The sequence below is a fragment of the Passer montanus genome, unplaced genomic scaffold (assembly GCF_014805655.1).
Source record: "Passer montanus isolate IOZ18808 unplaced genomic scaffold, ASM1480565v1 scaffold25, whole genome shotgun sequence".
NCBI classification, from domain to species: domain Eukaryota; kingdom Metazoa; phylum Chordata; class Aves; order Passeriformes; family Passeridae; genus Passer; species Passer montanus.
This window is the reverse complement of record NW_024367149.1, coordinates 11,261,908-11,401,825: the sequence shown is the minus strand read 5'-3', so window position 1 is coordinate 11,401,825 and position 139,918 is coordinate 11,261,908. Positions and strand designations below refer to the sequence as shown.

The window sequence follows — 139,918 nt, the reverse complement described above, 5'->3', positions numbered from 1 at the left end:
AGAATGTATATATGAAAATTCCAACATCACTTGATCCGTTTATTTTTAGGAATGTGTCTCCTGCTCGCTGAAAGAAAAAAGTCCCACTTCAAATAGCAGCCCAGAAAGATGGAAAGCGCTGGGTGCAGTGGGTAACCTGCACTTCCTGCGGCTGGAATGCTCAGGAATGAGGCACTCCTGCTCTTTTCCCCACTGAACCCCCCAGGTTCAGGCGGGGAATGCAGAACTGAGCTCCTCTGCAGAGCCATCAAAACACAGGATCACTTTAAGCCCCCCGCCAGATGGAGAACACTCCTTTCCCCTCCTCTGCAGGAAAAGGGAAGAGGATCCGAGCCCACAGAATTCCAACTGGGAAAGAAGCCCTCTCCAGATATTTTCTACTTTAAAAAATCATGGAAATGATGGTTTGATTCTATTTGCAGTGTGAAAACCCGCGCTGCTTTAGTCACCGAGTCACAGATAAACACAGGGGGAACATTTTTGCGCTGCCTTCAATTTTTTCCATCTCAAATGACAAATTTCCATGAATTCCATCCCTCTGATTAAAGGGCAGTTGTTACACACCTACAGATACCCTTTAAAAACCCACCAGTGCAACCACAATTCCTAAAAAAATTAGTGGAAGGGTGGATCTGAAATCCAAACCAAAGCAGCTGCAGGGTTCCCAGCATCAATCCAGCCTTGCTCCCAAGGACACAATATCAATAACAAAAACCAAAATAGCTTTGGTTTCCTGCAAAGTTAAAGAAAATCTGGTTTATCCAACTAAAATTGTAGGAATTGCTGTACTGGGAAGCTAATGGCCAGCACCAAACTGGTGTTGGATCCATGAGACAGCACAGGATGGACCAAAAAAAGGAATAATTCAACAACTCTGATGAGTAAACTGGGAAAAGGAATAGTCAGGAATAGCCAAGAATATTCCAACTTGATCATATGGTGAATTATGGGAAGGGAAAAGGGAATTTTGGGGGATTGGCTGCCATTCCACAACAGAATTTCTCCTGCTTGCTGCTGTTTTATGAACAAACAACCCCAAAAATGCTGCCTCAATTTCTCCAGCAAAATCCACACCAGGAACAGCTCAGGTCATGGAAAAAATCCAGTATTTCATCCAGGAAAACTCACCGAAGCTTCTTAAAAGTCAGGAAGAGTCTGCTCAGAGCTAAATCATTATTTTTTCATCATAAAGCTTCTCTGGTTTTCTACGAGTCTAAATAAATCCCTTATCCTGAACTCAGGAAATTCTTCCTGAATTTTCCTACGCGGTCCTGACTCAAGGAATTAATTACAATTATTTTACATTACAGGAGTCTTGCACTAAATATTTTTAAATATTCTTGCACTAAATATTTTGAGAGCGGGTGATTAAAAAACAAGTAAAGATGACAAGAACCATTTTTCCACTTATTTTCAGTGGCTGTGACCGGATTATTTTTCCTGTGTTTAAAACTAACTGGATTTCTGGGAATACAGCTCCAGAAGGAAATGAAGAATGAGGTGAAATAAATGTTTATTTTTATAGCTCTTCTGCCTGACTTCATTTGAACACTGCCTTGTTCTTGCTTTTCTGGGAAAAAGGCATGGAAATCTTTCTTTTTTTAATGGAATTGGTTCATCAATGATGACCCACAGGCTGGGAAAAACCCCACAATGTTCCCATGGCTCCTGCAGGAATAAGGAAAACGGGAAAACCATGGCCCCAGTCCTCCCCCAGAACTGCACACACACAAATAACACCTCAAACAATGCAAGCACAGGCAGAGATTTCATGGATTCCTCAGGAAAGTGCAGGGAAAGGGGCTTGGAATAGCAATTATGGGATGAATTCCAGAAAGGAAATGCAGAATTGAGAATTGAGTTCAGAGGAAAGAAAGAAGGCAAAGAAAAAGCCACACAAAACCAGCTGAGGAATATTCCCTTCTCCCAGCCTGGGAGCAACCAGAGGGAAAGGCATCCCAACAATTATTCTGGATGAACAGTAACAGTTACAGCAGGGGGAGACACTTCTGGAATTCCAACTGGGAAAGAAGCCCTCTCCAGATATTTTATCATTTAAAAAATCATGGAAATGGTGATTTGATTCTCTTTGTGTGAAAACCCTGCTGCTTTAGTCACCAAGTCACAGACAAACACAGGCGGAACATTTTTTGCCATGAGGAGCCTCTTTTGGAATTGTCTCAGACCAGAGCCTGCCATGGAATCCTTGGGATCAGCGGGATGCAGGAACCCCAGAGCTGCTGCTCCTGCCCTGGAACCCCCTCCTGGAGAGGCCTCTCTCCAAGGATCCTCTGGGACAGGCTCCCTGCTTTCCTCTGAGGATCCCAAAAGATCCACACAGAGCTTTTCTCAGAGGGAAGAGCAGCACCTCTGGAAGGAGCCGTGCTGGGAATCCAAGCTCTCCAAAGGATATCCCACATCCTGCTCTGCTCTCCCTGCCCTGTCCCTCATCACTGAGATCCTGGAGAAGGGGATGACAACCTGAGAAAAGCTCCCTGCTTTCCTCTGAGGATCCCAAAAGATCCACACAGAGCTTTTCTCAGAGGGAAGAGCAGCACCTCTGGAAGGAGCCGTGCTGGGAATCCAAGCTCTCCAAAGGATATCCCACATCCTGCTCTGCTCTCCCTGCCCTGTCCCTCATCATCCCTGCTCCTCTCTCCAAGGATCAGCTGGGACAAACTTCCTGCTCTTCCCGGGATCCCAAAAGATCCACACAGAGTTTTCCAGGGGTAAGAGCAGCACCTCTGGAAGGAGCCGTGCTGGGAATCCAAGCTCTCCAAAGGATATCCCACATCCTGCTCTGCTCCTGCCCAAGCTCACTTGTCCTGCAGCCCACAGGACAATGGCAATGCTGTGATATTCCTTGGCTAACCAACAGGGAAAGCTGAGGGGAAAATCCCAACAGGGAATCCCAGCATCACAGCAGGTTTTAATGGAAAACTGGTGTGAACTCCAGCTCATCTCCAATCCAAGGGGTTTTGCCCACTTGGCTCCAGCCCCACAACCCCCAGCAGCCATTCCCAGCTGGAACACGGAGAATGCTGTGCTGTTCCAGGGACACTTTTCCAATGTTAAATGGGATGTTTTTCCTTCCAGGCAGGAGGGGTTTAGCCCCGGCACCACAGCCCTGGGAGGTTCCTGATCAGTATTCCTGAGCACACTGGCATGCCGGGGATCTGCTGCTCCTGGAGCAGAATCCCACCAGACAGAGCAGCCTGGCCCTGAAGGTTTCCACACGTCTCACACTGATTTTCTCCTCAAGAGCTCTTGTGCTGCTGGATCATTTTCTGCTCTCGATTGAGCTGCTGCTTTCACAAACGGTGACAATCGAGGACAGCTCCTTTTGGATTCCTCCTTTTGGATTCCTCTCTCCCCCAAGTTCCTGCTCCCACTATTTATAAGCACCCTCGCAAGCGTCCCTGCTGCAAGGAGCTCCTCTGCAGATTTATCCCCCACATTTCCCAGGAGCTCTGGCAATCCCAGATTTTCTGTGCTGTTTATTCCAGTGGGATCCTGTCTGTGCCCTCCTCAAGCAATTGCTGAATTACAAAAGAGTGAATGGGACAAAAATCAATGGCAATAATTTATTTTTCCATCTGAGCACAGTCCTAATCCTTCCCCAAAGCTCAGGAGGGATTTATCCCTCGGTGCCCATCCTGCAGGCAGCAAATATTCAACCCAGATCCACGGGAGTGACTCAGAAGCTGAGCTTTGTTTAGCAACAACAAGGTTAGAGAAGGTTCTCCTCCATCAGGGGAAATTTCTCCCATTTTTTCTTTACATTTCAGATTTCAGACACCAAAGCCGATTCCTGCACATCAGTGAGAAAACTCCAAGTCTCAGACTCCTTCTGAGCTCCAGGCAGTGCCTTTATTTGCCTTAGCTCCCAGAAGAAACACAATTCCCTGGATGTGCCAGAGGCACCTGAGCTCACAGAGGAGCCCAGGCAGAAACAAAACTAAAAACCTGGTGCTTATTTACCCAAACAAAGGGTCAATGTCTTGTTTCCAGGTTCAGAACCACTGACATAAAAGCACAGCATCCAAAAGAATCCTGAGGAGCAAATCCTCTGGCAGCCCCACTCAGCTTCCCTGTGCCAAAAACACTCGGGGATTGCTGTCCCTACAGCAGGCAGAGATTCCCTCTGTGTTTAGGAGAGCTCAGGGAAATTCTCTGGCTTATAAACCCCCCTGGCATCAGTTTATTCTCTGTTCCCTCTCCGCTGTGCTTCCCTGGCTCTCTGGAGTCTCCAAGGCTGGATTGTTTCCTTGGATTTATTTTAGCTGACCTCTCTTTCCCCTCTTCTCTCTTCCCACACCTTCGCTTGCAGCACAGCAAGCTCTGCCCTGAACAGTGAAAAAAAATTTCCTTTTATTGCCAGCACTCCGTGTCCTACTTCCTTCAGGCCAGGAGGGCTTGGATGAGGAAGGGAGCAGCACCTGGAGCAGAGTTTTGTGTGCTCACCGTGTCCCCTGGTCCTGAGCTGCTCCCCAACACCTCCTGCACCGGAGGCAAAGCCTGCGCCAGGATCAGCAGCTGCTCCCACCAAATCTGCTGCCAAAATCAGGTCAGACGTGGGGTATTATCCCCCAGCAAATTAATTACAGAGCAAACGAGGCTGAGTTAACTCTTTAACAGCTCAGTGGAACGCTCTCAACAGCTGTCTGCAAAGGAATATTCCAAATATTCCCCAGAAATGCCATCTCATCCATCGGAACAGAGCCCAGCTCTCCACAGAACACAGAGCCACAGGGGAGGTTTTCCACCCTGAGACATGGGGGCAGAAAAATCTGCCAGTTATAGAGGCTTTTTCCACACATCAATTCCCTTCCAGGACACTCCAAAAAATGAGGGGACACCGGTGCCCTCAACTGCTCTGACATGGAGGATCGTGGGGCTTCTGCTGCTTTTCTGTCACCAGAAATTAACCTCATTTATCCATGAAATACTGGCATTTCCTCACTTCTCCTGCAGTCCACCGGACAACGGGAATGCTGAGACATTCCTTGGGTAACCAGCAGGGAAAGCTGAGGGGAAAATCCCAACAGGGAATCCCAGAAGCACAGCAGGTTTTAATGGAAAACTGGGTCTGACCTCCAGTCCAAAGGGGTTTTGCCCACTTGGCTCCAGCCCCCACAGTTTAAAAACCTTAATTCAGCATTTTCCCAGTGTTCAGGCCTGAACACTTTTTATAATTTTGCTCTATAAAATATCTCACTCTATGCAATATCTTTGCTCCACGCTGTCCCAATTCCCAGCCTGTATTTTCAGCACCACCGAGATTGTCCTTAACTTCTCCCAGGCCCTGGATCTGCCTTGGTTCCACTGCATTCCCATCGGTAAAAATATCCACAACGCTCTTGGCTTCCAGAGAGGAGAGAAATTCAGGAAAGAAAATGGATGGAGGAAAGAAAAAAATCCCACGATCCACGCACAAAACCCCACATGGACAGACAGAAAAGGGAGAAACAAAGACCAAAAAAAGGGAATTTTCTGGATTTTCCTCCCCTGAGTTCTTTATAAACAAAGTGTATCCTTAAGTGGCCAAACATGAGGAAAAGCCGAACTCAGGGTGCACAAAATGACATTTTTTAAGCACCTGAATAAGCACGGATTTAACCCAGCCTCATCCTCTAATCTATTTTCTCATCACTGCCAGCAGTGCCAGATGCTGCAGCAGACAGTGCAGGAATTCCACTGGAGGCAGACAGGGAATAATCTGCTCTCCCAGGAAGTTCCCTCTTATCTCTCAGCCTGGATAAAATACAAAGGATAAACCATTTTATCTTTTCTTTATTACTCTCATAAATTGTCTTTTTCCATCTGCAAAGTTTCTCAGACTTCTGGAGACCTCTGTGATTGGCAGGAATTACTTTGCCATGTTTTGTGCTCCAAGAACACTGGCAAATGGACCCTTGGTCCAATTAGACATCTAATGAAAAATCAAGTTAAAAATTAAATTCAAAGGCTTGGATTTTTCAATTTTTCTGCATAACCAACAGAAAAGTTCTTCATTTACTTTCTCTGTACCATTCATCAAACTCTTTCTAAGATTTAAACCTGAATAATGGATAGATCCTTGAATTATTTGGGCTATGAAGGGCTCACAGATGAATGGAACAGCCAGAGATGTAACAGGAAGCACAGCCAGGCTTTCCCTGCATGTTTTAGCACAACAGGATGGTACCAATTTGCTCATTTTTTGTAAAAACAAGCTTGAAGCTGAGAGCTGTTTTCACAATTAAAGAATTCAGCTGAAATTCACCTACCCCAGCTCAAGCATCCCCCTGCATCGCCTGAAAGCAAAACACTGCAGCAGCAAGGAGCCCAAAGTGAAACCGTCACATTATTTTCATTCTCCAAACTGAGGGAAAAGGGGAAAAAAAAAACCCCATAGCATGAGTTATAACAGGTTAACATCCTTTTCCTTCAAAGCAGTATTTCATACAAATATTCACTCATCTGTTTGCAACAGGCATCAAGTTTAAGGGAGTTTTTTTCACCTCATTATTTGTCCTACACCTTCCCAGTGTTTTCTTTTTGGTTTTTTTTTCCCCATCTGCCAAGGCTGTATTTATCCCACTGCCATAATTATCCCATTTTATTTGCTGAGGGAACCGTATAAAGACTGAAAATTGGAATGACTGGCACTTAATTTAAAGGAATAAAGGTGTTTCCAAGCACTGTTTTGCCACTATTGTTCCCAAATGTTTAAAACTCCCCCCATTTCTCCAGGGACAGCTCCACGTGGATCATTCCAAGGAAAGGATTTTTGGATGAAACAAACCATTCCAATTAAAAGCTGCCATTTTAGGCAGGATTTCCCAGCTCTATCCGTGGCTATCCATTTCAAATATGGAAATTCCAGGGATTTGGTTGGAATGACTCTCTAAAGGAGCCCTGTGTTCCCAGAGACGATTACTCAGCTAATCTGGGTTAAGCTTCCTGATGGATAAATCAGGATTTGAATGCTGAATAAGGAGAGGTTTCCATGTGACGTGGGAAGAGCTGGGAAGTAAATAAAGAAATGGTGGAGAAAAACCCGAGTATGTTTTTGGAGAAAAAAGCCAAAAAGGCTCAATATCATCCTTTACTTCAGCTTCACATTAAGGCATTGCACTAAAAAAATATTTCCTGGAATATAAAATGTCCAAAAACAAGAATAAAGTCGGATACAGCTGTACCTGGAGCACCTGAGCAAGGAAACATTAAAACAGATGAGATGACAAGAGAAACAGAGAATTCCAATGAATGATCTGCCAGGAAAAGCACTTGTTGTGCTAACAAGCTTTTATTCCAGATGATTTATAGATCACAGATTTGTTCAGAACCTTTTTAACCATCAGCTCCCTCTGTGGAGCTAATAATGAGGGACACTACAAACGAGCATCTCTCCCACAGTGGCCTGAAAAAGTTCCCTGTTTCACTGGATTTATGACCTGCAAATGCAATTATTCAGCTTATTCGCTGCTGCTTCTCATGGACACCTGGATTCCAGAGGCAAAAAACAAAAGGCATTGCATGGATTCTGCTGGAAAGAGTCTCACACAAGAGAGATCTACCGGGAATTCTCTCTTCGGTGGAGGATCTCTTGGGATGTTTCCTGTGGCAACAGATGCTGAGCATCACACAAAACAACTCGGTGCCCTCGTGGCTCCATCGCAGCCCCAGAGATCACAGCAAGCACCTCGTTTCCCAGCAGAGCTGATTTATAACTCTCCGACCTCCACCCGAGGAGGGCAAAGGAACAACTGCCAGACCCTCTCTGAACTCGCAACGCCCACCAGGCTCCGAGCTGGGAAAAGGAGGCTCAGGAAAAACAAACTGACTCAAAGCACATGGCAGGGAAATGCTGCAGAGGAAATGTCTCCGGCACGGGAGCACCGGGAGGGCTCATCCCGCCCGGAGTGCCGCGGACCCGGGCTGCACACGGCCGAGGAGCTTCGGGATGGGGCTGGGCTGGCTCAGCCCGGCAGGGCAGCCCCATCCCAGGGGCAAATCCCGGGAATGCGGTCCTAGGGAACACGAGGGCCGGCATAAAACGAGCGACTCCGACAGAAATTCGAGGCGGAAAGAATACAGGGAGAAATAGAAGGGAAATGAACATACGCATGGGATACCTACAAGGCGCAGCGGGCGCAGAAATAAAGTAATTTAAAAAAACGATTCAAGTGTACATCTGCTCTGTGGCAAACCGCAACCCTTGTTTGTTGGGTTTTTTCCTCTCTTAAGGCCATGTGATTCCCCACGACAAAACTTAACCGGGGCCACGCAAACACCCCACAGGCGCCTCGGTCCTGGGGCTCCATGGGGCTCGGAGCGGGACCCACCGGGGCGCCCTCACGGCAGGGCCGGGCCGGGCCGGGCCGGGTCCCCTCACAGCCCGGTGCCGCCTCAGCCCCGGCCCCGGGCGGCGGCCGCGGCCCCTCGGCCGGGCAGCGCTTACCTCCGGCGGCGGCGGCGGCTCCGGGGGCTCCCCGCAGGTTCCTCTCCGGTTCTCCTCCGGTTCTCCTCCGGTTCTCCTCACGCTCCCCTCAGGTTTCCGCCCTCAGCGCTCCATGGCCCCGGCGCTGGCGGCGGAGCGGCGGCCGCGCTTCCCCAGCGCTGCGGAGCGAGCGGGGCCGGCCCCGCGGGGAGCGCCGGCGGCTCGGCTCGGCTCGGCTCCTTCCCTTCGCTCCCCGCTCCTCTCCTTCCCTTCCTTTCCCTCTCCTTCCCTCCCTTTCCCTCTCCTTCCTTTGCTTTCCCTCTCCTTCCCTTCCTCTCCCTTTCCGCCCCTTCCTTTCCCTCTCCCGCTCCTCTCCGCTCTGCTCCTTCCTTCCCGTTCCCTCAGCGCTCGGCTCCGCTCTCCCCTCCCGGCTCCGTCCGTCCCGCCCCGCTCCGTCCGTCCCTCCCCCGCCGCAGCCCCGGCCCCGCGTCCTCCCCGGCCGGGTCTGGGCCAAGGCGAGCCCCGGCAGCGGCTCTGCAGCAAATCCAGCCGAATTCCAGCCTGGATGGGGCTGGGAGCAGCCGGGCTGGTGCGTGGCATCGCTCGCCCGTGGCGGGGTGGGATGAGGGGAGCGCTGAGGTCCCTCCCAACCCAAACCAGCCTGGGATTCCGAGGAATCAAACACAAATTAATCAGTATTATTGCATCCACAGGGGCAGAGCGGGAGAGAGGAAGCAGCTGCTGGTGCTGGTGGTGGTGGTTGGAGAGGGAATGTCGCCTGGAGCGGAGGACAGCCGGGGGAAGCAGCAGGTACAAACCCCGGGCTGGGATTTTGGGCAGGAATTCTCCCCTGCCAGGGAGGTGAGGCCCTGGCAAGCAAGGGCTGCTGGCCTCGAGGACTTAATGTCACATGTCACACCTGTGGGAGCTGCTGCCTGGTCACACCACCCAAACACAGGCAGATGAAGGGTAATTCTCACTGGTTGTTCACTTCTGTTTCATCCTAAACATGAGATCTTGCGGTGTTTGATGCCCTCATCAAAGGCCAAGTTTCTGGAGTAATAACAAAATCCCATGAAGACTTGGCTCACGTGGTAAAAGAGGAATTTTCTGGTCTTCAGGGCCGAGGAGCAGCATTTAAAAGGCTTACAGAACCCACCCCAATTCCCCAAAACCTCAGAGTCCAGCGGGGAAAAATAAAATCTATTCATTATAGATTTTAACCTTTTAAATGAAGAGCTAAAGTGGTTATTTGTGGATAACACACAGCCCCTTGATTTTTTCCAGGGATTCATGACTGCAGCCTCTGAAAAGTGAACAGAAGGCGGCTGTGTTGGGATTCCTGCTCAAGTCCCATCCCATGGCCCAAAATCCCACAGGGCAGACCACAGCAGATCTTGATAAACCACTCTTTATGCAATAAAAGAACAATATTGAATGAAAGTTTTGTGCCACGTAATCCTACAGAGGAGAAAAGATTGTCTGTCCAGCTCAGTAAAATTAAGAGTTAATAATTAATGGAGAGATTTCTGTAACGTACAGGAGTTTCTTTTAAAATACAAAAGTAATTATCAATCAAATTTCAACATGCCAATACCTTTTATGAAATTTGGGCTGCAGTGAGGAGAGCCAAGGTGAATTTTTGTCCCTCTCCGCTGCCTTGGACACAGATCAGGGAATCTGGTCCAGAGTTTGGTGTGCAAAGGTGTTAAACTCTGTGAAACTCCACAGAGAAGTCACTTCTGCAACCCTCCCCTGGATTCTAGGTGTAAACCCTGTGGTTTAGGCTCAGGCAAATCTTTGGAATCTTTAGGAGTTGTCCCTTATGTGTAAGCACTGGACAACACAAATTAGTGCAAGATACAGAATTCCCAAATGGCTGAAAGAAACTCTGCTCCTCCAGACTACAAGGGCAGGGAAACTCCAATCCTGCTCTTGGTCATTCCCAGCCTCCAGGCAGCACATCCACGCTTTTCAGCTCCCTGGCAACAGGAGAGAGCAGCAATCCCGATCCAGGCAGCGATTCAGAGCCACGGATGCAATTCCAGAGGCTGGGAACAGCCCTGCTGGGAAGGACGGGGCTGTTCCTGTCTGCAGCAGCTCCCGGGTTCCTCCCCTCTTCCCTGCCGGCCTCCTGGAAGGCTGGGGGCCGGCAGGGATGCTGAGAGCAGAGATGACATGAAGGCAGTGCTCAGAGCTCCCGCTGCCATCGCACCGTGGGCTCGTGTTGCTCCATCTGCCTCTGCTGAGCCTGCCAGGCCAGCTCCAAGAGGTCATTCCTGAGACATTCCAGCGGCCCAGAGCGCTCCTGATCCACACCAAAGTGGATCCCGAGAGCTGCAGCACGCCCTGCCCTGCTGCAGTGACCAAGTCCACTCACAGGTGCCAATTTTTCACTACTGAGAAGCTCTGACTGTCTCAAAAGAGTTCATATCCATAAATCCAGCTGAGATCCTGGCAGCCTTGGGAAAAGGTCACTTCCCAGTGAGCAGCCCTGTGCCCTCACTGCCCCTGCCCTTCCCACACACAGCAGCTCTGAAATCAGGTCTGAGATCATCTGTGAGGTCCTTTTCAACCCAAACCCTTCTGTCATTCTGTGAAATCCTGGAGATTTTTGGTTATCCAGCTTCTCTTGCTGGCCAAACCTCCCCATTCCCGGCAGAGTCCTCGGGGAAGCCGCCCAAAGGCACCTCCAGGAGCATCTCCGTGACAGCAGACAGGACACGAAGGAATTCTCGGGCAGTCAGAACTGGACAGCTCCCTCAGCAGGAGCAGCCGGCAGGGAGGCACCTCCTCTCTCCTCCCCATTTGTAGGTGGGATCCCGCTGCCTTCCACACGGCGATTCCCAGGAGAGTGCACAACCAGGCTGAGGCTGCTCCCTGAAGGGGGGACAGCTCTTTCTCCGTGTTCCTCCCCGGGCAAGATCCCAAAACCAGGCAGAGGATGAACATTTGTGGGTGAACACCTGTGTTCCAGAGTTCTGCAGGGCCAGGACACAGGGAATGGCTTCCAGAGGGCAGGAATGGGATATTGGGACATTGGGAATCAGGAATTGTTCCCTGGCAGGGTGGGCAGGGGCTGGAATAGAATTCCCAGAGCAGCTGTGGCTGCCCCTGGATCCCTGGCAGTGCCCAAGGCCAGGCTGGAGCAGCCTGGGACAGTGGGAGGTGTCCCTGCCATGGCAGAGCTTGGAATTAAATGGGTTTAAGGTCCCTCCCAGTCCAAACCATTCCATGTTTTTTTTTGTTTTTGGTTTTTTGTGGGGTGTTTTTTTTGTTTTTGTTTTGTTTTTTGTTTTGTTTTTTGGTGGGTTTTTTTGTTTGTTTTTTCATGTTTTGTTTTTTTGTTTTGTTTTTTGGTGGGGTTTTTTTTTTGTTTGTTTTTTCAGGGTTTTTTTTTGTTTGTTTTGGTTTGGTTTTTTTGATGCAAACACCACAGAGATGATGCACATGGATCACTTTGGGCAGTAGCTCAGGAGGATTTTTGGGATTCATTGTTGACACAGAGCTCTCACCAGCCCAGATGATGCTTTTCCTCATTTTCCTGTGACTTGTGGCCATTTCTGTCCCATCGTGGTGCAAGATTCCCAGATTCCCAATCCTTCAGCCAAAAAGCTGTCTGGTGAGAGGAAGAGTATTCCTGATATTCCTGACCCCTTCCCTTGAGCTGGACAATGGAGGGATGGTCCGGCTTTGTTCTGGAAACTGAAACTGTCTCAGGATCAAACCTGAGCATGTGGACCCTGTGGGGATTTGTTTTCTCTACTAGAAAAACACGAAAGCAATGTTTGTGGGAGAGAGGCTGGGGGAAAAGTCCAACTTCCTAAAATAGGAAAACTGTTGCACTCATTTCATTTTTTTCTCCTGAGGAGACTGAGAGAGGAAAAAAAATAAGCTGGCAGATGTCTGTGGTTGTGTTGAATGCACTCAGATCCTTGGGTGATAAATGTGGCAGGAGAGCTGGAACAGAGCAGGATAAATGGATTCGGTGAGGTCCTGTCAAAGGAAACATTTCCCATTAAAACAGGAAGGGAGCCGCAGGAAATGAGGTTGGAATGAGAATGGTTGATATAAACAGAAGTGGGTCCTGGTTCCTGTGCCCTCCAGCACCCCCAAGGCAGCCTCAGATCCTCCACTGAGACCATTCTGGGGCATTTTCCATGATTTTCTGGTTTATTCTGGACTTGGTGCCCTGCTCCCTCCAAAGTCCCTCTTTTCAGAGAGGCTCAGGAGATCCTTGGCACTGCCCACACCAAGCAAAGGCAGCCAAGGACTCCCCACAGGATTTTTTCCCCTCTGTGCCCTCAGCTCATCAAAGCCAAATGTCTTTGTCATCTTCCCTCCTCTTCCATAAAGATCTTGGTGCCAAGAAAAGGGATTCAGGTGAAAACTGAGGGAGGCTGTGGATTTTCGGGAGATGAGCAGGACAGGATGGAAACATGGAAAGGAAAAAAACACCCCGGATACTGCAAGAGATCCATGAATTAATTAATTAGTTGGGCAGAATTAATGAATGTTTGTGCTCTCTTCTCTATCCTCCCAGCTGAAGAAGCTCATGGACATCAAAATAAATGGGAATGAAACAGGATATAACAGATGCTGGGATCAGGCAATGGAACTTCCCCTCCCCATTTCACACCAGGAGGAGAAGAATTGTTGGTTTTGTTATCAAGAGGGAGAGAGAAGCTGAGCAAGGAGGGAAGAGGTGCAGGGCAGGCATTCCACCCCTCCTGCAGCTTTATTAGGGATTTATTTGGGAAAAGTGCGTGGAGCAGCAGCTGTGCAGTGAAGGATGTTCTTCCTACCCCTCCAAAAATCCCTTTGTGACGTATTTATGAGGTTTTTCACTCTCAGGAGTGGCTGAGGAGGCTGCTGTGGATTCCCAAATCCTGCATGGAAATGGATAAACCAGCAGTCCAGGCAGCTCCCCTCCAGCAGGGTGCTTCCCTGAAAAAGACCCTTTCCTAGGAAAAGGGCAGGAGCTTATGGAGCCACTGAAGCTTTTTATTACTTGAAAATGCTGGGCAGTTTTTAAAGACAAACACTTCCCTGGAGCAATGCCAGGGCTGGAATGGAACCACTGGAATTTCTCATCCATAAAGCAGCAGGCAGGTGCAGGAGATGGGAAGTGGGAAGGATTTGTCATAGTCCCAAAACAAGGAGGGTAATTCCATGGATGATTTCTCCTGAAACAAACCTGGAAACCCAAATATTTTGGTTAAAGACAACAGCAAGGAACACTGCAGCACTCCCTGGGATGTGAGGCTGAGATCTCAGATTCCAATTTTTTTCTGCAGCCTGGGCTTTAGGAGGGAGGATGGCTTTGAGTCCTTAGCCATGGGCATCATCTCTGACAGAGCTGGGAAGTGCTGGGTGCTCTGAAAAAAAACCTGGAACAGAGCAGAAAATATACCAGCAGGAAGGTGGATTAGGATTATGTTGTGGCTGCTTTGGAGAAGCTGGATGTTCCCACTGCCTCAGCTTTCCTGGCAGCCCCAAAGGTGCCACCAAGGGATCAGGTGTTGGTGTAGCAGGAAGGACAGGAAAAGGTGGATTTTCCAGGCAAGGAACTGAGAAAGGAAGAAGATTCTGTCACTTTTCTCCAGTGCTGCAGCTCCCCTGGATCAGCACAAGCTCCTCACTCCTCTTCCTCCCCCTCAGCACCAGCCTGGCAGACACGGAGCTGACTCATCCCACCGAGTGCTTTGGGAGCATCCCAAGCCCTGAGAGGGTCCAGGAGGAGCTGTGGGTTAGGGCTGAGAGGTGCTGGGGAATGTTCTGCTCCCTGCTGCCAGCCCTGAACCCACAGCTTGTCCCCAGCCCAGTTTATCCAGCTGGAGGAGGATTTGTGTCTGGGTGTTGATGTATTCTGGGAAAAAATAGCCACTGACAAGATTATTCATCCTGCAAAACAGCCAAGGTTGGAAGGTCCTTGGATTTGATGAAGGAAGGAGCTAAAATTTTGTCTAAATAAACACAACTTTATATGAACAGATACAAGAAGTCCTGACATTAAAGCTTGAATTCCTCATGGAATGGGATCCTGGAATGGTTTGGGTTGGGAGGGAGCTCGGGGATTTCCCAGTCCCTCCTCCATGGGCAGGGACACTTCCACTATCCCAGGGTGCTCCAACCTGGCCTGGGACACTGCCAGGGACAGGAAATCTGTGCCAGGGCCTGCCCACCCTCCCAGGGACAGTCTGGGAAGTGCCCAGGGAACTGGGTAAACTCTCTGTAAAGAGCTCAGCTAATTCACATCAGCTCCTGAAAACCACACCAAAGCATGGCCATAAAGATTTTAGCTCCTAATCCTAGGACTGGGGTTTTTTTGGAGTGGGAAAAAGAATCTCAAATTGGCAGGAAAGGTTTCCAAAGCATGGCCATAAAGATTTTAGCTCCTAATGCTAGGACTGGGGTTTTTTGGAGTAGGAAAAAGGATCTCAAATTAGCAGGAAAAGTTCCACTGTCTTTTTGCCTACAAAAAACCAAAACCACCAAAACCAAAACCACAAAAAAACCCAAACAATCAAAAACAAACAAACAGAGCAGATTTTTAAACTAACAAGAAACCTTTCTGTGTTTTAGCCTGGCAGCCCTGGCTTGTGTTTCTGGGTGCTGTCACCACTGAAGGGGTCTGGGCAGGTGACACAAAGCAGGACTTGCAGGGAAATAATCTTCAGATCTCCTGGATTCCCATCTGTGCAGCTTTAACCTCCCTGTTTCAGTCAGAGAGGCCACAGAGCTCCGAGGGGTTCAGAGCAATCTCCCCCAGCTCCAGACAGGGAATTGGATTGGAGTCCTCACAGGGCTCCTGCTTCAACATCTATTTCCACATTCAGCTGGTGGGAAAAAGAGAAAAAGGCTCCCAGAGTTATAAAATCATAGAATCCTGGAATCATTAATGTTGGAAAAGTCCTCTGAGACCATCAAGTCCAATTGTTTCCCAGCACTGCCAAGGCCAGCACTGCCCCACGTCCCCAAGTGCCACAACCACAGGGATTTTAAACTCCTCCAGGGATGGGGACTCCACCCCTGCCCTGGGCAGCTGTGCCAGGGCTGGAGAACCTTTCCATGAAGAAATTTTCCATGATCTCCAAGCTGAACCTTCCCTGGGGTAACTAATGGGGAGCAGGGCTGAGTCCATCACTGTACCTGATGGTCCCTGTGCTGAGCAGGGATGTGGTCCTCTCCCAGCTGGAGTTTTCTGATGATCCTGCAAGACTTCTCCTGACCATCTAGCTGGAGTTCTCCTGATAATCCAGCTGAAGTTTCCCAGATCCATCCACTGCTCCAGATCCTTCCCAGCTCCAAGACAAGCAGCAACCTAAAACAATATTTTCAAAATGCTGTAGACTGAAAACAGAAAGGAACCCAACATCCTTCACTTCAGCTGGAGCTGTTGGAAGAAATCTCTCTGGAACCATCCCTGCTCCAGCCAGAAGTTGTCTCCAGGGAGTGTGGGATGGTTCAGGGGGCAGAAATGGGGAGCAGGGCTGAGTCCATCACTGTACCTGATGGTCCCTGTGCTGAGCAGGGATGTGGTCCTCTCCCAGCTGGAGTTTTCTGATGATCCTGCAAGACTTCTCCTGACCATCTAGCTGGAGTTCTCCTGATAATCCAGCTGAAGTTTTACCTGATGATCCAGCTGGAGTTTCCCTGATGATCCAGCTGGAGTTTTACCTGATGATCCAGCTGGAGTTTCCCTGATGATCCAGCTGGAGTTTTACCTGATGATCCAGCTGGAGTTTCCCTGATGATCCAGCTGGAGTTTTACCTGATGATCCAGCTGGAGTTTCCCTGATGATCCAGCTGGAGTTTCCCTGATGATCCAGCTGGAGTTTCCCTGATGATCCAGCTGGAGTTTTCCTGACCATCCAGCTGGAGCAGAGGGATTCCAAGCTGTTCCTGCAAACAGCAGCTGGTCTCTGACGAGCTCCTGACATTAGGCAGGCACAAGATGAAATAATTCTTTCCCTGCCAGATCTTTAATCGTCGTTGGAAGCTCCAGATGGGGCTCTGAGTGCTCCTTTGCAGCCTGAGCTGGGTGTCCTGCCCACCTGTGTGCCCTGGATGGATTTAGGGGATCTAACAGAGCTTTTCCCTGGCTTTCCCATCCCATCCAAACATGGAATTATAAAATCCCATTCACAGAACTCACAGAATTCTAGAATCCCACGATGGTTTGGATTTGGATGCAGACTAAAGCCCATCTCATTCCACCCAAGGCTCGGGACACCTTCCAGCAGCCCAGGTTGCTCCTTCTCCTTTGCCAAGTGCTGGATCCCTATGGAAATTGCTTTCTTTGCTGGGAAAGCAGCAGCGGGCAGGTTTGTGTTTGTCACCTGTCCCTAAGTCTCCTCTTGGAGCTGAAGGTACAAATCCCTGCTTTTGAACGAATTTTCAGGGATAGGAAATGAGCTTCATTTGCATCCCAAAAGGGCCCGCCCAGGACGATGGGAAAAGGGGGGCTGTGTGTAAAAAAGGTGATTAAAAAGGCCAGACGAGACCCTTTAATTAGCTCTGAACTGCAGAGAACTTTGAACTACCGTGACCTTTATCCCTCACAGAGCCCAGAGCTGCCCACGGCTTTCCACCAGCATCCAACCCCCCGGGCTGTCCCTTCCTCCATCCCTCGGTTTTCCCTCCATCTCCTCCCAGCAGGACTCTGCCTTTTTCCAGGAGCCATCGGGGCTGCTCTGCAGCTTCCCGGGGAGTTCTCAGAGCCGGCCCTGCCCTGCTGCTGACAGCCCTGGCACAAGCAGCTCCTGATGAGCAGGCATTAATTAGCGAGAGGCCCCACAGGCAATTCCCGGTTTTTGTTTGGGATCATTAGCGAGCACAACGGCACCTGCCAAACCTCCCGCTTTTCCAGCCACAAGGATGCTGGAGCTCCAGTTTGGCTCTTCCTGAAAGGAATTTGGGGGTTTTTGGGTCCTTTTGGTGTGGCTGGGGCTGTGTGCCAGTGCTGCAGTGTCCTTGCCAAGAGCAGGATCTGGGCACTGGGGCAGGTGCTGAAATCCCGGTGTTTTACTGGGAAAAACCTGGATGCACACCCCAAATGGATTTAATTCAAACCTCATGACAAGTTGCTTTCCCAGCAGAGGGAAGATTGGAGGAATGGGATCCTTCCTCTTGCAGAAATTCCCACCAGGAACCTGCATTTTAATTCTCTTTTCTTCAACAGGGACCACAAAATCTGGAATGTCCATGACAAAATCACGGCCTGGGTAAGGATTTGAAGGATGTATTGATCCCTTCTGTGTTTTTAAATCTGGGAATCATGGAATGGCCTGGGTTGGAAGGGACCTTAAAGACCATGGAGCTCCAAATCTCTGGCACTGGAAGTTTTTGCTGCTTCAAACATCAATCCCAGATTAAAAAAGAAAAGAAAAAAAAAAGGGAATTTAACTGTAGCTGCAAGTGACATGGAAAAGGGAAAATGACACATTTGATTAATTTTCTTACATAAAAGAGCTGCAGTCCTGAATGCTCTTCAAAATGAATCTGCAGGATCTTAATTTGTGCTTCAGAAGCTGCACATGGTTCCTGTAATTGCTTGGTTCAAACTGAAAAAGCCTTTCCTGGTGAGCGTGAGGCCACGGCCAAAAAATCCCATTTCTCTGCAAAATGCCCACATTCCCTGGAAATTGGCTCAGGATTGTTTGTGGCACAGGAACATTTCTGGAGAAGCAGCAACATTTTCCCTGCGAAGGAAACAGGAACTGTGCTGGGTCACTCCTGTGGCTGCTCTTGGGATGCTCCCAAATGCAATTCCAGATTTTTTTCCTCCCTCCCCATGCCCAGGGGCAGGTGAATCCCTTTGGGTCTGCCAGGCACTGAGCCAGGAGTGGAGGAGACCCCTCGGAGCAGAGCTGGAGGTGAAGATCATCACCTGAAACCCATTTTTGCCCCAGCACAGATCCTGGCATGACCCTGTTCCCTACTTTCTCCCTGCTCCTGGTTCCTTTCCCAGCTCTCCTGGCAAGGAACCGGAGCCTGGGAGAGGCAGCAGATTCCCTGCTCCAGACATTTCCAAGGACAGCTCCTGGAACAAAGCCCCTTCCAGCCCTCCCCTGGGTGACACCTGTGTCCCTTGCAGGGACAGTTCTGGAACGAGTGGCAGCTTCTTGTAGCTCCAACAAAACCTTCCTTCCCTTCCAAAATCCGCAGGCAGTGCACGTCAGCATCCCCAGCTCAGCCAGGAATGAGCCAAGGAGATTCTGCTCCTGTGGCTGCAAACACAGCGATCCCTCAGAATGGGAAAGGCTCGGCTGTGGGAAACAACCTGGGCTGAAGCTGAGGGGAAAAACAATGATGGGGAATAACCCAGCTCCCAGTTGTCCCCAGCTCCCAGCTGTCCCCAGCTCCCAGTTGTCCCCAGCTCCCAGGTGTCCCCAGCTCCCAGGTGTCCCCAGCTCCCAGTTGTCCCCAGCTCCCAGTTGTCCCTCCCGAGGCAGCTGCTGCCCGAGGGAGCGGCCCCGAGCCAGAGGCAGCAGATGGAGCATTCAGGATATGCAGATTTTGGCTTTCTGTGGGAGCACAGAGAGGTGAGGAGCAGGATCGAATGTCCCTCCCGTCAGGATGGAAATGCCACTTTCAGGAATTATTTATGGAGCCGTGGCCTGCCCCGTGCTGCGGGGCAGGACCTGGATTTGCAGCATCCTCAGGAGCACTGGGATTGCAGATGTGGCCAGGAACAGCCTGGGAAGGGATCCAATCCCTTGGTTCTACACTCATCACACCCAGACCTTCTCTTTTTGCTGAAGCAGCTCAGATTTGCTGTATTGCCTGCAGGATTTTTGCAGAGGAGATCCATTGGTTTTCCTGAGGAGCACCACTGCTGTGGCCATTAGGAAAATCATGGGATGGCAGTGGGAGGATGGGCTGGGCTCCCCAAGGAGGTGAAACTTGGGAATCTGCCAGGGTCCATTGAGGAGAGACCTCCTGCACATCTCCTGAACTTTCCATGTTCCCGGGAAAGCCTTCCCCGGTCCCCCAGCTGATCATTCCCATGGTTAAGCTCCCTCTGTTCATACAGAATTACTGGGAAAGGACTGGGCAGGTCAAAATCAGCATCAGCTTTTTATTTCTGGAGAAAGATGACCTTCAAGCACAACCAAATAATTTTTCTGGACACTTCCATGAAGGGATCATTCCATTCTCCAGAGAACTGGGCTCTCCTGTCCTTCCCAAGAGCAGGAAGTGAATCCTAAATCCAGCATCCATCACAGCTTTAGCCTGGAATGCCACAGGAGCCTGCAGTTCATCTCCAACCACAGTGACAAGTCTTGGTTCCTAACACAAAACAAGTTTGAATTCCTCACCCCACACAAGAACATCGGATCTGTGCCACATCCAGCACCAAAGAGCCCCACAGGAGCCAGGCCAGCAGCTTAAAAAACCCAGCAGTGGGGTTTTGTGTTAAACTGGGCTTAAATTCACCCTTGCTTTGGTTTTTAACATCAGTTTTGCCCTTTGGTTTTGTTTCTCTGACAGAAATATATTCTTTGGAATACACGATAAATTCATCCTCCTTCACTCCTCAAAATAGTTCTCTGAAAAGGCAGGTGTAGAAAAATATTTATGAACTATGAAGTAAAACAAAAAAAAATAGCTTTGGCTTGCAAATAGGTGCGGGCTTGTTTTCCTGCTTCTTCCAGAAAATGCAGGCCTGATTTAGTCCCACCTGAGGCTTCCTGGCAGGTTGTAAAGGCAAAGTGACTTCTCCAAGGCCATACAGAGAGGTTGGCTCCCCCAAAATCAAAAATGCAGGGTCCTTGGATCCAGTTCCTGTCTTTTCTCCCATGGAATCTTAGGAAAGAGCTTGGGAAGAGATGTCAGTGTAAAACTCACCATTTGGAATCTTGTGTTCAACAAGAAAATGTGGATACTTTAAATACATCATTTAATCCAGTTAATGGAGAGACAGGAATGTGGGTCCTCCTCCTCTTCCTGCAGTACCCTGAGCCTTTCACTCCTTGATCCATTCCTTGCACCCACGTCCAGGCTGACTCAATGTCACAAACCACCCCCAGGGAAATGGCCCACTGCAGCTTTTCTCCCTCAGAAATATTCCAGGCCACGGATCAGCTCTGTCACCCCTGGGGGCTCCAGGTGAAGCCCAAAACCAGAACAAGCTGGGTAAATCAAGAGCGGGGAAATGGGGGAATGCATCAATACCTGGAAAAGCTTCCGGAATATTGAATTTTGGGGTGATTCTGTCACTTTTTCTCCGTGGCCTCGTGCCCTTTGGCTGTAGCCATCCGGAACTGTGGAACATAGGGAACGGTGCCTCTAGGCTTGAGGCTGCTTTGGATAAACTCCTTGACGCTGGCTGGGATGTGCTGGAGAACGTCCCCCTCCGTGAGCAGAGCCGTGCTGTCTGCCAGGAGAGTGTCCCTGTGTCCTTTGTGCAAGGCTGTTATCCCCAGGTAACAGGGGCTCCGCTCGGCGCTGCCGGGCAAAGCCGCGTCCGAAGGCCCCGAGAACCCCTCCGAGGACACCAGGGACAGAGCCCTGCTGGGCTGGGAGCCCGGGAGCAGCCCTGCCCCGCTCCCAGCCTCCCAGGCACCACTGGAGAAGGCCCCCAGCACTGTGGGATGCTCCCCTGGGAAGCAGCCACCCAAAGAGCTCCTCGGGCTGGTTTTCCGCCGGCACGGCCCGCTGGAGGGGCAGCTGCTGATGACAGTGGAGTACCTGAGGTCACCCTGAGCCGTGCCTTCCCCTTCCTGGCAGCTCCTGCACAAGCTGCTGCTCTGGAAGCGGCTGCTGGAGCACGCCGAGTCACATTCCGAGTCCTGGGGGGTTGGAAACGTGGAGTTGATCCCTAAAAAATCCTCTGGCTCTTCTTTTCCCGAGGTTTTGGTGATGCTGATGTCTTCCAGCACCATCTCTGCCTCCAGGAGAAGGGGCTCACATGACATTGGCTCGGGGTGCTTGGCAAAGAGATGCTCCAGAGTGTCAGGCTGGAAGAAAAGAGGGATTTTAATGCTCATTTATTATGGAACAGCTTTATTTCACTCTCCAGGTTTTATGGATCACAGCACCCAACATCAAAGGTCGTTCCCAGAAGCCTGGAATTTTGTCACAGCAAGTTCACACATTGTTTTTTAAGAATTTATAGCTGAAAATCCTCCATGACAAAATTTCCTCAGCAGATTTACCATTGACACATCAGCTGAAGGAACTTTCCCTGCTGGGATTGGATTATCCAGGTTAAATTCAGCCTTTCCATTGGATTTTTGGAGCATTCCCACCTGAGTAGCAGCTGCATGTTTGAACTGAGTGAAACTCCTCTGTTTGAGAGAAATGCAGGATTCCTAATAAATGCAGATGTAAATTATCCACCAGCATGAACTGACAGCAGCACAAGAGCATCAAAAGAAAATTCTCTTGTATTTCCTAATGAATTCAGGACAAAACAGATAAACCCAGGTTTTCTGTGGATTAACAAACCATGTTTTACAGCAGGGAAGCTGCCAAAATAATGAGGAAAATGTCAAAATACTCAGAGTTGTGGGAAATCAGAGCAAAGAGTAAAACTCTTGGGCTCTACTCAGTCCAGACTCACTGTTGGTGACACCTGGGCTCTGAATTTGGGATTTTCCCACACAAATCCAGCACCTTCCCACATCAAAATGAACAGGGAGCTTTTAAACAATGAAAATAACATTTTTTTTCCTCATGCATGTGGTTTATCCCTGATGGAGACGTTTGTGTCCCTTTCCCTCTCCATGGACACCACAGCAAACACAGATCAAACTCCTCCCAGCCAAGGCCAGGGCTGTTTTGGCAAAGGCCACCATCTGTTACCTATTAAAAACTGGTATTTCTCAGTTTAGTATTTAACAGTTTATCATTAAAAGCAGATATTTTTCACATCCAATGCATAATCCAGAGGCCTGGGAACCTCTGGATGGAGCCAGAGGGGTGAACGGGGCTGGATTTCCACTGGAGACAGAGCTGGAACAACAGCCCTGGGTGGAGGCAGCAGCAGCCCAGGGAAATACAAACCTGCTGGAAATTAACTCCTTGTGCCCACGAGCAGTTCTTGGGGTTGGGAACATCCTCCCAGAGCAGCTTCTTCATCCTGAAATGTCAGGGAAAAGCTGGAGTTGGTGCAGATCCCACAGGGAAGGACTCTCTGCCATTGCATTTATCCACAGCACTGTGGCCATGAAACAATCATTGGAGAGATGAGAAATGGCCCAAATTGAACCCAAACCATACAGAAGGGACATTCCAGGTGGCAGTTTGGGAAAATATAAAGGGTGCAGTCTGTGCTGAATGACCAAAAGCCACAGGGCTTAAAGGGGTCCAGGGGAGCTGGAGAGGGACTGGGGACAAGGGATGGAGGGACAGGGGATGGCTATAAGCTGGAAAAGGGGGATTTAGATGGAGATTGGGAAGGAATTCCTGGCTGGGAGGGTGGGCAGGGGCTGGGCTGGCATTCCCAGAGCAGCTGTGGCTGCCCCTGGACCCCTGGCAGTGCCCAAGGCCAGGCTGGAGCACCTGGGACAGTGGGAGGTGTCCCTGGGGTGGCCCTGGCTGGGCTTTAAGGTCCCTCCCAACCCAAGCCAGTCTGGGGTTCTGTGACACCAGCTCAGCAGAGTGGCCCCAGTGCAGCTGCAGCAGCTGGGGTTTGGATGGCAGGAACGAGGTACCTTTGGTGTGAAACCAGCAACGCTCCCAGCAGCAGAACTGAGGAGGAGAAAACAATGGGCAGCACCACGTGCAGGCTGCCACTGTGCCCAGGCTCAAATCCCCCTGGAAATAAAGGAGTTCAGCTATTAATGCAGCAAAGTGATTTGTCTGGCAGCAAAGAGTTGGCAACAGGGAAATAACAAACAGTAGAAACAACAGCTTAGATGGGGAAATAACCTTGAGCAACAGTTTTATTGCACATGGACAAACCTTTCCCTTGGGAATAAACAGACAAAAAGGAATTATTTAAATAGGAGTTTAATCCTCACTCAGCTCAGCCCACAGAGAGTTTTCAAATTAAAGCTGTTCACTGTTTGTAGATACATTACAGTGACTTTATTGCCACTTTTTTTTTCAGGTAAGACAGAGATTTTACACTTCAAGATCACTTTTACTTCATAAAAAACCAGGGGAAAAGCTCCTGTCAGTCACCTTTGGCAAACTGATCCGTGGCTCTGGCTTTGCCAACTCCTCCAGCAAACACAGGGTACAGGCTGAACTGGTACTTCTCAATCAGGATGAAGTGATCTGCAAAGGGGAAATCAGCCTTTGGAACCCACTGTCATCCAGTTCTTAAACAATCCCCTCCACAGAGCCTCCGGGCACAGACCAGAGCTCAGATCAGCCCGGAGAGGGCAATAATGGATCCATCTCTTACAGATCCCTACTTCAAAATCCCAGGACTCAAGCTATTATTCCAGCATTATTCTGTCATGGAATGAACACCTTATGGAGCTCCTGTGATAATTTCCAGGAGTAAAGTCAAAATGCAAAGGAAATGCAGATATTCATTTGAATAATTAGCTGGTGTGTTCAATATTCCAGAACTAATTTTATTGTCTTGCCACAAAATGAACTCACTCCAGAGCTTAAAGTGATTATTAATGCAACAGACAATCCTCTAATGAGCATCAAAATTTGGTTTATTGGTCAATAAATGTGATTAGAAACAGGCAAGGGGAAAAAGGGCTCAGAGCTCAGAAATCCCACATTTTTCTGTTCCACACCAATTAACAGCACAAATTATATTTTCAAGCACACACTCACCATAAATGAAACATTTCCTGAGATTTGGAGGAACTCGCAGCCATTTCACCTGCTCCTCTTTGTTCAGGTTCCTCCACTCAATCACAAAGGATTTTATCCCAGGGATTTGGGGGGAGAGACTCCAAACCACAACCACACAGGTGCTGTTCACCAGGTAAGCACTCAGGGATTGCACAGCATCCACTGGGGAAACAGGGAAAACACCTGGCACACACATCCCATAAACTGCTAAAGTGTCACCACTTTAATTGCCTTTTGAATAATAAAGCCAGATAATAATCAGCAGAGAGGTTTTTCCTTCAAGCCACCAAAAATTTGGATTACACTAAACCAGTCCCAAGCACAAACAGATCAAGTTTCTTACAGACATCAAATATCCCAGTTCTCACCTGCAATTCCTCAATTATCCTTAACCGAAAAATTAAAAATTCCTGAATTCTCAGGAATAAATTAAGCAGAGTGCAGCCAAATCCAGGAATTTGCTCAGGAAGTCGAGCAGGAATTGCTGCTTGGGAAGTCTGAGGGCTCTGTACCCTGGCAGCCCAAAACACGACCACATCTCATTTTGGGGACAACAAAACATTCCCCAGCAGGAACACTGGCTGTTCCCAAAGCAAAGGAGATGAAAGATCAGTTCTCCAGCAGGATTTTGTTCTTCTTTGTTTAATTACTTTATATTTTATTAATGAAGACAGCCCAGTGACAACTTCTTTCCCATCCCAAAAATCACAGGATTTTCATGAAGGAAATCTGAGTTTCCCAACAGCTCTGTTGGTGCTGAATGTATCCCCATAAAGCAGTCCTTATTCCAATAGAGGGAATTTTATCCCAAAGAAAGCTTTCCCCATGAACATCACCAGGATTCCTGGCATTTCCCACACCCCCCACTGCTGCTCTTACCTGTGCTCATTTGCTGGGAGAGAGTTAAATCAGAATTAATCGCAGAGATTCCAACGGAGTTCATGGCTAAGATGGTGACAGTGTGGGTTGGCTCCATCCACGGGAAAGTCCAGCTGGTGCCATGAGCCACAGACTCCTCCCAGGAGGTGTTCCCTGGGGTCTGGTGCTTTATGATGTACCTGCTCACGCTGCACAACGCGTCACTCTGCACCAGGGGCTGCAGCAATGAATTCATGGCCATTAATGCCTGAATTCCATCTGATTCCCAGAGCAAAGGTTGTTTGGGCAGCTCCAATTTTAAGAAACAGGACCCAATAAAGATATTCTGGCTGCTGTCTTTTTAGCCAAGGACTGGAGTCCTTTTAAAGGTTTCATTTCCCTCTCTCAGGGCTGACTCTCACTCCCTCTCGTCCTAGCAAAGGGAAGTGAAGGAACAGGAGAACCAAACTTTCAGATTCCCACAACAATTCCCTAATTTACACATTTTTCAGGGTTCAAACCCCAGAGCAGCACATAAGCAAACAGGAATGGGCACTGAGGAATTTTTTTCTGTCCTGCATTAACATTTTAAGGCAAAGAAGGCAAAACCATCTCCCATTTACCCCAGAATTCCCACCAGGATTCCCCTCTTGCCTCTAGGATGAGCCAAGCAATTGTCAGGAGCACAGAAAAATGCAAATCCCAATTCCCACAAGCCTCGTGTGCCTGTCAGACTCCCCCTCTGGCAATCCCACCTGGTTTTAGGACCACAGAGAAAGCCCCAAAAGCAGCTGCTCCCACCTTCCACAGGAGTGTAACATTCCTCCGCTTCCTTGCTGGATCCTCAGAAACGATCCTCCAAAATTCCGGGCCTCGCAAGGGAGCTGCAAAACAACAATTTGGGAGGGACAGTCAGAGCTGAGCGTGGCAAGCCCAGCGCTGAGGCTGCCCCGGGAAGCACAGACCTCTGATGTCCCGAAGGAGGGTTTGGGCTGCTCTGCTCCAGTCGCTCCAGTAGCCGGATCCTTCCAGCTCCCTGCAGCGCACCTGCACCACGTACTCCACACAGGGCTGCTCCACCGGGATCACAGCCCAGCTGCCTGCAGCCTCTGGGACTTCGTAGAGCTGGGACAGAAGGGAAAAAGTCACAGCGAGGACAAAGGGATGTTTAGGCAGCTCTTGGAGTCAAAATTCCTGAAAATGAATCCCATGGGGAAGCGGGATCGTGAGGAATATTCCTCTGTGGACACTGCAAATGTTTTTGCATTTTGTGATTTCCCCCACGGATAAACTCCATAAAAACCAGCTCCACACTACAGCAGTGCAATGACCCCTGCTCCAGGCCAGATGAACAGACATACCTGCCACGGACTGTGCTCCCTGCTCCCTGGATTCCAGCGGATCTGGAACGTCAGATCCCTGCTGGCAAAGACAGGCGGGCTCCAGCTCACGTTCAGCAGCCCCGCGCTCCTGGTGAGCTCTGCTCCCACGCTGGAAGGGGGCAGAGGCTTCACTGGAAAGCGGAAAAATCAAAAAATGATTGCAACGTCTGCACTGGCACTTCCCAATAAATCAAAGCATGGATGGCTTCTCCTTGTCCTGAGGGTGGTGGGTAACACAAGGCCTCTGCTATTCCAGGGAAAGCAGGGCTGGAAACACAGAATCCACGGGAATGTTTCCAGGTATTTCATTTTCATTTAAAGCACAACAGATTCTTTCGTGCTGGCACTTGCCGCCTGCCCTGGGATAAAGAACAGAAGACGGAGCCTGGCAATAAATTCTGAGGTTTAGGTTGGATATTTGGGAAAGCTTCTCCACGGAAGGGTGGTCAGGCACGGGAACAGCTGCCAGGGCAGTGCTGGGTCCCCATTCCTGCAGGGATTAAAAACCCTGCGGATGTGGCACTTGGGGACACGGTCAGTGGTGGCCTTGGCACCTGGGAATGGTTGGATTCTGTGCTCTCCAGGGGCTTTTCCAACCTTAGCACTTCCATGATTCCATTATTTCAGTGGGGTCACCCCTGCAGAAAGCAGCAGCTCCTGTAAAGGCTGGGGACAGACACTGTCCACAGATTGATGGAAATGTTTTTATTTTTATTTTATTAATTGGAAATTCCCCCCAGATCCAGCTGCTCCAGAACAGGAATCCCCCCAAACCCTTGTTTGTTAATCAAGCCAAATTGAAATAAACTTACTTGGGATAATCGGATGTGAATGAGGAGAAAACAACAACAAAAAATAAATAATTTTTTTCATTTTGGATAGTGCTGGAATGAGTTTGCTTTGCTTTACTACAATACAGAGCACCCTGCATCCAGGATAAATCATTCCATCCATTGTCACCACATAACAAATGTATTTTATAATTCTATAACTCGAATTTCTTCCATAACTATATAACTCTAATTAATTTCATAATTATATAAATGGAATTTATTTCATGTGTCACCTCTGGGATCCAGCTGCGTTGTTTGCTCTCACCCATGTTCACATTTGTTTCCAAAAATACCCAGTGAATTCTCTGTCACAGAGCAGATCAGAAAAGGTGATTTGCACATTTTGGAGTTTTTAAAACACCCAAACACTGCTTCTGCCTGTTGTTTTTACCCAGATTTCAGTGCTCTGTGTGTCACAAAATGTTGCAGCAGCATGGAAGAGCACGGACAGATTTTAAATGGGTTTATAACTGTGTAAATAATACACTGTAAAAATAATTTTTAAAAACTGTGCAAATAATATTGGAGTATAAACGAATTAATTGAAGACAAATCAATCTGAAAAATTAAATAATCAACACCTTAAAAATGAGCTTCATTTTGCAATATAACATTTGCATTTTCTGTACAGTGAATAACAGGCAGAAATAGATGCTTCATTTAAAATCCTGTATGGAAATAACATTTAAACCAATTTTTCTTTAAGGTAATATCAAAACTCTCATATTTTTATTGAAAACCTGTGGAAAAATTCTTTCCCTGCACCATTTAAAAATCCAGGGGCACAAGGGAAGAGAGATTCATGGATCTTGACCTACCCACATCTGCTGGGATGACACAGACTGGGGAGGATTGCAGGGTTCCCAGGAAGTGTTTAAACTCTATCCACAGGGTATATCCAGACAGCAGGAAAATGGGCTGGAATGTGCACTCGTAGGAATGGTTCCTCTGCAAAAGGCATTCTTTCACCTCTGAGTTTGGAGGTGGGCTTGCAAAGTCAGAGCAGTAAATCTGGCTCCTTAAAAGAGGGAAAAAAAAAAACCCAAACCACATTCAGTTGATGCATTGCAAGTGTAAATCTGGAGGGAATTAAAAGGAATGGAGGCATTGCAATGGCCTGGGATTCTGAGGATTATTTGGATCTTGAACGTGGATCTGCACTGAAGGGATAAAAAACATTTCAGTGTTGCTCCTCAAAGCTTTGGCTCTGGAAAAAGCAGGACACACAACAAAAGCAGCAGGTACAACAAGAGAAGGCAGCTCCAAATCCTCATCAATTGTGGGATTTTAGGGATTGGCAATGAACACAGCAAGGCAAATCTGCCAAGAATTGACTCCAGTCAGGAATGACTTCCAAAATCCCAACTGGCAACCAGGGGGAAGCTGCCACAGAGACCCACTGAGGTCTCCAGGACATGGAAATCCCACCAAAACATCAACTCTGGATTAAAAAGCCCATGTCCAGTTATCACACCTGGCAAGAGAAGAGAGGAGCCCTGGATTCTGGACAAAATGTAACTGGATAAATCCGTGGAGTGGGAATTTTTCAGCTTTCTCCTCAGACCTGTGAGGAGAGGGGCTGGAGGGGGTGTGAGTTACTCAGAGGAACCACCAGGGCTACACTGGGCTGGAGTTCCCTCTTTGTGTCCCCAGGATTAAAGCAGTGCCTGGTGCTTTGGGGGCTGGGGTTGGAGCATTCCCTGCTCCCACAAGGATGATCCCTCTGGAGCTGTTCCTCACTGCCTGCAGAGGAGGATGTAGGAACAACCCAAGCAAAACAAACGCCCACAGCCAGAGCATCAGCACAGCAGTGCTGCTCTCCAGCTCCTAAAGGGAACAGCAGCAGGAATTTTACTGCATTTCCCTCTCTCAGGTCTTACTCTGAACAAATAACCACAAAAACCAGAACAAAAAGAAGGATCAGCAGCATCTGGGAAGGATTTGCAGGCAGTGGTAATGTCACCGTTTGATCTTGCAGGAACACGAACAAATCTCCACATTATCACCTCCTACTAGAAAATGACATTTTTAGCTAAACCTGAACAGTGAGGAAGTGGGAATAAAAGCCACGATGAGCAGCATGGGGTTTATTCCCAGCTCCCTGCCAGCAGGGCCCTCATTAGATTCATATTTGTGAAGGCAGAGTAAACAAAAGCTAGCTCAGCACTCAGCCAGCCATTAATCCTGCCCCAAAAGGCTCCACTTGAACTTTCCAGCATTCCAGTTATTCCTTCAGTCCACAAAACCCTGGGAAATATTCACCTGGGCACCAGGATCACTCAGAACTCCACCAGAGAAGACAGGCTGCCTTTCCAAAGGATTAGGCAGGGCTGATGGAAGCTGTTGGCCAAAATTTCTGCGTCTCCAGCCCAGCAGAGCAGTAAAATTATGGATTTTTTGCCTCAGGAAGAGCTGTCTGTCTGAGTGGAAACCCTCAACATATCAGGGATGGAATGGGATGAGCTTTGAGGTCCCTCCCAGCCCAAACCAGTCTGGGATTCTGGGAATTGCTGCAGTCCCAGCTGCTGCCTTCACAAAGCAACATTCCCTTCACCTGCTAAGGTCTGGTTCTCCAAGCAAGGCTTTTTTCCCACCTTGGAATGAGTTTGTTTCATCCTCTATTTTAACCTGTGTGTATGTAGGAAAAAAAAATACAGAAATATAGAAAAATTAAAGACTGAGTGGAGACCTCAGGAGGCCTCAAGTCCCATCTCAGACTCAGAGCAGAGTTAAATTCAGACCAGATGGAGCTGTCAGGAGCTGAGAGGCTCCAAGAGCAGGGATTCTACAGCTCCCCCAGGCCAGACATTCCCACTGGGAATGGGCTTTTCCCTTATTTCCTTACAACTTGTAGGTAGGAGCAAGTAGAATAATTTTTTATCTAATCCAAGAAATCTTCTTGAAGAGAACTGGCTGCCAAACAGGTTGAAAAATGCTGAAAAACCTCATAAATAAGATCTGTTCCACACTCAGCTATCTCTGGTTCCCTTCCTGCACACAGACTAAAGAATCTGTTAGTTCTATAATTACATTTCTCCAGAATTCTTTGATACTAAAATATTTTGAGCAGTGCTTTCCAAACACGAAAAGAGAATTAAAATCCACCCATACCTGTGATATCTTAACTGCAGACTCCCCAGGAGCAAGGTGGTTGGGTTTGCAGACCACCTGCAAGTCATTTTAGTCAGGTATCCATCAGTCTCACAGGAGATATTAAAATCCATGTCTAATTAAAAGACATGAAAAGCTTAATTAATAAGACACAATGGTTGCTACAAAAAAAAAAAAAAAAAAAACCAACAAAACAGTGAGGGATTTTTGATGTAATTTGAGATGGGAGTTTTGAACTGGTTTTGATGATGTGGTTTATTTTTTTATCTTCCACATAAGTAAGAAAAGTGAGTTCAGCTCACATCCTTACAGCATAGTTTGAAAAGTCACGAATCTCTTAGTTACAAGACTTTTTGAGGAGTTATTGACTAACAAAACACTACTAACAAAAATATTTATGTTTTTGACTCAATCTTTAGATACTTTGTCTCATGCTACAGTGTAAGCTTTCTTAACTAATCATGTTATAACACACAAACTGCTCTCTAAATTTCTTGTTTACCTTTATAACTACTTTTATTTTTTCCATATCCTACACTCCAAAATTGTAAACCTTACTTAGCATGTCTTTAAACTATAAATCCACATCCTGGCTTCTAACACTTCAGTTTAGAAACTTTTTCCAAAGCCTCAAATCAAATCTTGTGTTTAATTCTGAGCTCTAACTTATAAACCCAAAGTTCTGAGAATTCCCTACATTTCAAATTCCAACACAAAATGAAACAAAAACAAAAAACCCAAAACACCCAACAAAAAAACCCCCAAAAAATCCAAAACCCAAAAAGGAAACAAACAAAAAACCACAAAAACCCCACAAACAAACAAACACCCCAAAAACAATAACAAAAAGAACAAAAAAAAATTTTAAAGGAAAAAAAACCCAAAAAGCCAAGGGCAATAAGTGTATTTAAATGGGAATATTCCCTCCTTGCTATGACAATGCCCAGGGGAGAATGGGAAGTGCCCTGGAGCCTCACCTACTACACAGAATTCTGCATATCAAAAAAAAGGAAAAAAAACCAAAAAGCCAGGGGTAAGAAGTGTATTTAAATGGGAATATTCCCTCCTTGCTATGACAATGCCCAGGGGAGAATGGGAAGTGCCCTGGAGCCTCAACTACTACACAGAATTCGGCATATCAAAAACAAAAAAAAAGGGAAACCCAAAAAGCCAAGGGCAATAAGTGTATTTAAATGGGAATATTCCCTCCTTGCTATGACAATGCCCAGGGGAGAATGGGAAATGCCCTGGAGCCTCACCTATTACCTAGAATTCGGTGCATCAAAAAAAAGGAAAAAACACAAAAAGCCAAGGGGGGCAGTAAGTGTATTTAAAAAAAAAAAAAAAGGAAAACACCAAAAAGCCAAGGCCAATTAGGGTATTTTAAATGGGAATATTCCATCCTTGCTATGACAATGCCCAGGGGAGAATGGGAAATGCCCTGGAAGTTCACCTATTACCTAGAATTCGGTGTATCGGTGTATCAGCAAACAAACAAAAAAAATTAAAAAAAAACCAAAAAGGCAAGGGCAATGAGTGCATTTGACATGGGAATATTCCATCCTTGCTATGACAATACCCTAAGGAGAATGGAAAGTGCCCTGGAGCCTCACCTACTACGTAGAATTTGGTGTATCAAAAACAAAAAAAAAGGAAAAAACCAAAAAGCCAGGGGTAAGAAGGGTATGTACATGGGAACATTCCCTCCTGCTATGCAGCACGGGAAGCCCTGCAGCCTCACCCACGACGTAGAGCTCGGCGTAGGCGCGGCGGCACTGGCCGCTGCGGTGGCAGCAGTAGAGCGCGCTGTAGGGGAAGCCGGCGCGGGGCTGGCTTGCCCGCACGCCGGGCAGGGTCACCCGGCTGACACGGCTGCTCTCCGCGGAGTACTGGCTGGGCGGCACCGGCTCGGCCAGGTTCAGCCACCACTGCAGCTCCCGGGCCGCCACCGCCCGCGACGCGTTCCCGAACAGGCACAGGAAGGACGGGCTGGAGCCGGCGCGGCTCAGGCGCCGCGCGGGGAAGTACAGCACCTGGGCTGGGGGAAAACGGGAAAAGTCCATGGGAAGGAGAAACTGGGCCAAAACGTGTAAAAGAATTTGTCAATAAAATAATAATTTACAAAAATAATTTAATGATAATAATAGTAATCATCCTCATCATCATCATCATCATCACCATCATCATCATCATCACCACCATCATCATCATCATCATCATCATCATCGGTGTCATTATAATTTTTATAATTTTTATAATAATTATCATTACATATCATTATAATTATAAATACCATTACAATATTATAATAATAGTATGTACAATATAATATTACACACAATATAATATAACAATAACATCATACCATATATTATATATTATTATATTATCTGCTATATTACCTACTATAATATATATAATATAATATTATATATATTATAGTAGGTAATATATATAATATATATATTATATTATGTATTATTATATCTTATTATTGAATTATACAATATTAAATATTATGTTTAATATTACATAATAATATGTGATATTATTATTAGATTATAACATTATATAATAATACAATATTATATTTTATATGTCATAATATTAAAACATAATTATTATTATAATAAGCTAATTAATAATTATTACTAATAAATAATAGGAATTAGAATTTAAATTGGATTTTGCACATTTGATTTTGCTCTGGGCCTTCAGTTCAGCTACAAAACCAAAACCAGAAGTGAGAGAAAGCATCAGGAGAAAAACCCCGAATTGAGGGGAGGTTCAGGGCTGCCAGCTGGAACTGGCAATGGAAAAGCTCTGAGGAAAAGAGCTTTTTGTGGGTCTGGGCAGGTGCTGCTGAGGGAGTGCCAGCCCCAGAGGTGGTGGGATTCTGGTGAGAGCAGGAATTCTGGTGGCTCTCCAGAATTCCTACTGCCAGCCTGGCACAGGGAGGGAGCTGAGCCTGGGGCAGGAAAAGCTTCCACAGGATTTCTCATCCCAACCCGAAACCCACAAAACCAGCTGGAAAACCAGCTTTACCCCAAGCCCTGCAGGTCCTACCTCCCAAAGTGAGGTTGTAGGGCGTGCTCCAGTCACTCCAGAAGCCTGGACCACGCAGATTCCTGCTCCTCACTTGCACCGAGGATGGGGAGTCCAGCAGGGCAGTGTCCACGGCCACGGAGCTTTCCAGGGCAACCTGAAGCATCTGCTGGATTGTCCAAATCCATTGTGGTTGTAAAATGAAACAGGAAAACACAGAAGGAAAATAAATAAATTGTACGGAGTCAGAATTCCCTGAATTCCCTTTCCTGCCTTCTCTTTCAGCTCAGTTTTTAAGAAGGATGGGAGTGCTGAGCAAATGCATTTGTTCCTTAAGAGACAGGAGATAACATCCTCATATTCTACACAAGGATTTTCCACGTTTTTAGGTAGCAAACTGGGTTAAAAATCTTTCTTCCTTAAATTTAGTGTCAATTTGAGACTGCTGGAAGTTATATAACTCTGTGGAAAATGAATTCTTTCATTATGGGTTGCTAATTAACAGCTGCTTGTTATTCCAGAGCCACCTGCGTGGTAGGAAGAGAAAAAAACCCCTTATTTATAATAAAAATTATAAATATTAAACACAAATGAGTTACAGAACATATAGAATGCTGAAAGAAAACGGATTTAGACTTCACAGAATCCAGGATCACCCAAGGAGAAAAAGGGGAGTTTGTTTGTGAGAGCCAGCAGGAGATGGGGCTTCTCTCAGTGGGGACAGATGTAAAATACAGCTTCTCCAGGAAACAGCAGTGAGCTGAGCCCAGCTTCTCCAGGAAACAGCAGTGAGCCGAGCCCAGCTTCTCCAGGAGACAGCAGTGAGCTGAGCCCAGCTTCTCCAGGAAACAGCAGTGAGCTGAGCCCAGCTTCTCCAGGAAACAGCAGCGTGATAAGCTCAGCTTTTCTGGGAAAAAGCATCATGCTGAGCCCAGCTTGACCAGGAAAGAGCAGCAAGCTAAGCCCAGCTTCTCCAGGAAACAGCAGAGAGCTAAGCCCAGCTTCTCCAACAAACAGCAGTGAGCTAAACCAAGCTTCTCCAACAAACAGCAGCAAGCTAAGCCCAGCTTCTCCAGGAAACAGCAAGAGGTAAGCCCATCTTCTCCAACAAACAGCAGAGAGCTAAACCAAGCTTCTCCAGGAAAAAGCAGTGAGCTAAGCCAAGCTTCTCCAGGAAAAAGCAGTGGGCTAAGCCCAGCTCCACCAGATCAGCCACACTCCCAATGCAGGGCCAAGGAGCGTGGTGGGAGTGCTGGGATTTGGGAATGCCCAGCCTGGAGGCACGGAGCTGCCTCACCTGGCCGTCCCCGTGTCCCGCAGGAGCAGAGATCCTCACTTGGTGCTGCAGAGGGAAGGGCAGCGGGGCAGGGCTGGACCAGCACAGCTTCACCTGGCCCCTCTCAGCCAGCTCCAGGTGCAGCTTCACGGGGGCCTCAGGCTTCACTGCACACAAAATCACCCACAAGTTAGGCCCAGCTTCACCCAGGGCTGCTGGGTTTTACTGGCTTTTCACAATCCAGCCCTTAAACTCAGTTCTCTTAAACTCAGTTGTCAAGAGCTGCTCTACTGCACGGCAGTGTTGTGTAATATCCCTGGAAAAGTCAGCCTGGTGCTTTGCAGTCCTAAAGAAATTGATGTGTTTGACTTCCCATTTCCCTTAAACCTGCAGGAATTTCTTCCCTCAGGCCACAGCTTTTCCCAGTAGCCAAGGCCTGGCTTACCTGCTTTGCTGGGAAGAGGGAATGAGGAGGAGAGAGATGGGAATGCTGAGAAAATCATTTGCTCCTTACAGCGTACACAGGATTTCCTAAATATTCCCATCCTTCCACAGGGATTGTGGCTGTGAAAGGAGGTGTCCAGGAGAGTGAAAATGCAGAGTTTGGATATTCCCATGGGGATGAAGGGAGCTCTGGATGGGAAATCCCCAGGATTCCATTCCTTGGACAATACCAAGGAACCAAGGCCCTGCTTTTCCCTCGTACTGAGACCCTGTCCTTGTTCACAGCCAAGTTTTGCCCATGGAAGAGTAAAACCCTGCTCCAAACCACTGCAGGGTGAGCACCACGTGCAGAGGGGAAAACATTCCCAAAAATCCTGGGCAGTGGGCAAATGTTCCCTTCAAATTCCAAATGCTCAGGGGTCCAGCTCTCCAAGGGTCCCATTTAGGTGCATTACTGGAATGTCACTCAGTTATATCAAATATCTTTAATTATTTGTAGTACAAATCCACCACACCAAGTCATAATTTATTTCATTATTTATATCAAAATTCTCTCATAATTTTCAGTATGGATCTACCACACCAAGTCAGATTTTATTTAATTTCTACTTGTAGACCATCTCAAAGCAATTAACTTCAGGAAGGCCAACAGGGAGTGATTGGGGAGGAGGCAAATAAAAGTCACTGGCTTTGCCATCACATTTCCCTGAATCAGATCCCACAGATAATCATGGTTGTGATGCCACCTGCTCCACTATCAGCAAATAAAATCCACGTGGCACAAGCACTCAGAGTTTTACATTCAAAATAGTTTTAATTAAGCTAAATTTTGGCAGAACATACATTAATATTGTGCATTTTTAAAACATGCTTCACTAAGCAGAGCTAACTCATTGTGTCATTTTTAAATACTGGCAGACTCCAGCCTGAATTTTTAATTTTTTCCTGCAGCATCATTTCAAAGCAGCAGGATAAAAATTGCCACCTCTCATCTTCCAAACCAGCCCACCCAGAGATTTTAACTGGTTCTGTCTGCAGAGCACATCAGTTCGGAGGAAGTTCATAAAATTCCTAAGATTTTAAGTTAATAAGGTGTTCATAAAACTTTAATTTTTTTTCCCCTGCAGCTGTCAGCTCCTGCCTTTATGAAATCTGCCCAAATCTGTAATAACTGGGCACGCTGGATAGCAACACATATCAAATTCATCATGTCAGGAGAGTTTGAGCTTGATCAAACACACTGGAATGTTTTCCAGCTTGGGGTTGCATGGGTGAGGAAGAAAACATCAGGATCAGAGAGCTGCTTGGGAAAATGGGTGGGATTTCTTGCTAAGCAACTTTGGGAACAGCTTTTTAAATTTAATTGAAGCCCTCAGCAACAAGCTCCACCACTGAGCCCGCCTTGTGCACAGAGAGGCTCTGATTGGAAAGGAAAAAATGAGAAATAACCAATTTTTGAGTGCTTGGGCTGTGCTCAGTGTGGTTTGCACTGGAGCCCAGACAGGGATTAGGGAGCTTTTCCTGCCCTGTCTGTGCCCCCTTTCCCAGCACAGCCATCCTGCTGCTGTTGTGAAGCATGGACAGATGAGTTTTCAACTAATTAAAGCTGAAAAGAGAGTACGTTTATTACAGTGCTGAAAAGAGGGTGTATTTATCACAGTGCTGGACACCTGGGGAGTAACCTCCCAAAGACATGTGCAAGGAGTCCCAAACTCCTACTCTCTATTTATCCAAAAAGGTTTTACATAGTCAGGTGGTTTCCAGGACGCCTATTACATAATCATTAACTCTCTCACTTTGTGTTATAATTAGCTGGATGTCCATTAGGCTGTGCACTCATGCTCTTTAATTGGGTTGGTGGGCTCTGAGATGGTCAGAAGAGCCCACCATGGGCAGTGGGCTCTGAAATGGGTCAGAACCCAAAGAAATGGCTCTGACCCATTTCAGAACAGTAAGTTCTGGCTTACTTCCTTTGAAGAGGAAGTAAGACCTCTTCCTCATGGCAAACTCCTCACCCATGTCAAGCTGGCAGGGCTCCTTGGCCTGCTGGTCACAGGCCAAACCTCCTCTCACTCTCAGAAGCCACTTGTATTTATGGCTCTGCACTCTCAATACTCATACATCACCTGTCACTGCCAACCTTGGTTCAGTTATCCCCACCTGTATCAATTCATTTCCTTGTTAAGCTCTACTCACAATATAAAACCTTTGCTTACCACACTTCTACGTTAACCCCTTGATCCACTGAAGCCCTTAATTAAAATACACAATTTTCCCTCTCTCAGCTGCATTCCCACTCGACCCCTGGCTCAGCTCTCCGTGCTCAGGGGGTTCAGCCATGCTCACCAATGTCCGTGGGCTGCAGGGCCATCAGCGGCGTCCCCAGGGCTGTGCCAGCTGCCACCACCTCCAGCCACAGCAGGTAGGTGTGGTTGAGGCTCGGCGTGGCCAGCAGGCACTGGCAGGTGGCCTGCTCCCTGCAGTCACACGGGGCCACCCTCACTGTGCCCCGCAGAGAGCTCGTGGATGCAGCCCCCAGGGACAGCTCTGACCTGCAGCGGGGACAAACAGACAGGAAACAAAACAGTTTTCTGCGTCTCAATAGGTGTGGCCATCTGGATATGGTTTATTGATCAAAAATTAATGAAAAAAATAATAATTGTAACCAATCGCTTTAACTTTGCTGCTTCTCCCTTTTGAAATGCTTTTCAAGTCACGAACACAATTCCATTAGAGAATTCTCAGATCTTTTTAGGCACACAGTGTTGTTTTACCTTCCCTGCCCTCCCAAAAGAGATGAATTTCTAATTCCCATTCGTGAGGCACTGAAACAATACCAAAACAAGTCAATGTTCCCTCCTGCTCCTCCTACAACTGAGCATTACAGGGAATATTATAATCATGGAATGGTTGGGGTTGGGAGGGACCTTAAATGCCATCCCACCCCCTGCCATGGACAGGGACCTTTTCCACTGTCCCAGGCTGCTCCAAGCCCCATCCTTGGACATTTCCAGGGATCCAGGGGCAGCCGCAGCTCCTCTGGGAAATCCATTCCAGGCCCTCCCCACCCTCCCAGGGAACAATTCCTTCCCAATATCCTATCTGAATCTTCAGAACCAGCAGTTCCCAAAGCCCTCTTCATCCTCATCTCCACTCTTCAGGCTCTTCCAGAAACCCACATTTATGGAATTCTGCAGGTATCCAGTGTCTAAAGCCTCCCCAAGATTGGGAATTTAATAGTGCACATAATTTGTGGCCAAATTTCTCCCAGCAGCAAAGCCAAGACAAACCCTGACAGCTCAATCACCTCGGATTCTTTCCTGCTTTTCACGTTTCATCCTTACCCAAAAAAATAATTTAAAAAAAAGCTCCTATTTGGAATTGTTCTGAAGTGATTTTGGAATTATTTCTGTCCAGTAAGGGTTTTGTTTCACTAATTCAGAGAAAGAAATGGAAATTCATGGAATAAGAGCCTTTCAGTACATTTTTCCAATGGTTTTCTAGCTGGCATGAGTCACTGGAACACTTGGATTGAGGCAGGGCAGAGATCTCTGCATTGGAGGAGAGGGGAGGACGAGATCTGCCGCTTTATTTTTTGGGTTTAGTCCATTTGTTATCTGCTCCATTTATCTGAGAGCAGAGCACAGGGAACTGGCCATGATTCACCAATTCCATTTCCATATCCTGCCCTGCTTAGAGAGGAAAAGGGCAAAAAACTGAGGAGAATTATGGAGCATGAGAAGAGCTCAGGCTGGGACTGCAGGGAACCACTCCTGGATCACCCCAGCCCCACTCCCCTCAGCCCCCACTGATCTTTCTGCATCTTGGGATGCTCTGAGGCTGGAAAACCATGGAATTTGGGAGCCCTGCCCTCCCAGCTCCTGTGCTCTGCAGGAACAGCCCCAAGCAGGTCCGTGTCAAGGTATGGTTTACATTTATTAATGCCCCAGACAGTCAATCCTGACATTCCTACAATAACTCTCACCAGGACTCGCAGACTTCAGTACACAGGAATTATGCTGACGGAATCTGGCAGACATAGAGCTCTGAAATTCCTTGGAATAATTTGGTTTTTCTAGATGTGGCTCCACTGTTTTCTCCTGAATTTCCTCTCAAAAACTTTGCAGAATTTGCTTTGAAGCTTCTCTGCCTTCTCCTGTTGCTCACAGATTTTATCGGTCTCCAAAAGCCACAACTAATCCATGAAAACACTTTTTTTTCTTCAAACCATGTCTTTGATCTGATCTATCTGCAAAGTGGTTACCACCACACCAGCTCCTCATCATTCCTAATAATTATTTCAATTTTTAACCATCCAAATGAACTTGTTTGCACCAAAAAAAACCAAAAAACAACAGTGTAAAGGAATAAAAATGCTCAAGACCTCCTCTCCTCACTTATTAACCATCACAAGCTGGGGAGAGGTCAGTGGCTCTTCCACCCAAATCCTGTCACAGAGAGTTCTTTTAGCCAACACCTTGGAAAACTTCAGAAAAAACATGTAGCAAGTCCTAAATGTTTTATATTTATATTCAAACCCCTTCAGAAGGTGATGCTTCTCCTGCTAAATTCATCTGCGGCCTCATGGGGAACTGGGAGACTTTCAATTAGATGCTGCAAAATGTCCTGGCTGAATTTCAGTCCTGTTCTTGCAATTGAAAAGAAAATTAAAACTTTTTTTAGGGCAAATCACCTGAATTTTCAGGACAGGTCCATTCCAAGCAGGTTGTTGTGAAATAGGGTCACCATTGTAACTCTGCTGTCACATTATCCCCACATCCTTTCCAAGCACTGCCTTCACTGGGAAAGGATGGAGCAAAGCTGTCTGGAGCTTCCAGGATTTTTTCCATAAATATTTAAATTTTTTCCATAAACATTTCTGATCAATCTAGAAAAATCCTTATTTAAAGAAGCTGCCCCATTAAAGTGCACGAGCAAAGCTGTCTGGAGCTTCCAGGATTTTTTCCATAAATATTTAATTTTTTTCCATAAACATTTCTGATCAATGGTAGCTCTAGAAAAATCCTTATTTGAAGAAGCTGCCCCATCAAACTGCAGCAGATCTGAGGGCTGCTGAGCTCATCAATCTCTAATGAGAGGTTGATTTTCTCTGGCTGGAGAGGCTCAAGGTACAACTGATTGCATGAGTTATCCTTAGAAAACATGGGAATTTAGGCCCAGAACTGGAGGAGAGCCTCCCAGGTACTTCAAATAAGTCAAAATATGAATGCAGCCTCATGAGCTCAAAGGGCAAATGATAATCAGTGCTCAAAATTAAACCAAGGAGATCCCTGAGGCTAAAGATTCCAGCTCATGGAATTAACCCTGGGCTTTACAGCATTCCTGGGATCAGACAGCTGGAAAGATGTTTGATATACAATTAACCCATTAGTCTAATGAAGCTTTGGAATAACCTTTTCTTTTCTTTTCTTTTGGAGTAATCTTTTTAAAGCCCCATCCTCTCCCTCACTTGAGCCTCTCACAGGGCACTGCCATGGGCAGAACAGAACATTCCCATTCCTGATATTTCCAAGCAGGAAAACTGTGGATGTGGTAAATAAGAGGGGACTTTTTTAATGCTGGGGAAAAGAAAAAAAGAAAAAAAAAAAAAGCTGTGAGAGACCCAAGCTTTCTGTTGTAGATTCTCCTGTATCATTATTTTTGTGCATTGCCCTGCATGTGAGAATCCTGGCTGGAGCTCCAGACTCCCAGGGAGAAACACATGCCAGGAATGCATATTTTTAAAACTGGGAATGTTTTCAAGGTATTTTGGCTCAGGAATAAAATGCTAAGGTATCAGAGAGCCAACAGGGAAAGCTGTCACCTTCCCAAAGGTTGAAATGCTTGTGCTTGCTGCTCCTCCAGAACACAGGGACCCTAAAAGGAAAATATGAATCTGGAATGTGGGGAGGGAAATGAGTTCTGCAAGGTTTTGCTTTGCTTCTCATCTTTGCAGCAAAGAGGAATCAAACAGAGACCCTGTTGAGTCCACAGGGCCTGCTCTCCTAAATTGCATGGAACTCACTGAATTCCCTTCCCAGCACAAGGAATCTCTTCAGCCCAGCTGGGGCTCCAGTCTGGTGGCATCCCAAAAAATTTCAGTATAGAGATTTCTGCACTGGGATCACTGGCAAAGCTCTTCCCGTGCAGCTGAGCCTGGATGGAGCAGAGCAAAGGCAGAGCTGCTTCCCCCACAAACACCCATGGAATGGTATTTCAGGAGTCAGAGTCATGAGGAGCACTGGAAATGGGAGCCCACCTCACCAAGATGGGATTTAAATATTGTGTCAGCTGAACAACCATATTTATTCCTAAATAATACATTTGGTTTCTGCTCTGGCTACAGGGATGGTTTGTGCCAAGTGAGATCTGGCTGCTCAGGAAGTCCTCCTCTATAAATTCAGCTAATTCAACTCTTTCAGTTTATCCTGTTTCATCTGGAAATGAAGTCTCTGTGTGCCTCTTCAAACCTATCAATAATCCAAAAAAACCAGGGTGGTTTCATGGTATCAAACAGATCTTTTTGTAACCAATGTGTACCAGACCTGCCCATGCCACAGGCAGGAGGATTCCACCTCTCAGAATTCCAGGGAATATTCACCACAGTGACAATGAGATGAGAGCAGCATTTGCCACTGGATCACATGTAAAGTACCACAGCTACTTCAAGAGAGACAATATCATGGTCAAAAAAATACAAAGCAGAACCAAGACTTTAAAATTAAGAAATTCTAACAACAAAGATACTTTAAGAAGTCAGTGATGATTTCATTAAAATATTTTAAGAAAGATGGGAAGCACAGAGAAGGAGGACTCTCCATTCCAACCATTTTTCATTTAAATAACCAAAAACTTTCCATCTTACCCAGGATTACTTTTAGACAGGACAAAGCAAAATCTGCAGAGCTAAAGCTCCCACCATGCTGGAAGCTGGAATATTGATGTTTCAGGAGATGCAGATTTAACAGTAAATCCTGTACTTACCCAGAGTATAAAAGATTCACCTTCAGGTCAGCTCTCAGGTCCAGCTTCAGAAGCTGCAGGTTACAAACCAACAGGTCCAGCCTGCCTCTAATCCAACATTCCATGTTCCAGCTCCAGTCTGGACAAAAGAAAGGCATCACACATTTCTGAACTGCATTAAAACAAAATAAAATACCTGGACAGAAGTTGCTCACAAAGAGAGGACAAGGAACAGATACTCCTGAAAGTGAGGCTGCACCACAGATGGGAAAATAATTACGAATAACCTGAGTTGGGCACCTTAAACACCCCCAAGGCTCACAATCCACATGGATCTGCACTGTCATGATTAAAGAAGGAATATTTTTTACTTGGATTTAGGGACAAGGCTGCAGGGTGAAGAAAAATGAAGCTGATGGTGGTTGCTGTGTCCTGGGAAATGGCACAGCCTCAGCTGGGGATTTGTACAATGAAATTCTACCACTGAGGTCAAGGAGATGCCTGGCAGCAGGATGCCATCTCTGTGTTCCTCAGAGACAGGAGGAGGAAAAAAACCTTGGGAAAAAAATCCTAATCCATGTACAGACATTTACTGCACATTTATTATTTAAAGCCTCATAATTCATGTAGAAATGATGCCATTTGCTCTCCATCTCCCCTGCCTGTTGATGGAGTTTAAAGCCCACATCCACCAAAAATATTTCAAATATTCCTCTATTCCTGTCTAAACTCCTTTGAAGATCTGGGTTTATGTCCTCTTATGCAATGCTCCATATTTTATTTACAATTCCCCTGGAAAGACAGGCAACTTTTTTCTTCCCTTTTGAAACTGTGCTGTACAATTCCTCCCTCTTCCATTACATTCTGAGGAAGGATTTTACCCCCTGAGAAAGGGTTTTACCACACTGAGGAAGGGTTTTACCACATTGAGGAAGGGTTTTACCACATGAGGAAGGATTTTACCACATGAGGAAGGATTTTGCCACCCTAAGGAAGGATTTTGCCACACAGTGTTGCCTGCCCAGGATAAAAGTGAATCCTCATTAATCCAACCCACCCCTCTCGTCCCAAACAACAAAAAAACCTAAATATTTTTGGAATCATTAACTCCTTGTGCCCTTGAGTGCTAAACCCACCTATTTTTTGAGGAGCAGAGAGATTTATTTCTGAAGGAATAAACTTCCTTGCCTGCATGCTTGCTGTGTACAAAGAACAGTCAATGTTGCTGGCACTCCAAAGGCAGCACAGAAAATTTTCTTCATTCATTAAAGGCTTGAATTTGGGTGCTCCAAGTTCTCTCCTCAAACCAGACCAGCTCCCAGCTGAGAAAGGGCTCAAAAAGGTCTCATTCAGCAGCACACAGGGCAGTGTGAAATTCCTGGGAGGAACTGGATGGACCATGCAATGGGCAGCTGCCATCTGAAGGAAGTCTGCAAATATAAAGGGAAAAGTATTAGAAATAAAAGGAAAAGTTCATATTTTTGAACAATTAAAAGACAGTGGTTGATGTGATACAGAAATAGGTAAAAATCAGGTTGTTTCCAGGGGTTGTTCCCTGAGGTAAAGACAAAATTAATAAAAATATCCCTTCTAGGTAAAGGTGAAATTACTAAAAACATGCTCTCTGAATGATGCCACAGGTGGCAGATTCCAGATTTCACCCCAACCTCCCTGCACCTAAACTTCTGCTTTCTCAATCTCTTGAAAAAGTCAAGGCCAAGACTGCGGCAAAGCATCTCTTTGGGATAAATTGGCTTTTATTGACCAAAACTGCAGTGAATCCTGAACTGAGGTGAATCCTAAACTGGGTGTGAGTCTCATCTCCCCGTGCAGTGCTGGAACAGATCCCCTCCAGCTCTTTTAAAACAGCTCCATTTCAATAAAAATATAATCCTGTTGTAAATATAAAACACAGCCCCACTGTAACTCTGAAATGAAAAAGGACAATATTACTGTGGGTGCAACTGCACAACCCCAGGGCATTCTCTGGGAAGTGAGAGGCAGGAAAATGATAATATTTTTTTTCCATAAGACTTAAAATAAAACCACTCTGAGCCATTTGTTGATGTCATAGCTCAAATTGTGCTCACAAGGATGAGCAGGGAACAACTTCCTGTAAAACACTCTGAATTTAAAGATTAAAGCTCTGCTTGCAGCAGGGCACAGGGGCATGGGTGCACTTTGCATCCTGCTCAGGAAGGGCAGAAATTGTAAGCAGTTCATTAAACAGAAATTAATTGATGCTCTATGCCTTGCCACAGCCAAAATAAGAAATACCAGAATATCTCTGGCACTGTTTGATTAATAGAAATTAATAATTCTCTAGCACAGAGCATGAGTTAAATAATACCAAAATACGAAATGAGAGCTCTAAAAAAAGCTGTTAAAACCAGAAGAGGCAGAGTGTTATTCTGCAGAGGGTTTTGCTTTCTCTCCACACAGATTTTGTGCTGCCAGACTCCTGCAGGGCTCTCTGGTCCCTCCTCTCCCACTAAACAGAGTTTGTGCCTCTGTAAATCCCAGCTTCATTAGGCCTCCAGCAGGACGAGTGGAGCAAACAAACTCTCAGGCCATAATCCATGATTTAAAAAGGACAAAAAAGTGACACAGAGCAGGACAGAGAGGCAGCACTGTCCCCAGCTCATCTCTTTTTCTAAGGAACTTCCCCCTTGTGTATCACAGATCATCTCAAGGGACTAATTAAACATTATAAAGTCAAAAATGTGCTCAGGCCCTTTCTTCAGAAACAGAAAAAAAATGAGGTTAAAATGACCCAGAGGAAGGCCTGACTTGTAGTTCTGCCCCAGAGCAGCAGGGCCATCAGATGGTGACAAACTGCTCTGAAATCCCAGGAAACCTCCCTGGAGCATCCAGGTTTTCCAATTAAAGCTACTCAATATGTTCAGATCACAAAAGGCACTTAAAAGAATTTCAGCAATGCAATATTTGATACTGAGTGGATAATAATACATACAGAGCAAGACAAAAATGTGTTTATGGATATAAAAGGTACCTAAATTTAATTATTTATTCATCTTTTTGATTCATATTTTGTAAAGATGACACAAATTTCCCAAATAACTCCACTGGATTACAGGGTCTCCTTTCTCCCTAAGCACCACCACCAAAACCCTTTAAATAGTCCTTATTTTAATAAGAAAAATTTTAAAAAGGAAGGCAAACACCAGCTGTCCTTGCAGAGCAGATGCCAATATTGTCAGAGGCATTTCCCAGTTTATCAGTGCAGCATTGGAGTGAGCTGAGCACCCTTTGGCAGCCCTGTGGTGCCCATGGGAGCAGGAATTGCAGCATCCCCCAGGAGCACAGGAGCTCTCCTTGCACTTCTGGGCAACACAACTAACTCCCCACAAGTTTTGTATCATCAGATCCGTCCAGGGCATTTATTTGGATGTGTCCTGATGTTTCCTGATCTGAAAAATTATCCCAAAGTGGGTTTTGGGATACTTTTTAGTGGCTTACCCATCAGCACAAACATGGTTGGGATGATTTGCCAACACATCTTGTTTTGTAGAGTTGACCTGAAAAACACACAGAAAATTAATGGAGGGCTTATAATTATCAGTCTGTTATTTCATTTTGGGGTATTTCAGTTCATTTGGTGCTCACACTTTTGTAAGCAAAATCATGGAAAACCACAATGGTTTGGAAAGGAACTTAAAAATCATAATCTAATTCCAACACTCTGGGATGGGGAGAGACACTTCTCTCTACACCAGGAAAGGAAGAACAGGCCAGAAAGGGAGAAAAAATCAGAATTTTCCAAGTGCAGCAGACACAGAAGTGCTCACCCATTCCAACAATGAAGATCTCACTAAACCTTACAGCAACATTTCATTATTGTTCCTTCATTTCAGGTACTTTGTTCTTTTGTATTTTCATCCAGTAGTTACACAAATTCTGCTAAAATCAAAATATATTTTTATAGTTAAGGCTCCAGAGAGGAGAGTTTGGCTGCTGTTGTAGTCAAGAGCTGAGTGCTGAGTAAAATCCACAGCTCAAGTCAGGCAGCGAATGGCAGGGTGAGAAATCTGAGTTAGGGAATCCCTCCAAAGGTTTTCATTCCTGGAATATTTCTGAGGGCAGTTTCCTTGAGAACATCCCTGGAGCCAAACGAGGCAGTGCCAAGGTTATGTAATGCACTTTGGGGCTGCGTGTCCTGGGAAATGTATTTATTTCCATATTCCATACCTAGCTGAAGCACAGCCAGCTGCCCAGGGAAGTCACACTCCCAGGTCCTTGTGTCCTGCCTGTGGAGCTGAATTTCCCCAGCACTGTGCTCTGCAGGGTCAGCCAATCCCATCCACTTTTCTCCCCATCCACTGGGCTGTCTCAGCTCCATTTTCTGCAATCAAAGAGGGAATCTCAGGCTTTCCCAGCCCCAATTTCAGGGGACAATTTGGCTCTCAGCACAGCCGGTGGTGGCCCACCTCACCTGCTCCTTTTCCATTAGTTTATTTCTGCTAGAGAGCCATGAGGGCCAGAGGAATTATGGAGCTATCAGGTCATTTCACAAAGATACAGACAGGTATTATTTCCAAATAACTGAAATTAGTTAGATTTCCCCTCATTTCAGAAGCAAAAAGTACCTTTTAAAGGAGTTCATTTGACATAAATGTACATTATTCACACTATTAAATGGTTTAATGGGAAACAGCCCATGTTCCTCTTTCATGGGTGCAACAAAAATCCCTGTCCATCCTACAACCACTTCCCAGCAGGAAACTGGCAGAAGTCACTTCCAAGAAAACTGGACATCCATTTCCAAAATGTATAAAGTTTTCCATAGGGTGTTAAGTTTCCCCCATGAAATACCCATTTACACTGAGAAAAAAACAACCACGGAGTCCCAGAACCCCATACAGAAGGGAAATTATAATTTCTATGTAGTTTAGTGAAGATAAAGTTTTTTTAATTTCCTGATGGAAGGGGAAAAATTAAGGGATAATTTCTTCCTGGAAAGGGTGGTCAGGATTGGAAGGGAGGGATTGCATCCTGCCCAGGGAGGTTTGGAGTCCCCATCCCTGGAGGTGTCCTGGGAACTCCTGGAAGTGGCACTCAGGGCTGGGACAGGGCTGGACTTGATGGTCTTGGAGGGCTTTTCCAACCTTAATGATTTTGGGATTCTGACATAAAAATGGCCAAACAGAGATTCTGATGTCAGCACTAATTTCACATTTGGAGCAGAAGGCAAAACCACTTTTCAGCCCAGCTTGGGATGTCCTGTCACATCAGCCTAGGCTGGTTTTACACAGGTGTTTTTCCAACATTCCTGACCAAACCCAGTGCTGGACATGACCAAAAAGCCCTGAAAGCTGCATGGCCACAGAATCAGGCACCTCTCTGTTCAAAGTTCAGCCTTCCTTGTGTAAACTTTGGGTAAAAAGAGAGAAATCCCAGGGCAGGATAAATGCACTGCTGGAGCAGACAGGATTCCCCAAAATCTTTTCCAGTGAGAACAGTGAACTTGCCAGAATTCCTTAGTCCACTGTGAGAAAGAATACAAGTTTTACAGGAGCATTTACAGGGAATAGGAATATTAAATAAACAGAATTATTACAACTTGCAATCTCTCTACTGGAGAGAATAAATGAACACAGCCAGGACAAATTGGTTTATTTGTGGCTGGGGAAGTGTCCGTACAAAAGGAAGGAATTTGGGTCCTTTTGAACAAATATATCTTAAATTATTCTGGAACCACTGACTTTGCTGCTGCTGTGTACAAGAAATTTTCTGATTTCTTATGTAAATACTATACTCCTCTCCATAACAACCACAGAACAGCTCAGCACCAAGAGTTGGGATTAAAACAAAAACACAACAGATATGACAGGCAAGGAGGAGAGCAATGAAATAGGATCATTTTTATTTACAGGACAGGTGAGAAATCCTAGGATTCCCTGGCTTCTCAGCATGGGAAACAGGTTCAGCACAACCTGAAATAAACAGGACTCACAAACACCTGCACTGGACATGGAAACCCATATAAACCATCCCTGATTTTTGCAAGCACTGCACTACAGCTGGTTTTAAATATTAAAAATCTCTAGAAAGCATAAAAATGTTTTATCAATAATGTCTATGCACAACATCTTCTGACCTGCTCTTTAAGGGTACCAAGGGCTTTCCAGTCCTGTCGGTCTGAGCATGGAATTCCATTTGCCATTGAGTACATTAAAAACTATTCTTAATAAAGAGTTCTGAGTAAGTGGTACACGCAAAACAGAAATGAGTACGACCCACACTGAATAATTTTGTTAATATTAAAGCTTTAATAAAGGCAACCCAAGCTGGGCAGAAGCACAGCTACAAATCCAACTCTAAACCTGCTGGTGGAGCCTCTCCCCCAAGGCTCGACAGCAAAACGTCCCGAACTCTTCAGAGTTTCTCCAGACCGTGGAATTTCTCTCGTTTGTAGTGAAACCGCTCCTCATTCCTGCTGTGGATCTGTCCTTCCTCACGAGCAGAGCTCCTGGAATTCCTAGAGGTCACATCCCCTTACAGGCACGCTTGGAAGTTAGGAGCTCTCCGTGTGTTCATTACAAAATACATTTACAAATGCTGTACCTCTCTTTAACTTTCCGAAGTTCTCTTCTATCACAGCTCCCACAGCATCGCGGACTCCCAGCCAGATTCACCCAGATTTATTTTTGTTTTGTTTCTGACACTGAATCTCAGGGACCATAAGAGGGGAAAGTGCTGAAACCGCCCGGATCTGCGAGCGGGATGTGGAACCGGCTGCGGGCTGTGTTCAGGGGGATGGTTCAGGAAATCAGAGGTGGGGGTGGAAAGCGGATAAAAAGTAAATTCACCAACCTGCTTCTCCTTGCTCTCGGGGTTCCGACTGGCGGCTGAAGCCACGCTGCCACGGCGTGGCTCCGATGGCGAGTCCCGGACGGGCGCTTCCTTCAGCCCGGCTCCCCTCAGCCCGGCTCCCCTCAGCCCGGCTTCCCTCAGCCCGGCTTCCCCCAGCCCGGCTCCCCTCAGCCCGGCTCCCCTCAGCCCGGCTTCCCCCAGCCCGGCTCCCCTCAGCCCGGCTCCCCTCAGCTCCGATCCCTCGGCCCGGCTCCCCTCAGCCTCCCCCGGTTCCCTTCAGCCCCGATCCCTCCGTCCCCAGCCCGGTTCTTCTCAGCTTCCCCCGGCTCCCCTCAGCTTCCCCCGGTTCCCCTCAGCCCCGACCCTTCCGCCGCTCCGCCCCGACCCAGCGCCCCGCCCGCCCCGGCCCCTCACACGGGATAGCCGGGAAGGAGCTGGGAAGGGTTTGGAGCACTGGGATTGTCACACGGGCTTACCGTGAAGGGTTTGGAGCACCGGGACCCTCACACGGGATAGCCGGGAAGTGTTTGAAACACGGGGACCCTCACACGGGACACGGGGAAAGGGGCTGGAAAGGGTCGGGATCCCCATGAGAGGCTGAGGGAGCTGGGAAGGGGCTGGAGAATCCCTGAGGAGCTGGGAAGGGGCTGGAGAATCCCTGAGGAGCTGGGAAGGGGCTGGAGAATCCCTGAGGAGCTGGGAAGGGGCTGAGCCTGGAGCAAAGGAGGCTCAGGGGCCCTTGTGGCTCTGCACAGCTCCTGCCAGGAGGGGACAGCCGGGGTCGGGCTGCGCTCCCCATGTTGGATCAGAATCTCCTCTTTGGCATAAAAACACCGATGCTGACCAGGAGTAGGAAGGATAATAAGGCAGCAGGAAATAAAATTCCTACGGACACGGCGGAAGGGAGAACCTTGGAAGAGTTAAAGCCCATCTCATTCCACCCTTGCCACTTTCCACTAGAGCAGGTTGCCCAAGGCTCATCCAACCTGGCCTGGCGCCTCCTAATGATGTTAATTAATTCAAATATCTCAGGACCTGGTTGTGTTATAATGCACATATCCATTATCTGCTGGCTCTAATTTAAGAGCAGTTGATATAAATTACCTTTTACTCCACAAGTAATGGACTAAATCACATTTTTGACCCTTTTGCACTTCAGCATTTGAGGAGATGACAGATGTAAAGCAATATCACGTATTTAACAGGAACTTGCAACTAAGAAAATAACACCCAAAAATTATTTCATGGAATTTCAAGCAAGGACTGAGCCCTGCTAGGAAAGATGGACCTTTAATTTTGCTTGTGCTCATCCTTTTGTAAAAGGCAGCAATAATTTGGAACCAGTGAACTAGAGACTGGAAAGTCCCAGCCAGGCCCAGCTGAGGGTTTTATACAATGGTTTTTCTTCTCAGCAATATTATTTTAAAAGAAATGCAAACCCACTATCTCTGCTTCATGAGAAACAAATATTTTTGTTTCCCTATTGCAAGCTCTTCTCAAGTAACCAGACTGGAACTATCTTTTGGGTGTAAACACTTCTCCCATGAGCAAACCCACTGATTGGCTTTAATTTATTTATTGACTTTCTGTAATTCACAACCCATTTCCTCAAAGCAGCATCAGCCAATTTCGCTCCTTATTAAAATAACCGTCTCTTAATTGATAAATTCTATTTTTAAAGTATTTCCTGATTCGAGTATGGCAGTTTGGGAAATCTGACTAAACACAACTCATGTCTGAGGTTAGGAAGCCACTGCAGCTTTCGTTTCCCAGACTTTCACAGCATAAGCAAAAGCTGTCAAAAGCTGCCACCAGAAAATCCTTTTATTTAGAATATTTTGAGACAAACATTTGACAGAGTTTTCTTTCACTTCCCCATGTGCTACTGCAGTTCAGTTTCCAGCCAACCAGGAAAAAAAAAGTCCCCTACAAAGCTTCCACAAGTGCAAATTTATTTATTTTTGAAGGTTTTTTTCCCCTCCTGTAAGACCCAAACTAAAACTTCCTTGAGCTTAATCCTCTTGAGGAAGACAGAAAACAGGTAATTCCTCCTTTCAGCGGTCTTTGACGTGAGTTACGTTGTGGTTTCATCCTGATCATCCTTTGTGCAAACTTCAATTCCAGTTCATTCTGTCTTTCTTTGCAGATCAGCTTTCCTGGAGGCCTCCAGGGTGAGCCCTGGCAGGATTTGGGAACCAGCTGGGAGCAGGGACAGGACAGGAGGCTCAGGCTGCACCAGCAGGAATATCCCCATGGAAAGGGGATTTCTTTAGATAAATACTAGTTTTAGATGTTGTGAGATTTTAGAGGAGTAAGTATTTGGTTATAGTTTGAGAGTAGTTATGAGTTTTTTTGTTATATGGTAGTATATAATTTTTTAAAATTAAAAGATAGTTGTTATAGAATTTATTTTGTTTTTTGAATTTATTATTTTTATTTACTTTTATTGTATTGTGGATATTTTTATTTAATAAAATAAAAATATTATTAAAGTATTATTTCTATATATGAATATCTCTATTTTATATATTTTATATATGCATGTATTTGTACATATGTTTTATAATGTTTTAATATTTTTATAATTTCTGTCATTAAAAATTTTAGTTATTTTATATAACTATATTTTATATTATACTTTTTATTTTATTTGTATAGGTTTTCATTTAATGTCTATTTCTATTTATAACTATAGAAATATACGTTTGTTTGGGTATTGTATTTTTAGATAAGGTCAGGCCTTGGCACTGCCCAGGGAGGTTTGGAGTGCCCAGCCCTGGGGGTGTCCCAGGAATTGCTGGAGGTGGCACTCAGAGCTCTGGGCTGGGGACAAGATGGGGATCAGGTTTTGCTGGCCTTGGAGGGCTTTTCCAACGTCAGTGATTCTGGGATTCCACTGCTTTAAATTTATTATTTATATTTTCATTATTAATGATAATATTTATTATTTATTTCTATTTTATATTTATTATAATTTTTATAATAATAATAAATAAATGTTTAATTATCATTTGACATCTTGCTGCTCAAATGTTTTCATCCCTGTTGTGTTTCTCTTCATGTCTGAATGAGCTCAGCAAGTTTCTATTTTTCCAGTGCCATTTTGGCTCCAGGATTTTCAGTTTCTCTGTGCTTTATTCACCAGGATATGGAAATCCAGGATGTTCTCCAGGCTCAGCACAGCACCCCCTCTGCTCAGGCCTCCTCCCTTTGTGGAACCAGAACAACTTCTGGCTTTTGGAGAGGCTTTTATTATAAATACAAACAAGGAAATGTTTTTATTTCCCCTCAGCCTCCACGTTTCACCTCAGATTTTCTCCCTCAAAGCATTATAAAAATAACAAGGGGCCAGAAGCCTTTCAACGAGTTCCATGTTGAAAAACATCAAAATACCACAAAATACCAAGCCCTGAGTGGTTTTGCAAAGCTCATGAGAAGATTTCAGTGACCTCTGTGCATGTTTGGGATCTAAGTGTGAGCAAGAAACACAGAACTGTTCTCCAGCAGAACAAAACTTCAGCCTTGAGGGTGTATTTATTTTAAATATGTGACATTAAAGCAATTCCTTCCAGCAATTATGCTGGATACACTCACAGAACCTCTGTGTGGCAGTTCATAATAATTCCCTGATCTCTTAGAAGGAAAAATTCCTAATCCCCTGCTCAGCTCTCCTGAGCCAATCATCCCCTGCCTGGTTTTCCATCCACATAAATTCTCTGAGGAGGAGCAGAGATGCCAGGCTGGGTTTGGGTTGGGAAGGGACCTTAAACCCCATCCCATGGCAGGGACACCTCCCACTGTCCCAGGCTGCTCCAGCCTGGCCTTGGGCACTGCCAGGGATCCAGGGGCAGCCACAGCTGCTCTGGGAATTCCTTCCCAGCCCCTGCCCCCCTCCCAGCCAGGAATTTCTCTGCAATATCCAATCCAAACCTACTGTCCTTTAATTTCCTTAAGCCATTCCCTCTTTTCCTGTCCTCCATCCCTTGTCCAAACTATTTGTCTTTTAGGCAAAGAACACCAGGAGTTTGCACCACAGCAAGCACAGGGAAGTTTCCAAAATAAAAAGTAAGAGCACAGAACTCATAAAACCCGTGATATTCCCAAGGTATGACTCTTCATTTATGCAAATCTGTAATTACTTTATAATCAAAGCCTGGTTTGAGAGGCAGAACTGACACCGGGCCAGCAGGGGCAGAGCCACAGCAGCTGCTCATGGAGAGGGAAGAAGGAAAAAAGGGAGGAAAACCAAGGGCACCAAACACCTTGGCTTCCCAAGGGAAGTTCAGCTGAACCTGTGGAACAGGAAGGATGAACAGACAATAATTCATTATATATTCTTTATTTTTAATAGTTAAGCTCTGCTAGGAATAAGCTTTTGATGGAGGCAGAAGGGAATGATCTACAGCAAATTTCCATCCCTTTTTAAGCCTTCACATGGCTGCACAAGAGGTTCCAGGTAATTAGTGCTGTCACCATTAGTGCAGCTTATTTCCCAAGAGCCACGGTGCCATTTGGCAAAAAGAGGATCCTGAGTGCATTCAAAGGGGAAATTGCAGCAAAATATACAAGTTTGGCCAAAAAAAAGTGGTCCTTGAAGCAGCAGGCTGTGCAGTTTAACTTTCATTTTGACAGGCTGGATGTGTTTGATATGTCTATTTAATGGGCTTTTAAATAAAACCACTGTTACTATAGTAACATTTGCATCAGAGGTTGTGCTCATGCTGCCTCTGAGGTACAGAAAACCAATCTGCTCTGCTCACCTTTGTGCTTCACGCCGATATTTTACATGGCAAAGCTGTTTTCTAATAAATAATTTCCTTTTTTCGGAGTATTTTCCTTCTCGGCTTGGAAATGAGGATATATTTGAGCTGGTTGGCTTGGCAGTGACTAAGCCCTGTGTGTGGGAACAGCACTCCTGGTGCCAGGGAGAACAAGGATTGCACAAAAAGGAGCTGCAGCCTGGGGAAATCCATGGAGTCCAAGGCCAGGCTGGACTCTTGGAGCAGCAGGGATAGTGGGAGGTGTCCCTGCCAAGGGACTGGGATGGGCTTTAAGGACCTTCCCAAGCCAAACCCTTCCTGGACTCTACAATTCCATCAAACAGAACAAATTTTGCTTTTCTATTCCTCCATGAGGTTTCCCTGGTCCAACTCTGCTTTCACTCAACAGCACCTGAACATTCACACACAAAACGTGACCCTCTTTGGGTGAGGAAATGAAAGCACCCAGGGTTCTCAACTCCCCCAAAAAGACTTTTCAGTTATGCATGTTCTTAACAGGAATTAGCAGCTGGAAAATAAAGAGGATAATAAGAAGAGTGAAGGCCATCTCACCAGCAGCTTGACTTGATTTTCCTCCTATTTTTCTATTTTTCCTTCTATTTTTCTTCCTGATGAGCATCAATTTGAAATCAGCTTTTAGTGAAAACGTGCATGGATGGGACTGTGGAAGAACCCAAACTCTGCTGGCCATGTAAAGGCAGCTTTGCTGATGTCACAGCCATGGAAAAACCAGGATTTACTTTGATTCCAAAGCATTGTTTGGTCTGTTATCCCCACAGCCCCTGCCAGGATGACACACTCAGTAAACACCACGACTTTTTCCCTCAGGGGGTGGTGGTGGGGATCTATTTCCAGCAGCACTTCAGAAAAGCTGGCACCAATCTGGGTTCTCAAGTGGGAGCTCACACAGAGACCAGGAATTCACAGCACCGAGCTGGCAGAGAGAGAAATGCTGCAGAAAACGGGAAGGTATTTTCAGTAAATGCCTTCATTAAAAAAAAATAAAAATTCTAGGCTTTATATCAATTTAAATGTTTCTAAATCTGTCAAAAATTCACTTTGTGATAGTCACAAACTCAGAGAAAATATCAAATGGGTGGTTTCATCCAAATTGAGGCCGCTTTTGTGTTTTGGGCTATGGAGAGAGGATTTTACTTAAATGTTTATATCTCAGTGATGAGTTTCATCCAACATGAAATAGAAACCTCATGCCCACAATAAATAAAAATAATGGAAGTGTTGGAAGGGACTTTAAAGTTTTTTTAAAAATGCCACCATTTTTTCATTAGAGCAGGAGAAGTTTGAAAATGGGTACAAGGATCCTCCCCCACCTTGTCCCACCATCCCAAAAAACATTCCTAAATACAAGACAACATCACACATCTTTCATCCCCAAGGGGAAAAAATCATTCCTAAGTAAGAGACAACCTCACACATCTTTCATCTCAAAAGGGAAAATATCATTCCTAAGTAAGAGACAATCTCACACATTTTTCATCCCAAAAGGGAAAATATCATTCCTAAATAAAAGACAACCTCACACATCTTACATGGCTCTTTTTTGCTGCATTATTCTCAAAAATCAGACTATTTCACCTAAACATCAAGGGAAGTGCTGGAATAGTGTCCAGTTTTTAGCTCCTACTAAGCACAGGTTTGGGCACTAATTTTTGGGTAAATCCTTGGAAGATTTGGGTTTCAGTGTCCAAGATCTGGCAGCATTTCATCCTTGTTTAGTTGGAGAGTGGAATGGCTGGATCCATCTGCTGAGATGTTGATCTTCTGCTTATTTTCTAGATAATACTAAGTGAGAAGGAATTGCATGAGGGGAAAAAGATATAGGGATATTGAGTATGTGGTGGGAAAACAGGAAAAACTGGGCTAGGAAGGGAAGATATGGAAAGAGGCAAGAACGAGAAGCAGATGGATCCTTCTGGGGTGGGAATGATGTGTCCAGATAGTGCTGGCACAGAGGAAGTGTGAGTGAAGGGATGATCGGGAACTGTGACAGCAGCGAAGGGGTCAGGGACACAGAGTCCCACCAACAAGGGGTGACATCTCTGGGAGAGGCACTGGGAGGCTGTGCCCTCAGATTTATGGGATGGTGGGAACACTTGGACACTGGATTCTGAAGTTGTTCTCTCTTTATTTAGCAGAAAATGGGAGCAGCACTGCCTGCGACAGCCATTCCCAGTTTTGGGTGCCTCTGGAGCAGGCTGGGAGCAGCTGGCCCATGGAGAGGGGTGCTCTGTGTGCCTTTCCCCCAGGAATTCCACATGGGAATGTTCCCTCAGGCAGCATCAGTGGTGCCTTGTGCAGGCTGCCCTGGAGCAGAGGCTGGGCAGAGCTCCAGAGCAAAGGGGAATGGGCAGGGCAGGGATCAGCTCTCCCACACTTGGCAAGGAGCTCCCCAAAAAGCAGAATTCCAAGGGAATCAGACAGGAATTCCACACCCAGAGCTGCTCAGACCACACCAGGCAAGAGCAGAACATTCAAACCCACAACCCACTCCAGTCTCCATTCACATCCCAGGCCCTGCACATGTAAAATGTCATTTTTGGACTTTTAGAATTGCTCTACATCTTCAAACTCTCCCTTATTTATCAGGTATTTGTGCAAAAGGTCTCCCCTTGAAGGCTGTCAAACACAAATCTGATTTGATTATTCAGTGCAGACAGGTTTTCCCTTCAGAAAGGTCACATTTATTTAATTTATTTATTTAATTCCATCCTGGAGCTGGCTGCAGGATATCTGAGCAGGATACCCCTGAATCATCCCAGTTCAACATCAGTTCTTTCCCTCCACATCACCACTGCTATTTCTTTGTACATGGCTTAATAAGAGATAAAATTGACTATTAAACTTGATTAATAACACTAATTTCAAAAGGTTTCATTTTGGGGCAGGCGTTTTGAGGTTTAAATAGGACCAAACCAGCCTCACTCAGTCTCCAAATAAAAATACAGCCCTAAGGAATGACCTATTACTGCCATTTAAAAGTTAGCTACTATTCATTTAATGAGATTACTGAAAGTGCTACAGGAAATCAGGTGTTGACTGACCCTCAAAATGAGTTTACCTCATTACCTGCCCATTACAGAGCAGAAAATATAATTATTGCAGGAACTTGGAGCACCTCACACAAAACTGAAGAGTCGTGGACAATAAAAGCATTCATTGTCAGACAGATGGTAGAAAATTGGTTTTTCCCTTTGATTTACTTAAATTTCTGCAAAGAATCCAAAAGTTTGGGATCTATTTGGAAGTTATCCCCCCCAACTGACTTTATTTCTGTTTTAGTTCTTCCCATCACTAAAGGAAAAGGGAGCAGTGCTGTCACTCAGCGACTTCCATCACTTGTCAGAGGCATCACTGCATCAACAAGAAGATGAGACTAAAATTAAGTTAATTGGGCAATTTTTCACACCAAACCAAAGGCCACACTTTAAAAATACCTCACAGCCCACAAAGCTTGAGCAACCAACTCAAACCATCACACAGCAAAACAAACATTTCCTCTCAAAGATCAGTAGCAGTGATGAAAGGTTTGTACTTCATAAACATTGTTCTGCCATTAAAAACCCTCCCAATGTGACAAATTGAAAGAGCAGAGAAACAGGGATACCTGTGACCACCTTCAGGTGTCCAAAGGGAGGTGAATAACCCAGCCCTAATTGGCTGCATCCTAATTAACTTCCCACATTGCTCACCTCTGAGACTCCCAGACAAAGGCTGGGCATTTGGAAATTGTGTCTACGGACTGGCTGGATCTTAAGAGATCCATGAAAACTGATTTATTTTCTGCTGTAGACTTTAATTAAGCGGCAAAATATTTGCTAGGAATGCAGTCTTTAAAGGAATGGAAAGGAAACCCAGCATACTCTGGACTGGCTAAGTTATATTAGTTTATATAATCTGATTTCAAAAATAAAATTTATTTCTGTATGCAGGAGAAATATTCTGCATTTCTTAATCTGTTAAAATTGAACAGAGCCGTTTTCTTTGGGGATTTTTTTATATGGGAAATGGTTTTATTATCCTGGAGCTGTTGGAGACATCATTTATTTGGTGATAAAAACCTGCCACACTGTGACACTCAGCTGTGTTCCTAGGAACAAGGACAAGCTTTTCAATCCTCTCCCTGTGTTTAAGGCAGGGATTTGTGGATCCAACAGCCAGAAATCCCAGCCCTCAGCCAAGAGACAGTGACTCCCACTCAGGTTAAAGGGTCACCAACCCAGCTGGGTCAGGCTTTCATCCCTCCTGATCCCAAATTCCCAGCAGCTTCCCAAGGGAGACTTTGGTCAGCAGCCAGCAAGTGACAACTACTGCAGCCTTTGTTTCTGGGTGGTGGAAAGGGTTTGTTTTTCCCCTTTAAAGATGGAGAACTGGGAACAAAGGCTCCTGTTGTAGTGGGAAATAGCAGAGCAGCAAAATCCCAACCCCAGATTAAAGAGAGTCCCCAGTCCCAACAGAGGCAAACCATACAAATGTCACCCTCAATCCTCTTATTCCAAGTACTGCTTTCAAAGGCACTTTGAACACCCTTTCACTTGTCCCCAAATCCCCAAAAAACCAAAAACACCCAGGCAGCATCTGCCATTTATTGCCATGGACCAAGAAAAGGAAGCAGCAGAGTCAGGGTACTGGAAAATGAAGCTCCAAGCAGTGATAAATCAAAATTCAAAGGTATTGATAACCTGAAATGGCCCCCTGGACCTACCAGAGACACCAACACTGCTGTTGCTACCTCAGAATTATTCTCCTTTTAAGGGTTTAAAATAATAGAAAACTCCAGCCTCAATATGATTTCTGCTTTGGTTTTTTTAACTCCACAGCAGCGAGCAATTCATTTTCTCAGCATTCCCCAAGAAAATGGAACAGTGTAACACAGGTAGTTTCCACCAGGGAATTTCCATAGTTTGGCTGTGGGCAGGCAGAGAGCTAAAAAATATTAGGGGTTCAGATCCCAACACCTGGGCTGATTTGAAAATTTGAAAATCTGATTTGAAATTCCTCTTATATTCATTTCACAGAAGTCTTCCCTGAATGCAGAACTGCAACAGGAAGGCTCATTATCATGTATAATGTGTATTTTTTATTAAGACTATGTGTATTTATTGTTAATATTATGTGCCATTATGTTCACTACATCTAAATTACTGTACTAAAGAAAGCCATGGGTTGAATCTCACTTGGAAAACCATCTTCCACCTGTTCCCTAGGAATTTCCAGAGGGAAAAGAAGGGTGTTTTTATAATCCCTGCTGTGTCCCCAGCAGGATTTCCCCCTGAGGTGGCCACAAGGAACTCCAAGTGTGGAATCTCCTGCACAGGCAGACCAGGGTAGGAGAAGCAGGGACCAAGCAGTCCATTGGAAATGAATATCCAGAATATTTGTTACAGTCTAGAACTATTCTGTAGGAAGCAATAATTCCATTTAAAATAATAAGTACTGGTCATGGGGAATAAACACCTGTGACCCATTTTTAATATAACCCAGAAACAGCTGAACCATACCTAAAATAAAGGGCAAAAGCAAAGCAATAAAACAAGATAAATACAGAACGGGCCTTTGGAGAAAATGTCTCCAGCTGATCTTTAAACTCTGATCCCAATTCAGCAGCCAACGCTTCCTCACCCATTTCATCAGATTTTCCCTGGAAAGCCCTGCAGAATGAACTGGTCCAGTGTTTGCAGGGGCCACTTAAACATTGATTAATGGCTCATTAGTACCTGGTGAGCATCCAGCTTAATGAGAGAGCCTGTCCATCCTTTATCAGAGCCCAAAACAATCCCTGCAGAGCAGACAGAGGAGGATCTGAACAGTCCTGCTGTGTTAAGAATTGAGATCAGGGTTTAAAACTCATTTCAGAGCTCTCCACCATTTGCAGTTGGAACCACAATCTGAAATGTGTTTTAGCAGGACACTGCTGGGTATCACCCCAGTGTTAATGAGCTTACACTCATTTTGTGGGATGTAAGGCTGTTCAAAGGTTTTAGGAAACTACCCAAGGTCATAACAACGGCTCAGGAAGGTTACCAGCTTCTGAGAGGATTGAAGAACCCACAAAACCAGTGCCAGACTGGGACCAGCACCCCCTGTGCTGGTTTGTTTGGGGTTTTTTTTAACCCAACTCAGTGGATGTGATAGGGAAAAACTGAAGAAAAACAGCAGAACAAGGCTGGGAGGGATAGGAAATCAAAGTTACCCCACACAGACCACACCCCCAAATCCAGCAGCAGGTTAAAAAAGGGAGCCCAGCACCAAGCCTGGAGCTGAAGTGACCCTGCCAAAGGTGAGCAGCACTCCCAAACACTCCCTGTGCACAGCCAGCAGCTCTCTGACCCACACCCACCTCCTCCAAAGCCCTGCACTCAGGGCACTGCTGTGAAAATGAAGCTCCAGCTCCTCCAAACTCCTCCTCGTGGCAGGGGATTCAATAATTCAATTTCCCAAATTCTGGGGAGATCAGAATTCCCCACTCTAATATTTGCATCACCTCAATACCAGGAGAAGTGAGCTGGAAGAGAAGGAGAGCTCTGATGCCCTCTGCATCCCTGCCCTGCTGACAGAGAATGGATTTTCAGACTCCTGGAAGAAAGGGAGTCCAGACTCCCTGCAAGAAAGGGAATCCAGACTCCCTGCAAGAAAGGGAATCCACACTCCCTGCAAGAAAGGGAACCCAGACTCCCTGCAAGAAAGGGAACCCACACTCCCTGCAAGAAAGGGAATCCACACTCCCTGCAAGAAAGGGAATCCACACTCCCTGCAAGAAAGGGAATCCACACTCCCTGCAAGAAAGGGAAAAGCTCAAGCCCTACCTTACATCCATCTTTTTTATGGAATGCTTTAAAAACCTCCCCAATTCACCACATGAGATAAATTATGATCCTTTAACTTTCCAACACATCCCACATTAATTCCACTTCCATGGCTGCTGGAATTGCCCATTCCACAGCAGGAAAGCAGCACTGGACATGTTTTACCTTGCCCCTCACACCTGTCTGCTGCCACCTCTTGAAATTAAAGACAGACAAACCTTTAAGCATCAGGTATGTTTATTAGACAATTCCAAAAGTCAGTTTTAGTAAGCAACTTGGAAAGAAAAGTAGAATACATTTGAACGTCCATGTTTGAATACTTGATGATCTCAGGGATGTGGCAATCATAAAAAACTGTTACAAAAGGTACAAAAGCTGCACTGCATTCCCAACAACAGAAACAGTATCAGCTGGCAAGGAAGCTTTGGGAAATGCAGCCACAGGTTTCCAGCTGATTATGGAACACTGATCTAGCCATGGAGGTGCAGTCCCAAAAATCAGCCTGGTGTGGAAATTAAGGCACTTGGGATACACAGTATTCACTTCCACACAGGAAAACCATCCCAGAGAAACCACAATAAATTCCCACTGGAGGGATGGGACGGAATTCCCAGCACAGACCCTCAGAGCTCAGTGGGAGTGAAGCTCTGGAGAAAAAACCCCAAGGAAATATTATCTTTTACAATATTTGATAACAAAGCAAATTTACAGAGGTTAAGGGAGATCTCCATGATTTCAACACAATTTTAAACATTAAATGTAAAGTCCATGTGAAAACTGCATGAAATTCACATTAGGGATTAGTGCACGTAGCTACTTCCAAATAATAATAGAAACAATAAAAACAATAATAAAAAAGCACTGACCTTCTCCACTCAGCACCCACGAGGTACCCACCAAGCACAGCCCAAAGGGGGTACAGTACAATGGAATCATTTGGCAAAAAGCAATTTAAACCAGCATTTTCTGGTCCTCCTGGTCCCTTTAGATTGTCCTTGTTCACTGTTCCTGTCACACGCTACAGAATGATTTATTTTCAGGAAAAATTCAATCTCAGCTGGTTTTCCACCCCAGAACTCCAGCAGTACTTGAGCAGTTTTGTAGATTTCTATCTCAGCCTTTGGTACATAAATGGAGTAAAAGCTTTCCAGAATGCAGCCCCAATCCAAGAGGAGATAAATGGAATTTTTAGCAATGGCATTAAGAGTTTATCACCAGGCACTGACTGGGTTTTGTTTCACTGTTTTACTCATTATTGAGTGAAAAATGCCACTGCATAGGGAAAAAGGCATCCTTTTTAAAATCAAAGCAGCATTTAAACATGGAAATGATGTTTCATCTGAAAAATCTGGTTTACCATTAAAACAAAGAATATTCCCAGTTCCAACAGATTTCATCAGAAGCAGGAAGAAGACACTCAGATAATTTGTTATTCCCTGGATTTTTGAGTTTATCCTGCTATGTCTTGGATGGAGCATTAACACCCAGAAATAAACTGTCCTTTAATGCTAATTCCTCTTTTAGCAGTAATTAATTACTGACCATTCCCTCTATTCTTGCACAACTAAAGTAATAAAATTCTATTTTCTTAACTGTGATTATGTGAATGTTTACTAGGATAATGCTATTTAAAAATATAGTGTTTTAATGCAATAACAACCTTCTTGCAGACAAAAAACCAGGAGTTGAAGAAGGGTGTTTTAAAAGCAAGGAGGAAATAAGAAATCCTACCCAGAAGAACACTCAATTCCTTGCAATTCACACCCACAAACATACAGAGTTGAACACTAAACTGTGATTTTAAGTGCCCTGAGGGCAGTTTCTCCTTTTGTGAACCTTCACAGAAGTCATGTCAGCTTTAAGATGCATTAAAATATGTTATTCCCCAAATATAGCCACAGTTTTTAAACTAAATAGGGACAGAAGATATCTTTGTGGGGAGAAAATGATCTTTAAACAAACATAAGTGGAAGGGTTTTTAACCAGGGTTATTTTCTTTTGCTCTCATTGGGCAGTAAGAGTTGACATCATTTATGTTTGGCTTTATTATCAATAAGAAAAATGACAATTTTTTCTCAAATTGCCATTAATGAGATGTAAATGAAATAATAACTGATCCTAATTAAAGCAGAAAGATTGATCAAGTTGAACAATCCCAATTAGGATTCTTATTATTCTTTGATTGCGTGGTTAAAAACCCAACAGGAGTAGTGACCAATGACACTGCAACAAACCAAAAATTAATGCAAATACAGTGAAAACTGGGTAAAACTGCTTCTGTTTTGTAAACTTCTCCCAGGATAAATTCATAATAATTCCCCATTTGAGTGACTACTTCAAGCCAACTGTCAGCACTGTCCCTTTGGCTGAAGTGCATTTCAAAAAGCAATTTATTACATGATAATGTAAAGCCAGGTGAATGTTATCCACACACATTAGAATATCTATACATACACACAGAAAAGGGGAAAAAAGCTGTAAAATATTGAAAATTACCAGCACCACAGAGAGCTCCTACCACTGCTCCCAGCTGAAGTCATCTCCTCTGCCAAACACAAGGAAAAAGCCTAGAATGGTAAGGAAAATGACTGCATTGCCAGCCAGCACCAGGCCACAGGCTCCCCACTTGATCTGAAATGCAAGAAATGGAACAGTCAGAGCACTTCCTGGAAAAGATGCTCAGGGCAGTTATTTCTAGGCATTAGATCAGCTAAAACACTAAAAAAAATCAAAATACTACAGAAAGGTGCTAAAAGCAGAAGAGGCAAACAATAAAGAATTCCATTTGTCTGACTAATTATTCAATTAGCAGCCACTTCTATCACTAACAAACACTTCAGCCAAGCTACTGCTAGGATTTAGGAGAAAATGATGACTTGCCTTCCAAATCATTAAAACACACCTAAATCAGAGAGAAATCTGGTGAAATTAGTGCTCTGCTTTCATTGCCAAGCAACAAAATCAAAAGATCTCCTTTTAAAGAAGTCACAGGCATGGAAAACACAGATTTAAAAGTAAACAGCTTTTTTATGCATGAGCTGCAGAAGTAATTCACTTAAATGAGGAAGATTTACTCTTAAAACACACGACTGAGAGTTCCCTCTCGTGGTTGCTCTGCTGCTGCCAGGCCCCAGCCCCAACATGAAAGTATCAGGCATTGCAAATAAATTCAGAGCAAGGACATAGAGTTCAAAGCAGTGAAAGTGAAGGGGAAGACCAGGAAATCACTGGGACTGGGGGAATTCTTTGCCTTTCAGACAAATGGGACCAAAATGTGACTGGAGAGAAGCTCAGAAAGGAAAGAAGAAAGAATTTAGGCAGATTTCCTCAGGTTTTGAGAGGCCAAAACTGGGAAATGCTCTGAGAGCCACAAGGGCAGCTCTGGAAGCTTGGCCTTTTAACTCCCAACACTCCCCAGCCCCCAGGTGGGCAGCATCCTGAATGGAGAAAGCAGAAATTCCAAGAGAAAATCAGGAAGTTGGAGCAAAGGGTCACGAGACAGAGGCATGAGGTGCAGGAGGAGATATTATCTTGTGCTGGGCCAAAACAAGGCTGGAGGGGGAAAACAACAACTAAAAACTTTTCAGTCATGTGAGCTCTTCTCTCCAGCTCAAAAAGGCAAATTCCAGTGGATTACTTTCACCTGGAGACAGCAGAGGAATGAAATGAAAGCAGGACTGAGGATGAAACCCAGCAAAGCGGGGTGTGAGAAGAGAAATTAGCAGGGACTTACTGCTTCCACCCGTGCCAGGATGATGGGAAATCCAAAGGCAGAGACAACAATCCCCGTGGTGAAGAAATAGGCCAGCTCCCTGCAGGCACTGCTGGCTGCATCGCTGTCATCACCCACCCTCCTGGCTATGAAGTGGGGAATGGGGCAGAGGAAGTAGAAGATCAGCACAAACAGGGGCCAGTACACGCTGGGGAGGAGAAAAGAGAAATGTGCCATCAGTTAAAAGAGGTGCTTCAATCAGAAAGCTGGTGTGAAACTCCTTTTTGGCTTGAAAAGTGGAGTGACCACAAGATTGCACCCAAAATGGGCCAATTCCACCTCGTTTTCCCTGCACTGACAGGGCAGCATGCAGCCTCTCACGCGAGCAAGGGTTAATTTATTTTACTTTGGAATCATTTTGCTGATGCAGCTCTGAGCACAGAGGGAGCAGGAAATGCACGGGAGCAGCTTTCCCAAACTGCAGGGACAAAGCAGGCACGCCCTCACATCTCCTCTCGGTGGCAGAGCTCTCCCGAGCCTGCTGCGAATTTATAAAGTGTTTTAGAGACACGGAATATTGGAATTACAGAGCAGCTCGGGCTGGAAGGGAAGCAGAGCTCACCCAGCTCCAGCCCTGCCATGGGTGGGGACATCCCAAATGGAAATCTGTGGGAGGAGACCGCTCAAAGAAACAGGAAATTAATGAAAATGTTCGTGAGATTAAAGAGCAAGGTGGCACCGCCTTCCCCAGGCACAGAGCTGCTCGCAGCCTTTTTATTTTAATACAAATGCAAACACCGCCTTAGGAAGTGATGGTTAATCACAACAAAGCGCCACGTGCCAAGAGCCCGGGGGCGGGGGGCTGCGGGGGGAACCAGAGCCCCATTAAACAATAAACGCCTTAATTAACGCCTTAATTAACGCCTTTGAACCAGCACAAGCCTTGCGGAGGGCGCCGGCCCGCTCACCCGTAGTACTCCAGGGCGCAGCCCAGCATGAGGAACGTCAGCCCGATGGCTCCGCTGAAGGACAGCGCCACGAGAGCTGCAACGGCACAGGGCGGGCGGTGAGGCACCGGGCACGGGGGCACCGGGCACGGGGGCACCGGGCACCCCTCCCGGGGCACCGGCAGCCGCCCCACCGGGGCCGGGCATCCCTCGGCGGGGGCCGCGTACCACCTCCCGCGGTGGCGAGCACCCCTCCCCGCCACTCCCGGCCGCCCGCCCCCGCGCTGAGGCGCCGCCCGGGGCGCGCTCCCTCATGAGGGAGCCCCGGTACCTTTCACGCCCGCCATGTCCGGGCTCCGCTGGCACCGCGCGACTTCCGCCCCTGGCCCCGCCCCTTTCCGCGCGTCACGTGGCCGAGCCTTTAAAAGGGCGGGCGGCGGGAGGGAGGGGCTTTTCGCGCCACGCCCAGCGCGCGCGGCAGGGGGCGGGGCGTCCTGAGGGGACGGCCCTGGGTGGGGTTTGACGCGCTTAAACCTCAAAAAACCCGCGTTTGTTTCTGTGTATAACCCCTCTGTGAGGGTAAGAAATGCGCGTTAAAGTCTAATCTGTGCGCAGGGAAAGTGTATTTGTGCGCAAATGTGTGTTTGTGTGGGTTTGAACCCGTAAACGCCGCTTTAAAGAGCCCCCGCCCCTCAGGCACTGCCGCTTGTGGGTGCTCCTGAAAACCTCTGTTTTCACCCCAAAAAACGGAGCCGGCCGCCCGTTTGCCTCAAGCAGGGCCGCCTCAGGACCTGTATCATCCACTCGAAGAAAGGCACAGCTTTTTTCAAAGCCGTGTTTTTAAAACCTTGGATTTTTGAGAGGACACTTTCCAGCTCCCATTTTTGACCCAAGAGAAGCTTTTTTTGCCCCAACAATGGCCTTTTTACCCCAAACCAGCCTAATTAATTCAGCGATGGCCTTTTTGCCCCAAAACCGACCTTTTTGACCCAATAGCAGCATTTTTGTCCCAAGAAAAGCCTTTTAAAGGGAGATTTTGCACAGCCTTTTCAATAACCCTCCCCAGGGAGCTTTTCTTCAGATACCTCCCTCCTCAGCTCTTCTCTTGTTATGTCCCTGCTCTATACTTTTCCCCATTTTTCATTATTTTAAATTATTTTGGGCCAGAAGGCTTATTAAAACAGGCTTAATCCACTAAATGCTTCCCAAAAAACTTGAAAGATTTGGGTTGTTAGGCTGTGGGTCTCTGAAGGCGGGAGCCTGAGAACAGCAACGCCAAGTTGTTTCCAAATAATTTGGGAAAAGCGCCTGGAATGCCAACCTGTGGATAATGACAGTGACAAAACCGACCCAGCCAGGGCTCACCACCCCTCACACAGGAGATGCAGGACTTGAATCTCGCGGTCACAAGCACAAAGGATACCTGAATTTGTTAATTTGAGCTTTTTAATGTATATACAAATGTTTTAGACCAGTCACAATTTCATCGAGTATATACCGTATTTACAAAAATTACAATAATTTAGTCAAACAGTAAACCTGAACATTGATAACCTCTGTCACTACCAGATATGACAAGAATGGGGTTTTTTTTCAGTTAACTATTTGGATATACATACATCCTAATACTTTCATGCATCCATAAAAACATTAGGGATGGAAGTAATCAAAGCTTAAGTGGGGTAGAGGGTTGGATTTTTTTTTTGGTAAAGTTTAATGGTGGTTTGTATTTTGTGAATGGATGAGTATCCAGAGTTATGTGCCGTGACAAACTCGATACAAAGCTAATGAGGTTTTCATCATTAAAAAAAGTACGTTATGGTAATGAGATCCTTTTTATTATATAGGCATAGGTCACAATATCTACAAATGTGAATGAGAAACAATAAACCAACAAATCACAGGAACATGATTCACATTCCAGTTATCTCTTTAAATAAGACGAGCACATACTGGATCAAAACATTAATAAATAACATCCAGTTTGTTACTATTATCTTAAGGTCTTTTATATAAAAGGAGACCTATGTGTTGGTTTCACATTTCCAGTTAATGGCAGTAAATAATGGACCAGTACAACAAAAGGATGAGTTTCATACAGAAAGCCATGTACTTTGACACACTGTCTTTGCAGTAATAGCTTTGCCACTTGAAAATGTAAGTGCAACAAGTAGTGGATTGTCTTGGAAAACCACCAGCCTTAAAGGCTCACATCCGATGGCAACCTGTTCCTGAGGCAGTAAATACACATTATTTCCTGCCCATCTACTGAGTATCCCTCAAACACGGGTAGGTGTTGGTAAATAAACTGCTAGCTTTAGTTACTCTACAAAAGAACGCCAGAATTTGGGGTGAAGTTTGAATTTCAACTCGCTTTTGAACTAGGAAAGCTGCTCCAGCAACAGAGAGATTCCCCCGTGATGTCCTTGCTTTGGTCCAATATAAACTTTTAAGCTGATCAATTTGCACTGGAGTGACCTCAAAGATCAGACCTGGTCTGTGGATGTCTGTGTGACAGCTCGTACACCATGATCTGAAAAGTGAAGTTGCAACAGGTTTCAGCCTGCCAAGAGCCTTGGCCAAGTGCTCTGGAGCTGATAAAGGCATAAAGGTGATACAAGTGGGCTGGGAAAAGTTCTGAATCCGCAGGAGGGGAAGGGCTGCCTAGAAGCTGGCAAGTTTCTAAACCTTTCCAGCAGAATTTTGAGTTGTTGGTGTTTCTTTGATGGTTTCGAGCTGCTGATGAGAACCACGGGAAATGCAGCATGTGCTCATTCCTCACTGGACAAGGGGGATTCACCCTCCTTTCCCCCCAAAACTGCTGCTGAACAAACCAGCAAGGGGCTGTTGGCCCAAGGACTCGCTGCTCGCTTTCCAAAGCATTTGGAGGAATTCTGCCTGCACATTTCACTGCGGGGCTGTGAGGTGAAGCACAGCATTGATGCAAAAGCAGCTGCCACACTGACCCAGCCCAGGATTCAGCTTTGGCTCTGTTCAGCCAGACTACACTAGATGAGCAATTAAGCAGCAAATGGTGACTGTTAGGAGTGTGCCTAAACCACAGCTGAGCACTTCAAGTGGATAATTCGATCCAAACTCAGGAAAAAAAATAACATACATCGAAGTCTGGGCCTCACCAGCAGTTGTTGAACTCAACTGAAGCGTTGCCATATCACACCTCACAAAAAAAAAAGGCAGGAAATTCACCAGCTACACTTTGTTGGAGACAGACCAGTTCCACCTTTTCCCAGTATGTGTTCTCTCTTGTCCCACTGGAACCCAAAATAAAATAGAAAAGTGACCAGAAACTGTAACCCTGCGGCTCTGGTGGGGTGAGCCAGGTGGCCAGAGTTCCTCTGAGCTCAGGATTCTGGAGACAAGTGTTAGGAAATCTTTCTCATGTTCTTCATGATAAGTATTAGGCTCTTAGTTTTCTGAAACTTCTGAATTTCCAGCCAGAGTTTGGTTGATCTGTGACATTTGTGACAAAAGACTAAATAAGCACTAGCACGGGTCTGGAGTGGAGGCTGAGAAAGTACCTAATACAAGGGTTTTTGTCCTTGGTTTTCAAATTCTGACCAGGCATCGTTCAGCTCCATAAATATCATCTTTGCATATTGTTCATATGGCTGCCCAGTAGCCTGGAATAAAAACAGAGACAAAAGAGGGATATCAGAGCTCCCAAACCCAACCACAACAGCTGGCATGTGAGCAAATTCCCAAGCAGTTCCAGCAATTTTCACTTTTTCCTTGACAAAAATCAGCTGGTCTGGAGGGCTGCTTTCCTTAAGAATTTCTTGGCTTTGCTGCTCCTCAGAGCTGACTGTCCCATGGGCACAATAAATGTGACCTTCTACATAATAAATATAACCTTGGCAGTGGGAGAGGATTTTACCTGCCTGGAAGGGGAAGAGCTGCCCCTTGACATGGTTCCTGGATAAAATCAGAATTCCTGCAACCCTCAGGCAGCCCACATCCTCCCAAGCCTCGAGGCTCCCAGGGCCTCCATTCCCTGCCGAGTGGAAGCTTCCTCCTCCCCACGGGGTGTCCCAGCTGGACTTGCTGCTCCCTGCTCAGCAGCCAGAGCACGAGCCACAAGCTGGGCAACCAAACAACCTGATGGTTCCACTGCAGGAGTCTGATTTGGATCTCCTTTAGCAGGAGCTGCTGTCCAGCAGCAGGATGGCTGAGAGCCAAAGTGAGGGTGACAAAAGCTCTGAATTTCTGCTGCTTGAAGCAGCAGGTTCCAGGCACAGTCTTGGGGCTGGCAGTGGTTTCACAAACCCCTGACTGCTTTGGGCTGGGCAGGACCTTCAAGCCTAAATGGTTCCATGGGCAGGGACAACTTCTGCTGTCCCAGGCTGCTCCAGCCTAGCCTTGAACACTTTTCTTGAGTTTAGAGTTCTCAACATCCAGAAACCAGCAGAGATCTTGCGCTCTGACTTTGCACAGAGCTGTTTGCAGCAATGAATCAGCGATCCCATCCAACCCTTTATAATCCATTTTGGTTTCCCCCCGAGGTGGAGGAGCCCAGCCTTACCTTGTCGGGGTGAACGACGAGCACAGCCCGCCTGTACACCTTCTTCACCTGCTCTGGGGTCACCAGGTCTGCCATACTCACAGGCTTCCACTTGGTCTCCCCTGCCCACAGCACCGTGTGCATGGTGGACAGCAGAGCCCTGATATTCCTCTCCTTGCCTTCGATCCACTCCAGGACCTGCAGGAAGGAGGGTAAGTCTCTATTTATGCCTCACTTTAGATATTCCACCAGGAGTAAGTTTCTTCATTTGAATAGCTGTGACCCTGAGGAGCATCTTAAATTTCTTTCCGTGCTTTAGAAAACCTTCAGAAAACCTTTATCTAATTGTCATTAATTTTTATATCACTGCTTGGAAATTAAGACAGACTATGAGCAACATCCCTGCTAAAAACACTTAGTAATGCTTAATGGAATAGACAAAATTAAGTGTTTAACTGTCTGGTTCTTTAGCAAGGTTAATTGCACACCTAAACTAAGCTCAGCTAAGCTAAAATGTAAATGTGAAAACCAAAGCATAAATAGATTTTACAGTTCCAGGCCGAGCTGCCCCAATGAAATAAAAACGCATCAGAGCAAAGAGAATTATATTGGAAAGGCCAAATCAGCTGGGAGCTTCAGTGACTCGACAGCTTTTGTGGGGATAAAAATGGGAGCTGGGAAAACTCCTGCCCACTCCATGGCCTGACCTGTGTCCAGCTGTTGTGGCTGATGGTGGTGTTCAGCGTGGCTGCTGTCACTTCCCAAAGGTTAAAACCTTTCCCCAAGGCTAAAACCAGGACATTTTGAGAGGATCATTCTGTTTTCTAGAACTTTGCTTGGTTTTTCCTGCAGCTTTTCCTCTCCTTCTGTAATTCCAATATGTGGTCTCATATTTCACATACAGAGCAGGACAGACTGAATTCCCTTCCCTTCCATAAGAGATCTGCAGTTTGGCAATTTATTGAGGAGAGATGAGAGAATTCCAAAGCAGGCAGGATTAATGAGGCAGAGGATTAGTTCAATTAGCTGCGCCTGCTAATCAGGGCTGGAGCGCTGTGGAAGAGCAGCAGCCCAGACAGTGACACTGAGCAAGCCATTGTTGATGTGGTCTGGTTGAGGACAGAAATGTAACCTTGGAGTTCGAAATCTGTTGAGGGCATTGAATGACTGGGAGGGCATCACCAAGAATTTTGCTTACTTTTAGTTTTTCAGGGTCCATCTCCTTTGCCATTTCTTCTTTTCTCATCTCAGCTATTGTTTTGGGGCCCTTCTTGTCCTTGTGAGCATTAAAGCCTTGACCAGATAATAAATCTTCGAAATCTGCAGACACTTTTGGCTTGGAATCTTAAAAATGGAGAAGATTTGAAATTATTATCATAGCATGGCTGCATTTAACCCTGGCTTTCTACATGAGATACATCCTTTGGTTAATTACATTAACCATCTCCCAGTGCTAATGAATGTAAGAATCCGTGTCAATGAACATGCAGGTTCTCATGAAAAATGTTACTTAATGTTACTTGTAAGTTGTTGTTATTATTATAGAATCCCAGAATGGTTTGTGTTGGAAGGGACCTTAAAGTTTATCCAGTTCCAACCCCCTGCTGTGGACCTTCCACTATCCCAGGTTGTTCCAGCCCCCATCCAGCCTGGCTTTGGACACTTCCAGGATTATTTGGGAAGCTCATTTGGAATACAGCACTTCCTAGATAGCACAGTTCAGCCCAGGACAGGACAAAACCCCAAATAATCCACTTGCTTATCCCAAACCTGCAAACCAAGGGGTCCCCAGAGAGAGCCAACCCTTTGGACGCTCTTACCAGCGCTCGCGGCTCCTTTCCCCCGCTCGCCCTGCCCGCTGGCCGAGAAGCTCACGTTGTAGTTGGGCTTGTTCTGGGGGGAGGCGTGGGGCCCGCTGGGCTGGCCCTTGGGCTGTGTCCCCTGCCAGCCGTACCCGGTGCCCTGCTGCCACCCGCTGCCCGCCATGGGCTGCGGCTTCTGCGGCGACGGCGGGAAGCCCCCGGCCATGCCCGTCGGCGTGGTGGGCTTGCTGGCGAACGAGGGGCCACCTGCAGGGCGACAGCAGGGAGTCACGGCGGGACACAAACCACAACTGCCCTTGCAACACTGGAATCCAGGGTCTGCTGGTTGTTTCACGGCATAAAACACGGGGGAAAGGCTTTGCTGAGCAGTCAAGCTTTGTAGCCAGGGGCAAATACCCCACCTTTAGATAACAGTGCAAGCAGATCAATTCCACAAAGCAGCACTGATCCAAGTGAAGTCTCCCCAGGTTGCTGTTTTCAGCTCTGTCACGAATGTTTGCAGCATGGCTTTAGCCCCGAGATGGTTGTGTGAGCTGTTTCTAGGACAGCACCTGGCTTTGAGGGTTTGAGGAACTGGAGGTGGCTTGGGGAAACAGGGCAAGCTGGATGCAGCTAACAGGGAGCCACAGCTCCGTGGGGATGGTGGCACCACAGAGTGACAGAATGATTACATTTGGGAGGGACCTTAAAGCTCATCCACTTCCATTCCACTTTGCACTAGCCCAGGCTGCTCAGAGCCCCATCCAGCCTGGCCCTGAGCACTTCCAGGGATGGGGAGGCTCTCTGGGCAGCCTGTGCCAGGGCCAGCACCAAGCTGGTGCTGTTGGAACTGTGTCTCCTCACGCTGTGCTGATTAAAACCATCCACAGAGATGTGTCCCAGCACCTCATAGCTTTAGGGGATGCTCCCCTGGCTCTGGTTGTGTTTGTGGGAGGAACCCAGTGTCAATGTTTTATTATTTCACACTGACATCCACACTCAGCTCCCAGCTCAGAAATGTGTCATGGAAACTGGATGAAGTGCTTTCGATTTAGTCACGACCAACAAAAATGTGCTTAAATATCCTGGGGATGCCGAGCCATTTGTTTTTAAACCCCACCACTCTCCTACAGAATGTGTGTTTTAAAAGGACCTCTGTGGCTCTGCCATGGGGCTTGGCATAGTTTTTATTTTGCTCCTGCAGAGCAGCCTGAAATCCAGCAGAGGGAACTGGGAAACCGAATTCCAGACCCATGCTGGGACTGACGCAAAGGGGAAAACAAACATCACACCAAACCACAAGGGCTCCCAAAGAGCTGAGGGCAGCAACAAAGGCAAGAAAAATCTATTTACCACACTCTGACAATGCTGGGCTTTAAGGAAAGCTTCAATAATTTCTCAGAACTGCCTTTTAAACATTGAAATTGAGGGTTTGCTGATTTTTTATTACATAAAACAAGGGGGAAATGCTTTTCTAAGCAGTCAAGCTTTGTAGCCAGGTGCAAATATCCCACCTTGAGATAACAGTGCAAATTAGAGGCAGATCAATTCCACAGCTTTTCTCACAAAGCAGGAAAACGAGTCAAGTCTAGAAGGAAGCAATTCCTCAAGAACACCAGCAGCTTTGCAGAGCCAAATTCTCCCAGGCCTGTAGCAGCACTTGAACACAGAGCATCCTCAGCCAGAGCATGTTTGGACTTATCAGAGGTTGTGCTTTGGAGCCTGCTGAGCTCCCTGCACGTTGCCAGCACATTTTTGACCAGGGATCAGGAAAAGCAGGGATTTGTGAGAATTTACAGAGAATCAGGCAGGAGGGGAAGCCTGGCAGCAGCACTGGCGTGCAGGTGGGTTGAGAGGCCCCACGCATACCAGACTGCTCAGCCTATTTCTCTAAAAGAATGCTGGTAATTTATTATTTTCCTTTTTTTAATAAGGGATGCAAACCTGCTAAACTTGCTCCAAGACTTCCCAGATCAGCAAATGGATCCAGTGTTTGGGGTTTAGCCTGATGAGTGGGAGTGCTGTGGAGGGATCCTGTAGGACTGGTGGCAGCAGACTTACTTCCCATTCCTAGACCACCTTAAAAAGAAAAGGAAAAAAATAATATATATAAAAGAAAAAAGAACATTTTTCCTTCTGTTTGACATTTTTCCTCCTGTTTGATATGAGTGCAGCTCTTCCCCAGTGCTCAGCCACATATTAGAAGACTGCTATTAGAATTGAGTGTACCATTGTCAGGCTCCTCAGCAGCCTCAGACTTCTTGCACTCCCACTCCCAATTAGGAACAGCAGCAGGAATGTTCCCAGACTGTCTGCACTGCCAGAGGAATTGTGACATGTGCATATATTTTAACAACTAGAAGCCTTCAGGAAGCAGCTTTGGGAGGCTACTCACACTCTCCCAAGATTAGAAAGAGCCATGCAATCACTTAGTGGCACCCTGGGAATGCACAGGTTTTTCCCATGGCTCTACATGGGATGAAACAACCCCTGGACACCCTCACCTCACCTGTCCTGCTCTGGGCTCTTGAGGAAACAAACCCAGATTTTTTTTTTAATATGGAAATCTTTAGAGGGAAGCTGTTCTTTGCAATCACTAGCAGCATTTCCCCTCTGCCTGTCCCCTCTCAGAGCTCCCTAAAGCTATTTTTTTCTGCTAACCACCCTGAATTTTATGGCACGTACCTGCTTTGTTGGGCCAGTCCCAACCACTGGAAACATCTGGTTGGATGGAAACTGTTGGAGTGCTCGAAGCTGAAGAGAATGATTGATATCAGTATCTCAAATCAGCCCAGCAAAACCAGCAGAGCCCAGTGCCCACCAGGAGCCACTGGGACTCCACAAAGCCCCAGAACCTCACAGGGAGGTGACCCTGCCCATGGCAGGGGGCTGGAACTGGATCTTTAAGATCCCTTCCAGCTTTCCAGGGAGATACTCCCAAGGAGCACGTGTTAGATGATCAGGCACAAACAAATCTGTGACTGAATGTGTTTCAGACAGGGTTACGCATTAAATTTTGGGGTGAGAAGGAAGAAATTAGGGAACTTTTCAACAAATAGAAGAAAGTTCCTTCTCTTCAGTCAAAATCAGCTGTGAATTTGGTTAGGGTTAGTACTGGAGCTAAAGAAAGCTGGTGCCTGCAACTAAAATCACCAAAGGATGAGTGTTTTCTCTAAATATGCCTGTGTTTAGTGCAATTAATGGTAGTTTGCTTCAAAGGAAACCTCATAACCACAGGAATATGTGGGCAGACATTCTTCATGGCCTCTTTTATATTTATATAAATAGCCTATTAATTAAGTCTAAGACCTGAGCAAAACTCAGCTCATCCTACCACACTTCAGATGCTGAATATACTTCAAGTCCAGAGACAAAAAGCTCTTTCCTGTTTCGTGGGGTTTCTGTGGTTTAGAGTCGCTTTATGGGAATCATCACTTGGTACTTAATGGTTTCATTTCTATTTCAAAGCAACGTTTTCCATTTCTTTAAACACCCTGGAAGAGGCTCCCCTTTCTTACCCATGTGAAAGGGATCGCTGTGCACAGTTGGCGAAGGGCTTCTTGTGGCTTGAAGGAAAGGATCCCCAGGGACAGCTGATGAGCCAAGGAAGGAGCCCAGGAGGTCTGGACCAGTTTGCTTGGGGCTACTTCCAAAAGGATCAAAGGCAGTGGCTGTGAAAACATATTTGAGAAAATGAAATCATGAACTTGCAGCAGGAATGTGCTTCAGGGTAAGGGAATGCTGTGGGGAGAGGAAATCTGATACCTGAAGGTAGCAAAGAGGAGACAGACTGGGATTGTGGGGGAGCAACTGGAGAGCATTAATTTCCCAAATTCTGGGCACCTAAAGAGCCCCACAGCTTGGCCATGGCAACAAACTGACCCCATCTCTTGTTTCCTAAGAGAGGCTGAATTTAGAGCCAGGAAAAGTGAGTGTCAAAGTACTCAGGCACTCCACTCAGGTGGAGTTTTAACTGCCAGGAGAGGGTGGAAGACACTCTGGAGCTTGGAGTTGCTGCCCTGGTGCAATTCCTGCCATTCCTGCTTCCTCTCAAGATGACTCCAGGCTGGCTGAGGTTATCCATGTTGGGGATAAAGGGACTTTCAGACACAGCTTTAGAAAATAATGGATATCTTTCCTACATCACTTATTACCAAACTCCATTTCTTCTCAAACTCCATTTGTGATCACTTTGTTCAGTCTTCTCTCTTCCATGTAAAACCCCAACAAACTTAACCAAAAGAAACTCCTGTGAAGTCACTCTTATTCTTGTCAACAAATTTAAGGCTAAAAGCATCCTGGATGGTACAATCCCTAGAAGCTCTGCACTGTGGTAATGATGCTACTCATTACTTATGTTGCTCAGTCACTACTCTTTTCTCATCTCCCAAGCTTTTATCCTTGCTTTCCTGGCTTGGGACAATTGAGCTGTGTGATTCTGCCTCTGCAGAGCTCATAGATCCCTAAATCTTTTCCTGATCTGTTGCTGCACCTCTTGCGTGGTGTGTCTGCAAAACCTGCTCTGGGTGAGAGATCTCAGACTGAGCCTACAAGAGAAACCTTCTCTAGGTACAAGTGACCAATTTCTTCCACCGAAACTTGGATTCTTCTCTCTCTCTGCACTTGCTCTGCTTCATCCTTCAAAAGATCCCTCTCCCTAATATCTATCCAACCACTCCTGCAGCCTGGTCTTGCAAGAGACAGAAATTCTCTACTTCCTAGTTCAGGATCCCTCTCACAGCTGCAAATCCCCTAAGTTAAAACAGAAATTCAATTCATGGTGCTGTAGGTCTACCCAAACCCCCAGAGGAGTTTCTGTATAACTCATGTGCACTACTGGACACATAATGAGAGCAAAACTGAGGCTCTGCAGTGGTGGTTGGTGTGAGGGGCTGCAAACCCCCGGGTGCGCTCCAGCAGGGACTGGTTTGGTGAGGATGCACCAGCTCAGAGCAGAGGAGCCTCTTGGGATCCCCCACATGAAAGGGAGGTAGCCAAGATCCCCCAGAGGGATCCTCCAAGCCCAGGTCCCCCCCTTGGAGAGGGATGCAGTTCATTATATCATCAATTTCATCAAAAGTTCTGTTCTTCATTACAGACTCTGCTATTTTTGCCTTCTAGAGGTAACACCAAAAAATAATGCTTGCTATTAATATCAAACTGTTTAAAGTTTTTGCTGTTTCCTTGATATATGAATGTTTCAAAAGTGTTAACTTCCTCAAACACTTACTGCTGATATATTGGTTGTATAATGTGAACTTACTGATTTTCATGATTTTTTAAGCATTTATCTTGTGTCTGCTAAGGAAGGCAGGAACCTCCCCTGAAATGGAAAATGCAAACCCCCTCTCTCCGAATTGTTATAATTTTGATTTTCAAACCAAGGCAGCATTATTCATGGATAATGCTATAGATAATGCTATAGATAATGCTATGGATAATGCTATAGATAATGCTGTTATATTTTTATACTAAAGCCACCATTACCTTCTCCTACCCTCGGGGACGGGGACGGGGACGCCGAAGCTGCCGAGCGCCGCGGGGTCGACTGCACAGATCCAGCTCCCCCCACGTGGAAAACCTCCTCAGCAGCAGCAGCAGCAGCAGCAGCTCCAGCTCCAGCTCCAGCAGGGCTCTGGGAGCTCGGCCCTCCGACCCCAAACAAATCATTCAGCAGGTCAGAGTTAGAGGGGGCAGCGCTGGGCTGCGAGGGAAAGCTCTTGCTCATGGGGCTGCCATCCAGGCCCAGCAGGTCCACGTCTTCAGGGGGAGGTGCTGCTGGAGGCTCTTGCTGCTTTTTGCTGTGTTTGGGTGTCCCGTGGGGCTTGTCACCGCTGGCATTACTGTGCTGACTGGAAAGGGACAAGAGTTCGTCATCTGACTGTTCGCTTTCCTCATGCACCAACGCTGCTCGATCCTCTGAGGTGGGGTGAGAGCTACTTTTGTCAGATTTCTGATCTAAATGATGATTGGAAATAAAATTAGGCAGCTGTTAGTTTGGTCATCACAAAGGTCCCATAAAAATCAGCTTACAAGCAGAACAGAAAGCTGAGAATAGCACAGCAGCATTTGGCTAAAATAATTTTGCTTTTTAAAATAAAAGCTGGCAAATTTCATCCCCAAAAGGGTTTTGCAGCCCTGGCACAGCTGGGGTCCCCATCCATGGGGGATGTGGCACTTGGGGGCATGGTCAGTGGTGGCCTTGGCAGTGCTGAGGAATGGTTGGACTTGATGGCCCCAAAGGTCTTTTCCAAACTAAATGAACCCATGATTCCTTTGCCAATATTAACCTAAATTTTCTCATCAAGGCTTATTTATTTCAAGTTTTAGCACGAAGGAGGCCTCGGGTGAAGGTTCACCCTAGAAGTGTGTCAACAATGGTCCCAGAGAGCACAGTTTGAAGGGGATGTTGTAGGAAAGGAAAGGAATTCCCACTCCATGGCAACACCAGGGTGTGCCAGCTCTGTGATCTAATGCTACAGTGGGATCCCTCAGCCTCACTCCAGCTCCAGCCAGGGGAACAGGAGTTGTTGGTGTTCTTTGGAGCAGATTTGACTCTGAAGACCAAGCCTTGCCTACCTTGCCAGCTGAGAGAGGAGAAGAATGCACTCTGCCCGACGTTCCTGATGTTATCCTGAGGGGAATCCGTGGCACCTCTGCCTGCAGCACAGAGCACCAGAGAGGTGGAATGAAACAAAACCCAGCTGAGCATGAAGAGATAGAGGGAAGGGAACAAATCCATGCAGCCCTTACCTGCCAAAGCAAGAGTGTCCTGGTGCTCCTGGTGGGAGGAGAAGAGAATGGAGGGATTGATGTCTTTTGTCGTGAAGTTCTCCCATGGGGGAGTTAATTCAGTTTGTCTGTCTGCAGACTGTATTTCTATGTCCAGTATAACATGAAAAAGCTGAGGATATTTGTCTGGAGAGTCACAGGCATCCAGCTCAGGCCTAAAGGGGACAAGAGTGGTCCGGTTGAAAAGGGAAGAATATTTCTGGAAAGCTATATAAAGGCTTTCAGTACATTCAGGCTTTTCATATTTCATCTGTGACTGTTCTCCCTCAGCCTTCATCAGGCTTTTATGCATCAGGTTTGATTAATGTTTGGCTTCAAACACTCACTTGGTGAATTTGAGAGTGGTTGTTCCCAGGGCTATGAATCCAGTGTGAAATTGAATTTGGAATATTTGTGTGTTGGTCATCTGAAAAGAAGAAAAAAGCAGTGAGAACCAGACTGAACAAGGGCTTAAATACAGGAGTTAGTTAAGTCAACCCTAATCTTAACTGCTACATAACTGAATTCATTCTGCTTGTTCTACAGGCAGAATTTCCTTCTCAATATTCCCAGATAGTCCCAGTATTTCCATCTGCCTTTAACCCTGCTGCTGCAGCCTCCATACAGCAGAAAACCTTCAGAAATAGGCCTTCTTTCCCTGCTTCTCTTTATTTCTGGGACCTACTTATCAGTTTTGCAATGAAATCAGCTGTTCCCACTGATTACATTGGAGCAACAGGCTTGTGTCCCAAAAAATATAAATCCATTTCACTTGGAGCAGAGGCTTCAGGGAAATGTCATCTACACAGCAAAGGGCACCAACAGTGAGTGGAGAGGAGGAAAATATTCACTGCCCACTCTGCTACTTCAATATTCAAGTTTTAAACACATCCTGGAGGAAAATATGGAGATTCCATGTTTGGCCAGCTCTTTGTTCCAAGGAGAAGAGAAGAGAAGAGAAGAGAAGAGAAGAGAAGAGAAGAGAAGAGAAGAGGAGAAGAGAAGAGAGAAGAGAAGAGAAGAGAAGAGAGAAGAGAAGAGAAGAGAAGAGAAGAGAGAAGAGAAGAGAAGAGAAGAGAAGAGAAGAGAAGAGAAGAGAAGAGAAGAGAAGAGAAGAGAAGAGAAGAGAAGAGAAGAGAAGAGAAGAGAAACCAGCTCCTACTTTGGCTTGGAGGCGTCCCCCGATGGTCGATCTCATGTGGTAGACAGAGACAACAACATCTCCATGGACAGTGGCTCCCAGTGGGATCAGCACCTTCCCTTCCTGCACACGGTATTCTCTTGGAGGGGAAGAGGAGGAAAGCCAGGGTTAAGCTCCCTTCCACCATGTGTCCACTTCAAAGCTCTCACCTCCTTCAGGCCAAGCAATGAGGAGCATTCAATGCTCTGTTGGTTAGGACAAAAATATTCCACAGGGGGAACCAACAGAGCACTGGATGATCTCTAGGAAGTTATCCCACTTCCTGCCAACCTCAGATCCTGATGTCTGTGGTTATCCCATTCCTGCCCACCTCAGATCCTGATGCCTGTGCAGTTATCCCACTCCTCCAACCTCAGATCCTGATGTCTGTGCAGTTATCCCACTCCTCCAACCTCAGATCCTGATGTCTGTGCAGTTATCCCATTCCTGCCCACCTCAGACTCCCTCTGGCCACTTATTTCAACCCCAGGTTGAAATATTCAGTGAATATCTCCATTTATCGGCAGCCAGGCAATGACTGCAGCTCAGATATCCCCCAGCAAAGTGGCAGTGGCTGCATCCAGCTGCTGAGGGAGGCAGGGGTGGCAGGACTCACTTCATCCTCTCGTACTCCTGGGAGGTGGTGAGGATCCTGGTCTCTCCACTGAGGATGTCGCAGAAGGGCCGGCAGCCGTTGCGCTGCTTGTTGAAGCAGGGGACAGGGCTGAGGGTGACTGACTTGATCGTGAGTGGTTTGCAGTGGGGGATGACAGGTTTGTCTGCTATTAGGTCACAAATGTATCCTATGTACCTGCAGGCAGAGAAAACCAGGGCTGAAACCTCCAATTCTTTCATTTCATGCTCAAAATCTGCCTCAAAATCCAGCAGCAGTGCCATTCTTTTGGAGGCCCAGGACTGGAGTCTCCATGTGCTCCAGCATCCCTGCAGCTGGCACAGAACCTGCACTTGCAGTGCTCCTGTGAGGATGCAGCTGGCACAGGAGAGGAATTCTGCAGGTCCCTGTTAACCACAGGTTCAGCATGGGGTGGTTGGGTTGCAAGGACCTTTAGCAGTGATCCAGTCCCACCCTCTGCAATGAGCAGAGACACCTCCAATAACACAATAATTCGGGTTGGGAGATCTGAAGGTCACCTGCTCTCTGCTCAGAGCAGGAGCAGCTTCACAGCTCTGTCTCAGAACTCTTGTGCTGGGGGTGAGACCCCACTGAGCATCTCCAAGGAAAGAAATCCCACAGCTGCTCTGGGCAAGCTCTTCCAGTGCCTGATCCCCACTCATCTCTGAGGAACACTGTGGGATCTGGCACCTGGCTGAGCCTGGGGGCCAAAGCACACCTGCCAGGTCATTGAGGGAGGGATGGAGCTCCCAGTGCTGAGCCAGGGTACTGTACCTCCTGTGAGATGGCCACAGTACAATTCCAGGTCTCTTTGTGTTCAGCAGCTGCACAGCAGGGCCAGGATGAGAGAAGAGGTGACAGAAACAGAACATTGCACTGACCAGAACTGCTGAGGCTGCACGGCCGTCCTGGCAGGAAAAGGGACAGAGAGGAAAAACTGTGAGTATCAGAAAGATCCTTTAAATTCCAGCTCCCCCCTCCTCCTGAAATCACAAAACATAATTTATCCAGAAAGACTAGGATTGAGACCACAAGGTGACGAGGAATTTTGAGTTCTGTGTCATTTGTTCAACACCCAGGACTTCAGTGAACAATCAAAGCTAAGATAAAATCCAGGGAGCAGCCAAAGCTGAGGGTGGTTTACACTGGTTTGGAAAGCCCACAAGAACATTTTGGCTGCAAAAGTTGGTGTTTTGTGGCTGCTCCCCAGCTGTAATTCTATAATTATTTCAAACATAGGCCTGGAAGTGACCACAGGGTTCAGAGTGCACCCATCCTACAGCTGCAGGCAGTCCTCTAATAGAAACTTATCCTGGAAAAGGGTAAACAAACAAAAAGTCCAGTCCCAGGCTCCCTCACCCAAACACCTCCACAGCTCTGAGCTTACAGATTGCTCCTCATGGGGGTTTTTTAAGGTGATTATGGGGGAAGGCTTGCTGTGTCACATTGATAGATCAAAAATGTAGGAAGAGCAGGAGAAAATCAATGTATTCCCAGCGCCCTGGCTTCCTGATATACACCTTGCACTGTCCCTGCTCCAAACCCCTTTGAGCACTTCCAGGGACGGGGAATCCACAACTCCTCAACTCCTCTTGCTCCTTGCAATTGTTTTTTTCAGGCCCCCTTTAGGCATTCCAGCCATTTTCTGTAGGATTTTCTCTACTGGAGCTGATCCAGACCCCAAGAGCCTGCTGACATGAACAGGCTGTTTGCTTTTGTCCAAGTTTAGCCCCTGCCAGTTGTTTCTGGCAAGATCTCTCAGGTTCACATAAACTAAGTGGGTTTCTGCAGCCTTGTTAGAAAGTGCTGGAAAGGACTCCCTGTCCTTTATCACATTATCCTGATATCTATTGCTCAAAGGACAGGAAAGGAATTGGATTTTTGAGTTGGATTTCCAGGACTGGAGGCATCAAGTGCATCCTTCCCTCTTTTTGAAGGGAATTTACATCCCGGGGCTGCTGGCTGTGCTGTGAGAGGCAGAAATGCCAGGCTCACATGGGAGCTCTGTGCAATTTGGGATCAGTTATTTCCTCCACTCCTCCCAGTTTCTGCTGATCAGGGCTGACAGCCTCCTGGTTTAATTTAGGCTCCAGGAGCAAAGCAGAACTCTGCTTTTGGGCATTGCTGTCAACGGGAAGGGTTGGATGGAGTAAATGAGGAGTGATCCAGGATCACACCACCCTCACACAGCACAGCATTGCCCAGTGCTCAGTACCCCTCTGGGGCTTCCTTCAGCCAGGCCTGACCTCTCCTGATGGCAGGAGACTTCAGCAGTCTCCATTTCACAGCTCAACAGAATTCCCAGCTCTGTGTTTTCTGCCCAGCTTCCAGCCCCCTTCAGTCCAAAGGCTGCATTTTCTCCTGTGACTACTTAGATTAAATGCAAATCACAGAATTACAGAATGGTCTGTGTTGGGAGGAACCCTAAAGCCCATCCAGTGCACTTCTGCTATAGGCAGGGACAGCTTCCACTGTCCCAGGCTGCTCCGAGCCCTGTCCAGCCTGGCCTTGGGCACTTCCAGGGGATCCAGGGGCAGCCACAGCTGCTCTGGGCACCCCGTGCCAAGTCACAGCAAGCTGACAGCTCTTGGGTGAAATTCAAACCCTCCTCCTACAGAATGATTTTGACCTCTCTTGCTTTGCATTCCTGCTTCTCATTCAGTGATTCCCTTCCAGCTGAGCTTTGAGTGATGATGTCCCTTCCTCTGGGTCCATCCCATCCCATCCCATCCCATTATCCCATCCCATCCCATCCCATCCCCTCTCTCCTCTTCCAGTTGTCCCCATCCTGGCCCACAGCCTGCAGGCACTCCACGAGCAGTGTGGCCTGGCACTGCCCAGCTGTGGCTGGCTGCTGTGGGTGCACTCACCATGCAGTGGATGACACAGACGTTTTTGGGGTTCTGCTGCAGCCAGTTGTGCATGTTCTTGCAGACAGCGTAGAGGTTGTGCAGGCTGGGCGCCTGCCGGACGGGCCAGCTGCACTCAGACACCTGCAGGGATGGCAGCACCACCAAAACAGCTTTGTGGGAGCACTAAACAAGCCCTGCCCTACTAATTCTCCCTGCCAAGACACCTACTTGTCCTTTACAACCCGGAGCTTTGGGCTGGAATCCTGCTCCGCCTCTCCTCGTGCGTAACTCCGTGCCGTGCCTCCCGTGGGTTATGAGGAGGCAGACAAAAAAGATTTCTCAATGGAATGACATGGGGCTGATGTGTTGTTCCTGACTGCACATTTTTCAAAATTTACATTTCACATCAGCTTATCTGGAGGGGCTCTTTTAGAACGCTCCAGTCTCACCTCAATTTCTAAAGCCTTTGTACAACGTGTCCCTAAAAACTGCTCTGATTTGCACAGGGCACTGAGCATCTGTTGTTCTGAATCCTTCTCTGGCACAGGATTTCCAAGCCCTGTGTGACAGATATTAAACTGATGAAAGGGAAAATTCTGGTTAAAAAAAATAAAAATCCTATCTAAGCATGTCAACGTATGAGCCAGAAAAATGAATGGCTCCTTAGAGCTGAAACCCCACAAATCTTAAAGCCTTAAAGCCTGTCTGGTTCCTATTCCTCAGTGTGCTGGTTCTGAGTCAGTCCTTGCAGTCCCAAGCAGCACATCAAATAGCCCTCGACAGACATCTCCCTTTCATCTGGTTTTAACTGAAATATCTTTTTTTTAAAGGCATTTCTGGCCAGAAGACATTTAAAGGAGGATTGTCCCGAGGCTTGTCCTCAGCTGAAGAATTGGTTCTGTCTCTCTCTCTCAGCTGACATTTGGCTGCTGCTCAGTGGGAACAGGGAAGGAAGGAGATGATTTGCCCAGATGTTCTTAAACAGCCACATGATCCCCAGAACTGTTTCATCTCTAGAGGAAGGAAATGCTCCACGTTTTATAAAACTTGCACTGCAGGTTCTGTCTGACACCTGCACAACATCTTGGAGCAGAAACCCAGATTCCAGCCAGAGCCCTGCCAGGCTGTGCTGTGTCCAGCAAGGATCCCAAAGGCTCCCATGGGATGCAGGGCCAGGCCAAGCTGGCAAATTCCATTTTTGTCTCACAGCAAGTTAGATATTTATCTGATTGCTTTTTAGATCTGTGAAAGTTTTGGCCTCCAGAATATCCAGATGTGGCTTTGTGTTGTTGAAGCCACTGAACAGATGAAGCAGTGCTCAAAGCCTGGAGAGCAGGGAGTGACCATTCCCTGTTTACCCTCTCCACCTTCTCCTGTCTCCAGAGTTTCTTTCATTCCTTCTGTTGTACAACCTTGATTTTCCCTGTTACAATTCCTACAGTGACCCTTCACTGACAGTCCTCAGAGCAGACCTCCCTGCCAAGCATCTGGAAAAGCCATTATCACTTCTCTAGTAAATAATAGACATTTCCCACCAGTCCATAATTACATATTTACATTGCCTCTAATTACACATCTGCCTGATGGTTTGCAATTAGGAAATTAAATGTGTGCTTGGTGTTTCTATCAAACAGAACCTCACCAGCACTCAGCACAGACAACCTTAGGGAACAGCAACTGGAATTCTCCATCCAGCTCTGGGAATAAGCACTCAGCACTTGTGCCTTAGGTTGGAAGATATAGCTGGGGTTTGATTTTAGCAGCAGGCCAGCAGCTGCCAGGAACGTGACCCACGAGGGGCTTTGAGGTTTGGGGTTGTTTCATGTCAGATTTGAGATCTGTGGTTTGAAACTGCTCTCCTCTCCTCTCCTCTTGGGGACACAGAGGGGACAACAGAGCACAGCCAGGTCTCTGCTCAGAGTCACACTCTGGGTGGGGTGGCAGGGACCCTGAAGATCACCTTGTTCACCTCCTGCTGCCTTCCACTATCCCAGGGTGCTCCCAGCTCTACCCTTGGACACTTCCAGGTTTGGGGAAAACCTTTCCCAGTGTCTCAGCACCCTCCCAGTGCCCTCTCCTCCTCGGCAGACTGGGCACCTGGGGCTTGCTGACCCACTCACCACACCTAGGCAGGGAAATGGCCCAGCAGGACACAAATTCACCTCCCTCCTGTGCCACCACGCAGCACAGTGACCCACTTGGATCTTAGGAGCAGAAAGTTTTAAAGAAAGCAGGGACTGAAAAGCTTTTTCTGTCAAAGAACCTGTGTGTGTCTCAGGGCAGCTCAGCTGACATCCTCATCCCAGCAGAAAACTCACTGGGGTTTCACCTCCTCAAGAGCCCTTTAGTATTTTTTACAAGATATCAAAGCTTAGACTGGTATTTATTTCATGTATTGTGTTGTTCACACTTCTTTCTCATGAAAAATACTTGGAATCAGGACTTCCCAGCCCATAAACTGAAAGCACAATATTTTAATAAAAGATCATTTTATTTTCTTCCTGTGTGAGTCAAGGCAAGGTTCCAAAGCACAGAGCTGTCCTTTGAGAGTGATGTTAAAAGTCACTTGTTGAGGTGTTGGGCAGGGTGGGAGATAATTCCAGGGATTCAGCAATTATGGCCAGCTCACACAGCAGTAGATCTTTAATGCTGAGCTTTCAGAAGTAGATAAATTTTTCTCCACCCACAAACAGCATCAGTGGTGCACCAAAATCAATCAAGACTGAAGATTCTGAGCTCTTAATATCTCTTAATTAGTCTTCCCTGTTCATTTACTTGTATTTGAAGTCTGGTTACTGATGGCCACAGAGAAATTTGTTTCAAGTGTCAGTGAGTGGTTTCTGGTGATCAGAATTACTGAAGATAAATTCAGCTACACCTCAAATTAAAACTAAATTAGCCTTAGATTAGATTCATTTACCCTGACTGAGAATTAAACCTGGCAACTGCTGCTGCCTTTTGGGTTGAAGGCAGCAAAAAGTTAGAAATTTAAAAAAAAGCAGAACACAACACCAAAACACAGCACTCCCTTGTGAGAGAGGGAAAGGACAGGAAGTTTTCAGAAAGATTAAATCTAATCTTGCATTTCAGCACAGCATTTCATAGAGATTTCCTCTAAAAGCCATAAATGAAGCAGAGCCTTGCAGTGCTCCCTGATGCTGCTCTGGTTTTAGAGAGGGAAACTGGGCCAGGCAGTGCAGGTGGCTTTTTAAAGTCACAAGAGCCAAAATGCCCCTCAGATCCCGTTTCCATCCCGAGCTCTGCCTGCTGGATTAAAGCCCAACTGCAAGAAAATCATCTCCCTCCTTCTACTGGTAATTTCTTACAAAGGCTTTTCATTTTATTCTTTTTCTGCAGCAGCTCCAACATTCTGTAGGAGCAGAATAAACTCTGATTTATTTTTTATTTTACTGCAGCCCACACTCCCCTCCATGCAATGCCCTTTACCCTTTACCCAGGCTTCTCACATGAACATTATCCCTAAACTTTCCAGCTCTTTCATCCCTGTGCTCCCAGCTAAAACTCCCAAACCCACCCCAGGAGCTTAAAAACACCTCAAACTCCTCAATCCCCTTCAATCTGGGCACAACAGGAGCTGCTGGCCCTTTCCCTGAGGGCTTTGCCCCGTGGAAGCACTCACCCTGTTGTGGAACTTGGCGCTGCGATAGTATTTGGGTGACAAGTTGAACACGGTGTAGTGGTCGGGGTGCCTGGAGTCCAGGAACGTCCTGACATCCTCAATGTGGTTCCTGAATCCCAGCTCCACGCCCTCAGCAGGAAAAGACATCACTGGCAAAGCAAGGAGAGGCCAGGATCAGTGGGGGTGGATGGAATTCTGGGTTTGGGCTATTGCAGGTTGTGTTCTCCAGGGAGCAGGGCTTACCTATGATCCTTGAGGTAATGTAGGAAATATCCAGCTCTCCCTTGGTGTAGCTAAGAGACAAAGCAGGGGACAGAATTTAGGCACTTCAGCAGCACATTAGGAGTGCCTGCACAGAAAAATCTACTTATCACACAAGGCAAAATCATCTTCAAATGGATTCTTGAGATGCAGGCAGTGACCCAGCCTCCCCCTCTCCACATGCAATTAACTGGATACAAAACCTGCAAGAAAGGTCCCTTTTCCCTTTTGTCATTAATTTTTAGTGCCAGTTTCCTGGAGAAATCTCCAGCACTTTGCACTTTGCAGATCCCTCAAACCCTCTGGGGTCTTGCATTAAATTTCCTTCATTTCTTGTAGCCCCCAATCCCTTGGAGCTGGGCACAGGGAGAGTCTCCAAAGCAAAGTCACCTCAGCCTTTCTTCCATTCCAGGGTGGATTTAGGGATGGGAACATCAGCAAGCACAGCAGAGATGAAATCAACAATCAACACCAGCAACAAAATAAATATTCAATGGTGGTTCACTGGAAGGATCCCACAGGGAATCCTCCATGTGCTCCACTTTCACTGGCATTTCCCAGATTTCAGGGTGCTGACACTCACTATGAGCTCACATTGTTTTACTTTGGTTTTCCCCACTTCCTTGAGGCCAAATCCCGGTTATGAGACAGAACCAAGGAAATTATTGGGGATTTTCCCCTTTCCTCAATCCCTGTGAGCTGTGCCGTGCTCGTTCAGTGGGAGCAGCAGCTCCTGGTTTTTCCTGATCAGGTGCACTGTACCTGGCCACAGACTGCATGACCTTGGAGGAGGTGTCCTTCAGGGTGTCCTTCAGGTTGTCCTTCAGGTTGCTGAAGAGCCTCCCTGCTCCTCCCTTCACCATGTCCAGCAGGCCTCCCCCATAGCTGGGCTCCATGTCTGGTGACGAGGCACCTTCAGCACAGCAAAACCAGAAATTACAACACAGAAAAACCAAAAATTAAATTACAACGCAACAAAACCAAAGCCAATGTCACTGGTTTGGAGCAAACCCCAGCAACCTCTCTGCTCTGTGCACACCAAACAGGTCCCCATGAGCTGCTGGGTGTCAGGCATGAGGAAAAGTGGTTTTCCTCCTCCAAGGGATGAGGGATGGCTCCTCCCTGCCAGCTGGGCTCTCAGCCCTGTGTGCAGGCTGAGTGTTCAGTCTCAGCACAGAGGGGACAACAGGGTACAATATCTAAACTGGGGCTTGAACGGGGTGATCTGAGCATCAGCCAGGTGTGCCCAGGTGGCCAAGAGGGCTGTGGCAGGAATTGGGTGGCAGCAGGAGCAGGGAAGGGATTGTCCCCCTGTGCTGGGCTCTGCAAGGGCACACCTCCAGGGCTGTGTCCAGTTTGGGGCCCCTCAGGACAAAACTAGGTGTCCAGGCCTTCCTGAGTGACAAGGTGGGCATCAGGCACAGCTTGGACTCAATGCTCTGGGAGCACTTTTCCAACCTAATTAATTCTGGGATTCTGTGATCTTCAAGGTCCCTTCCAACCAAAGCCATCCTATAGTTTGAAGCTCCCTCACCTCCAACCCAACCCAATCTGTCTGATTTGTTTATCACAACCAAGAACCATCTCCTCAGGAGTGAGAAAAGCTCTCCCCACCCCTGGGACGTCCCTCACAGGGGCCCCTTCAGGGCCACCCTCCCAGCTGACTGAAGGCTGTCCATCCCAAACTGTTCTACAATTCCAGGACAAAATGATAATTTAACTGCAAAAGCACCCCCCACTCTCAGGCAGCCTCACCCATAGTGAGCTACCCATAAATCCATAAATCCTGAAACTGGAGATTCCATGGGGAAGGTGATGCTGCCCTGATCCACAGCACTGATCCAGGTCCTAGACTCGTAAAATTAGAGGCCACCTCTCCTCTACACTCTGCTTCAGAACAGAAGATGCCTCCTCGAGGCACAGGAATATTTCTTTGCCAAACTTCCTGTGAGCATGATTTTAAAAATAAATTAAAAAAAAAGAAAGGAAAAAAAAAATCAAAGAAGCTTGTTGGCTTCCAAGCATGGAATCTGTGTTTGATCTCCCCTCAAAAAGTTTGTTTTCATGTTATTCTGTGCTGGAAGAGCCAGGGCTGGAAGGAGGAGATGTTCAAAAGGGGCTTTTGGTTCTGCAGGTCAGCTTTTAAAGGAAAGCAAGGCAGAAGAGTGGTAGCTTGGAACAGGGAAAAGGGGACAAAGGATCAGAGGTTCAACAGCACTGGGCAAATTCTTACAGCTGGAAATGCTGTAGGAGAGCAACAGAAGGGCTCTGAGAGTATGGAAAACTTCAAATCTTTAGAAATCAATCTGAAGATTTAGAAAGTGGAGAGAAGAGGAGAAACAGAGAGAAGGAGACTTTCACTGTATTTCTAAGAGAAGCAGCATGAATCAATTCCTGTGGCCCCTGTCCTGTGTCCCCTAAAGCAGAGAATCAGAAAGGATGGCTGAGCAAGAAATGGCTCCCACTGCCATAGGGCAGGGATGGATGGGATATTGGGAAGGAATTGTTCCCTGGAGGGTGGGCAGGCGCTGGAACAGAATTCCCAGAGAAGCTGTGGCTGCCCCTGGATCCCTGGCAGTGTCCAAGGCCAGGCTGGACCATTCTGTGTTCAGAATAAACCTCCTACAGTCACCAATCCCAGAATCCCAAAATCCCAGAATCCACAGAATCCCAGAATCACTGGGTTGGAAGAGACCTTCAAGATCATCAAGTCCAACCCAGCCCCAACACCTCAACTAAACCCTGGCACCCAGTGCCACATCCAGGCTTTTTTTAAACACCATTCCAGAACTTTATCACTGTTTCTGTAAAAAACTTTTCCCTAACATCCAACCTAAATTTCCCTTGGTGCACCTTGAGGCTGTGTCCTCTGGTTCTGTCAGATCCTGGAGAAAGAGCCCAGCCCCAGCTGAGCACAGGCACCTTTCAGGAGCTGTGCAGAGTGACAAGGAAATACCAAACAGAGCAACAACCTCCTTCCAAAACTGAAATATGTCAGGTGGGAGCCTTCCTGCCATGGTCCACCCTCAGCAGTGAGAGTTCAGCTGAGGGAGCCCCTGCTGACAGCACCAGCCTGGTGTTGGACAGGATGGGAGCTGGAAGGTGTGGAAACCTTAATTAAAGCACTTAAGTGCTAATTTTGCAGAGGATCAGGAGATGGATGTGCAGAGCTTCTCCTCCCAAGGCAGAGAGAGCTTTGGAAGAGAGCAGTGATCCAGGGGAGCTCAGGGGGATGTGCTCAGTACTGGAGCAGCTGAGGGTGGCAAAACCATCAATGTCTGGATTAGCCAGGCCAGGAAACTCATTTCCTACGCAGGGAAAGGGAAAGCAACCACAAATCCAGAAGGGAAATACCCCCTCCTGCTGTCCCCTGCAGTGCCACGAGCAGTGTTTGTGCTTATTCTCCAAACCCAAACACATCCAGACCAATCCTGCTTTAAACGTAGGGGTTTGGAGGCAGAAATGGGAGAGTGGACCAGGTGTGACCTGGAGTGATGGGGACACTTTGGCACTGCAGCCAGAGGTGCCCCAGAGTGACCAGCAGCAGAGGGTCACACACCAGCTGAGGGAGGTGCTCGCTGCTGGAATTCCAGATGTGGAACCTTTCCCTGCAACACCTGCGCTGCTGGAGGTCCTGTCTGCCTGGGGAGGCCCCTGAGCAGCCCCCCAGACAGGGCAGGAGCCCCTTAAAGCACAGGCCTGAGGTGCAGCTCTCCCCAGAGCCCAGGGGGAGCTGGCTGACATTGAACAGGCATTTCACACTCTGCCAGTCTGGGATTTGTGCTGATGAAGCAACCCTGAGCCTCAGAGAGGGGAGGGGGAAGGAAACCGCCTGGAAATTGAGGCTCAGCACAGAAGTGCTGCCTTTCCCAGGTCACTTAGCAGGAGTGAACAGACCCTTTTTGCCTGGAAAGGGCAGACAAAAAGCAGGCATGAAACCATAGGAAAGGAAGCAGGTTTCCCTCAGCCTGCCCAGATTTTGTGTAACAATACCTTCAGTGTCAAATGAGGGGTTTTAGTTTTGCTCAGGGAGCTGCTGCCTGTGCTTCTGTTAGAGGTGGAGTGAGGAAGGATCTAAATATTCCCTGTTCCTTGTTATGGAATCACAGAATGGTTTGGGATCTGAAAGACCATCTCATTCCAGCACAGAAAAGCATTAAAGTCTCATCTCTCACCTTCCCAAAAAAAAAAGAGGTTTGGGAGTTTTAAATCCCCTGACTTCTCTTCCAATGGTACCACAAGAGCCTGGCACTACAATGGGAAAAAATTTGTTTGTTCCTGTGTTTGTGTCCCAAATTCCCTATTTCTAGATGTTTTTTTCTGCTTGTTGCAGCCTTCTCCCTCCCCACAAGGTATTTTCTGGGGGAAAGAAAGGGTTTTTGCTTGTTTTGTCCCCTAAGATAAAGGTGGAGGCTGCCCTGTGCCTGGGCAAAACCAGCCCTTTTAAAGTTCCCTGCACTGAAAGGAATCAAGCCACTGTTGTTGTGGCTTCAGCAACAAAGCCTGGATTGTTTTTAAGGAACACTCAGCAAAAAAAAAAAGCTGTTTTTTGTGCCTCTCCCCCCAGCAGCCAGCAGAGCTCACGTTCCTCCCCCAGCCAGCTCTCCCAGCAAAGCCTGGCCCGTGTGGGACGTGCTTCCCCACCAGCCTGCAGGCAGCAAAGCCAGGCTGCTGCAGCTCCAGCATCACTCTGACATGATTTCCACTCCTGGAAGGGTCTGCAGGGAGGAGGAGCAGCCCTGGAGCAGAAATTCCTGCTACAGCAGGGTTAGAGCATCCTTTAAAGGGTTTCCCATGGCTGAGGGGTGTTGGGTGCAGAGCAGGGAATCCACATCCCTGGGCACCCTCAGCATCCCCAGCTCCTGCTGTTCCCCTCAGTCCATCTTTCAGAGGATTGCAAACAGGAATTTCACCTTCCTGCCCAGGGAAGGGTGGCAGGAGCTCCTGGAAGGAAATCTCTGGGCAGTGGCTCCTCTGCACCCAGTGATAATCAATAGCTGAGACATTATCAAAACCAATATCAGAGACCTGAGGGTTTCTCCTGCCAGCTGGGCTTGGAACAACCTGGGATGGTGGAATGTGGTCTTGAATGGAGATGGGCTTCAAAATCCCTCCCAGCCCAAACCACCTGTGATTCTCTGGTTCTAACTGTGTTTTAAGGGCATCTTGAACCCCAAACCTTCCTTCCAGCATGTATTCCTCATCTGGACAGCTGAGTTTTACTGCATTTAAGCCAAGACTAAACCATCGATGCTGTATTGGGCATTTGCATCCTGTCTTGGGTCAGACACAGCCCAAATGCCACAATTACATCAACTTTTCAACAGTCACTGGGTGATGGTCTGGGAGATAAATCACCACCAGCAGAGGCAACTGAAACAGTGCTAAAGGGGCATTCACAGGGAAAACCTGCAGAAATTACTTGGGGAGTTCCTCAGACTCACACAGACCCAAACACTGGTCATTTTTTACCTATTTTTTTTTTTGCTACCAGTCCCATCTGTCTCCTCCTCCTCCTCCACTGTCCCAGATTCCTGGTAGAGTTAGGTTCCCTACGAGGCTGAGCACAGATATCTTAAAGTGTTATTCCATAAAAAGGAGCAGCAGAGGAGAAGAGGCTCTGCTCATTTGACAAAACCAGTGCTGAGACCCCCAAGCCCAGGTTTCACTCATCCTGACACTTCCAGTGTCCCAGGCTGCTCCAAACCCCACCCTGGGACACTTCCAGAGATCCAGGGGCAGCCACAGGTGCCAGAGCCTGCCCACCCTCCCAGCCAGGAATTCCTTCCCAATATCCATCCCACCCTTCCCTCTGGGATTTTCCAGGTATTCCCCCTTTTCCCATCACTTCAGACCCTCATCCAAGGGGTAAAACCAGAATATTTCTCTCCCAAGCAGACAATCATGAGGCACAGGAGCATCCCCAGCACCAGATATCTTCAATAATTTATTCAGCTGAGCAGGGAGCTGTTGCTTAGGAGGTTGGTTGGGTTTTTTTTACTGCAGCTTTCCAGAAGTTTACTGCAGTTTCCAGTTTACTGCTACTGCCCTATCCAGGCCTTTTGCCTGGAGGAGATGGAAAATGCCTCAGAACAGGGGAGGTTTGGGTTGGATATTGGGAAAACTTCTTCCCCAAAAGTGTTGTCCAGCCCTGGAAAGAGACATCCCTGGAAGGAGTTAAAAGACCATTTAAAAGATGGTCTGAGAGGGCTTTTCCAACCTGAGCAATGCCATAATTCTGTGTTTCTGTTGGAAAACAAAGGGTTCCCAACCTCCTGTGGGAAGCACTCGGAGCCTCTGGCAGCAAATTTTGGGGTAGAGAACTCAAGAACCTCTTTTTGTGCTTTGCTGGGATAAAATTCCAGAACTAACACTGCATGAGCCCAAAGCTTTTTATCCAAAGGTTAGTTTGGGGCTGCTTAAATGTAAACTTCATGGAAAGTTGAAGAATTAAGGTTTGCTCTTTGTGCTTTTGCTTGAGAAATGGAAACTGAGTGCAGCTTGCACCAAAACCATGGAGGATTTCCATGAAGAGGGGGCTTTACTCTGTGTTTTTTCAGCAGAATAATAATATTGAGAAGAGAGGCGGGGGGTTACCACCCAGTGCTTGCCAGATTTCTTTAGTTTGTTAAAAATTTCCCCTCATGAAACTCAACTTCGGCGAGGCCCACCAGCGAGCCGCCAGCGCGGAGCATGAAATCTGTCTGTGGAGTTGGTCGACATTCCCTCTGCCTCTCCCCCCTGTCAAAACAACCGAGAAAAGACAAGACTCTGCCAACGCCCCATCGTTCAAGTGTCCAAAACACACCACGCAAACAAAGGAGCCATTAAACAGAACCTCCCCGATTGAAAAGGCAGCGGGGGGAACACAGGACGACATTGTCAGGCCAGGCCTTTGTCCCCGTGCCAGTGACATGGAGATGTCTCTCTTCTGACTCACAGAAAAGGGAGCACCAGAGCACAAGACATTATGTTTGCAAGTGTAAAACAGCCCAAGAAATCTCGATTTCACCACTTGCAGCTTCTTTCAGAGGCTTTTTCTTCGTGGTTACTCTGCCTGAGGAAGCACAGAGCACACGCAAGTCCATGTCCCAACTCTTTAAAAGCTCTTTTCTATCTTATCTAGATTATAAACGCCACAAAACAGCACAGAAAGGGTTTTTTCCTTTCATAACAACTATCCTTGCTATTACTTTTGCATCTTATTTCCTAGAACCTCTTCTTTCAATACTCAGCCAGCTGCTAAGAAAGCAGAATTGAATGCCACAGCAAAAACCCAAATAAATTGGCTTCTTCAAAATTCTGCCTGGTCCTCATCTTGAGAGCACTTGCAGCAACTTAAAAAGGGAGAGACAGAAGCAGCTCTGGGTAGCTGCTTTTCTTGGAATCTGGTTTTTATTGTGTCCTGTGAGGTTCAGCTCAGGTCTCTCTTTGAACCTCCCCTCATCCTTTTCCAAACCTCCATCCCATGCTGGGGCATTTGCAGGAGGAACAGCAGGAGCACAGAGACCCCACTGGAGCTGTGTGCTGTGATCCTGCAGCATTCCACAGAATTTCCCAGCACACAGATCTCCCATCCCTGTGCTTGGGATGGTCCAGAGGAGCCCCTGGAGCTGCTGCAGGGCTGGAACCCCATGGCAAGGGTGGCACTGGGTGGGCTTTAAGGTCCTTCCATCCCAAACCATTCCAAGATTCTGTTCAGGACTCAGCTGACCCCTCTGTGCCAGCTCCCTGTCAGCCATGAGGAGCTCCTGCCTTCCAGCAGCAACCCTGTGCTTCTGCTTCCTGCCTTTGCTTCTTTTCTTTTTTCACTCTGAGCAACACCAGTCCAAAAAAAAAAATTAAGCCAATAATCAGAAGCACTTGGGAGTTGGAGCAAAGCTGCAGCCACTGATTACTTTCCTTGCAAGGTGTTTATGAGGCTGCAAATCTGCATTAAGAGAGGATGCTTGAAGATCTAATACTTTGCATTAGTCTAAGGAAATTAATAGAAAAAGCAAAGATGAGCCCAGTTCCTCAGCTCAGGGGAGCTGGTGACAGCAAACACAGCCCTGTTAGTGAAACCAGCAGCAACCTGCCCCAGAACTGCCAGTGCTTTGCCTCCAGCACAAATCCTCACCCCTCCAACAAGTGGAATTGCTCACTGGTGACCACACACAAATATTTCACAGAGCAAAGGGCATTTTCCTGTGCCCAGGTGCAGACGAAATCCAATAGGAGGGGAAAGAAGAGAAAGGTTTGATTGTTCACCTTTTTAACCTGGTTGGAAAAGGTCTTTACCTGCAGCAGAGCTGAGGCAGCAGGAGCAGGACAGTGCCTGTCCCAGTCCCCTGTCCTGGGGGAACTTTTGGGCCCTGGAGGGGCTGGAGCATGTCCAGGGAAGGGAAAAGGGCTGGGAGAGGGTCTGGAGCTCCAGGAGAGACTGAGGGAGTTGGGAAGGGGCTGGAGAATCCCTGAGGAGCTGGGAAGGGGCTGGAGAATCCCTGGGGGAGCTGGGAAGGGGCTGGAGAATCCCTGAGGAGCTGGGAAGGGGCTGAGCCTGGAGCAAAGGAGGCTCAGGGGCCCTTGTGGCTCTGCACAGCTCCTGCCAGGAGGGGTTTGGGATCTGCTCAGAGGGCCTGAGGAGCTGCGGAGGGGCTGGAGAATCCCTGAGGAGCTGGGAAGGGGCTGGAGAATCCCTGAGGAGCTGGGAAGGGGCTGGAGAATCCCTGAGGAGCTGGGAAGGGGCTGAGCCTGGAGCAAAGGAGGCTCAGGGGCCCTTGTGGCTCTGCACAGCTCCTGCCAGGAGGGGTTTGGGATCTGCTCCCAGGGAACAGGGACAGGAGCAGAGGGAACAGCCTCAGGCTGGACCAGGGCAGGTTTGGATTGGATATTTGGGGAAATTTCTTCCCAGAATGGGTTTTCCATCCCTGGCACAGCTGCTCAGGGCAGGGGTGGAGTCCCCATCCCTGGAGGGATTTAAAATCCATGTGGGTGTGGCACTGGGGGACATGGGGCACTGCTGGCCTTGGCATGGTTGGACTCCATGACCTGAGAGACCTTTCCAGACCTAATGCCTCCATGGTTGTCTGTCCAGCTCCCCACAAGACAGACAGACAAACCAGTGTCCCAGTGTCCCCCATCCCTGGTGGCACTGGGTTCTCCCCCCAGATTGTTCCTTCCTCCACTGCAAACAGCAGCTGCTCTGCCCCACAGGAAACCATCCCTGAACATCAGGGAAAAGGAGAAAAAAGGACATAACGAGCTTGGATATGGCCAGGGCACTCAAGGGTACCACCCTCAGGATCTGACACTGAATTCCCAGAGATCCCCTGTCCCACCAAAACCCAGCAGCACAGTCTTTTCCCTGAGATGGATTTTACCCCACCCTTCTCCTTCCTGAGGAATTCAGATCTCTTTTCCCAACTGAATTATTCTCAACCACTGCCCACCTTGGGAGTTTCAACTTTGGCATCACTGGGAGGAGTCTGAAATATTTACAATACCAATATTTTCTCTACTAAAAAAAAAAAAATCACAGAAGATGGGTGGTGTTTTTTCCTTGTTCCTATTAAGCCCAAATCCCAAGCACCTCATTTTCCTGTCTGTGTCTTACACTGCTCCCTAATCCTTGTCCCCAATTATCCATCTGCAGCCTGCATGAAAGATAAATCATGTCCCCCAGTTCAGGAGCAACTTCAGTCACCAAATCACTCGGAATCACAAGCACACCTGAGGGGTGGATTTGGTTCTTTAAGCTGCTGTAATTTCATAGCTGGCAAAGAAAAATGGCTTTGCAGTGAGCTGGGAGAAATTAGGAATTTATCAGCCTGAAGTGCTCAGATGAACAAGAGAGATACAAGTGTGGAATTCGGGTTTGCTACAGAGCATCACAAGCAACACAGAAAATTTTAAAATTTTGTTTTGGAACAACCAACAAACAGTCTGTATTAAATAAAGAGGTTATTTAAAAAATGTCCTAAAAATAGAATTCAAGGGCCACATTAAGACCTGAGGTTTTTTGCTGTTCAAGTGCCAGGTGTGCTGTTCTGCACCTGTAAAATTGAGGCAGTGAGAGTGAACTGAAAGGAGAAAACTCTGGCTGAGACAGATCCCTTAAAAATCAGCTCCCAAATCCCAGAGCCAGCCCTTGATCCAGCCCATGTGTTTGGGAAGAACATCCTGGAAAGTGGTAGAGGCCATTAATACAATTTAATGCTCTGGGCTAGAATCAGAGTAGCTGCAGAGTGGAAATGGCTGAATATTGCAGAAAACCTGTAAATAAAGGCATTGTCTGGCTGCCCATGAGCAGGGTTTTTTGGTTTTGTTTCTTTGGGTTTTTTGTTGATTTTTGTTTTGTTTTGTTTTTCTTTTGCTCAGCAAAAGCAGAGAACCAAATGGAGCTGCACTCAAATGATAGCCCAGGATGAGCCCCACACCTGCCTGGGTGCCACCACCACCTCCCACCACCCCTCTGCCTCTGCTCCCTGGCCTGGCAGGAAATTCATCCAGGTAATGGCCTTGATGATAGATATTAACCTTTCTGCAGCATCTCACCAGCCCAGCAGCTGCCAGGACCCAAATCACTCTAACACAGCAGCCCACTGTGAGTAAGGAGCTGCTGGCACAGCCTGTGATTATGAGCAATTGCAGCAGAGATGTTGTAGCAGCAAATTCAGAGATGTTTCTGAAGTCTGGGAGTAAAGTAAGTTAGAGAAAAACAAACACCAGCCTAAAAGAAGACTTGGAAGCAAATTCAGATGGCAAAGGGGAAGAGGAAGACAGGACTGAAAGTGTTCAAGGACATGGGACAGGGCTGCAGCAGCCTGGGACAGTGGGAGGTGTCCCTGCCCATGGCAGGGGTGGCACTTTAAGGTCCCTTTAACCCAAACCATCCTGGGATTTTATGATTCTTGTTACATCAGAAAAAATGGGGGGAAAAAATCAAGGCTAAAGCTCTCCCTGCCCAAGCCCAGCCATGGCTCATTAGGGGTTTGGGTTTTTTTTCTCTCAAAAAGAGGTTACCAGGTTAAGCAAAGCTGCTGTGTCTGAAGTGCTTGTGGGGTGCCTCTGGCCCAGCCCTGTCCTTCCTGGAACAGTGCAGGTGTTTTCCTTGGGAATTACAGTGATGGGCCGAGCAGTAAAGGGTTCAGGCTGAAAGGGGAAATTTGGGCCAGATTTACAGAAGGAATCATTCATTCCCTGGGAGGGTGGGCAGGCCCTGGCACAGGTGCCCAGAGCAGCTGTGGCTGCCCCTGGATCCCTGGCAGTGCCCAAGACCAGGCTGGAGCACCCTGGGACAGTGGGAGGTGTCCCTGCCATGGCAGGGGTGGAATGGGATGAGATTTCAGGTCCTTCCAAGCCAAACCATTCCATGACTGTGATTCCAGGCTGCAAGACCACCCTGCAGCGGGTGCCCATGAACGTGGTCCCTCCCAAACACCCAGGGTGTTTCCCTGCACCACTGTGGGCTCCACAAGTTCCCTGCAAAGGCTGTGGATGCTCCTGGAGGCGGGCACAGGTGGGGAACCAGAACCAGAGGGGTCCCTTCACAGCATGGAGAGTCCCCACTGCTGGTTAGCCAGGCAAATTTGAACCCTTCGAGGTGAACAGCTCTCTATCCCATTACCAGCCATAAAGACCATCTGCTCCCTTACTCCCTGATTAAAAAAAATGCTGCACGCTGCACATCATCCATCAGAATTAATCCAACTCACTTTGGCGAGTGCCTTTTAGAGGGGTGGGGGGGGGAGGAAAAAAAACCCAAAAAACAAAAAAACAATTCTGGCGATTCACCCCGCGGTGGGGAAAGCTCCCAGAGCGCTCCATCCATTTTCCCTCACGCTGCTCCACACGCTCCATCTCCGGGAGCGCGGGGCTGGGGAGCCAGCCTGGCTCAGCCTGCGGCGCTGCCTGCCTCCTTCCATCCCTCCCTCCATCCCTCCATCCCTCCCTCCCTCCCTCCCGGACAAAGGGCCGCCGCTGTCGCCGCTATTGTCCCCGCCGTACCTGAGCTGTCCATGGTGCTGCCCGCCGGGGGCTGCGGCTGCCGCCCGGGGCTCCGGCCCGGCGCCGCGCCGCGCTCAGCGCCGCTGTCCACGAGCTGCAAGGATTCATAGCCGTCACCGCCCGGCTTCTTCCGGTAGCTCCCCAGCAGGCTCATGGGCGAGCCGGGCCGGCAGCGGCTCCGGCGCCGCGGGCCGGAGCGAGGGAGGGAGGGACGGAGGGACGGAGGAGGGATGGAGGGAGGGAGGCACGGAGGGAGGGCACGGCGAGCGCTGCGGCCGCCCCGAGGGGAGGGGAAGGGAGGGGAAGGGAGGGGAAGGGAGGGGAAGGGCGGGCCCGCATGCGGCCGCCCCGCCGGAAGCGGGCGGGGAGGAGGCGGCGGGCGGCGGGAGCTCCGCGGGACTGCGAGCCCCAGGAGCTGCTGCACGCCCTTTCCCGCTGCCACCCCAGAGAGCTGCTGCACGCCCTTTCCCGCTGCCACCCCAGAGAGCTGCTGCACACCTTTTCCCTCTGCCAGACCCAAGAGCAGCCTCCACCCCTTTTCCCTCTGCCAGCCCCAAGAGCTGCTGCACACCTTTTCCCTCTGCCACCCCAAAATGCTGCCTCCACACCTTTTCCCTCTGCCAGCCCCAAGAGCAGCCTCCACACCTTTTCCCTCTGCCACCCCAAAGAGCTGCTGCACACCTTTTCCCTCTGCCACCCCAAAATGCTGGCCTCCACACCTTTTCCCTCTGCCACCCCCAAGAGCAGCCTCCACACCTTTTCCCGCTGCCACCCCAAAATGCTGCCTGCGCGCCTTTTCCCTCTGCCAGCCCCAAGAGCAGCCTCCACACCTTTTCCCTCTGCCACCCCAAAGAGCTGCTGCACACCTTTTCCCTCTGCCACCCCAAAATGCTGCCTGCACACCTTTTCCCTCTGCCACCCCAAAGAGCAGCCTCCACACCTTTTCCCGCTGCACCCCAAAATGCTGTCTGCACGCCTTTTCCCTCTGCCAGCCCAAAATCCTGCCCGCACACCTTTTCCCGCTGCCACCCCAAAGAGCAGCCTCCACACCTTTTCCCTCTGCCACCCCAAAGAGCTGCCTGCACAGCTTTTCCCTCTGCCAGCCCCAAGAGCCGCCTCCACGCCTTTCCCCGCTGCCAGCCGTGCCTCCCGGCGCGGATCCCCTTGTCCCGGGTCCCCAGGGATGGCTGCGCGGCCGCGGTGACCGGCACCGCGGTGTCGGAAAGCTGCGCTGCTCCTCCCAAGGACACTGCCCTCGGGTGGCACTGCCCGCTGCGCAGCCCGCGGGAGGAGGGGTGGCACAGCACCGAGCCCCCAAATCCTCAGGAGCATCCCTGGTCCCCCGGAGGGACCCCAGCGGCTGATCCCGCTGGGATGGCGGGCCAGCATCCCAAAGCTGGCTCGTGCTCTGGCTCGCAGCAGTGCCACCGGCTGCTAAAGCCATTTTTGTTGTTGTCACCCGTCTATTTTTAGCCGTTCCCATGCAAACAGAGTCGGGGCCAAGCAGAGCGTGGCCCTGAGCGAGTGATGAGCTGTGCCTTGCTCAGATGCAGTTTTCAGCCAGGCCTTGTACACCGTAATTTCATTTTGCACGGAACAGAGGAACCCAGGGATGCTCCAAAGGAAATGAGCACTATTAAACTCTTCTAAGTGGATTTCTTGTAATTTAAGGAAAACTAAAGGCGAAAGGAAGCCCTAGGAAACAGGCACGAGCATGCCTTTGATCTCCTGCAGAAAGGAAAGTTCTCTGCTCAAAGATTGGCCCAGCTTTGTTTCTAAAGCAAAGACATCCATAAGCAAGGCCAGGCTGGACAGGGCTTGGAGCCACCTGGGATGGAGGAAGGTGTCCCTGCCATGGCCAGGGGTGGGCCTGCATGAACTCCAGGTTCCCTCCCAACCCAATAATTCTGGAATTCTCTGATTCCAGTCACTTGTACAGCAAAAACCTTGAGCTATCACTGGCACCTGGCTGAAATTTCCTGGCTGCAATTTCCTCTGGGGCAGCAGACATCTGGCCCAGCCCTACCTTGTCATGTGCTATTGTTTATGTAACCCCTGAGATTTTGTGGCACGGAGCAGACAAGGTACATCTGTGACCCAGAACTTCCCCAGAAAAATTTACCCCGGCAGATTTACAAGCAGCAAACCAAAAGTGAGCTGACCTGACACTCCCTGTCAGCAGCAGGAACAGCTTGAACTCAGGACTGGGGTTGTGGTTTCTACCCTCTCCATACTTTGGTCTGTGTGGAGCAATTCGTGGATTGCAACACTGGCCGGCAGGAATGGGCCCCTCCCTCTTGGCACCCACTAGCAGCAGGTTAATAAAATTTAAAATAAACACATTTTCTGAGCCATTTTGTGCATTCTGAGCAACCTGGGCTGGTGGGAGGTGTCCCTGCCCATGGCAGAGAGTTGGAACAAGGTGGCTTTGAAGGTCCTTTCCAACCCAAGCCATTCCAGGATTCCATGACCTTTACTAGGGATCACACCTGTCAGCCTCTCCTGGTCAGTCTAGGATAAAGCAATTCCTGTGCTCTGGGATAAAAATGGGAAATTCGTGGGGGTGGAGGTGAATTTTCATTTGTTTTGAAAATTCAGCTTGCTCAGGTAAAGCCCAAAGACATCAAAAGAGGTGGAGGAGAAATCTGGCACGACACAAAGCCTGCAGAGCCTAAACCCATCACCTGTGGTGTCCCCCTGCACCCATCAGCTCCAGAGGCTCAGCCTGGACACAATTCCATATTCTCAAAGATCCAGCAGCCACTCCTCGCTGCCGAGCAGCCAAGGTCTGTCTGCCTCAGATGGTTTTTTGGGGGAAAAAAACCAAAAATTGTTCCTCTTTGTTGAACCTGTTTTAATTCCTTTCCTTGTCTGAGGTTTTGGGGGATCACAGAGGAATCACCACCACAGCCTTGAGAAAGGGGGTTCTGCAAAGCACAAAGGGACAGAGCAGCCACTCCAGGGGGTCTTGGGGCAGAGGAGGAGGAGGAGGAGGAAACGACCTCAAAGTCCCACCCTTGCTTGTACCAACTCAAGGATTAGGGAATCCTGCGGGTTCAGGTGAAGCTGCACCCTTCCAGTTTAGCTGAAAAGAACATATAAAATAATATTTCCCTCTCCCTCCCTTCTCCCTGTAAGTTGGGCTGAAGCAGGGCCTCGTGGTTTCTCTGGTTTTTGGAGAACTACGCTTTAACAACAAAAAAAAACCCAGCCAAAATCAAATAACTGGATTGCACATGACTTTCAAAGCTGAAAAGGAAGGGAACGAGCCCCTCAGAAATGCTCATTTATTGAGCAGTGGCAGATCTGAGGTGCCCTGACTGAGGGGCAAGGCTGGCAGGGGCCAGAGGGCTGGGGAGGTGTTAAGGACGTGCTAAGGAGGATTTTGTGTTGCTCAAGCCTCGAGAGATACAAACTCTCCCTGTTCCTGACCTTGGGAAAAATTGATTTGCCAACCTCTGGCTGTTTTTCTCTGTCTGGGCTGCAGCCTCTCCTGGGTAAAGTCTCTCTTTGTAGCTGTAACCGAGCCCCAAGTGTCCTGAGGTGCAATTCCATTTTCTGCCCCTCTCCTCCCATCAGCTGAGCAGCTCAGGTGAAATATTACACCTTGAATTCTCCAGCAGCACGATTAATCTGGGGAGTGCTGTTGGAATTGCAAATAGAGCTTGAAAATTAATTGAATACCTGGAGCCGTACCTTTAAAACTCCCCGCAGCAAACATTTGTTCTGGAGTTTCTCCCCTGGGAGTGCTGAACTCCCCCTGCACAAAGGCAAGCTGTGGCCATCCCCAGGTGTGGAGCCACAAAATCACAGGATCATGGAATGGGTTGGGTTGGGGGGGACCTCAGAGCTCACCTCCCAGGGCAGGGACACTCCCAGCACTGAGCTGCAGAACAGGGATCACCTTTCCTGCCCTCTCACCTGGGCTCATCCATGCCTTGGGCAGTGCCAGGAGCATCCATCCCTGTCCCGGGTTGGAGATGGGGCTGTGTGTTCTGTCCCCATCTGTCAGAGCTGGGGCAGCTAGCTCTGTTCATGGGGCAGTTTCTTGATCTCTCCCACAACCAATCCTCCCTCCAGGAGATCTCCTCTGTTAATGGGCCATTAATTATTAATTATCTGGCTCAGATTGTATCCAGGTAGGAATGCTTCCTTTTTGTACTATTGCATTTGTATTTTTAGTTTTCCTAAGGAACTGTTATTCCTGCTCCCATATCTTTGCCTGAGAGCCCCTTAATTTCACAATTATAATAATTCAGAGGAGGGGGTTTACATTTTGCATTTCACAGAAGACTCCTGCCTTCCTTGGCAGAACCTGGCTGTTCAAACCAAGACAATTCCCCTGAGCTGCTCTGGGAATGTGGCAGCAGAACTACCCCAGGATGTGGCTCCAGAGCCAGGAATTCCATCCCCAAGCAGTTTCCAGACTTGTGCTGGGATAAATCAGTGGGGTTTGGCCTGGAGCTGGGGATGGCCACGTGGTTCCTCCCTGTGGATCAGGGAATGGGGAGTCCCTGCCTGCACAAGGAGCTGTCCCAGCCCGCCCCAGAGCAGCTCCTGGGGCAGCAGGACCCATTCCCAGGGTGGGATGTGATGTTCCAGGGAAAATCTGGGATGGTTTCTGGGCATGCAGGTGGAGAAAGGGGCACCAAATGATCCAACCCCTTCTTAACCCCCTCAACACTCAGGAGTTCCAAAGTGGCTCTGCCTGTCTGGTTCACCTCTAACAAAAATCAAAGGAGGTTCTGAGATTTTTTTGGGCTGGGTTTAAATGTTAAACTGGATTTAACCTTCAGCAGAGGAAGCCTTGAGCCTTTGCTGCAGTGAAAGCCAGCCCAGCTCTCAGGGCCTGGCTGGCAGCTGGAGTGTTCCCTCTGAGGGTGGATGCTCAGGGTGACACAGGATGTGACAAATTTTCAGCTCCCAGTATCTTCCTCCCCATCCTTTCCTCCCCGTGAGAGCACAGCCATTAACTGCCCTGCTGTGTCAGCACATCCTTCATTCCTTGCCTTTCAGTCTGGTTCAAAAGCTGTCAGGGATGATCCAGAATTTACTCATCCCAGCCCAGGACATGGTTTTGGAGAGTTCAAGGATTTGCCTGGCTCCTCAGCCACGCTGAGCTGCAGAGCTGCCTGCCAAGGGCTGTTGTAGCTGCTAAAAACATCCATGGCTCACAAAGGAAGAGGAGAAAGGGATGGGAAGTGGATCTATAAGAGGCCATTAAATAGGAAATGCTGGCTCAGGAAGTCCCCAGCCTGCAAAATGCTGGAAAATCAGAGGCTGCACAGCCATTCACCATCAGGCATTTTGGTAAAAATCAGATATCTTGTGGCCTAACTGCTGTTTATTCATCATTTCCCATTCACTGTGAGGTACGTGGTTAAATCCTGAGGAAAATCTGGGCTCTGGGTCTTGACTGCACTGGAAAATGGCTGGTGGGGAAAACAGGGAGGAAAATTATACAACCAAATGTCATTGTGGAGTTGCATCAGCTGCAGCTGCTGAGCTCAAGTCAGGCCCAGCAGCAGAGAGCTCCATGGAATGGTCAGGTCGTGGTCTCAGGTAGCTCTGAGCCATCAGGAACATCCGATTTTCCATGAAAACAGAGGGAAATCTCAGCTGGGGCTGCCATCCCTTCCCCAGGATGGATGGGGTGAGGGTTTCCTGAGGGGGGATGATGTGTTCTCACTCCAGGCCTCACTGGGATGGACTTTCCTGGGAGGATATTTAAGAGAGGCCCAGGGCAAGAAGATGCAGAAGGGTCTGGTAGCACAGGAGAGTTGGCCAGAAACAACACAACCCCATTAATGTGGTTCTACCTTCTGCCAGAATTTGGGCTTTTACCTAAAACTAACAGGGAAAATAATATTATTAAAGATTTGCTACTCTGGCTGATGTAAAATAGTCTAAAATTGTATTTGTCTCAGCAGACCTGAGGGAATGGGAGGGAATGGGAGGAGACCCTGGTGCATCCCATCCCTCACAGACACCAGGGAAACCTCTGCTGGACGAGAGCAACTTGCTCTTCCTGCAAAATTTTCCACGAAAATTCTCACTTGGAAAAGGAATTCAATTGGTTTCTAGGATAATTTCTTTTTTTGCTTCCAATCATGATCTGGCAAAGGGAATAAATTCAAATTTTCCTACATGGCAAAAGTTCCATTTCAGAGGATTTGGAGCAAATCCTGCCCCTGGTCTCAGTCTCCCTGCCTGATTTTTCTCTGCACCCCCAATTTCTCCATCTCTCCCTTTCCCAGCCTTAATTCAGGGATCTAAATTCCCATCCTTATTATTTCTGGCTGCTGAAAACAAGGAGTTATTCAAGAGAAAGAAATCCATATGTTGTTTGTGTCCGTCAAACAGGGCCTCGTCCACTTTTGGGACTGTAAGAGCTCATAAAATAGAGTTTCTAGTTTGGTATAATAATATTTAAAATCGTAATAAAATACTAAACCTCTTGTAAAAACATTAACATCATAGAATCATTAGTGGGAACCATTAATTATTTATAATTTCATATAAATAATAAATTCCTATTTATGGCACTTTAATTGGAGAGTTTCCCATGGCTGCTTTATGCACCCCTGAAGAAGCATCAATAATCTGATTTTTATGGGAATTACAGCATCTCTGCCTGCTACATCCACAGAATTTTGGAATTTCCAGGCCGTGTCCCCAAAAGTCTGGGAGCTGTGGTCAGCTCTAGTGGTTTGTAGCATCTTCCTGATCCCTGGAGCTCGGGCAGAGCTGGATTCATGGTTGGCCTCGATGATCTCAGAGGGCTTTTCCCACCCGGATGATTTGGGGATTCTGGGAGGGGAGCAGCCCCCCCTTTGAATCGGGATCTTTGCCATGGGTGAGTTGCATCCTTTGCCACATCCCTGTAGCGGTGACAATCCCAGTTCCCATCCCAAGGCCAATTCCAGCCCCTGAGCAGAGCCGGGCGTGCGCTCGGGGAGGTTGAGCCCCAAAACCCCAACTCCCGCCCCAAAACCTGCCTGACACCCCCGGCTCCCAGGCTGTCCCCCTGCAATCCATCACCCCCAGCCCCTTTTCCCAGGAGGGACGGGAGCAAATCCTGCCCCAAACCTCGGCTCGGGGCGGGATTAGGCTGCGGGGATTAGTTGGGTCAGCAATTCAGCCGCTGCCAAGAGCCCGGCTCAAGGACGAGCCCGGTGCCTCCTTAAGGGCTGCAGCCTCTCCAAAATGCTGCATCCCTCGTTCGGGAGCGTTCCCGGGATGCAAACAAGGCGGCTGTGCCACGGCTGGCTAAATTTAGAGGCGCCGGTGTTGCCGTCACGCCGCCTGTGCTGCCGGAACCGCTCCGTACGCTGCCTTTATGGCATTTATTTTATTATTTTTTTCCTCGTCAGGGAAGGCTATGACTAAGAGAAATCCACATTTGGAGGGATAGCAGAAGATGGAGGCCCTGGAGGGAGAATAAAGTCGGGAGTTTGCAGACCTGAGGGTTTGCCCAAAGCATTCCTCACCCTCCTCCTCCTCCTCCTCCTCCTCTTTCTCCCTCTCTCTCCTCCTTCCTCCTCCTCTCCCTGGCAGTATCCAAAACAACACTACGATAATGACAGGCACAAACACAGCAGCCAGACGGGAATTATGGGCTGTTTTCCAGCCGCCGGGGGATAAACACCTACCTGGAGCCGTGGGGAGCCCCGGCACCGCCGTCCCCTCCCGGGGCTGCCTCAGCAGCGCCGAAGCCGAGGCGGCGATATCCGCATTTACCTACGGATTTCAGCTGCTTTTTTGGCCCGAAGTAGGGTTTTTTTTAAAGGCAATGCAGCCCTGTGTTTGCCTGGGCACAGCAGAGGGGGGGCTGAAGGTCAGCTTCCCGCTGGATTGGCAGGGAAAGGCCGGGATCAGCATTGGATGGCAGCGCTGACATCGCCGCCAATGCCCCTCCTGCAGCCGCTCCGGCTCCGGCCGCAGAGAAGCCACACTTATTATTTTAAGCCGGAAAATCCCCTTATTTTCATTCAGCACGGCCGCAGAGCTGCCGGGCAGCTCTGATAAGCGCAGCCCCCGATTCTGGGGTGCGAGGAGAGCCGTCCGTGCTCCTGCCGGGCCCCGCGGGGCCGGCGCAGCCCGGGGGTGCCCGACCCTCCGTGCCCGGGGGCACATCCCCAAATCCCGGCTGCTCGCCTTCCCTGCCCGGCCTCGCAGCTCGGGGTGCTCTCCCTTCCCTGTGCCCCGTTACATAACCCCCTGCAAAGCCGGGAATCCTCCCCGTGCCGGGATGCCAGCCTGCCTCCCCCAATTACTCAGCACAAACGCGGCACCCCCAATTTTCTCGCTGCCCCTCTCTCCGCTTCTCCATCAGCTCCGGGGAGCCTTTCCTTACCTTGCTGCTCGGGCCCGTGCATGCTGCGGGGCTGCGGAGCGCGGCCGTGTCCCGCAGCCGTGTCCCGCACACCGAGTCCCGCACGCCGAGTCCCGCACGGCGCTGCTCCGCCCGGCACCGGCGGCGGGGCCGCTCCCGGCCCGCCCGGGGCGCTGCTGCCGCCCAGCTGCCTGCCGCTCCCGGGTTATTTTTGGGATTACAGAGACTCAGGGAAGGATGGGGATGGAGGCAGACATATCACACCGCCTAAAATGTGGCCTGGAGTGGGATCTGGAGTCGGGGAGCCTTTCCTTACCTTGCTGCTCGGGCCCGTGCATGCTGCGGGGCTGCGGAGCGCGGCCGTGTCCCGCAGCCGTGTCCCGCAGCCGTGTCCCGCACACCGGGTCCCGCAGCCGAGTCCCGCGGCCGTGTCCCGCAGCCGTGTCCCGCAGCCGAGTCCCGCAGCCGGGTCCCGCACGCCGAGTCCCGCACGGGGGATCTGGAGTCTGCAGCGCGAGCCTCAGCAGGGATTTTTTGTTTGTTTTCCTTGATTTTTTTTTTTTTGTTTCCTTTGACTGAGTGCTTTTTAATTTTATTTTTCATTTTTCTTGCTCTTTTTTTCTCTTTTCTTTGTTTTTTCCCCTTTGCCTGTTATTGTTATTGTTATTGTTATTGTTATTGTTATTGTTCCTTTTTCTTGCGTTTTTTCCCCTTATTTTTTTCCCCCTCTCTGGAGAATGCTAAATGCCGCTGGATGGACTCAGCAGGGATGTCCCTTGCCCAAGCTCTGCAGCCCCGGGAGTGGGGCTGATCCAGGCACACCTGGGGCACTTCCCTGGCTACCAGGCAGACAAACACTCCAGTGAGGCTGTAAACAAATATTTGGAATCATTTGGGCTGGAAAAGTCCTCTCAGATCATCGAGCCCAGCCACCACTGCCAAGGCCACCACTGCCCCGTGTCCCCAGGTGTCACATCCACAGGGATTTTAAATCCCTCTAGGGATTAGTACTCATCCATCCAGGGCTGGACAACCCTTTCCATGTAGAAATTTCCCCAAACATCCAACCTGAGCCTCCCCCGGTGCAATTCGAGGCCGTTTCCTTTTGCTTTCCGCTCCAGCCGGGGCTGAGGTCAGGCTCTAGGGTGGGGACGTGTCCCCTGTGCCCTGCCAGCTCCCCCGGTGCCACTCGGGGGAAGCCAAGCCTTTGATCCCAGCTGGATTTTGGCTCCCATTCCTTTGCTTTTTGGCCTCCCAGCTTTTGTTTTCAGACTGAGTTCATATTCCAGCTTGCGTTGATATTTTTCCTCCTCGGATTTCTCTGCCCGCACGTCCCCGCTCCGCCTGCGGATTGTCACGACCCTGGATCGCGACATCCCCCCCGCCGGCTGCGGCTCTCCCCCGCTCCCCGGCAGCAGATTCCCGCCTTATCACCTTGTTTTCCCACTCTCCGAGCATTCCCCAGGCTCTGCTCGCTCCCAACTGGGAGTGCCCCGAGCTGTTATTCGGGAATGACAGCGACGGGCGAACTGGTGGCACTGGGAGGAGGCACTGCAGCTCCGGGGGCTCAATTCCCAGTTCCCAGTTCCCAATTCCCAGTTCCCAGCACTCGTGATGGATTACCCGGCGCACAGGACACGGCCAGAGCCTCCCTGTCCTCATGCTCTCTGGGATTTTTATCGGGAGAAGTTAAAAAGGAAATTAAAACCACTTTGTGTGCAGGGAGGGTGTTTTGAGATGGGCTTTGAGGACCCCCCCCAACCCAAACCAGGCTGGGATTGTGGGATTCTGGGATAAGGATAGGGGGGCTGGAGCAAATGGCTGCATCCAAACTGGCTTTTTAACCAATATTTTGGATTATATCAGATAAAGGACCCAAAGGGCTGCGCTGTGTCCAAATCCAAAGCCACCTTCAGGCAGGGATGCTCTGCTTCCTCTTCTTCCCCTCTCCTCCTCCTCCTCCTCAGCTCCTGCAAAGGAGCTCCAGGTCCACCCTGCCCTGCTGCCTTGGCAAGGCACAACCCACACAGACTCTGCCAGCACAGGGATCAGCAGGAGAAAATCTTTATTTACATCTCGAGAGCAGTAACAAGGCTGCAGCGATCCACCGGCAAGAAACTCCGGGAAGAAAACTCCGGGAAGCAAACTCGGCGTGACATTCCAGGGGGGAGAGAGAGGCTCCTCCCTCCACACAGTATCTCGGGTCGGTACAAAATTCCTGTGGCTTTACAAAAGGTTTGGGCTTCACAGTAAAATACCGAAGGGGAGCACGGCAGGGATGAACAGCGAGGGACAAATTCCCTGCTGGAATTTGGTCTCGGAAAATGCAACCGGTCTGGTAGAAAATTCCATCCCGAGGGCTGGATGCATGCACGGCCACGGGATTTCTACACCCACTATAGGGCTCCAAGCCTGGAAAAGGCATCTGCAGACCTGTCCTGTGCTGGGCTGCATGGAATTCTCTCTTCAGGAGGAATTTTGCAGGAGGAAAGGACAGGACACAAGGACGGGACAAGGCAAAGCAGGGATCAGCCCCTCTGCCTGGCACTCAGCTGCTTTTGTAGCCTAAAAAAACCCCTAAAACCTCCTGCCCAGAGCTGTTCCAAAGAAAGCAGCAGACAGGTTTTGGCTGTTTTGGGATTTGTGTCTAAAACCAGCCCAGACCTTCATCCCAGGGCTGTGGGAAAATCCCAGATCTTTCTGAAATGGGCTTTCCTTGCCAGCTGGAAGATTTGCAGCCTCCCAGCAGCAGGGCATGGAAAGGCCTCCTGGGACAGCAGTGAGACCTGACAATCCCTTTGCTCCTGCCTGGAAAATTCCCACCTGGAGCAGGTGGGAGCATTTTGGCCTCTCCCCAGGCAGGGGTGAGCAGGGGATGTGGGCAGTGATCCCACTCTGGCTCCACTGGGGACAGCACCAGGATGAAGCAAATTTTAGGGGATCCTTGGTCAGCACGAGGATGCTCAGCTGGGATAAATCAACCCAGGCAGGAGCTGGAGTTTGACACCTGGGAAAAAATCCCTAAAAAAATCTGGTCATTCCCTTTTCCCTGCTGTGGGCCACAGGGAAAATAAAGGAAAACTAAACCCAGGGACATCCAGCAGCAGAAAGGTGCTCTGATTAGCCCAAGAGGTGCCAGCAGTGCCAGGTTCCTGCCCTCCTGTGAGTCCCCCTGGCAGAAGCAGAATTCCCTATGGATCCAGCAGCCCCATGCACAATTCCCAAAAGGTGATGCTAAAATTCAGCACTTTTCGTATGTTTGTTTGCTTTAGACTTTTACAAACACACATCTTGCTTTTATTTATTTTTTTCTGAAATGTGTAGTTTATAAAATAAGGCAACTCGAGGAGGCCAGAATTGTCCCCACTGCTCGGGTACTGCCTCCTGCAGAAAGAGGGTGACAGTACTTCCAGCTGAGAAAAGCCCAGCCCCAGCACAATCCAGGGATGCTGTAAATGGTGGGAAAACACCTGGGCATGGCCCTGGGTGTGCCCCAAGGAAGGAAGGATCTCTGGGATTTCATGGGGAGGGAGACACTTTGCTGGGGGACGCAGCAGGAGCAGCCGAAGGGACCCCCTGGCCAGGGGACCTCGGGGACAAAGGCAGCACAGAAGGTGGAACTGAAGATTTCTCCCCAAAACTGAAGCACACGTGGAGATAAATCCTTGGGAGAAACTCTTAGGACTTTGCTATCTTGTGGTATTGAAAGCTATAAACCAGGAAAGCGCAAGGGAGTGCAGCTCACCCCCAGCCCAGGTCGTGCTGAGTGCCACAGCATTCCATAAAAACCTGTACAGCAGCTTTTTCCAGCAGGGAATTCAGCCCTCCCCATGGAAGGAGCACAAGGGAGAGTTTCACCACCAAGGTTTTGCCTCCTTTAGGTGTATTCATGCTGGAAATGTGAGCCTCACTTCTCTCAGCTCTGTAGTACACATGTTTTCCACGTTGCTCCCAAAATTCCCACTGGGCTAAGTGTTGCTTTCTAGAGCTTTATTTCTCTGAGAAATACATTTAATAGAAAATAATTTATAGAAAAAAAAAACAAAAAACACCTCAGCCTAGAGAGTTCTCAGCAGTAAACGGTCCTGTGGAGCAACAGGATGGCACATGTGGGCACAGCCAGGGATTGGGGCTGGAAAGGGATGGCAAGGACACCATGGCAAAGCTGTGTAAACCTGGAATGACCAATGTCCCAGTCAGCACCACCAATCCGGGATGGACCACGGGCAGGAAAGCTCCATAGCCCCAAAAGAGGGGGAAAAAACCCTTATTCCAGCAGACTTGACCTTCCAAACAAAGATCTGATCCTGGCTGTAACTGGTACCCACCCATGTCACCCAGCCGTGACCACCCGAGCCCAGCACAGCCCTGGCACTGTGCTGGGAACCAAATCCAGGACGGGATGAAATCCTGGTGCTTGGCACGAGCTGGTTAGTGCTCCTCGTCCGAGAGGATGGGTGGGATCCTGCTGGACAGCAGGGTGTACACGTAGGGCCAGATCTTGTTGGTCTCTGTGCCAGAGAAGGAGTGAAGGATGCCCCTGCTCCTGGAAAAAAGGTGGGAGAAGTCAGGAGAAGCCAATCCCAACCAAGGCAGCTTGGACAGGGCTGGGAGCACCCTGGGGGAGTGGAGGTGTCCCTGCCCAAGGCAGGGGATGGAATGGGGTGGGCTTTAAGGTTCCTTCCAAACCAAACCATTTTGGGATTCTGCAGTTCTCCCCCCTTCCCTGCAAGGGCAATTTTGGCCCCGCCATGTGCTTAAAAACATTCCTGGGTTTCTATTCCCTTTGAGCAGCAGATTTACCACCCTGCAGCAATCCAGCATTCCCAAACTGGCCAGGGAACAGCAGCCCCACAGTTCCAGGGACAGCAGCACCACAATTCCAGGGACAGCAGCCCCACAATTCCAGGGACAGCAGCCCCACAGTTCCAGCTCCCTTCTCCTGCCTTCTTGCCAATGTGCTTCACCCAAACCCTTCGGTGCCCTGGATGGATTTTTCATGGCATGTCCCACCTGGATCCAGGCCAAAATCCCCCTCCCATGTGGTGAGCCCAGCAGGACCAGCAGGAGCTGGGGATTTCTCTGGATCACCCTCCTTCCTCCAAGGGGGGCCCTGTCCGGCCTCAGGGCTTGGCCCAAAAATCTGCCAGGGCTCTTTGGGCTGTGGGCACGGCACAAAGAGCCCTGCTGGCTGTTCTGAGAGCCCTGCTGGGGTTTCTGCCATGCCCTACTCACTTGTAGAGCTCTATCACGGGCTTGGCAGCATCTTTGTACTTCCTGAGGCGCGCAGCCACGGCCTCGGGCCTGTCGTCCTCGCGCTGCACCAGCGGCTCCCCGGTCAGGTCATCCACACCCTGAGGGGACAGAGCACTCAGGGGTGGGAATCCATGGGATTAGAGGTCACACAGGGACCTCACCCACCCCGTCACCCACCCTGCAGCTGCCACATGCCTCCTCCTGGAGATGCCTCAGGTTTTGGCTTTTCTATTTCCACACTCTGAGCTGCTTTAGTGTGTGGGGCTGGGCTTCACATGAGGGGATGGGGAGCTCTGCACAGAGCAGGGACACAAAACAATTCCTGCTCCAGCTGGGCACCAAGGACAAATGATCCCAATCCCAGCCCAGGAGCACAAAGCCCGTGGGCTGCAGAGAGAAAAACAAGCAGGGTGGGACTGCAGGGGCTGCAGTGGGATTGGACACTGCACTGCAATGTGCACATGGAGCAGAGCTGAGCCCAGGGAGAGACCCCGGCAGCGCTCGTGCATTTTGGGGCCATTTGGGTTCATCCTGGGGGCAGCCCTGGCTGGGCTCTGGTGCTGCCCGAGGTGGATCCATGGAGGAGATCCTTGGAATCAATCCCTGCTTTGTTCTGGAACTTTCTCCAGTTTCTGCTCCAGGGCAGCCTGCACTGTCTGCATGAATCCCGCTTTCCTCAGGAAAGTTTAGCACAGTCCCTCAGGAAATTTTAGTACAATCCCTCAGGAAAGTTTAGCACAACTACTCAGGAAAGTTTAGCACAATTCCTCAGAACAATTCCTCAGAAGGTTTAGCACAATCCCTCAGGAAAGTTTAGCACAGTCCCTCAGAACATTTAGCACAGTTCCTCACGGCGCTCAGCCCTTCTGCCCCGGATCGCGCCCCCCGAGCTCCTTCAGCACCCCATCTCCTGCAGAGCAGAGCCCCTTCTCCCGGGTTTCCCTTCTGTGGGGGCTCCGGGGGGCTCCGGGGCTCTTACCCGGGTGTGGGGAGGGTTGAAGTCCATGTTGTAGACGCGGCCGCTGGCGGGGTGCACCCAGCGGGCGCTCAGGCGATCCTTCAGCGTCTCGAAGGGGATGTTCAGGCTGATCACCAGGTCCAGCTCGCAGATCCCATCCAGAGCCTTGGCCTGCCCCAGCGTCCGAGGGAAACCTGGGCAGGGACGGGGGTGAGAGGCTGGGGAGCAGTGAGGATGGAGCCAAACCCATCCCTCAGGCGCAGCCCCGCTGCGGCGCAGGCCGCGTGGAAGGCAGACACGCCATATGGCTCCGAGAAAAAATAGCTCCTGCAGCACAGCAGCTCCCGAAATGTGGCACCCGGGGCTCAGGGTGGTGGCTGCTGTCCCCGCACGGGGGCTGGGGGACACAGGCAATGGCAGAGCAGGGATGGGGGATGGAATGATGGGGGAAAACGTGAAGGGACAGCACAGAGTGCTGTGCACACACTGGGGACAAACTGCTGGCTGATGTGGGGGGCATCAAGGAGACTGCAGTGAAACAGTCCTGTCCTCCTTGGGACAACCAGTGAGCAGCTGGAGCAGAGAATTCCAGAATCCCAGATGGTTTGGATAGGAAGGGATTTCAAAGACCTGAAGGGAGCCCACAAGAAAGATGGAAAGAGATCTTTTGGAAGGGTCTGGAGGGACAGAAGAGAGGGAGTGGTTCCCACCGCCAGAAGGCAGGGATGGATGGGATATTGGGAAGGAACTGTTCCTTGGGAAGATGGGCAGGCCCTCACACAGGGTGCCCAGAGCAGCTGTGGCTGTTGCATCCCTGGCAGTGCCCAAGGCCAGGAAGGAGCAGCCTGGGATAGTGAAAGATGTCCCTGCCATGGCAGGGATGGCACTGGATGAGTTTTAAGGTGTTACCCAATCCAAACCACTCTGGGATTCTTTGATTCTCATTCCATGGCCAGGGACCCCAGGCCATGCCTGTTTGCCCTCAGCATCTCCCGTCCCTCCACCTTTTGGCTTTTGGGCTGGGATTGAGGAGCTGCTACACACTCACTCACACACACTCACACACACACACACACACACACACACACACACACACACACACACACACGTGAAGGAGGGAAGAAGTTTTTCCTGGCGTGTCTCCAGCCCTGCCTGCTTTGTGGAACACCCAGCTCCTCTCCCTGCCCTTCCCTTTCCCGGCCACGTGCCAAGGGCTCAGCTGGACACGCACGTGCCGAGGCCAGCGGGAAATGTCCCTGCCAGCAGGTCAGCTCCTGCCTCTCCTCCCACCTCCACCTCCTGGCTGTTCTCCCTCCTGGGGCTGCCAAACCACGGGGAACAAAGGAGTGTCCCAAGGGGGCTGGGATTTGCCCCTCTGGACTCACCATCGAGCAGCCAGTGCTGCTCCCGGCGCTTCTCCAGCTCGGCCATCATCACGCGCGTGATGACGTGGTCAGGCACCAGGAGGCCCCTCTCGAGGTACTGCTGGGCCAAGGCTCCAGCTTCTGCTCAAGACAGGAAAGAAAAATAGATGGAAAAGAAAAAAATCATGACATTTCCACTTAAAAAAATATCACTCCCCCTCAAATTCTGCCTGGCCTCCTCTGTCTGGGAGATTGCTGGCAGCGCCGCCCTGCTCGTGATGGAAAGGCCACACAGTCATTTTTGGGGTGGAGGAGTGGGAATTCCTGAGATACCTGAGAGCAGGAACATGCTGGGCCTCAGCCAAGCCAAGCTGATGGAGAGAGGAGCCCTGGGTGTGCTCCTTTGGCTGGGGAGATGGCTCCCACGTGGGCACAGGTGAGGGCTGTCCCCAACACCTGAGCCTGCTTCCCACCCCCAGGGCTGAAAGATTCCACACTCTCCACTTAAGATACTCTCAGGTAAGGAAATTATGCCCAAGATCACATCCTTGAGAACATAATTGTGGTAATTGTAAGGTAAGTGCACATTCCTGGGCTCTCCCACAGCCCTCAGCCTCAGCTCCTTCAGGAAGCTGCAGAGGGACTGGGGACAAGGATGGAGGGACAGGACACAGGGAATGGCTCCCACTGCCAGAGGGCAGGGGTGGAAGGGACACTGGGAAGGAATTCCTGGCTGGGAGGGTGGGCAGACCTTGGAATGGAATTCCCAGAGCAGCTGTGACTGCCCCTGGATCCCTGGCAGTGCCCAAGGCCAGGCTGGAGCACCCTGGGACAGTGGGAGGTGTCCCTGCCATGGCAGGGGGAGAACTGGATGAACTTTAAGGTCCTTTCCAACCCAAACCATTCCATGATGGAGGTTTGTTGTTATTTTCGTTCAGCCCCTCAGAAACACAAAGAAAACATTTGTCAAAGAAAACATCTCCTGCCCCAGGAGAGCTCCAGCCCCTTTCCTCTTGGACCAGGACCCCGTGGACATCTCTTCTGCTGTCTTCCCACAGCAGCTGAAATAGCATTTGTCACCAGAAATGAACAATGCCCTGATCTATTTTTTGCACCCTTTCTGGTGAGGACAGCACATTTCAGCCCTCTACAAGTGTGAGTCCTCTCTAAAAATAACCCCCAGGATCCTGCACTGGAGGCAGCTCCGGCTCTCCAGGCTGCAGCGAGGTGTCCACGTGGGCAGCACCTGCACTGGCTGGGGGTGAATTCCTCAGCTGCAGGAGGGCTTTCTGCAAAATAAACAATTCTTGGAGGGAATTCATCTGTTCTAAGGGAAGAACCAGACTGAGCAGGGGTCCAGTTCTCCTCCATCCCAGCCATTCTGTGAATTCTGTGAATTCTCTGACATGCTCCCAGGTTTAACCCAGAACCCAAAGAATCTGCATGGAAAATGCTCAGATTTTTCCCTGCTGTGTGTGACAAGTCCTTCTCCCAACACCAGAAGAAAGGTCCAGCCTCCTTCTCCCTGGAGCAGGGCCAGAAGTGCAGGGTGCTGGAATCCAGCATGCCAGCTGCCAGGGAGCGGGGCAGCGCTGACTCACGGGGCTGAGTCACCGGGACCATCCCACTGCCTCCGTGCAGGCAGGAATTCCAGCTGGCAGCCAGCACTAAACACCTTTTCTCAATGACAGCTTCTTTGTCACTGCCCAGACATCACCACATTCCGCCTGGGAAAGCCAAGGACACAGGGATGGAAAAACCAGCCTGCAGATTGCGCCAACAGCATGGAGCCCCGAGGGCACCAGCAGTATAAAAACAGGATTTTGGAATTTTTATATTTACTGACGTGGTCTGTGCAGTGCCTGAGGCTCACAGGGAATGAGCTCGCTGCAGAGCTGGGCTGCTCCAGGGAGGAGCTGGGAGGTGCTGGGTGAGGTCTGGCTGTCACCCGAGGAGGGATGGACACCCAGGGCACCAGGAGCTGTCACACAAGGTCTGGCTGTCACCCCAAGGAGGGCTGACCATCCCAGGAGCCAGGAGCTGTCACACAAATTCCAGCTGTCACCCCAAGGAGGGCTGGCCACCCCAGGAGCCAGGAGCTGTCACACAAGGTGCATCTGTCACCCCAAGGAGGGCTGGCCACCCCAGGAGCTGTCACACAAGGTCTGGCTGTCATCTGAGGAGAGATGGCCATGCCAGGAGCCTGGAGAGGCCACACAAATTCCAGCTGTCACCTCAGGGAGGGATGGCCATCCCAGGATCTGGGAGAGGCCACACAAGGTCCGGCTGTCACCTGAGGCCATCGGGCCACACAAGGTCCGGCTGTCACCTGAGGACACACGGCCATCCCAGGGAGCAGCTGTGGCTCAGCAGGGCTGCTGGAGCCAGGCCTGGAGCTGAAGGCAGGAACACCCCGGGGCTGGGAGCAGCGTGTGGGAACAGAGCAGAGCCCCACAGCCCTGCTGCCCCGGGGCTGCAGCTTTCCCACGCCCCAGGACAGACGGACAGCTCTCCACGGCTCCACCACGGACAATTCCTGCTGCTCTGGCCCTCCGTGTGTGAAGCTCCTGGAGCTTCTCCCTCCCCCAAAGCACTGCCACATCTCCTCTCTCCAAGGAGGAGCAGCCCTGGGTTTGCAGAAAGGACCTCCAGAGTTCTCTAGACCCCAGGATGTGCTGAGAGCATCGTCCCAGCCTTCCAAGCCTTGGGGTTTCTTCCAAGCAGTTTAAACTCCAAATTTAACGTTTGCCATCCCCTTCCCAGCCCCATGGAAAAGCTCCATTCCAAGGGGGAGCAGGGTCTGGGGAGTCCTTCCCCAGCAGGGAGGGGGATCCTGGCCCCCCCAAGGAGCTGGGGCTCACCCTGTAGCACCAAACCCCGTTGCTGTGGCTGGGCTGCAGGCTTTACTCTGCAGTTACTCCGGGTAGCAAAGGGCTTTGTGTTTGCAGGAAGCACCTGCAGGGCTCTGCAGACCCCAGCATGTGCTGAGAGCATCATCCCAACCTCCCAGCCCTTGGGGTTTCTTCCAGGCAGTTTAAACTCCAAATTTAGCATTTACCATCCCCTTCCCAGCCGTCCCAGCCTTCCAAGCCTTGGGGTTTCTTCCAAGCAGTTTAAACTCCAAATTTAACGTTTGCCATCCCCTTCCCAGCCCCACGGAAAAGCTCCATTCCAAGGGGGAGCAGGGTCTGGGGAGTCCTTCCCCAGCAGGGAGGGGGATCCTGGCCCCCCCAAGGAGCTGGGGCTCACCCTGTAGCACCAAACCCCGTTGCTGTGGCTGGGTCACAGGGGGAGCAGGCTTTACTCTGCAGTTACTCCAGGTAGCAAAGGGCTCTGGAGTGTGCTGAGCTCAAAGCCAGCCTGCCAACTCCTGCTTTAATCCCATTAATCTGGTGGCTGAGGGTTTAATCTGCCCTGAAACTCACGGGACTCCAGCTCCCTGTGGCTCCCCCCAAGTGACCTTGATCTGTCCCCAAGGGACGTGTCCCACGCCTGAGGGACAACTGATGATAATAACAGGGTATTTGTTTGGGGAATGATTGAAAGAGAAGGGAGTTTAGGTAGTAGTGGTTTTATTTTTCAAATTTTTTTATTAATTATTTTGGAGATTTTGAAGTAATTTTAAAGAATTAGGTTTTTTTAATGAATGATAAATATTGGAGACTTTTAGGGATTCTTTATTGGTGTAATGTGGGTTTTTTTGGTAATTTTTAAATTAATTTTTTAGGCTATTTAGGGGTTTTTTAGGGATTATTGGTTTATTTAGATGGGATTGGGTTTTTTAAAGTTAGTTTTAGAGTGGTGAGTGCATTTGTGGATTTTATTTAAAATTTATTTTTAGTTTTATTTTTATGGGGATAATAAGGGATTTTTAAAATTATAATTAAATTAATTTAAAATTTAATTAATTTTAATTATAATTCAAATAATGAAAGGATGCATAATTGTTGGGGTTTTTAAAGGTTTTTTTAATTGTATTTATAGATTTGTTTTGTAGGTATAGAGTGGCATTTTTTATATTTGTAAGGGTATTAAGGGACGTGTTATTTGTGAGGGACATGTCCCAGCCCCAAGGCCACCCAGCAGCCACCCAGGGCCAGGCAGGCCAGGCTGGAGGAGAAGCTGTTCCCAAACACAGCCCTGGGCAGCCTCCAGAGCCTGCAGCACAACCCTGGACTTTCTCCCTATCCAAAACCTTTTCCAGGATTTGCTTTTCCCATTATTTAGACTACAGCAGCCCAATCTGGAGCTAACAGAGAGGAGGAACCCTGGGTGTGCAAAGGGCACCAATGCACCACCACAACAGATGTCACCCCAATTTTGGGACCTTCTTCCTGACACAGAGGCTGCATCCCCCTGCCCTCAGCACCAGGAGGTCATTTTAGGGAGCAGGAGGCAGATGTGACCCCAAATTTGGGGTACAGGAGGGATGTGGGGTCTGAAAGGTGCCTGTGCTCAGCTGGGCTGGGCTCTGTCTGCAGGCACTGACACAGCCAGAGCACACAGCCTGCACTGCACCAAGGGAATTCAGGCTGGAGATCAGGGAAAGGTTTTCACAGAAAGGTGATAAAGCTCTGGGATGGCTGCAGGGGAGGTGGTGCAGTCCCCATCCCTGGGGGTGTTTAACAAAGCCTGGATGTGGCACGGGGGGCCAGGGTTTGGTTGGGGTGCTGGGGCTGGGCTGGACTCGATGGTCTTGGAGGTCTCCTCCATCCCAGCCATTCTGTGATTCTGTGAATTCTGGGATTCTGGGATTCTGGGATTCTGTGAATTCTGGGATTCTGGGATTCTGGGATTCTGCGATTCTGAGATTCTGTGCTTCTGTGAATTCTGTGATTCTGGGATTCTGAGATTCTGTGAAGTCTGGGATTCTGGGATTCTGTGAAGTCTGTCTGGAAGGCAACCGCCAGGACTGGGAGAGATCTCTGTGGTCAGAGCACTGCCCCCACACACAGGGACACAGCAGGCACCTATGGAAAAGCAGAGGGCTGCCAGGCTGCCCCCCTGGGCTCAGCTTTGGCCACCAACCAGGCCAGTGTGGCCAGCAAAGGCCACAATCCGTGGGGAAGGTGTGGAGAGGGGCAGTGGGGCCGGGTCGTGCACGCCCACATCCCCCAGGGAATTTTGTTGTGGATGCTCACAGAGGAAATCTGTCACGAGGAGGGGACAGGAGCCACTTCTGGCTCCAAGAGAGCACCTGACAGGGAGCAGTGGGACAGACACAAGACCACAGACCCTCAGCCAAAGGCAGGACAAGCAATTTGGTTGTTTGGCAAAGGAACTGCAGAGTCCTGCTAAGACCTGGGGATGCTGCCAACACCAGAGACAACCACCTGGGTTCCGGGGCAAATGCTGGCCAAAAAAATGGCTCACCACCCTCCAGCACCCCTGCCTGGCACCAAAACACAGCCTGTAAGTTTTCCAAGGTGTTACAAAGGCCTTTTCCTGCAGCAGAGAGCCACTTGCTGACAGGCACTAATTAGGAGACACACGGCTGGGGGCGGATGTGCTCGGGGTTGCTGGAGCAAAACTCAAGCCCTTTAGCAGCAGCAAGGCCTTTTCCTGCAGCAGAGAGCCACTTGCTGACAGGCGCTAATTAGGAGACACACGGCTGGGGGCGGATGTGCTCAGGGGTTGTTGGAGCAAAACTCAAGCCCTTTAGTAGCAGTCATGCATTCAGCTGCTTCACCTGCCTCAAAAGTGAGTCTTTGTTCCCCGAGACTGCCACCACCAGCTCCAGCAGCAGCCTGGAATGCTCTCCATGCTGGGAGCTCAGCCTTCCTCCTTTATCAGGAGCTCCCCGAGCCCTCAGCCCTCAGCCTGGCCTCTTCATGCGTGGCAGTGGCCAGCAGGAAAATCCCTGGAGCACTGGCACACCAGGCCGAGATCCCTGTAAAAACACGGCATTCACAGCTGCCTTTGGGAGGATGAGCCTGTAATGAGTCTGTTGGTTCTGCAGAGCCCCAGCTCCCCTGAAGCACAAAGCCGGTGACGCAGCTGATAAACTTGGGCAGAGGAGCTGCTCCCACCTCGTTTCCCCCGGGCACAGTCATGTAACAGCTTGTCCAAAGCAAATAGCAGAAAAAACAAAAACAAAAACTAAAAAAACCACAAATAACTGGAGCTCACTGAGAGCTGTCACAGAGGCTGAGTCAAAGGTGGGACCCAAATGTCACGCCAGATGAACCAAGCCACGGCTGGTTTCCTTCTGAGTAATTTTCCCTGCCTTTCTCCTTGTTATTTCCTTCTGAATGTACCCAAGACACCTTTCAGCTAACTCTTCTTGCTTCTCAGTGTCCCCAGAGGAGCTCTGTGGCAAGAGCATGGACTGAAAAGTGAAGTTTGGGACAGCTGGTGGTTCAGAGCTTGGCTGTGGCAGGTCCCGGGTGGGCACCGTGCTGCCCCTCTCCCCACGCTGCACCTCTGCTTGCTTTGCAGCCCAGCTTTCTGTCCTTCAGCCAAAGCCCTCAGCGAGATTTTCCAAATTTTGAGCCTCTCTCTAAAGCAAACATTATTGTCCTTTTTATTTACAAAAGGAAATCTGGGTATTTTTACATGAGCGACCAGCTCAGAGCTGTGTGCAACACCCTTGTCGGACCATGCACCTCTCCAAAACTTTACCCTCCCTAATTTTCCTCCCTGTTTATGCCATCCTTCTAAAATAGAAATCACTTCCAAACCTCTCGGCTTGTTTTGCATCGAGGCCGTTTCACCGCTCCCCTGCCCGGTGAGTCAGCTTCCCCCGGCTCGGTGTTTCACACATTAGCGGAGGACAGAAGGAAGCGTTGGGGATTGCCCAATCCCGCGGAGCTGGGGCTCAGCACGGCCGCTCCCGAGCCCAGCCCGGGCCAGGAGCCCCTCACCGCCCGCGGGACACGGGCACGGCGCATCCCGGCTCCCGGGGCTTGGATCTGGGTGTCGGGCACGGGACAGGCAGCACTGCCCAGCCCCGGGAGCCGGGTGTGCGAGGTGCGTGCTGACAGCCGTGCCCTCGCTCCTGGGACCGCGGCGACATTCCCGGCAGGTGCTCCCTCCGGACAAACGCTCCTTCCCAATCCATCCGTGCCGCCGTGGGAATGCCGCAGCATTCCAGCCATCTGCCGCGCATCCCCTGGGCAGGATGGAGTTATTCATAAGGGCAGCGCACGCCCGAGCCCCCGGCCGGCGCCGGTGGGGTCTTCACACCGCCCTGTCCGGAGCCGCGATGCCCCAGCACAGCGATAATGAAACCATCGCTCATCCACGGCACCCCGCGGCTCCCGATCCCGCTTTTCCCGAGCGGCTCGGCGAGCTCCGGCGGGAGGGAGCAGGCGATGAATGAGCCGTGCCAGGGAAGAAAACAACCTGTGGTGCCCCCGCCGCGGGCACGGATCCCCATCCCTGCCCGCCTCCATCCCACCACCACCTCCATCCGCATCCCCACGCCGTGCCAGCGCTGCCCCGCCGGAGATGCGCGGGCAGGGACCCCCCGCTCCCGGTCCCGATCCCTCTCCCGCTCCCGCTCCCGGTCCCGGTCCCGACGGGGCGGCCCCGCGGGCACTCACCGCCGCCGCCGCCGAGGCTCTCCCGCAGGAACTGCCCGCTGGAGAGGTGCTGCAGCCCGAAGCTGCGGGCGATCCTCTCGCACACCGTGCCCTTGCCCGAGCCGGGGGGGCCGAGCACCACGGCCCGCAGCAGCTTGGAGGCCATGGCCGGCTGCCGGCGCCGGAGCGCTGCGGGGCAGGACACGCGTCAGCCCCGGCCGCGCTCCCCCCGCAGCGCCCGGACACATCAGCAGGGCGGGGGGACCCCCGGCCGCTCCTCCCGCCCGCCCCCTCGGGCCGCGGCACCCTGGGATTTGTAGTCCCGGAGCCGCCCGCGCATCCCCCGGCCCGACGGGGCCCCCGCGGTTCGGCACGGCCCGGCCCGGCGCCGCGCCGCCCATGGAAGCGGCTCCCGGGGCACGTCCCGCACGCCCGGCACGGCCGTGCCCGCTGGGAGCCGGGGGGACCCACGGGGGACCCACGGGGCACCGCGACCACCGGGGCGGGCACCGCGGCTGCGAGCCGTGCCAGCCCCGCCGCGGGCCGGGAACAGCGGCTGCGGGGGTGCGGGAGGGGAGGCACGGCGTGTACAGGGGGAAAAGCACAGCCCCAGGAGGTACAGCCTGTGGGTGTGCAGCTGGAATCCACAGCGAGGGGAGGAGGTACAACCTGTGGATGTACAGCCCGGGGGGTGCAAGCTGTGGATGGCACAAGCACACACACACACGCACACACACGCACACACACACGCACACACAGCCCGGAGATGGTGCCCAGCCTGCCAACAGCCTGGCACCGCACAGCCCGCAGTGACCAGGGGCTGCTCAGCCCAGGCTGTGTCTGTCACACACAGTGACACTGGCACTCACCGCGGGGACTGTCTGTGTCACCGTGCGTGTGCGTGTGTCACCGTCTGTGTCCCTGTGTCTGTGTCCCTGTGTGTCACTGTGCGTGTGTCTGTGCGTGTCACTCCCTCTGTGTCCCTGTGTGTATCACTGTCTGTGTCCCTGTGTGCGTGTGTCACTGTGTGTGTGTGTCACTCCCCCTGTGTCCCTGTGTCTGTGTCCCTGTCTGTGTCCCTGTGCGCGTGTCCCGGCGCTGCTGAGGGGCGAGCGGCGCTCCGCGGAGGGGGCTCCCCGTCCCGTCCCGCCCCATCCCGTCCCGCGGGGCCGCCCGGCGGTCCCGGTAAGCTCGGGGAGCGCCCCGGAGCGAAGTTGGGAGGAGCGGCGGCGGCGGCCCGGGCCCCGGCGCCCCTCGGCGCCTCCTCCGAGCCCGGCGGCGCTCCGTGCCCACATGTAACCTCATGTTTGTTTTCTTCCCTCTCCAGGCTCGCCGCGCTCAAACCGCCCCGGGGGAGATGGAGATGAGGTCGGTTCCCCTGGCACGGCTCAGCCCCGGCAGGGTGAGAGCGGCTCCGGCGCTGCGAGATCCCCGGGCCGTGCGGAGGGCGGGGAGGGAGCAGCCCGGGGCTGCGGGCAGGGAATGGCCCCGTCCCCTCGCTGGGGTGCTGAAGGAATTTTGGTTCCTGTGAAGCAACTGCGAAAATGTCACCAGCCCCAAAGGGGCAGGAGGAGGTGGAACTGGAGTTTAAAAAGCGCCCAGGCCAACTTAAACGGGTTTCAAAGGTGAGAACTGGCAGCAAGCACTGGAAAGTGGAGAGGTTTTTTTTAAAAGTGCATGGAAATTTGCAGGGCCTTAGCAATAACAAGAACAAAAATGTGTGCTGGACTCCAAAACTAATGTGGGGTTTGCTATAAAAAAGGTGATTTTTTCCAGGTAAATGGAGAGCCTGCTTGAGCTTTCTCCATCAGGTCTGTGTAGCTTTAGTCTGGCTGAAGCCAAGCAAAAATCTGTGTGTGTGAGGCAAGACAACAAACTGTGTTTGTATTGGGGGAAGAGCTGGATGCTCCAGAGAAAATGGCATCAGCCCTTGGAGCAGGGGTGTGACTCCAGCAGCTGCTGCTGCAGAGGGTGCTGGGGAGGAGTTGTTCACCCTCTCCCTTTAAAACCCTGATAAGGAACTGCTGGAGCAGGACTAAAATCCTGATAGAGTGATCAAAGCATGCTTGAATGGCCAAGCAGTGATTTTCTGTCATCACCTCAGCCTGTGAGATGTAGAATCCCCAATCCCACATTTAAGCCAAGCTGAAATCAGTAGAATTCCTCACCTGGAATACCAGTGGTGGTGTGGAAACACCTGGGAGTGAGAGCCAAGGGCTCCTTGCTCCTGCAGCTCCTTTCCTTTTCAAAACCCACCCTTGCACGGGCACAATCCTCTAATATTTTTAGCAAGTTTTTGTTGTGCTTTCCTAGCAACAGCCAATTCCTTAATGATTAATCCCCAAACTGTGGCAAATCTGCAAATTTGGGGATGCGTGCTGAAGTCATCTGTGCTGCTGCCTGACGTCAGCATTGCATAATCTGTTGACTGTCCCCTTTTTATGTAATGTATGTTTGGAGTTTGTTTTAAAATGTGCAAATGTTTTTTTTTTCCCCCTGCCTGCTGCTGCTCCGATATTCCACGTTTGCCTCTCCGTTGCCCTCTGGAGTTGCAAACTTGTAAGGCAGCGTTTTCACGGCTGGACCCAGCCCAGTGTTTTGTGTTTCTCTCTTAAAAACAGCCTCTGGGACATCTCAGCACCTTCTCTTTGCCAGGTGAGTTACTTAGAGTGTTAAAAAACCTCCCCAATTTTTGCAGTTTCTGCTTCCCGCTGGTGGAAACATGGAAGCTTCTTGTGCTGCTCCATCAACATCATAAATGGACTTTTATTGGAAACTTAGTAACACATTAACTTTGGCACCGCGAAACCCTTGTGGTTTTTTTTAAACTCATTTCAGAACTTGATGTGTCCAATTCCCTCCGGCAGCGTGGGGGTGGTAGAAATAATTTTGTGATGTTTTCAGGAATGCCTGGTTTTAGGAAAGAAACAAACCAAGAGGGGGTAAAGTTGTAGAAATACACAAAAAAGTGGTGGGTGGAGAAATAGTTCCGTGGTCTTTTCAGCAGTGCCTGTTTTTAGGAAAGGAAAAAAAAACAATGGGGGGAGTAAATATAGGTCGATGGAAGCTTGTAATTTAACTAATTAGCGGGACTGTGTATTTCAAATGTTTTTATGTGGATTTGATGACCTAAGAATGCCAGCTCGGGCACCTGGAGGCCGCTCCCTGCATTCCCTGTGGGCACAGCTGGCACTGGGAGCTGCTCCCCTCGGGGGGCACGGCGTGGGTCACCCTCTGGAGCCACCCGTGCCAGCCTCCAGAGGAGCCCAGTGGAGCTGTGGGGTGGGCTGGGAAATGCCAGCTCCTGGAAAAGCAGCCAGCAGGAGCCTGGTGGTGGCTCAGGGCACGGTGCCACCCTCGGGGCCGGGGCCGTGCCCGCGGTGATCCCGCTGTCCCAGAGCGGCCCCAGAGCTCTCCTGGCTGGCTGCCACTGTCCCCATGCTCCCTGACACCCGGCACTCGGGCAGCACGAGCCAAGTGCTGCTGCCTGGCTGCTTTAAGGGGGAGGAAGGGCTGTGCCCTGTATGAGGGTGCTTTGCTCTTTCTCCATGAAATCCAGCGTGGGTGGATTTGCCCACAAGGAGCTGCTGCTTAAAACCACTCGGAAGCCGCCGTGGTCATTAAGATTTAACACTAATTATGTGGATAATTTCCTGGAGTGAACCTCAGCTGCAAAACCACTTGTGTTAAGGCTTTCACCTGTGGGGTGACACGGGGTTTTTGGGACACCGAGGGAGGAGGACACCGAGGACTCAGCAGAGGGGCCCATGACTGCCAGGCTGCCCTGGCTCAGTTATCACAGTGCTGATGCTGTCTCTTGTAAAGGTACAGTACTGTGATAACTGAAGGATGGCAGCCATCTGAGCTTCACGGCACCCTGGGGCCACCCGAGCCACCACGTGCAGCCTCCTGCTCCACTGCAGCGTGCTCGTTTCACCTGGAACCCTTGGCATAAAGGTCACGTTTGTTTCAATAAAATATTGCACTCTTTGCCTCGTTACTGGCTGCTTCGTCTGGGGAGGGCTTCCAGAAATGCTGTGCTTTGGAAGTGGTCAGAAATGGTTCCCAAAGCAGGTCCTGTGCTGCCTGGTGGATATTAAATAACAGAGAGGCCCCTCCGTGGGGTTACTTGGTAACAGAACAAATTATTCTGTAGCAATAGAGAAAATGAAGCCCTTTTAAGATACTCTTTTAATATTTTTTTTGTTAGGATACCACAGTCTTGGCTGGTTACTGTAACTCAGAGGTCTCTATGTGGGACTTGGCGATGGGAAATGGGTTCTTTCCAGCAGTGAGTTACTGGTGGGTCGGGGACAGTCCCTTGCAGGGGTTCCTTAGGGCTTCTCTGCTCTGTGAGTGGGAGACTGGATTTCCTAGGTCATTTTTACAGCGGTGTCATCAAAATCCCTGGAAATGAGGTGGTTTTCAGGGAGCCTGTGCTGATCTTTGTGCCGTGTGAGTTAACTCTGCAGTGCTGGGACGCGACAGCAGAGGGCCCCGCGGGCCGGCTTGTGGTGGGAGTGTGAAATCCCAAGATTTTTGCATGAAGTAACCGGAACCCTGCAGAAATGTCCGTGCAGTGCCCGTTTCCCAGATTCCTGCCCTGCCCCGAGGAGCTGGTGCCAGTCAGGCTCCCGAGGCTGATGCAGCACTTTCCAGAGGTCACTATTTACTCTCCGTCCTGACATTCGGCGTGGTCATTGACCCAACAGTGTTTAGAAATTCTTCTTTCTGGGCTGGATGATTCGTGTCCAGCAGGGCTTTGCCCTCTGCTTCCCTTCTGCTTGGGGAAAGGGACAGGGATTAGCTCCAAGATGGTTTTTCATTTCCCTGCTGCTCACTGGAAGTTTTTGGGGCCAGCACGGCGGGGTCAGGGCTGTGCAGCCGTGATGGAACATTTTGCCAGCCTGCGTCACTTAATAGGGGGAAATTCTTACTGCTGCTGTGACAGAGGCTCGAGGCTGCTTCTGGAGGAGGGCTCTGTCTCACCAGAAACTGCAAACAATAAAAAAAGACATCCTGCTACCAAGAGCTGAAATTCTGGATTAAAATCTGAGCAGAGTCAACCCTCAGCTTCCACTTCCCGAAGGTTACAGGCACCTCTTGATCAGGCAGGAATGTGCTTATCCCAAAAAGGAGCAGTGCTCATCTCTGTGCTGGCTGTCCCACAGCAGCACTGCTGTGCTGCTCCTTCCTGTGCCACCATCATTCCAGCATGGACGGCAGAGAGGAGGAGCTGTGCGATCCTGCCCGTGGGAGGATTTGAAAGCTGCCCAGGGCTCTCTTTTTACCCATTTCAGGATCCAGCAGGTGCTGGATGTGCATCCCCTTTCCTGGGAGAAAGGCAGGTGCATCCAGCCAGGTGCTCGTGGTGCTGCCCCAGGGACAGCTCCCAGTGCTCCCTGGTGGAGACAGCGTGGTGACTCCCTGTAGGAACCATCAAGTGCTTTCCTGCCCACAGAAAGCAAGATAAGTGCTCAGAGGCAGATCAAGGTTTGTTCTGGATCAGATCCAAGGAGTACAGTTGCTCACCCGCCTGGGCACGGCTCAGGTGTGAGGTTAAAGAGCAAGCCGTGCTGTTTTTAGGGACGTGCAGCAGAGCCGTGCAGGGGACACTCCTGGGGCTGCTGCACAGTGACTGGTGCCTCTCATTTCCTGTCACAACAAGCACAGCCTCGGCTCTGGCATGGCACAGGAGCCGAAGCACTGGCTGTGCCTCCGAGCAGCACCTCTCCAGTCACATTTACTGGAATTTATCTCCCCCTCCAGCACAGTGGGCACAGAGTCCATCTCTTTTTCCTGTAGCTTCCTCCTGGTATAGAAATGGGACCCACTGGTGGGTTTGCTGTCCAAACATTGCTGCACATGAACAATGCAACTCTCAGAGTCTCTTTTGCCACAGGAGCACTTCCTCCTACCCACGTGTTGAAGCAAGACATGAACAACCTGCATCCAGGGGTGCAGAAACAAGGTCTGTGCTCTGTGCTGAAGCTGTCTGTGGTTCCTGGGACTGATCCCAAGGCAAGGCAGTTTCTCGTGCTGTGTCTCAGCTGCCGTTCCAGATGAGTCTGTTCTTACCCAGCAGTTCTCAGGCTCTTGCATCAGGAAAGTCCCTTTTCCCATCTGGACTCTGCTGCCTTCCCACCCACGTTCCACGTGGGGAGAGGAGCACTTCTGCTCCTGGGATGTCTCCTCGGGGCTGTGAGGCTGCTCTGCTCCTGGCTCCCAGCCTCAGCTCAGCCTTTTAAGGGTGGGAGCTGTGCTCGGAGCAGCCTGGCCCTTCTGACAGCAGCTGGATTAAAGGCATCCACTCTCTGCAGCCCTTGAGACCAGGTGAAGATGTTGCCTTTTCCCAAAATGCCTTTTTTTTCCCCCTCCAAATGTACCTTCTGTTGCTGTTGGACTGAAATAACAAGAATCTTTCCCAACAGAGCTTTAAGCACTCAGCCATTTCAAAGTCCAGCAGTGCCCTGTGTGAGTCAGACTCTTTTAATTGCTGCTTATTTAGATCTTCTCCAGCTTAGTGCAGACACTTGAACTTGAACTTTAACCCAGACCTTCTGATTAAACATCTTTACAAACCAAGCTGCCTACTCACAATGTCCCCCTGCAAATATTAGATGTAGTAGAAAACTTGAGTTGATGTCTGATTAAGGATTCCTCAGCATGAGCCTGGAGATGCTGGACAATGTGGAATGAACTCTGCTGGGGCCTCTCTGTACTTCCCTGGAGCTGGGAAAAGCAGTGCCCAGGAGCAGCGTGTGAACAGAGGGTGACACAATCCCTTCTCCTTTCTCTATAAGATATTCCTGCCTGTATCTCACATTTTGGAAACAGCTGCTTGCTGACTTGTTGGATTATATGTAAACCCTGCATTTTGTCATTAGCTTGATTCACCAAGGGCAACTGACTTTATGTGATGGCTGGTCAGGGACAGAAGTACTCAGCAGGAGCTGAGTGTTCCCGTGTGGTGCAGTGTCAGTTACTGCTGCAATTGCTGCATTTGGGCAGATGAGAAAGACAAGATTGCAGAGTTTGGTACATAATTTTCTCTTAACAACATTTCACAGGAGCAGGAGAGGTGCACAGATCCATGTGTGGATTAATATACTCTTATACAAGGTCTTTAATTGATGTTGGGCATCAATTAAATGTTCTCATTTTTCTGGGAGTGGTGGAACCAGAGGAAAGACCCCTCTGCTCCAAAGGGCTTTGGCTGCCAGCTGTGCTTCAGTTCATAGGTTAAATTAGAATTCAAATCTCAAGTTCCCTTTTGACTGCAAGAGGCTGAGAGCTGCACTTTGGGGTTTGTCATGCACAGGGATGTGCATCTGCCCCTGGAAAAAGCCTCTTTCAACCAGAGTAGAAAATGGAGAAAAACACGAGGTTGCTCAGGTTTTTCCTTGGACCTCCCTAAGTCAGGCACTGCAGCCTCACCCGCAGCTCAGGACACAGCAGTCCCCGGGTCTGTGCCACACAGGGTCACCTTAAATTAAGGCAAATTTGCTCAGATTTGTGCAAGGACAGCAGTGCCAGGGGAGGCCAGAGCTGGGCAGGAGGGCTGGAGAGGGCAGGGAGTTGTTGGTGCTCCCTCTGCCTCCTCCTCTCCACGGTGAATGTCAGAGCTCTATCGACTGCCCTTCTCTGAATGAACTCCAGGAGCAGGCAGAGTACACTGAATAATTCAGGAGAGACGTGTGTTTAAACATTTGCACAAGCCTCAGATTCCTCCTGCCTAAAAATAAGACTGGCAGAGAGCAAATGATTCCTGCTCAATGGATAATGGAGCTGTGGAGCCCATCCCAGCAGCCAGGACCCCATCCGTGAGTCTCATCCCTGCTGCTGGGCCAGCCAGGACCCCATCCATGGGTCTCATCCCTGCTGCTGGGCCAGCCTGGGGCTGAGGGTGGTGGGAAGTTCAAGGCCATGAACACACAAGGGCAGCACCAGCACAGGCAGGTTTGGTCTGGTGCTGGCAAAGAGCCCTGCAGAAAGGGCTGGCAGAGGAGCAGGGGAGGTCAGTGAGCATCAACAAGGAGAGCTGTTTTCCATGATGGGAGTCTCACCTCCAGCTTATTTTAAATACAGCATGACTTTGTGATAACTCACAAAAAGGTGTCAGTGTTGGAGCAGATTCTTGCAGAGGGGAGTGGATGAGGAGGAGTCAATCCCTCTCCCACTGAAGCACAGGCTGTGCTGGATGAGGTGGACACAAATCACAGAGACATGTGAGAAGCTCCATGAGGGTGTTCCTGGTTTGGTGTGTTCCGTGTGCTCACATTCCCAGAGTGATAAAAACATCCCGTGGTTGCTTGAGCAAAATCTCCTCCCTGTGCAGAATATCCGCATCTGCATCCAAAGCCTTGCTGCATCCTGGTTTGAAATGGATCCAGAAGACTCTGGAAATGAACATTTCCACAAGTTTATTGCTAATGAAGCCTAATTAATTTTGGATGTAAATGTGCCAAGCTCCTGCAGTTGTGTGCAGCCGTGTTAAAGGAAAATTCAGTGGTTTTATCTGAACATTATCAGAGGAACAGGGTTTGTTGAGTTCCTTCTTAGACTGTGGACTTCTCCCTTCTTCACCTCTTGAACTCAGCTAAGTTAAAGGAAATGTCACAGCCTTTTAAAACACCTGCCTGAAATATAAGAGGAAATGAGGAAAAGAAAGAGATGGGAGAAGATTCCTACACTGCTCCTCACCTCTATAGCTTTCATGGACTGGAATGGTAACTTCAGCTATTTCCACCAGATTTTGTGCTGCAACCTGGATGTTCTCAGTAGGTTTGAAACCCATGTTCAAGTGCACTGTGACAATTCTCCTCTTAATGTGGACTGTGGCATTTAAAGGCCACCCAGGGTGACAGAGACCAGCCAGAACATCACATTTCTCTAAGATTCCTGACACTCTTTTTTCCCTTCCCACAGCAGCCACATCGTCCTGCTGACTCCATTCAACCAGCATAGCTGGATTGGAGCACTCAGCTCATCCTTAATGGGAAAATACTCCACTTTCCTCCAGATCTGGAGCTTGTTTGCCATCCTGCCTGGATTTCTGAGCCCTCTGTGCCATTGTGAACACCCCTCCTGGAAATACAACCTTGATTCCCAATCTCTTTATGACAGAGGGAGGGGGAATATGGTAAACTCCACCTCAAAATGCTGCTTTTCAACCCAGGGTGAGGAATTGTCATTTCCAAAAGTGCACCCGAGGAAAACAGCAGCAACAGAGTGAGCTTTGGAATTTGTCCAGGCATTAAAGATTTTTAGAAATGCTACGTGCTCTGTGTCACGTGTGTCCCCCTGAATGGGACAGGGAACCTGGACAGTGCTGGGCGTGACCTGAGCAATGCTCCAACCACGTACACAAACTCTGGGGGGTGTGGACAGAGAGGGACATGATCAATATTGGATCATTTTGGTGACAAACGTGGCATTTCCCATCTGAAAATATTTAATTATTGCTCAGGTTGAGATCACTGCTGTGCTTTGTGCCTCCCCACCAGCACACTCCACTTCCAGTAAGTGCTAAACTTTCCCTTATAAAACCCAGCTGTTGCACATACAACTTTTTCTGGGATATATATATATCTCCCTGAAAAAAAATACCCATATATATCCATAAATATCCTGGTGGATGTGGAGCCAGTCCATGAGCAGCAGCACTGTCTAGCTGCAGTGGTGTGGCGGGCAGGCAGCCAGGCAGCAAGTGGGTACCTGTGAGCTGTGCCAGCAGCAAGCTCATCCTTCTGGAAAGGGCTGTGCTGGGAAGTGGATGAGCTCAAGAAAATGCATTTGAGCTTCTGGGCACTATCGATTTGTCTTGATGTGTTTTATTCATCTGCTTGAAGCACAAGAAAAACGTGCTGGTGGATGGAGTCGGAGTTCAGGGGAGGGGGAGCAGAAGTGGGGCTTGGAGCTGGCCACCATCATCATCTTCCTCCTCTGCAGCTGCTCTAGAGCTCTACACAAACCCAGTTTCTGCTTCCCAGCAAGGCAGCAGAAGGGATCTTTTTCAGCAGAGAAATCCGGAGGGAAAATGAAAATAAAGCAGTTGGTTTGGTTTGGTGTAAGAACAATGAAGAACCAGAGAGATGGCATCAGGAATAAACAGACAGTGAAGGCAAGCAGCAACATGAACACGCCTGCTGCAGGGCTGGGACACCCAGCAGCACCTTCACACTCCCCAGCTTGGAGGAAAGTGGGTGAACTCATTCCCCCGGCCAGGAAAGTCGGGAATTGAGCTCCTGTTCCACCCCCCACCCACGGCTCTGGCAGCTCGCTGCAGCCTGCCCAGGAAATCCCCCTGGAAGCCAGAACACAAAATCTAATCTCTGCTCTGCCAAGTACCCCTGCACTACCGACGTGAAGTAGCTCTCCTTCCCCAAAATGAGATTATTAGCTTGAAACAAAAGGGTTGGGCACCATGTTTAGAAGTAGTTAATTGCTCGGAAGCAATTCACACCTTCCCCGTGTCTCAAAATAAATTCTCTCGCTTGCTTTTCCAAGCAGAGCTCTCTGAAAACCGTGTCAGCAGCGGGGTTTCACGCATGTTCCGTGAGCACAGGAAGCTGAAGATAAATTCAGCAACAGATCAGATGTGAAGAACTTGTGCACTTGGCTGTCTATTTATACACTCCACGAGCAGCCAGGGGCCCCACGGGCTCTGAGGTGTTCCGTGGGGATGGGGTGCAGGGGTACCCAAAAACCCAGCTGAAGGGCTGCTTTGGATTTTGGAGCACCCAGGGTTTCGTTGGTGACCCCTTCCTCCTGCTCCTCCTGGCCCTGCATCCTGCTCCCCATCCTGCAGCACGGGGAGAACCAAAAATACAATTTGTGAAATGATTTCTAATTTCCACAGCGGGAAATAATTTCTCTGCAGAAGCGAGCGAGAGCACAGAGTTGTTCTCAGAATGCTTTCAAATCCTACTACAGGTTAGGGAATTTTACATCTCCTTTTACTCATCTCTGACTTCATTGCATCCTCCTGAATTCTGCTGATACGAGTGAGGAGAACCAGAGTTACTGCCAGGAACAAATCAATGGCAAACTGGAACCACTTAGAGAGTGTTAAATCACCTTTATATAAAAGTCCTGTCAATCCCAAGCTGATGCCATCAGTGATGTAAAGCACTTTACCGTATGCCCCTCAGTGTAACTTGAAATATGTATTTTAAAAAAGCTTTTAAAACATTTAAACTGTTTAAAGTGAAATGTAAATATCCCATTTCAGAGGGAAAGGTGAAGCTTGAAATCAAACTGCAGAGTGGACAAGGAGGGGATAATCCATGCATCCATCCCTACCCCTTCTTTAAAGAAGGCTACAAGAGGAAATTTGTTGGAATTTAGTTTGATTTTTAAATCACAACTACCAAGATGGTCAGATCTCATCTTCTGTATTTTGCCTCTTATTTTTTTGGTGGAGAATATCAGTGCATCCTGGAATTTACAAAATAAAGAAGGATGTAAGATACAAGATGATTCTTCAGATGTGTCACTGCACCCCAGTACACAGAGGGGGAAAAAAAGGTTTATTTTTCTTTATTTACTTTTCTGCAGCTCTTTGCGAGCCTATTCTCTTGCTAAGCAAGAAACAAAGCCACAATTACAGATGATTAATTCCTTAGAGAAAACTACTTCGAGAGTTTTAATACAAAATTGCATCCTTCCTATAGGCTGGAATGTTGTGGTAAACACAGAGAATTTTGGGTATAGGTTGGAAATGCCTCCCTGTTATTAACATAGTTCTTGGAGGAATTTTTAGAAGCACATTGATTTCATCCCAGTTTCATGTCAGAGAACAACCAGCAGAAATCAGCAGTCCCAAAATCAAGGAAAAGGAGGCAAAAGCTCACGTAGCACACAGGACTGGGAGACTGAACACACAATTTCAGTGGAATCCAAGTGCCAGAGCAGCTCAGCCTGTTGTTTGTTTTTTTAAAGTGAGGTGTGTGAATTTAATTCTGGCTGAAGGACGTGGCCTTTGAGATCCTGGGTCATTCCTGGACAGGATCCTGAGCTCTGGGCATGGATTTACATGGAGGAGAGGCAAAGCTGCTCTCCTCCACGAGCAGCCCCAGGCTAAGCCCCTTATGCAATCCTTGGTCACAGCCTCAGCCGGGCATCTCCAGGGTTTAAGGACCTTGGCAGCTTCAGTTGCTGTGCTGAGAAACAAGTAAGGCATAGATAATGCAGATCTGAGGTGCTCTGCAGCATGAAAATCCACCAAGAAAAATGATTTTATCCTTATCATGGCAAAGCCACGGGAAGGGCTGGTGAGAAGGAAGGAAGGAGAATTGGTGGAAGCAGCTCCTGCAGGTCAAATGTGGGGGAAAGGGAACAAGGAGAGGGCAGGCCTGGGAACCATGGCACATCCATACATATCTTAGATGTTAGGTGTTGGAGCCCTGGGTGCTCAGAATTCCAGACTTTCTGTGCTGCCAGGCACTGATCCCCAGGAGAGCACTGCATTGACCTGAGGCTGTGGAGAAGGATTCCAGAATGGAATGACAGAACTGGGATTGTGGGTGTGCAGTTTGAATAGAAGTGTGTAACATCACAGGGTGGGAAACTTAGAATTTAAAGCTTTAGAATATAGTAATATATATAAGGCAAGAGGGAAATTTTAGGGTGATGGCTGGTCCTTCTATCACCTTCTTCAGGAGTGTAGGTGGTATTTTGTCATTAGATAGAAAAATCCACATTGCAGGATATGAGTAGTTAGTTATTAGGTTAAAAGTAAAAATAATGTAAGTGTCATTTCTTTATTAGTTTTTTCCTTAAAAGACCTTATAAAGATAAATATGAGGCTATTTGGTGACCTGTTAGTGAAATGCTGTAGAACTCACAACTTATAAGACTACAATATAGATAAGAATTAATAAATATATGAGTCTGAACATGAAATACCATCTCTACACTTTTAATCCTGACCCTGACCAAAGCAGAAAAAGAAGAAAAAAAGGCAATAGTTAGGGAAAAATGGAGGGTGCTCAGAGCAGCTGTGGCTGTCCCTGGATCCCTGGAATGTCCAAAGCCAGGCTGGATGGGGCTTGGGGCAGCCTGGGATAGTGGAAAGAGGCAGGGTGTGAAATGAGATGATTTTTAATGTCCTTTCCAATCCAGACCCTTCCGTGATTCCATGATTTGCACTGTTAACCTCTCTTCTTCCAGCCTCAGGCTCTTTTCTAATCTTGAGATTCCCAAAGTGATGGCAGCAGGGTGAGGCTCCAGTGCCTCCCCACAGCGCGTGGTTAATCCAGACCCAGTGGCCATGTAGCTGAGCAAAAAGGTTAACACGGTGCAAAATCACCCAAATTCCACCCTGCTGGTTCCCCGACAGCTGTGGAAACAGGGAGAAGGGAAAAATGGAATCAGTGAGTATTTTTCAGTCTGTGAATTACAACCACCTGGGCACGTGCACTCCCAGGCCAGCAGCACCTGACTCCCGGCTGCTCCCAGGTAGATTTCCAGGAGCAAAGGGACAAAACTCGGCATTGCTGAGGCACGAGGCAGATGAGCTGGGGCACAGCGCTGCAGCGGTGTGCAAACACCACAGAACAGCAAGGGGCCTTTCACTGCTGGTGCTGCCACACGCCAGAAAGCCGTGATAAATTGGTGTCAGTGTGCTTAGTCTGGGTTACACCGAGGGGAAATATTTATCAGAATGGGGTTTTTAATGACCTATTCGTCTTTTAGGACAATTCCCCCAAAAGGCAGCAGCAGATTTACCCTTCAGTCAGAAGAAAATGCCAGATACGTGTGGTGTGTGGGAAGCAGGGGCGAATGATTTCATTGAACTGAATAATTTTCTTATGCGTTTTACTTCCACTTGTGCCGTTTCCTGTGACTTTGACAAGAGTTTGAAACCGCAGTGAAAAAACCAGTTTTTTTTCTGTGCAGACGGGAGGATTGCAAGCGTCTCCTCATTTCAGTGAGTTGTTTACACCGGCTCGCTCACATCGGCGTGAGAATGGAAACGGGGTTGTGGGTTTGTACAGATGATCCACACACACCTGACAGGGGCTTGCCAGGTGGGGGTCGGACATCAGGACAAGAAGGTGTGGTGGTAAACTGTGCCAGGGCTGGTTTGGGTTGGACACCAGCAGGAATTTCTCCATGGAGAGGGTGCTCAGGCCTCGGCAGGGATTCTCGGAGCGCCCATCCCTGCAGGCGTCCAGCGCTCTGGGCTGGGTGACTGGCTGCACTGGGTGACCTTGGAGGGCTTTCCCCAGCTCAGTGATTCTGTGATTCCGTAATTCCCTAGCTCAAACAGCCCCGTGACAAACTCTGCCCATCTGCGGGGGTGACAGCGGCAGCCTCGGCGCTGGCGTGGGGAAGAACCCGCAGCTCGGCCACTGTCCGGGCGGTAACCACAGAACGCTGGCACGGTTCGGGCTGTAAAGGCCGTTCCCGCACACGAACCGGGCCGAAGCGGGCCGGGCCGGGCCTGTCCCACCCCGCGGTGCCTCAGCCGGGCCCAGGCGCCTCCCCGGGGCGGGCCCGGCCCCGCGCATGCTCCGTGCGCCTCCCCTTTCGCGGGGAGCGGAGCGGAGCGGGGGCGGCGTGGGGTTCTGCCGGCGGCCGCGTCCCGGGCTGAGCGCGGCGGGCGTGCCCGGGGTGCGGGGCGGCTGCGGGCCCTGAGCCGAGAGGGGCCGGTGCCCTGAGGAACCTCCGCGTCCCTCAGTCCGAGCGGGGCCGGTGCCCGTGGGGAACAGTGTCCCAGAGGGTGCCGATGGAGGAGCCCCCGGTGCTCTGCTGCCCCCAAGGCAGGGTGCGGGGCTGTCAGAGCCACGTTTCGGCCCCGGGCCGGCGGCAGGAGGAGCAGCAGTGGAGCAGCTCCGGCTCGGAGGAGTTACAAGCCCCCCGGAGCCCCGGTGGGCGCGGAGCACCGTGAGCTCTCTGTGCCGGACATCCCGCTGCCCTCGCTGCCGGGCGAGCGGCGGCCGTGGGACAGGTGCGGCTCCAGCTGTGGTCTGGCAGCTGTTCTGTACACAGGGACACTTTGGGACATCTGCCACCCCGCTCTGCCCCTTCCCCCACGGGAGGTAGGTGCCAGCCTGCGTATCCATCACCCCAAAGGACACGCAGGGATGAGGAGCAGCCTGGCAGGGTGTGCTGACTGTGCGCCTTCTCATAACGCCTAAACCATAATTCTGCTCTGTGACTGTGTGTGTGACAAAGTAATTGCTGTGTTGGATAATGGCTGCGAGTCGGAACTAAATCGATCTTTAAGATCTCTTCCAACCCAAACCAGTCTATGGTTCTATAACCGTGTGGAATTGGGATTTTTAAAATCCATGTATCAGGAGAGCCAGGACAAATCAGAAGCACGTTAAGGCTGCTGCTAATAATGTAGATTGAGGGTAGAAAGACAGCTCAGCAGTGGCTCAGTGTGGCAGGAGAGGATGGATCCAGCTCTGTTTAAACAGGCACTGGCCCTGTGCTTAGGAGGAGGCAGTGTCTGTTCCAAGGAATTAGCAATGGGAAGTCATCATTTGAGGCACGTCTAGAATTCTAAATGCAAGGAAAACTTCGGGATATATTTTTTTTTTTGTGATTAATTTATTGGGGGAGGCAGGTGGAAATAACTCCAAGTCGTGTCAATGTTTAAACTAAACTCCTCAGAACCCAGCCTTGCTTGGGGAAGGCTCCTGCAGGTTTATTTCTGAACGGAGTGGATGTACTTTGGTGCTGCTTTATTCGGGTGCTGCAGCTCGCTATTAAGTTCAGTTTTGCCCTTATAAGGGGACTGGGAGGCATTTCCTCCTGGCACTTGTTTTTAAAACACACAGGAAGTTGCACCTTGATCTGGGTCTGTGGTAGGTGATACCAAGACAGGTGCTTTGAAATGTGGGGCCAGCTCAGGCCGTGCTGCTCTGGCTGAGCCAACAAACCCGCCAGGCTCGAGATGTTAAAGTTTGTCATCGGGCAGATGCTACAAATGTTTCTGTCAGTACATTTTTGGTGATTCAGTTGTTAAATATGTTACTGATCTGAGTGTCACAGTATCATCTGCAAGCTGTCCCAAAGCCTGGTGGCACAGCGTGTCTCTGCCCTTTGGGAAAGGTGATGTGAAAAGCTTGGAAAAACCACGGGGAATGGGTTTAAACTTGGAATATAATAGAATATGGTATAGAATATAAACACAAAACGGGAACAATTTTTAACTTGTGAACTCTCGGCAGTTCTTGGAACTCTTAACTCTTGTGCACTGCGCAGTTATTCAGAATTAATTGCAAAGTGGCCTTTTTTTGAGAGGTAGCTTCTGTAAATGTTGAGCTGTTTCTGTATGTTCAAATTGTCAGTTCAATGATTTTAGTTAAAAAAAAATCAGGAATATTTTGTGGAAAAACTGTGAAAAACAAACTGTATCAGCTGCAAAGCAAAAAGCTGGAGTGCACCTGAAGAGTCACTCGGGGTAAAATCAATATTCCTTTAAAATTCATTTTTCCCTCGGTCAAACAGAGTCTGCAATTTCAAGTTAGTTTCATTCTTTTGCCTGACCTTTTCAGGGCTGGAAGTAAGGCAGGGTTCTTACAAGTGGCATAAATTCAAGAAGTTTAGATGGACATTTCTGTAGTGGTTTAGTCTTGCAAATAAAGACAATATTCAGAGAAATCCGCTTCCCTTTTTTTTTGTGTGGAGGGGAAAAATCTGTTTTCACAGGTAGCATCCTCCAGCTTCACCCCTTTCCCACCACGTAGTGTTCCCTGGATTTGGAGGTGAAACCTTTTTCTTCAACTGAACTTTCCTTGGCACCTTCTGGTGCCTGATCTGCCTTGGGGAAGAGGCTCAAAATGAGGAAGGGAGCTCCAAAATCCAGCAGCCAGGTGGATAATCCTTGTGCTGGGTGTGAATTGCAGCAGAAGGAGCTGCTCTGGTTCCATACAGGGGAAGGTGTTTGCATTGTTTGGAGAGGCCTAAGCCTTCCCACATAAAAGCAAACCCTTAGGACTGCTTTTATCGAGGTGTGAAAAGGGTTCTTGTGAGCATTTCTGACCCAGGAAGGAGCTTGAGAAGCCAGACTCTGGAGGGACAGCGAGCTGGGGCTCGGTTCCTGGTTTGTCTGGTGTCCAACAGCAATTAAAAATGATAAAGTGTTTTCTTCTGGGTGAAGAACTGGCAATATTCACGTTGTTCTTTTTCAGCCTGGCTAACAGTTTGCAATTCAGGCATTATTCCTGTAAACACGCTCGGAGTTGCTCCAGACCTTTGAAGCACTTAAAATGCAATTAGATTTCAGGTATTTGTGGTGGCAAACACTTGCTAAATTGCTAGAAAATGGCTTTTACAGTTCAAGCACATAATTCACGCAGTTAATGCTGAGAGCCTGCCTGCAATAAAGCTTTTCATGGCCTGATGCAGCTCGGTTTTGCTGGCAGGGTGAGACAGAAATTCTTGAACCTCATCAAGAAGGAAAGTGGAGCCTTAGAAAAAAGAGCATTTTGGGGTTTTGGCAGCTCAATGGCCACTTCCATCCCTTGCTGTAGTTTCTATGCAGGACATGAAGAGACAGATGAAGGGGGGTTCTTCTCCCACTTGATTTCTTTAGCAGCACTTGGGGGCTCCTATCCAGGATTTGTTTCACACAGATCCTTCCAAAAAACTGCAACAGTGCTGAAAACTG

At 48.9% G+C, this 139,918-nt stretch overlaps 5 protein-coding genes and 1 long non-coding RNA gene across 15 annotated transcripts in view; 1 reads left to right on the top strand and 5 right to left on the bottom strand.

Annotated features, from left to right (window-relative positions):
* The window catches only part of PDE4B (phosphodiesterase 4B), a 171,357-nt gene extending 162,691 nt beyond the window's left edge, over window positions 1-8,666 (bottom strand). Inside the window, exon 1 of the mRNA XM_039711700.1 lies at window positions 8,447-8,666. The gene's annotated coding sequence lies outside the window, so the exon portion shown is untranslated. The remainder of the gene's footprint in view (window positions 1-8,446) is intronic.
* An 11,937-nt stretch (window positions 8,667-20,603) lies between these two features.
* Window positions 20,604-49,008, bottom strand: LEPR (leptin receptor). The gene is made up of 19 exons (XM_039711561.1): window positions 48,943-49,008; window positions 45,589-45,647; window positions 43,245-43,538; window positions 42,130-42,247; window positions 37,492-37,697; window positions 34,723-34,868; window positions 33,447-33,594; window positions 32,122-32,418; window positions 30,381-30,495; window positions 28,088-28,287; window positions 26,416-26,567; window positions 26,020-26,179; window positions 25,856-25,938; window positions 25,076-25,292; window positions 24,176-24,358; window positions 23,561-23,656; window positions 23,089-23,191; window positions 22,439-22,514; window positions 20,604-21,390 (listed from the first exon to the last, which is right to left on the bottom strand). Exons 2-19 carry the CDS (start codon window positions 45,626-45,628, stop codon window positions 20,647-20,649), a joined length of 3,378 nt encoding a protein of 1,125 aa, XP_039567495.1. The 5' UTR covers window positions 45,629-45,647; window positions 48,943-49,008; the 3' UTR covers window positions 20,604-20,646.
* Window positions 49,009-60,766: 11,758 nt separating this feature from the next.
* Window positions 60,767-65,619, bottom strand: LEPROT. Its single transcript, XM_039711655.1, has 4 exons — window positions 65,538-65,619; window positions 65,228-65,303; window positions 64,281-64,467; window positions 60,767-63,178 (listed from the first exon to the last, which is right to left on the bottom strand). The coding sequence occupies exons 1-4, from the start codon at window positions 65,551-65,553 to the stop codon at window positions 63,062-63,064; spliced, it is 396 nt and encodes a 131-aa protein (XP_039567589.1). The 5' UTR covers window positions 65,554-65,619; the 3' UTR covers window positions 60,767-63,061.
* A 1,015-nt stretch (window positions 65,620-66,634) lies between these two features.
* On the bottom strand, window positions 66,635-107,651 carry DNAJC6 (DnaJ heat shock protein family (Hsp40) member C6). 7 transcript variants are annotated; one of them, XM_039711492.1, is made up of 20 exons: window positions 107,505-107,650; window positions 98,854-98,947; window positions 87,628-87,778; window positions 86,848-86,897; window positions 86,605-86,753; window positions 82,983-83,105; window positions 80,887-81,020; window positions 80,095-80,289; window positions 79,461-79,578; window positions 78,646-78,725; window positions 78,281-78,474; window positions 78,107-78,187; window positions 77,015-77,485; window positions 75,046-75,198; window positions 74,213-74,281; window positions 73,472-73,606; window positions 71,546-71,794; window positions 70,924-71,069; window positions 69,747-69,923; window positions 68,391-68,847 (listed from the first exon to the last, which is right to left on the bottom strand). In XM_039711492.1, exons 2-20 carry the CDS (start codon window positions 98,864-98,866, stop codon window positions 68,746-68,748), a joined length of 2,790 nt encoding a protein of 929 aa, XP_039567426.1. In that variant the 5' UTR covers window positions 98,867-98,947; window positions 107,505-107,650; the 3' UTR covers window positions 68,391-68,745. The 7 variants fall into 7 exon arrangements, with proteins under 7 accessions (XP_039567421.1, XP_039567426.1, XP_039567425.1 ...); XM_039711491.1 differs by lacking the exon at window positions 107,505-107,650 and adding an exon at window positions 107,210-107,323; XM_039711493.1 differs by lacking the exon at window positions 107,505-107,650 and adding an exon at window positions 106,506-107,131.
* Window positions 107,652-109,251: 1,600 nt separating this feature from the next.
* Window positions 109,252-122,575, bottom strand: AK4 (adenylate kinase 4). Of its 2 annotated transcripts, none has more exons than XM_039711860.1 (5): window positions 122,311-122,575; window positions 114,788-114,907; window positions 113,424-113,596; window positions 112,424-112,542; window positions 109,252-111,734 (listed from the first exon to the last, which is right to left on the bottom strand). In XM_039711860.1, exons 1-5 carry the CDS (start codon window positions 122,453-122,455, stop codon window positions 111,620-111,622), a joined length of 672 nt encoding a protein of 223 aa, XP_039567794.1. In that variant the 5' UTR covers window positions 122,456-122,575; the 3' UTR covers window positions 109,252-111,619. The 2 variants fall into 2 exon arrangements, with proteins under 2 accessions (XP_039567794.1, XP_039567795.1); XM_039711861.1 differs by lacking the exon at window positions 122,311-122,575 and adding an exon at window positions 121,447-122,198.
* An 805-nt stretch (window positions 122,576-123,380) lies between these two features.
* On the top strand, window positions 123,381-131,567 carry LOC120503379. 3 transcript variants are annotated; one of them, XR_005627721.1, is made up of 3 exons: window positions 123,381-123,914; window positions 124,839-124,944; window positions 131,218-131,567. It is a non-coding gene; the product is annotated as an uncharacterized LOC120503379 (long non-coding RNA). The 3 variants fall into 3 exon arrangements; XR_005627722.1 differs by having other exon boundaries at window positions 130,378-131,567; XR_005627723.1 differs by lacking the exon at window positions 131,218-131,567 and adding an exon at window positions 126,115-126,289.
* Window positions 131,568-139,918: the final 8,351 nt, after the last annotated feature.

Bases quoted from the DNA above. Each gene is read 5' to 3' on its own strand.
- AK4 (XM_039711860.1), bottom strand. From the start codon at position 122,455: ATGGCCTCCAAGCTGCTGCGGGCCGTGGTGCTCGGCCCCCCCGGCTCG. The intron at 112,543-113,423 runs GTAAGAGCCCCG...CTGTCCCCTCAG, and splicing joins TCAACCCTCCCCACACCCGG to GGTGTGGATGACCTGACCGG. The intron at 111,735-112,423 runs GTGAGTAGGGCA...CCTTTTTTCCAG, and splicing joins CCCGTGATAGAGCTCTACAA to GAGCAGGGGCATCCTTCACT.
- LEPR (XM_039711561.1), bottom strand. From the start codon at position 45,628: ATGTGTTGGCAAATCATCCCAACCATGTTTGTGCTGATGG. The intron at 42,248-43,244 runs GTGGGTTTAGCA...TCTTTTGTCCAG, and splicing joins CTCTGCTCCTCAAAAAATAG to ACTGGAGCTGGAACATGGAA. The intron at 34,869-37,491 runs GTGAGCATGGCT...TTTTGTGTGCAG, and splicing joins CCTGCAGCCCACGGACATTG to TGAAGCCTGAGGCCCCCGTG.
- DNAJC6 (XM_039711487.1), bottom strand. From the start codon at position 99,007: ATGAGCCTGCTGGGGAGCTACCGGAAGAAGCCGGGCGGTGACGGCTAT. The intron at 80,290-80,886 runs GTACAGTACCCT...CTCTGCCTGCAG, and splicing joins CTGTGGCCATCTCACAGGAG to GTACATAGGATACATTTGTG. The intron at 78,726-79,460 runs GTAGGAGCTGGT...TCTTCTTTTCAG, and splicing joins GGGGACGCCTCCAAGCCAAA to ATGACCAACACACAAATATT.
- LEPROT (XM_039711655.1), bottom strand. The intron at 64,468-65,227 runs GTGAGCGGGCCG...TCTCCTCCCCAG, and splicing joins TGCGCCCTGGAGTACTACGG to CGTGTACTGGCCCCTGTTTG. The intron at 63,179-64,280 runs GTAAGTCCCTGC...CTTGCATTTCAG, and splicing joins TCCTGGCACGGGTGGAAGCA to ATCAAGTGGGGAGCCTGTGG.